General features: G+C 22.9%; 1 long non-coding RNA gene across 2 annotated transcripts; it reads left to right on the top strand.

Annotated features, from left to right (window-relative positions):
• Nucleotides 1-57885: 57885 nt before the first annotated feature.
• Nucleotides 57886-140667, top strand: LOC129609149 (uncharacterized). 2 transcript variants are annotated; one of them, XR_008696932.1, is made up of 5 exons: nt 57886-58025; nt 80991-81070; nt 91067-91139; nt 122533-122601; nt 139981-140667. It is a non-coding gene; the product is annotated as an uncharacterized LOC129609149 (long non-coding RNA). The 2 variants fall into 2 exon arrangements; XR_008696933.1 differs by lacking the exons at nt 122533-122601; nt 139981-140667 and adding an exon at nt 91300-92508.
• The last annotated feature ends 3512 nt before the right edge of the window (nt 140668-144179 follow it).

The raw sequence follows: 144179 nt of genomic DNA, 5'->3' as shown, positions 1-144179 counted from the left end.
TAAAAATTTATAATGTGAAAACCTTACTGAGTTTATTTGTAATGATAAATGAGATCTATTGTGAATTCGATAGTAGGAGTGGATCAGTAACATATAGAGACGGAAATATTTCACACCCGCAATACTACCTTAGTGGGTAGTATTATCACTTTAATTGGTTTCTGTTCGAATACGTACGTGTTACTCTTTATTTAAAAGTTTCGACTCCACCATCTTAAATTATTTGTTTTGTCTACAACATATCCTAATCAAAACAACATCGAATTTCCTTTTGTTTATTAAATATTTTCTCTTATAGTTTTAACAAAAGCAAAACTCATATAACGCAAATAACTTGTTTAGCAAATTTCTAAAAAAAAACATATGTTTTGAATTAATTATATAATAAAATATAATTAATAAATATAAAAAAAAATTTATTGACCGGAAAGGTGATTAATTAATTTATAGTTTAAAATTTATAAAATATACAAAATAGAATTTATAATTAAAATATTATTGTTATATTTTTCAATAATTTCTCGATATAGAACAGTTACTTGTGGTATAGTAACACAGTGTATCTTTTGTTCTGAACTTGTCTCTATCTTTTGTGTTCTATACATTCGATCTAAAAAAAATTTTATGTAGCTCGAATATATAACTTTTTTTTTTGATTATTCATATTTGTTTTTTTATTTTAATTTATGACAAAGATTTAATTAAGTGGATAGTATATAGTAGATCAGAAGATTTATTACAAATTGGAAAAAAACCAAAAAACAAACTGATATACGCATAGTTAGCAGCTATGTAAAAAAAAAATAATATTTTCTCTTTTTTATGTTTTAATTAATAAAATCGTTTTTGAAATTCATAAATCATTTTTGAATTTTAAATTAAAATAAAACAAAAATGAAAATGTTATATTTTTTTTGGGGTATATAAAGATGCATGCTTTATTGTATAATGAAGTTCCACTCTTCTAATAAGCTCAATTAAATGGTAATCCTATTTGCCTTTGTGAGTATTATATAATATAACAATCAATTTCTTTTGAATAATATACTTTTACCAATATTACTAATATATATAATTGAAGAAAAAAATTTAAATACGGTATAAAATAACGTTTCCAGTACTCTATTTTTCTCAATAACTCATAAACCGGAGCAGATAGGAAGATTTTTCGAAATTTAAGGTCATGTGAATCCGAAATCTGAACAGATTATAACCAATGTTAGCATTTATAAAAAATCCTTTATTCTGAGGTTTCCAAATCATATTTAATAATGCACCTATCTTACACAGACACGGAGTTAAACTTAAAATTCCGAAAAATAAACATTATTAGTCGAAATTGATTTTAAGCCGCTGTAACTACAAACCTGTTGAGCTGTGAACATCAACATCATACAAAAGTTTCATCTACTCATGATATACACTTTGACACGTCACACCTTGTATAAGACACTATACTAACTCAAACCAAAGTATTGGAATCAATATTGTGTAATATTTTCGAAGCTATTGTTTTTGCTTTTTTATAATAAGTTCCAACAAACACCTATAAATTTGTTGAAATTATTCATATATACACATATACCATTATACACCTTATACTACCCGCCCCATTCACAAAACTCTTACATCATTTAAAAAAGCACGTGATCCGTTTTTAATTATTCAAGGTCAGAAAAAAACCAAAATATCAGAAATAATCAAAAATTCTCTATCTCAAACACACAAAAAAAAAAACAATAATAAAAATCCTTATTTTACAAATTGTACAATTAACATTTCTCCATAATACAAACAATAATTTCATCATCAAAATTACAATATATTAAAAGTGAATGACCTCAACCTAGATATTTATTTAGAGCAAAATACCGGTAACCCAAAAAAAAAATAAAGCACATAAAAATTCCCAAAAACCTAAAAAATAAGGGATCACACCCCAAACACAGAAAATAACCAAAACACACAATAATAATAATAAAAACTTTCTAATATTATAAAATTTTACAGACACCCCATTAAAAATCAAAAAAGGATTAAAAATAACAAAAAAAACAAGAACAAAGGAAGAAAAGCAGTATATAACAACAATAATAAATTTAATTAATTCTGTATTCTCTCGCTCTTTCTCTCCCTCTCTGCATATATTCCTGACATAATATTATAAAATAATAATGATATTGATTATAATTGTGATGTTGATAATGATTATAATGATGATGCTGATTATAACGTAGAGAAATTTATGAGTAATATATTCATTTATATACATAATATATATGTATATATATATAAATGTATGAATGTAATAGTAAAAAAAATTTTCCTGTATCATATGTTTTTGTTTTCATTTTCTTCTCATTTTATTATTGTTATTGTTATTATTATTATCTTTACATCTCATTCATTCATTCATAAAACAAAAATTTCATTTTCACTCTACATACATTTGTACAAATATATAATTATAATTTATATACATATATTTATATATATATATATATACATATAATTATATAAATTCCTTTATTATGTACAATTTACAAAAGTTAATTTTTTATGTACATATATACATACACATAAAATAAAACCTGACCTTTGACAACTTTTCATTAACAAAAGTTACGAGAAAAATGCAAAAACAAAAAAAAAAGAAATTATATTCATTCCTTACTCTCGCTTTTCTAAATTAAATTCATCAAACTATTAACAAAAAAAGCAAAAAATAACAAAATAATAAAATAAAACAGAAAAAGGAAATATGAACCCAAAAAGGAAGGAGTCTGGGATTCCATGAATTTTCCTTTTGGTTTTTCCTTGTTTTTTTTTTTTAAATACTTTAACAACCGAACCAAAAACAAAAAGAAAACAATAGCAACAAAATTATACAGAAAATTTTGAAATTCAAGATTCCATGCTATGTAGCCCCCTTTTCTTCACTTCCCCAACTCAGAAATCTCTTGAAATTTTTCCTTTATCCTTACACTTCTCCCTTATTAAAAGCATCTTTCTCTTCAAGAATGAAACTTGCGACGACTTTTTACTTTTTTTTTTAATGTACAAAAAGGATATTTTATATTTTATTTATATACATATAAATATATGCATAGAATGATAAAATATAGAAATATAATTAAATATAGTATATCAAGGATAAGAGTGTTGCTTCTGTTCTTGTTGTTATTATTGTTGAGGGAAAATTGATTAAAACTTTGAGCAGAAATAAAATAAAAACGCAAAGAAAAAGAAAAATAATAATTTTAAAATGAAAAAGCTATATAAAAGAAATTTTCATTTAGTTTTATCCGCCTGTTATTCTCGCCTCTCCCCCACCGTACCCCCCCCCCCTTTCGAATTCTCCATCTCTTTTCCTCTTTCTACCTAACTATCATCGTTTTCCTTTTAGAATAATTTTATGACGCTCAAGAAAATGAAAGTGAAAAATCATAAACACTGAAGAAGAGAAACAAAACCAAAATAAAAAAATTAAATAAACATTTAGACAACATTTATTTAATTTGAAAACAAATAGAAATTTTTATATTATATACTTTTATAACTGTTATATATACGTATATCTATATAATATTATAATAATGTTTATTCTAAAAGGAAAAGTTTTTCTTTAATATTTTTATTCGGAACAAGTCCACTACTAATAAAAGTTATCCTTGAGATTTTGTTTTTTTCTTGCCTTCGTATACACAATTTGGTAATAAATGGAAAGAATATAAAAGAAAGTTAGAAACAGGAAAATTGGAATATTGTGTACATTATGATTTAATATGTATATATATGTAAATATTTATATATTATTTATAAATATGAAAAAAAGAAATATAAAAGTGCGTGGGACAAAAATTTGACATTATGAAAAAGTTTTACTTTCAACTTAGAATGAACCATTGAATTTTGCATATCATTTGGCCAATCCAAAGCGTATATTTTCTGAAAAATTTTCCCTGGAAACTATTAAAAAATTTTTTGAAAAATTTAATCATGTTCTAAGAACTCAAAACAATTTTTATTTGAAAAATCTAATTTATTCTAAATAAAAATTATAATTTTTATCACCTATGGTAATTCAACATGAAGACTGCAACATTTTTCTAGACATTTTCTTTGAAAATTTTCTACAAAATTGAATTTTAAAACCATATCAATTTGATCATTTTGTAACTCACAGAGATCACAAAATTTTCACTTTTTAACATTGATTGTCTTTTTAAGCTCATTGTCCATTCACAGCTCATATATGTATTTTTTCCAAAAACCGAAATCACTCGAGTCTAAATCCTGCCAATGGTCTTCCAGCTCTACACATGAGAAAATTCTGCAATCCTGCTTGCACATACAATATTATTTTCTGATTATATTAAAAATTTAGATTCTGTTCATATCTGTGCGTATGTAAAATTTTGTATTTAATTTAATATTTTTTTTTATTTATTTTCAGATTTCAATCACTTTTTTGAATATAACAGTACAAACGGCCAATTAAGGTAAGATTTAATAAAAAAAAATTTTCTATATAAAATAATATTATAATATTTAAAATTGTAAATTAATATTGAAACCACAAATTTTAAACCGTTTTAAGGAGGAACAAAATAACAAAGTCAATATTTAAATAAAATCGAATCCGTATTTTCCTCATCTGTGAGAACGAACACATTTATTTATAAATTCAATAAAAATTATCCAGATAGAAGTATCTGGAATTTCACTTATTGTTCTTTGCATATTTTTAGGCTATTATAGTACAAAAAATCCGGTAATCGGTATATTGTGAATAATCTCAATAAGGGAAAAACGAGGGGATTTTGCTCTAGTCACGTTGCACTGTTATTCCGGTTTTACAAATCTACAATCTGCAATATTGTCAGTAATATAAAGTTACTTAAAATTTCATATGATAAATTAATTTTTAAATTCATTAAACTTAAATTTTTAAAAATAGTTTTCACAATAACTTTCAATTTTAATACTTTTATTATAGAAAATGGAAAATTTTTAATAAAATTTTGCAACCATATTGCTATATTTCATTTTAGGGTACCTTATTAAATTTCAAGATCTAGTACACATTATTTCGCTCCATAAGAATTGAGGAAATAAATTTGATCCACGCCAAAAATTAAATTGCCTTGACTATACTGCAATAAATGAAAGTAAGTCAAACTTCTATATCTTACAACAAGATCTTTTAAGAATGTACTCAGAACAATAATAAACAGAACAAATTTTTTACAATAATATTTTTTCACTTTTTTCTGTTTTTGTAATATTGTTTATATAGGTATACAATAATATTTAAAAGAAAAATGTTATATACTTTGTCGAACTTAATATCGAGTATGGGATTTAAATTTTATTTTGATATGGAATAAGAAAGCCACCCCCAAAATTTTCTTATATTATTCTATATTGCCTTCCCAAAAATATAAAATCTTATTTTGTTATTCAATATAATTTTCAATTATATATCGCATTGTCATAACAATTCTCCCTCAATCTTCGCCTTATTATTCAAAACCACAATAAACGAAAAATATATATAGATATACATACATTCATACTAAGTTATATAATTTGTGTCTGTGTTTATGAAACTGTATTACTTAATATTTTTATGTTTTCTATGTAAATTTTTACGCTTGAATATTATTCATAAAAGAAAAATAAAACGTAGCAAAAGCCCAGAAAAAATTTAGATTGGAAAAAACTTTTTCCCATTTCTTCAAATAAAAATTGATCATATAATTTCGATTTCATTGTTTTTCGTAGAACAAGAAACAAATAAAAAACTTAAATTTTATATTGTTCTTTTTTTCTATTTTCTTATCACAAATATGAAAATAACTGATAAATATGCCGTATAAATAGATCCTTGAATAAAAATTCTTTTGAATAAACAAAATTTTAACTTAAGAAAATATTTTTAAAGAGAGAAAATTAAGGTGACACAAAATCGGGTGTAGAATTTTGGTAAAGAAAATGAGCAAGAGAGGACTGAACAGATAATAGAAAAAAAAAGGGATGACTAAATAGATGTTGGTAAGAAGGACAAAAATTGGATGATTGTAATATCCTGTTAAAGAAAGAAAACGGTTAAATATTTTATAGCAACAAATTATAACGGGAAAATAATTATCGAATTGTGACTTTGTCTCCGAACACATATATAAGCATATATTCAATGCGTATAAAGAAAATATGAAACTAATTGCCCCTTAAAATTATTTTAAAAAACATAGCTCAAACAAAATCGGCAATGTTGTTGCTAATTAGTAGAGGTACTAATAGTTAATTAAAGAACTTCTGATCTCGAAATTGTAAAAATTTTCTTTATGCATCACAGGGTCATTACATTTTCACCTACATTATTTTTAAAATACGGCGAATTCAATATATAAATGAATATTTAATTTTATATTTAACTTTAATACAATCTACTCGCCAATTATTACTATCCAATTCTATAGTATTTACTTTAAAATATGCATTACATGAGCACCATATAATATCATGTAAGAACTGTAAGAACGCATAAGTTAACCACATAATATATTGATACACCATGGAATCAGTAAAATGAAAATGATCGTCTCTGAAAATGAAAATTTAACTGACTGTAAAAATAGGATTCTTTTTTTCTTTTATTCTTACTTAAAAATTACACACAAACACACACAATATTATTCATATACCCATTAATATGCCTGTAATGTGTTTCTCTAAGACATAATATACATACGTACATATATTTTTGTTGCATAGCTTGTAAATAGGGGGTGATCCTTTTTTTGTATTTTCGCTTATGATTTCCATTATTAAAAATTCCATTCTTATATTTTATACTTGTGCACATACTATTGTTTATAGTATACATATAACACAAAAACGCAAACATTTCATGTGCCTATAAGTATATATACCAACATGTTATTATTTTAATATTTTTCCTCATATATGAAGACCACATAGTTGAATTCTCTTTAATTTAATAAAATTTTATACCTACACACATGGTTTTTTAATTCTATCATTTCATTCTTTACATTTTAATATCGAAATACTAGCCAAATTATTTAATTATAAAATATGTACATATACATACAATGTTATATGAAAAACAAACTAACAACAGTAATATCATAGTACTAAGTGGAATGTATGACATAAGTGGCATCATATATCGATAATAATATATGTACATACATATTGGTATGTAACTTAAAAACAAGCAAATAAAGAATAAATTTATAATATTTTTCATAAAAATAACCGCCTTTTTATTAACAGTATTAAGCGACCGCTCTCATAAGGAAAAATAAAAACGAAAAGAAGAAAAACAAACTTAATAAAAATAGGGGTGAAACAAATTATACAGAGAAAAAAAAATAATATACTTACATATATAAAAAGCAGAAAAACACTGATAATAAAACAAAATAAAAAAGACAAAAATAAAATAAAAATTAATGTGCGGTAGAAAATGGTGTTCTACTTAAGTTATACTCCATTCAATTATACAATTTTCTACATACATTTTCTTATTCATATATACCATATAAATATGCGCATATTGACGTACAAACATACATATGTCAACATTTAAAATACATACAGGCATACACCTTTATTTCAACAATGTACTTTTATAGTTCATAATCATCTTCTTCATTTACTTCAAAATTATATCCACCGCATAGATATAACTATATACGTACAATATAAACCACCTTGTATAAAATAATAAAATGCATACATATGTAGATACAAATAATATAATATAATATTAAGTATATGTACTGGCATATATGTTTATACATTAATGCATATATAAGTACACATATTGAATTACAACCCCTCCTACAACGAATTAACTATAAAATAGATTTTGTTTTTTTTTTCGGTTTTTCTTTAAGTTTTCTTTTTTGCCTTTATTACTCAATAAAACAACAGAATTGTGTGGTTGTATTGTTTGTTCTACATGAGTGCATACATTTACCACATTTATTGTGTGTATATTTGCATATTCATATGGCATATAAACTAACTTGTATAATATGCATAAATTATGGAATAACACGGTATATTCGTGATTGTATATATGTATACTAAAACAAAAAGGAAAATAAATAATTGTATTAAATTTTAAGGAAAAATAATATCAATTTTTTGCAGAAATTTATAAAATGCATTAAAGGAAAATATCTGTATAGAGTCAAAGAATGAGAAAATCAATTTGCGGCGAATTCAAATTTTACGGCGAATTCAATTTTTTTTCATATTTTGTTATATTTTTTAAAAAATTTCACAAAAAAGTACTTGTGTACATATACTTAAATCAGCATTGATATATTATAATATTATAAATTCTTGTTAGTTTTTAAATAAATAATTTGTATTTATTAATGTATATACATTACAGCAAATAAACGTTATATACTTACATATGTATTTAATTTGGCAAAAAATTATTTCTTATTATATATATGAAATATTTCTTTAAAAATAATAAAGAATTTATTTTATATGTATAACAGTTATGAAGAAATCCATTATATTCAATTCGTTTTTATTTATATATTTTATATAATATAATATTATATAGATTATGCAACATTTTTGAATTTATTAATGGATGTATGTACTTATTTAGGTATTATTATGAAAAGTATATAGGATTTTCGTCAAAATTTTACATTTTTATTATCAAAATCAAAATTAACTGCAATTATTAATTTTGATATAATTTATTAAATTATATCAAAATTATTATTGCAAAATTTAAAATAAAATAAAGAAGTGTCAGAAATGAGCAAATATAACAAATTATTCTGCATTTTATATATATAGGTATATAGTACGTTTTAATGTAATTGATATTTTCGCCATTAAATTCAATTCATTTCATATATACGTATACATACGAGTACTTGCATACATTTTGTATTAATATGTATATAATACAAATATATTATGAACATATATATTATGAACATATATATAGTCAAAAATATTTGAATATTCATATTTTTATATATACATATTATATATTTAACATTCTTTATAAAATTCAGAATATTATAAATGTTACAAAAATAATTATTTTTATATTATATTTTTATTATATAGTATATATAAGTCAGTTTTCAAAAATAAATTATAAAAACATTTATATGTATGAAAATAAAATTGAAAAAAAAAATTGAAAAGATATAAGCATAAAATAATAAAAAAATATAAGTATAAGTAAAGTATAGAAAAAGAAAATTTGAAAAGCATCGTTAAAAATAGATTGCATATTCTCACGCGATTTTATTATTTTTATATATTCATAAGTACGTATATAAAAGTACGATGAACAGTATATTATAATTATAAAATACATATATATGTATAAATAGGTATACATAATAGTAATAAAAGTGTTCATTTTCTATTGTAATTTTTCTTTTCTTTTTTATAACAAATTTTATTATACATTCGCGTATCTTAATAATTCAGATACACATTTTAATTTTGGAAATATATGATATAGAATATTATTAATCTACGCCTATGTTTGTTTATATATATATACACGTGTGTACATCAAACATGCACACATAATCCACACATATACGTACATTTGTATAAATATATTTATTTATTTTTATTTATTATTATTTTTTTTTAATTTAAGCCTTAAACACACTGTTTTCTTTTATTTTCTATTCAAACACTTTGTATGAATACTATTTTTGTAAATGAAAGCTTAAAAAAAATATTTTTTTTTGTTTAATTGAAATTCATTTGTGCTTTATTTTATTTTATTTTTTTTATATTTTTTCTTATTTTTTATATTTTTTCAATTTTAATTTTAATTTTTCTTTGTTTTTAATTTTTTCATTATATTTTATTATTACAATTGTTTTGATTTTTTGTTTTATTTTTGAAATGGTTGAACACAATTGCTATTGTTATATGAATATAAAATAAAAATAATAATGAAAAATAAATATTAAGAATTTTTTTTTATACATATTTAATGTATAAATGTACGTGAATACTATATGGAACTCTTATATACCCTATATACAAATAAATATAATGCAAAAACAGAAAAAAAAAGAAAATAAATAAAATATAAAAGAATTTATTTTGTCCCAATATAATGAATTTTTTTTTTATTTTTGTTATTTACCCATATGTATATATGAATACGAGTACAATTAATAAAAATAAAAGAAATCAAAATATGTACAGTAATCATAAAAAATATATTTATTAAAAAATCTATAATTTTTATTTAAGTATGCAAAAGTCGTATGAAATTTATATAACGGTTCACGGGTACAAATAGGCAGGTACTATAAAAATAAATAAAATTAAATATTTTTACTATTTTTAACTGAAAAAATATTTATTGATTTTTATTAATTTTTATTGATTTTAATATTGATTTTAATGCTAAAAGAGTTAATTTATAAAAAAGCATGTTATTTATTAAGAGCCTCTCATTCTGTTCCATAATTTTCAGGTCTACTTATTTTTTAAATTTTTTAAATTATAATTATGTATTCGCTGAATTCGAATATGCGTACCTGTACAATATAATATTTATTACTAATCCAGTTTACTCCCATAGAGTGAACATAAAAGTAATACACCGAATTATTCTTAAAATTATACATATATGTACGTATAATAGAGTCTTTTAAAATTTATAATATAAATAAGATATACTATTTTTATAATCAGTGTTAAAATTTAAAAATCATTAATATTTTGATAAATTGCATATGCACTTCACAAATTAAGTATTAGTATGAGGCAAATATTACAAGAAATTTGTGACATAGAATAATTGTCATTTTACTTTAATTTCCTCGAATTAATTATGAGTACCTTTTAGAATTTTATATTCAAAAATTTATTCAAAAAATTATTATATGCGGTATATGTGGTGCATACACTTAATACACTTGTTCTTATGAAAAATATACTTATAAATTTTTCTTTATAAACAAAAATTATGAAGATAAAATATTTCATTTTTAATAGCTAAAACATTTCATTATTAATTTTTAAAAATTAAATATAAAATTATTCGCATCAATTCTAACATTTCTTGTCATTTTAATAGTCCTTCTTGCATTATGTATGTAACATACATAAAATAGCTATAAAAATTAAATTTAACACTTTGTTTTAATTTTTTTTCAATAACCATTCCTTATATCCTTTAATCCGTTATAATAATCCTTTACTATTATAAAATGTTTATTATTCCAAATTTTCCGACGGTAAAATATTTAACATTCAAACATTATAAGTACATAACTGCATTATTTGCTTACAACTTATATATACATGTGTACATACATATTACATTCATGTATACACCTTATATTTAAAATTCAAGTAGTTATGGCTAATAACAAATTTCTAATTGTACACCCATACCTACCAAATGTGTTATAATTAAAATATCAAAATACTTTCCCTTTTTCTTTAAATTTATGAACATATATTTTCATATTATAAATATATACTTATGTACATACTAATGTATATATAAAAAAATATATACAAAATATATACAAATATTAACGGCGAATTTATAAATTTCTGCTGAAATTTATTTCTATATCCCCAAAAGGAGCAATATTTAAGACACGTTTATCATGAGTATTTTTTAATATTATTACAAATATCATAATACGAGTACATAACTGTAATCAATATTTAATACTGTTATACTTAAGAATATGAAAACCTTTATACTGGTTTATAAATAAGCCTCTATAATATTGATAAATATTCTTATTTCTTATCCTTTGAGACACATAAAAGTTAAAAGCAAAAAAATCTTAAAATTATAATGTTCATATACGGTCACCTACAAGTAAAAGATCTACATGGATGCATTCAAACACACATATATATTTTATTAATATGCATTATAAAATTTAAGTTTATTGTAGCTTTCCTGTCTTATGACAGCGACTTTACTCCACTAGTTATTCTTATGCCAAATCCTTTTTATTAATTTTCCATCCATTTGAATTTTTACATTTACTAAAAATTAAAAAAAAATAATGTTGAGGAAAAACTTAATGTTGCAGAAACCAAAAATTTTCCAAAATCGCTTTATACTCGTAAAAATATCAACGGCATTTTGCTACAATAAGCAAGCGAAATGAAAAATTTCAAACAAGTGGAAAAGTTTTCTATTCTATATAAAAGTATGTAGTTACAGACATTTTCTACACACTTAAGTATTTTTCTAATATAGCATTTTTATTTATTAGGAAGCATACAACCTTTAAAATTTCAAAAATAAATAAAAAAAATTTGCATTATTAAAAACGCGTTTGTTTTTTCTGTTTGAAAAATATATTTTTTTTTATGCCTAACTGAAAATACACAAAAAAGATAGGGGGAATATAAACGATAATAAAATTAAAGCTACAATAAAATAATAAAAGAATTATTAAAAACTACATAGCTACTTATAAAATAACATTAACCATTACCACACAATATATTATTCTTCTATATTACTACATTGTAGTACTTTAATTTCTACTTTCACAATATTTTATATTTATGAGCTTTTAGCTTGTAGTTTCAGTGTAGATTAAGCAGTAACTACAATTACACTTTGCCTACCTTTTAATTCTGCATACATACATACACTTATATTCGAATAAACATAAAATAGAATTGAAAAAATGAAAGCAATACTACAAATGTCGCTTTCATATTCTACATTTTACGGTTAATATTCTATTATATTATTTTATATGTAGTATTGTATGTAGAATAAGATAGAAAAGAAAAAGGTTGAGTTGAGAATAACAAACAGAAAAAAAAAAACAAATAAAAAAATATATACAAGTATATGCACTGTGCAGTGAGTAAAATGTGGTTACACTTACATTATTATGTGGTGTTCAATTCTAATACCACCACCACCACCATCAGCACTATACAACAACAGCGCAACGATAAAAAAAATAAAGAAAAATAAGAAAAGAAAATCCATACTTTTCTTTTTTCTTTTCATATGTTTTTTTTTATTTTTTGTCATAGATAGAATGGTATATTTTATGTGTGTATGAATGTAATATATGCAATATAAATTTAAATAAGCATGTGTAATAATATATGTACATATATGTATTGATATGTGTACATATGTATATGTAGATATATAAATTGTGCACATGTACATTTTATGCTTCTATAACATTTTTTTTTTGGTTTTTTCATAAAAAACCACGTTTTTTCTCGGCTAAATTTCTAAAGCTACACAAATAATACACATATACATTAATATATGCAAACTATTATGTATATTTATACCATTTGTATATACATATTCATACTTGCACATATATACGTACATACATATATATAACATATAGAAATTATTATGAAAATTGGAATTGAAACAGCATAGTAAATTTTTCATTTATGTTTGTTATTTTTCTTTTCGTATAGAAAGGAGTATAGTAGCATAGCAGTAGATAGATGGCGGCGACTACATAGCAATATAGCAGCAGAAGTAGTAGTGTAAAAACATTTTTTTTTTTTTTTTGCTTGTTCTTTTTTCCTTTTCTGTAATTCTTATTTATTTATTTTTTTTTTTGTTATTCTATTCATTTTTATTACCATTTTTATATTGCTATCGCCTTCTGGCTTCGTTGTATTTCTGCTATCGTGTACAAATTTAATTGCACATACATACATATTTATATTCATATCAATATATGTGTGCGTGTGTACATATATTTAAATTTTTTTTTTTGCTTTTGTTTTGTGTTGGGTCGCTTTTTTTCAGTTTGTTGGCACTTCAATGTCCATCATGTTTCCTTCAAAGCTTCAATGTACCGTATAGTTTCGCGGAAGACGGTTGTGCATAGTTCCTTGAAAAAAAAATAAAAAAAAAAATAAAGAAATAAAATATAAAATATTTTATATAATGTATGTTTGTACTGTTGTTCATACATACATACATAATTCATATTACATGTTGTTGTTGTTTTTTTTTTTTTTTTTGTAATACCGTTTGAAAAACAATTTTTTTTTTTCTGTAATATTGCATTGCAAAATAAGAATAGATAGATGGATTAATTGTGCAATGTTATAAGATGTTGTGTACTTTTTGCTGCTGCTGCTGATATTCAATTTTTTTTTTTTATTATCATTATTGTTGCTGCTGTTGCTGGTGCTATAATGCTACTGCTGTTGGCTGTTGCTAAAAGAAAAAAAAAACGAGAAAAAATGTGTTGTTTGAAAAACCTTAAGAATGAAAAAAAGTTCAAAAGTCGGCATTCGGTTTTTGAATTTCAATAGAATCGGGTTGGTTTGTTAATTTTTTTTTTATTTTCTATTTTATATTTTGTCTGTCTCCAAATGATAAAATATATTAAACTATTTTTAGCTAGTTTAAAACTAAAGAGATTTATTTTTAATAAAATAAAAAAAATTGAAATAAATAAATTGTTAAAAACAGTCATGGAAAAATTTTAATTTAATTTAATTTTTTTATTTATTAACAATTTTGAATTTAGTGAATGAAATAAAGTAAAATAAATGTTTGAGAATAAAATCGCACGACCGAAATTTTTTTGACAATTTTTTTTTTCTTTTCAATTAATCAAAAATTTGAAATGAAAGAAGAAAAAACAAATATTTCATAAATTTTAGAGGAAAAAATAATTTTTTTTTTAAGTTAATTTTGGATATTGAATAAATTTTACTGTGCATTTAAATTTAAAATTAAACACAACAAATTTTTAATTAAAAGTGTTTTTTGGCGACTAGTGTTTAATTAAAAAAGATCAGTGAAACTCGAAATATATTCAAAATATTTTTAAGCAGCAAAATACATTTAATATTAAAAGATTTTTAAAATTTAAAGATTCTTCAAAAATAAAAATTAAAAAAATATTTAAAATTATTAAAAAAAATATTTTTTATGTTCAAATATTTGAAATTTTTATATTACACTTTATGTGAATTTAGACAAAAGTACAATATTTTTTTTGAAAAATTTTTAATAAATTCTTAACTAAAAAAAAAAATCAAAAAATTATTTTTGAATTTGGGAATTTTAAACTTTTTTTTTTTTTTTTGAAAAAAAAAAAATCGCATTTTTAATTAAGAAAAAATTAATGAACAAGCAAAAGAATTAAAGAAAAAATAATTTACAACCTGCCTAAATTTTTTAACAACAAAAAAAAAAAAATTTGTTTCAAAACTTACGAAAAGGTAAGCAAAAAAATTAAAATAAAAAATTTTGCATAATTTTAGGCAATAATTAGATTTTATTCAATATTTATTATGTTCCTACAATATTTTTGTTCTTGTCTCGTTCCGAATTTTAAATTTTGATCATAAATTGCAATTAAAATAATTTGCCTCCAATTTTTTTTACTCTGTCTTAAAAAATAGAAGATATGAGTGTCTATATATCAAATTTCTCCTTTAAGAAGCTAAGTTTAGAGCAAATTTTTAGAAAAATATTTAAAATATATTTCGATATTAAAAATAAATCATATCTAAATTTAAATATTTCTAAATTTGAATCTTTAATAAGATAGGTCTACGAAATTTTGTATAACTAAATGATGTTCTGTTATAATATACCCTCAATACTGTAAGCATAATAATTTTCAAGCTAAGAGAAAAATTATAACAACTTGTATAATTAAATTTAAAAAATTCTTAAGAGTTTACTGCCGATGCAGTATTTTTTTAATGTCAGAATTTAAAATTAAAACTATTATATTTTATTCATTTATTTTTCGTTTTAAAATTTTCAAACTACATAATTCTTATTTTCTAATTGTTCTGTTGCTGGCCCACTTTTTTTAAGTCTCAATATAAAAAAGCAAAAAAATGTGAAAAAAAAACATTTTTAACTAAAAAATTTTAAAATTTAGTTGAAAACGTAAATAAGTTTAAAATTTGGTTTAACTTAACTATTTTCGAAATTATTTATAAATTAATAATAATTTTTGTCCTTTCCCAGTTTTTCGTTACAACCACAGAGATATTGAATAATTTTATTTAAATATTTTTCTGCGAAACTATTTAAGAACTTATGAAATTTTGTAACCAACAACTTTAAGATACCAAAGATATTTTAGTCTTAAAACACTTCTTTTTTGCTAATATAAGGTAATTTATACGTGAATTTTAAAAAATTATTACTTTTGATATATTTTCTTCTAATATCCAAGCACCTTTGTACAATTCTAAATTGTTCTTGCAAAAATGTTAATAATTTACTATTTTAAAATCTCTAAAATCCATAAATATTTTTTCAAAAATTTTTATTAATTAAATATTTTTTTATGCTTCCAAAATTGAAAAAAATCTACCACATTTAAGTATAATTAAAAAATTTAATATTAGCTTGTAGAAAATTTTCAACAGACGTGTACATACTTAAGATAGACAGAAAAAATCATTATGTGGAAATTTCTTCATATTTACAAGCGCTCCTTACACTTAAGTTTTCGATAATTTCATGGGCTCTATTTCGAATATAACATTTTTAATTGAATAAACTATTTCTTATACAACTTAAGTTTAAAAAATGAATACGTATGCAAATCTCATGTAAGAAGAAAATTTAAAAAAAAATAATTTCTAATATTCTTAAATTAACAATTCACTTGTTATTTTTGCCTGCAATTTTAATTCAATTCAATATACTTATAAATTTTAAAATTAATTTTGCATTAGCGTAATTATTTTATTAAGCTATTAGAATTACCATCTAGAGAATTTGAACATATTATATATTAGACTGTAGATTGTAGATTGTAAACTCGGGGTAACAGTGAACCGCGACCAAGTAAAGGATCTATCGTACCATGATGTATCATCGCATATTAGAATATTATCACATATTAGCATATTGAAAATTAATCTCAAAATCTTAAAATCTTTTACTCAATATAAATACCACCCAACTAAAAGTAAATTCTATTTCTCTATAATTAATACTAAGTATACAGATTGTTACATTTTCCTTCTTTGCGTAAATAAGAGATTACAACATTTAATACAATAAATAATTAAAAAATTACTTTGATCTTTATTTTTAATATAGTTAACTATTTTTTATCCATTTTATACTTTATTTGTTAACTTAAACTTTGTCTAGACAGGAATTGAAATATATTGAGCGGCTTATAACAAAATATAAATATGAAAATTGTATAAATATAAATAAGTAAATATCTTGCAAAAAGAGAAAAAAAAAAATAGAAAAATTACTTTAAAAAAAGAATTGATTATAATCACCTTTTATGTATTCCAACTTCTAAGAAACCTTGAGAAAAAGCAACTCCAAACGAATACTATTACTTAATATTAAAACCAACAAAAGGCACATAACTCTGAAAACATTAATATAATATAAAAGTGTAGCTTGTTATTCTATAATTATTCTATTGTTGAAATTTAAAACTTAATAACAAATAACAATAATATAATCCCAAATAAGAACTTACTTATAAATCCTTACTATTACTTGTGTTTTTATTTTTTTTTTTCTGTGTAACAATTCTGTTACAACAACGGATTTTCCTAAATTTTCCTATGTTTTATCACATATTGTGTAAAAGTGCTCATATTACATTCTTACTTCTGGACAATACGTAATACACAATCCAAAAAATATTTTTAAATGATGACGATAGTAACTGCTGTATATACTAGCTAGTATTATAACTATTCGTTTAATTTACTTAAATAAAATAAGTAAGAAATAAGAATTTCAAAGGCAAAAAGAAAATATTTTTAACAAAATTCCAAAACACAACTAAGTTGTCATTTATTATTGAATAAAGAAAAAAAATTTGCATTTAAATCAACTATTTTTGTTTAAATAAAGATTACAGAAGAAATAATAACTGTTAACATTTTTAAAATGTCACAGTATGAAATTTTTAATTCTTTTACAGCTTAACATTTTTTTTTTTAGTTGTGAATTTGAATTTGTTTTATAGGAAGACGCTGGCTTTATGTATATAAAGGTCTTCTATATTTTTAGACAATAATCCACATGCTTTGTAAATTTATTTGACAGAATACAAATTTAGTGGAAAAGAAAATTATCAAAAATTTTGCTTTATACTTATACTTACATATATAACTATATATTTTCCCTATATGCACTGCCTACATTATATTGTACTATAGTCATAACATAATAAGGTTGTATAACAATAATTACTAACTATATCTATAAATTTACATAAGTATTTACATAATATGTATATAGATTTAAGTAAAAATTGTCTGATTATTGTTACAAAAAAAAAAAAAACATTAATCCTTTTAATTTATATTGACTTACGAAATAAAATTGATTGTGTCAGCAAAAATTTTATGCACCATTGAAACTAAATATTTGAAAAATTTATTTGATAGACACAAAATATAGTTCGAAAATTTGTTAATCATTAAAATATAAATTTACATTTACATATATACACATTTTAAATATTTATTCCCATATAATCATAAACCGTGGTTTTTTAGGACATTACGTATCCCTGCCATCTAGGTAATGCAAAAAATCCCAAGAATAATTTACTAATTCCTAAAAAAATATTTTTATTTTCTAAGCATTTCAGGAAATTTAAAATAGAAAATTTGAGGCTTGAATTGCAAATAATTATTTTCCTTTTTTATGTTTTTCAATATTTTTTTTGGTTATAATTCATTTAATAATAGCCCCAAATAAGTATTTTGCTATAATCTATAATTTGATTTAAGAATTTATTTAAAAATCAAAGAAATTCATTTACAAAAAGATTTTACTTAAGTGTTATTTTATATAAAAATTATGCTGTAATTCGGTCCGTCTGAATTTATTTAACAATGAATCCTCTATAAGTTTCATTTCATTTTCAGCCACTAGGTTATAAGTCTAATTAAATTTTTAAATGCGATTCTCTTATTTGGCACATTCATACCAAATACATAATCAAAATTTCTCTTAACATTTTTGAATGCAATTAATTTTGTTCTAAAAACTTAGAAGCTTATTGGAAATAGAAATACATGTAAGCCGAGCAAATATCTTTATTCCATAATTTTTCTTGAATCTGAGATTCAATTACATAACATATAATATGTTTGATAATAAATATATTAAGGGTCTATATTTAAGTTTTTAATTTAAAATTTGAAAATTTACTCCTAGTACAAATAATTAATTTTAAATATTTTTATAACAACTAAAATATAATTTCCAATTTATTTAAAAGCCCCTTCTACCACATTTTTTTAATAAAATCTTCTTAAATTGAATTCAATTTTTCCGAAATTTTTTATGATAAGAGCTAGAAGATTATTTAATTATAAATAATTCAATGCTTGTAATTTATTTAAATTTATTTTTTATGTCAAAGTATAACAAATAAAAAATTTTAACTGTAAATTATTTAACAACAAAATTTCCGAATTTTATAAAAAACATACCAAAAATTTTAAATAACTATTAAGTGGTTTGATAGAAATTATTCCACAAAAAATCTACTGATTCTATATACAAGATTAAATTATAGTTCAATTTCTAATTGTTCGAAAATAATTTATAATTTAATATAATAGTTCGAATATATATATTTATAATTTTAAATCAAAATTCAATTTGTTATAAATTTCTAATTTTCCAAATATAATAGTAATTGTACCCCTACTGTAAGGTCACCCAGCATATATATACAAAATCCAACAATATATTTGAATAATAATTAAGTATGTAAAACATGTATGAAAGGCTTCTCATACTGTTTAGGTAGAACAATAAGTATATATAAGGTCCAATAGATGTAACAATATTAGGGCTTCTTATAAAAAAAATTTAATTACTTTGATTCTTTGAAATTTTTTTTGTTTTGTTTCTATAAACTTAAAAATGATCTTCAATTTCAATTGATCAATTTTTGGTTGATCAAGCCGCGAACATGTTTTCGATACCAATTTATTTTTTTTCAAATTTTTTTTATATATATATATTATGTAGTTCTATATTACATATTATACTTAGTTAATGCATGTTGTACTACCAAACCGAAAAAAAAACACTAAAAAAAAAACACAAAAATTAAAAAATTCTTTTGAAACCAGTTAACTTGTAACTAACTATATAATAAAAGTATGTAATATAAAAGTAAAATAAAGAAACCTTAGTAATTCAACACAGGTTTTAATTCTGTTTTGTTCTCTCAATTACAAAAAAAAAAATTTTCTTTTTTATATCTAAGGTGTTCACTATACCGGGAACATTTCAAAAATTTGAAGAAAAAAATAAAATTTTTAAAAAGAGCACTGGAAAAAAAAATATTATAATAAAAGGAAATCCGCTTAATTAAGTTTATTTCAAGTTAATGGCTAACATACATACATATAAGTATACCATGTTATTTATTTTATAATTTTATTTCTGATATATGCATGTGTTATGGTTTATAATTTACACTTAGGCGTATTGTATTAATTTTTAAAAATGCATGACAACTTCTTTAGACCATAGCTATCAAAATTTTATTATAGTTAAAAAATCGCCATAAAAACGTCAACATTTCAATAATTAAAATCAGAAATAACTAATTTTAAATCTGATCAATTTAATCTTATAATTCAGTTCCATATCTTACTAGTAATTTCCAAAAATATGGTTAATTTAAAAACATATGTATAAGTACCACATGTACGTATCGTTCTTATATGAAATAATTAATGCTAGAAATATTAAAATAGCCGAAGGGGATATTAAATATACACTAAAGAATGTTTAAGAACGCTAAAATAATCCGTTTTCAGAAAAATATTAGACTAGCATCTATTATATAAATATTTCTTGCTGAATAAATGAAATAATTAAAAATTTTGTATAATTTTAAATATAATAATAAAATTTTGTTTTAAATTTCTCAATTATGTTTTTGAAAATATTTAATGAAAATTTTCTAAATTTTCATAAGTAAGTACCTAAATATTTATTTTATAGTAAATTACAATTAAGAAAAAATATATTTCATATTGTCAAATATACCATTTATCGGAACATTTTTAAAAACCATTTTAATATTTTAATTATGTATATGTATACTTATATTGATTAAAAATTCTATGACGCAATGAAACTGGTTTATACTAACTACTATAGGATGCACTAGCCCTATGCTCCTCCTAGGAGCGGACAAAGGAAAAAAAAAATAATTATATTCACTCTAATATGTGCCGAATTGACACTATCAAATAATTTTTGTAAATAAGGTATATGTATGTATAATTTTAACTGTAAATATAATACCATCGTAATTGGTCAACAGAATGTTAAATAAAATTTTCTATAAATAAGAAACATCAAGCTAACTTCATTTCATATTGTAAAACAAAAAATGCAAAAAATTTTGAAAAATTGACAAGATGTCTTGTAAATATTATTTTGCATACCTACTGAAAAATATCATGACATTTTTATAAAATATCATTATAAATGAATTAATTAAAATTCGTAAATTTATATTTACCTTACATATGTATTCGTGTGTACCACACATTTCCATAGACATATGTATATGAATGACACACATAACTGCATTAAGATCTCCCTAATTAATATCCTTAATAATTTATAAAATGCCTTCAAAATTTTAAAAGAATGTCAAACCTTCAGGTTAAAAAAAGAAATTCAACTATCTATTATTTTTAATGAAGCAAATGTTATATAATTATGACAGTTTAAAATAATTTATATAAAAATAAAAAGAAAAAAAATCGTATATAGTGTTGTCATAATTTATAGATTTTATAATATTTATAATTTAAAAATTTTTTACCACAAAAGACAACATTATAGAGAGACTTAGAGACTTAAAATGATGACTTGGCCATTGACTACAAAAACAGCGACTCCATTGTACTGTGATAATAATTACCAACACTATAAGAAGATTTTTTTTTCTTTTAATTTTATTTCATCTCATCTTTCATTTCTTAAGTTTTGAGAAAATTAAATTCTTATAGTTAACAAAACCATTTTCGATTAAATTGTTCACCTGTTCAAAATAAAAAAAAAAAAAAACAAAAAAAAGAGAAATTTTGGTGTCCTTTTGTTAGTTTTATATTCAATTCAAATATTAATAAAAATGAAATTAAAGAAGAGATAGAAGAATTTTTTTATTTATTAAATTTTATATAACTCATATATATATACAAGTATATATCAATAAATATACAAAATATAAAGATATATATATATATATACATATATATATTTCTTAAAGCAGACTATAAACCAATTTGTGTCACTTAATTGCCTTAATTTGAGCAATAGCATTAATATAAAAATTTTAAAATTTACAGTAGAATATTTTTATTTTAAACTTAGTACTTTGTTGGTCCTTCTGTGTTTAAGGCAAAATATTATTTGCTTTAAATATACTCAAAAATTTCTAAATGATTTTTAATAGGAGCGTTAGCGTTTTCGAAATAATTTCTTTTAAATTTGAATTCAATTAAAATCCAAACAGTTCAATTGAAAGTTTTATTATAAATATTATGCTAAAATTAAATTTATACAATTAAATAACGCCACTAATTAGAAAAATATTGATATTTCAAGTACATATTTTATTTATATTTTAACCCTTTTGTACCTCTAGCATTCTAATTGGTAAATTGTACACAATTTTAGAATCCAAATCATAATTTTTGAATTCAAAGCGTCTTGTATACATTCTCTTAAATATTTACATTGAATTTATAAAATTTTTAATTAAGTGTGTACTGTAAATTTTAGAAGAACAAAAATTATTAAAACAAAAATAAATTTTTATTTAATTCAGAAGGCATAATCAAAAAATTATATTGCTCCTCATTTTTCATTTAAAAGTAGATACCTTTTTACCGACCGTATTGTGTAAACAATAGGTAGGTTATGTGATGGCAACAAATTTTGCATATCGAGTTTTCGGTGGGAACGTACTTCTCCATAGTAGGGAAGTGTAAATAAACTATTTTTAGCAACCTGTCGGTCTGTCGGTCTGTCGGTCTGTCGGTCTGTCGGTCTGTCGGTCTGTCCGTCTGTCGGTCTGTGTGTGCACGCGTGTATCTCAAGTTCGGCTGAACCGATTTTGATGAAATTTTATATGTAAGTTTATTTCCACCATGGCACGGATCGATCAACTTTTGGTATATATCAGGCCTCGGGAACTGCACTTTTTAGCGGGCCTGTTTTACATTTTTGAGCATATTGAAGAACATATTCAACCGATTTACTTGAAATTTCATATATAAGTTTTGCTCTACCGGCGATGAAACCTCCTAACTTTTGGAAGAAATCAGGCGTCAGCAACTGGACGTTTACTACGGGCCAAATATACATTTTTGCGTATATTTTTTTTTTTTTTCCTTCTTCACTCCTAGGAGAAGTATAGGGCTAGTGCATGATATCTATCATGCCCTAGTTTCTATAGTCATAGAGAGTTAGCTAGGTAGGTGACTAGCCTGCCGTAGTTTTATTTATATTAATTATTTGAGGTTATTAATATTTACTGTTTATTTTTCTTAGTTTTTTTTAGTATCGAATATTATGAATATTTGAAAATTACTTGTTTAATATTTATTAGTATTGCATATTAAGTTATATAATATTGAATATAATTTTTATAGTGACCTGACCGGGGTTTGAACCCGAGACCCTTCGGTTAAAGGGCCGGTGCCATAACCACTGCACCAATGATCAGATATTTTTGTGTATATAAAAAGAAATAATTAACCGATTTCATTGAAATTTAATATGTGAATTCCTCGTATGAAAACTATGAACATATAAATTTTTTGGAAAGATCAGGGCTCGAAAACTGATTTGCGGGCCGATTTTACATTTTTCACCATATCTACGGAACGAATTGATGGAATTTCTTGAAATTTGATATTTGAGTTCTGGTTATTACCGAAACTAACTGACGAGCATTTCAGGGAGTTCGGGTAGCACAAAGCGAAATTCTACTAAGAGCCAAATTTACATTTTTCTAGGTATGTTAACTATAGGCTTACTAATGTCCTAAAAATTGGAAAGAAGTATTTAACAGACATTTTTATAATATTCTGTAACACTTTCACTTAATTAGACAATACACATTGCGGTCGGTTATGTGCTGACCACATCAGATTTTTTATTTGATCATTTCGTTTCAAAAAAGGAGGAAAGAAAAGAGGAAAAAAAAAATAGCCGCATGCATTCATTCAAGAATTTTAAAATTTTTATTATAAAAATTTGAAGGTGTAATCAATTTTTTTATTAATTCATTTTTAACTTTTTTGATCTTTTATTATTACACTTAATACTATACATTTACAGTTAAGCATACACCTATGCACATTAATTTTATTTATTTATAAGATTGTAAAATAAAATTTTTCTTATATTTCATCTTCAATTTAATTAATATTTTTTAAAATAAGAAAAATATCTATAAATGATAAAATCTTGAAAATCCAAATAAAAAAAATTGGAATTGTTGCACATTTTATTTTAAAAATAAATTCTTGACCCTTTTCACTGTTGTTTGCATTGCTACTAGTTATTGGAATAAATAAAAAAAAAAGAAACTATTTTATTTCAATTAATAATTTTTAAAATTATTTTTATTGCAATATTAAATTTTTATGAGTTTTAAATTAGTAAGTAGGTTTAAACATTAATCATTGAGAATTTGAAAAATTTTAATTTTACTCTTTGACTTAATGAAATATTTAATTTCTGAGTTAAAAGACGTATCAAAAATTCTTTAATTCGAAAATATTACTAAAATTTTTTGAGTCTGATCAAAAAATTAATTCTTTAACACTTTGACGTTCTATTTGATAGCCCAAAATTGTACTTTTTAAGACAATGAGTGATTTTTGAATTGAATACTTTATGCTATACGATTAAGAGTTAAATTGTCTCTTTATACTAAATCGCTGTTGCCCTGCAACACTTGAATTCGTCGTTATATACTGGTTATTTGCATACAATTTAGACTGTTTTTTCATTACGAGTATTTCTAATAACGAAATAATAGCCCGCGAAACGACATAATTTTTTGTGTAAAATTGATGGTCAGCCTTAATATAAAGCTAGCTACCTTAGCTACTTTAGTAAATTTTATTTAGTGTTTTTAATTCTAATTATAATTTTAATTGAATTGATTAAATAATTTTAAATTCAAAAATTTTTACTACCTATAATATAATTATATTTTATAATTTTATTCTAAAAATCTACCTATAAATTAATAAAGTAATTTATTAAATTGAATTTTTCGAACATTATAATTTTAAATATTAATATGAATAATTTATATAAATTAAAATTTTCTATATTAGGTATATACTTACAATATCAATTCGTTTTAATTCACTTTAATATTAATTTTAAGAATTCAAATTTAATTTCAATAAAAAAATTACCAATATTAAATGTTTACATTACATCCATACATATTTCTTGAAATTACCAACCATCTCATTTACTAACAAGTATAACTATTAATATCTGTTCGTATACATACTTACATACTTGTACTTATTTCTTAAATATTACAAGTTTTTTACTTTCATTTAGTTACCCACTTTTCTATTAAATGTCATGCGATAATAATAACAACCTATAACTATTTATATCCCCTACATTTTCTCAATAAACTCAAAATCTATAATATAATATATGTATGTATACGAAAACGCATGACATAAAATTATTCAAATAATAAATATTCATAAGAACAAAAGAAAGAAGAAACAAAAAAAAAAAAACCAATAAATTCGTTGCTAACGCAAGTTTTACTTTTTTTCCATTTTTTTTTACCAATAAATTTACTAACTTACAAAAGCAATTTTAACTCAATAAGAATATTACAATAATAACAACAACAAAAAATATTCTATTTGAAAAATAAGAAAAAAAGAAAGAAAAAAAAATTTAAGGATTAAGCCACCACCTTGATTCCTATTACAAAAAAAAAAAAATTAAGTACACACTAACTTTACCTTTGATAAAATTGTACATTTGTACATATGTACAAACATTATTATATTATAAATTGTATATTATATGAAAATGTCCTTGTATACAATACACGTGCAATATAAGTACAAAAATATGTGGTTAACTATATAGACAGAGAATTATATTTAAAGGTATACTTATTGTTAACATACATGAAGTTTGTGTATGAAATATTTTTGATCATATTTCGTCTTATTCTCAGGAGTAAAAATTATGTATGTATAGTTGTATAATATGTATAGGTATATATTATAAAATTTGTGTTTACAACACAAAATGTATACTAATGAGGTTTTATAAGAAAATGAAATATTTAGAGTAAATGCCGTAATTGAAAATTGTATGGCGTATTTTTATGATTTCTATGATAGCTATTCTAAATAACAAATAGAATAGATTCTTATATAGCTATTTTAAATAGCAAGTACTTATAATTGTAGAGAAAACAAACTTGAATTTTCTTTTACAATTACTTATTCGCTTTTCAAAAATCTAGATGCATAATGTTAAATTTTAAAATTACTGTTAGGAGAGTATATGTATGTATTTTCATTATCTTGAAATTTCCTATATTTTGTCTATATTTTAAAATAATTGTAGGGAATATAATAAAAAAACTCATTGGCCCTTAATATTGCCATATATTAAGCGAATATTTTTTCGTCAGTTTAAAATTCTTACCTTCATAAATTAATGCCTAAGAATAGATGATAAGAAAAAACCACAAGATTATATCCCCAATTTATACGTCCTTTTTGTAAAAATAACAAAAAAATTGCTGTAAAATTATTCGGTTGTGATTTTTTATACTCTAACAAAATTACAATAGATATTGTTATTTTCTGCATTTGTAAAACAATTTTTAAGCACTTATTGGTATTATTTAAAAATTCAATATTTAATAGCTTTGTAGTATAAAAGAATTCGCGAAAAAAACCATACAAATAAATTAATTTTCATGTAATTAATAATATTATCCACCATGAGTCTTTAAAATCTTTTCACTTGCATTGCAAACTATAATAAAATCTACTTTACTTATTGCAATTTATTTCAATTGCCCGTACGTAATTGTTACATATGTATATATATATACAGGTACAGGTAGATACTTAATATGTATATAAATATTTTAATGGTTTCGTTCAACTTAACTAATTTATAAAAATAATACTGCGATTTACATTTTTAATCTTCACTTTAAAATTCTTTAGAATTTTCCTTAGTTTTTTTTTTTTTTTTGGTTTTACGCACTTGTACGGCAGCCGTTTGAAATATTGCAATTAAAAAATAAATCTTGAAAAGAAAATATCAAAAGAAGCGTATATATACTTTTTACTCAATTTAATCATCCACATTTAATTTATATTCAATTTTCTTATATATAACAATATTATTTATTTTAAAATTATTCTTAAATTACAAAAACAAATTAAATTATACGAAATAAAATCAATATAAATGCAAATATAATATTCACAACTTACAAGATTAATAATACTTGCGTATATTATAATATTATATTTTCCTGATATAGCAATATACATATATGATAAACATACACGCAAACCACATACATAATAACATAATATGTACGCATATGCAAACATGTGTTACAATAATGTCCGATATATTATGTCCTTTCTAAAGATACAATTCAATTTATAATGTATAAAATGTCCTTTCAGGAAAAAATAAGAAAAAAAGCAAATTCAATATCTATTTGTATAGGAATATAATGAAATAAATTCAACTTAAATATGGTGGTTGTTTGTAAGTATGTACATGCTTTAAATTTGTTATAACATTAGTGACATCGACATTAAATATTCCATATATTTTTATAAACATATGCATATACTATTATACACCGCATATACCACCCTACATACACTCATTCATATGAGAATGAATGTATAGAGTGCGTAATTTTTAATTGAATAAAGAGGGTAGCATTGTTAAATAAATACTTGCATATAATACGATATAAGAACGTATAATATAATTTTACAAGTGCGTTATACTACCATATTGTTTCAATTATTCAACATAGGTATAAGTGCTTTATATGGGTATTAAATAGTATATTATGCGTCGATTCAAATATAACCAGGTATTATTAATTTTTTTTTCCTTTTAAGAACTGGCGTATAGTTTCCATTAAGGTTTTACATAAATGCATATTGAACTCTAGAAAATAAGTACTTTGTAGTTTAATAAGAAATATTATTTTTCATTGCTATAATTTCTTGAATTTGAATTAAAATAAAAAAAAAATCAATAAGCATTGTGTGTAACTAATTTAATTTAAGTATTATACACACTAAAACTTAAATATAAAAAAAAAATTGCTATTTTGAATAAAATATATTTATTTCTTTTTAAGGTAAAGGGTTAAAATTATAAATATCATGGTGATGTAAGAGTTTTCTTTAAAAGTTCAAAGACTTTTCTAACAACAAAATTAACTCAGACCAAATGCATTTTCACAATAATTATTATTTATAAGAATTCCATATTTATATTATATGTTTGAGTTCTTATATGACTTGGAATATTTGATATTAATTTTGAAGGTATAACATTTTGTCTTATTTCACTCCATTTTAAATAATAATTACTAAGTATATTCTTCATTTCATAAAATGAAGGATTAACTTAGTTATAATGCAAAATAATCTATAATAAACGAAATTTATTAACCGGCGCTTATTCCTCCATTGTACATCAGCTACGCGTAGAAGCCCTTTTATAATAATTGTAAGCCACAAAAATTTTTTTTAATTTAATTATTGTACGACTCAAGTTCTATTAAAAGCGTAGTATTATACATAAGTTTACCTGTTCGTTAAAGCAAATAAATCTAAGAAAGTACTATATACTATTTATTCATACTATCTAAATTTAATTGTTTTAAATAGCCTTATATTTTAATCAAAAATTATGCTAAAATTATAAATAAAAGAAAATAAAATTTCCACAAATTAAATAATTCTAATTCCTACACTAAATTTCACTCACATAATTGTTCAAATATTTAAGTGAATTATATAAATTCTAATTAGAATATTTTAACAGTTTCGTCGTAATTGACAAAGGCCTGCAAATTCTAAAGTTGATTTGCTAAAAATACCTAATTTAATGAAATCTTATTCGAAAAATAGTTAGGAAAAAAAAACTTGGAGTGTTTTCTGGAATATGCTAAAAAAAATCTTGGTGATTCACTGAGATCTAATAGTGACTGTTACAACAAATAGTACAGTTTAAAAAATGAGAAATTGAAATTATAAAATTGTAATATACTACCAGAATACACTTAAATCTATAAAAGAAAATTCAAAAAAAAATTATGGATTCCATAAAAATCATCCCTGTATTATAACAAAACAATACGTTACTCCAGCAACTTTACGAGCAATTAGGTCGTATAACACTTATAAATGTATATAGTAACGTTTCTTAATTCACCAACAGGAATGAAAGTGTATAACTTGAAAGAGTATTTATTAGACTGCAAATCTTGTTGTTTATACATATAAAAAGTAAATATCAAATACTTGATATTTTAAATAATGTAAGGCATTCGTATAAGTTAAATCTGTATAACAGATTTTGAATATAATTCTCAAGTTACTCCCAACCAATTTGAATTATTTGTAAATATAACAATAATTTAAATTTCAAATGTGTAAAATGTGCAGCGTAAAATCAATATGCAATACAAGTTGAATACAATTTATAACAATAAATCTATTATAATTGTTATGATATTATATAAGAATTTTATAAAATTCTATCAGCATTTTTAATAAAGTTGGGTCAAACCAATGGTTTGTATTGTAGCACTTTTCCCTAAAAAACAAGTGAAAATACTGCTTTTAAAAACAGTCTATGTATATCCACCACACTATTAAAATTATTTTCATTTATAAACGAAACTATTTCTAGGATTGCATATATTTAGGATGAACCATTTATGCAGTCTTTGAAATAAAGCAAAATTTAATATAAACAGGGGTTAACATAATGCTCGATTTTAAGGGTTAATTGTGTGAGTTAAGAAAAATAATTATATTTTTTAATTTCATGGAATTTACTGTTAACTTTTTGCGTTTATAGCAATTTGAAAAAACTTGCGGTTTCAGAAATATAAGGTGTCAAAAATGCATATTTCACAAATTTCAAGAGGCCATAACTTGAGAGGGAGTGGAGATGGAAAAAAATTTTCTTCTAACGAAATGAACTACTTGTTAATGTCTAAAAGCTCTTAAAATTTCAAGCTTCTACAGGCTGGGGTCTAGAAGAAAAACGACATGAAAAATTTGGAAAAAAAGGACTTTAGATAACGGTAAATTGGAACGGCCATTTTGTTTTTCTAAAGTTTAACTATAGTATACCGCGGTAGGGGAAGCAAGTCACTGCCCTTCTGTGTTTGCAAAATTTCAAAAATGCTTATGGTTTCATTGCAACAAATAGTTAAAATAGGCCATTTTTAGTGCTTTGGGGGGGTATAACTTCTAGAGGGGGGGAGATAGGTAAAAATTTTGTTCTACGAAAATAAGTTTCTAGTAAAGATCTATGTACATATTAAATTTCAGCTTTCTATCTTTAAGAATGTAGAAGTTTTGTAAACAGACACACGGACAGACGGACGGACGGACGGACGGACGGACGGACGGACGGACAGAGTGAAACTAATAAGCACTTTTTTTCAAAAAATTTTTGGAAAAGTGCTAAAAAGCAAAAGCTTGATCTAAAATTCATTATTCAGAAAAGCAATTCATTATTTTTATAAAATAAAGAACATGTATACATGCATATATAAATTTAACAATATGTATGTATAAGCACATATAATTATATCATGAAATTATTTTTAGGTGACATCATAGATTATTAATCTCCATAAATTAATTGTAAAGAAAAACAAAAATTGAATATTTTCAAGTGAAATTTAAAATAATTTAAAAATAAAAATATTTTATTTTTTTTTTATTGCATTAAAACGTGCTCAAGTTGTTATAAAACTATTTAAGCTATTCACTATGCTTATTATAAGATTTTATTTTATATGGCAAAAATTTGTTATAAGGCAGACTTTGTTTCAATGAAATTCGAAAAACAAATGAGTAGGCAAATTTTTTTAAATGTTTTTGTTAAGCAAATCCAAATTTCAGATGCTTTTAGTAAGCTGTTCTAAATAGTTAAACTTATACGTGTAGAACATTACGCTCCACTTTACATCACTTTCCTGTTATAACTTACAAAACAAGAGAGAAAGAGAATGACTCAATAAAAAAAAAGTCTTTGAAATTAATTTTAAATCTTTAAAAATTTTGAAAAATTCGAAATAGTCGGGTAAATGGCACTTATCAGTATCGAATATTTTTTTTTTGTCAAATTTTTAACTCGATTCTTACTCGTTTGCATTATTTTTGTCAAATTTTTAACTTGATTCTTGCTCAATACACAAAAAATAAAGATTTTTTCACAATACTCATATTTTTTCGGACTGATGAATTAAAAAATGTACTATAATACTAAATGTACTTAATACTAACATATCGGCTCGGCAGACAGTAAAGAATTAGAAAAAAATATTTTAAATTTAAAAATTTTACGAATATTTCAAATACATGCACAGGGTTAGTCAGTCAAGGAAATTAAATACATATTATAAAATTTCACTAAAGAATCTCTCTGTCACTCTGATAATTGGTTGCTTGTTAAATAACTTCTTACAACATTACACAAAATTAATTTCATTTTTTTTATAATTTTTATTTGTACGCAATGTGCATAGATAACTTGATAAGATATGTGAAAGTTTCATTAAATATTGTGACTCACTTGTGGTTTATTAAATTTATTAATTTCCCAAAACCTTAAAGAAAAAAATATATGTGTTATAGTATAAAACAAATAGCAATCGAAATTTTGCATCACAAGCCAATAAGCTCTAATATTTTTCCTGCAGCTATTGCCCTCGTATATTCATATAACAATTTTAAGTTCAAATAAAGTAATCTAATCTTCAACAATATTTTCTAATTCAAACAAAAAACAAAATGCCTCCCTGCACATTCGTAAAGAAAAATGAGTGAAATCTAAAAAATAAGTAAAATTATAAATTGAAAATAAAAAAAAAATATATTAAAATTATGCACTTATCGTTCTGACCTCAACTTAATAAAAAAATTTTTTTTTTTTATCATTTTTAATTTTAATTTTGTTACTATTGCTGCTGCTGATGCTGCTTCTTCTGTTACTTTTTAATTTACCGCCCCGTTCTATTTTAGTTTTATTGCAATTCCTCTCTTCCCAGATAATCAAGAAATTTTTTTTCTTAATTTTTTCTTAAATTAATTACATATTATGATTATTTTATATCACTTCACTCATATAGCTACATACATGTGTACATACATATATAAAATATAATATTATATTTTATTAAATAAATTTTGATATAAGCAATACTTGTACAATTGTGTATGTATGGATGTAATTAAAGTAATAGCAATAATACTGATTATTAACATTAACATGAACATATTTATTATTATATATTTCATGTTATATTTATTTATTATGTACATTCTATTAAGATTTTTAATAGTAAGTTAATATTGTATGACAGTTGATATTAATTATAATTATTATTTGAAGAAACAAGATAAGTGAATATGAATAGCTTATTTTGATTAATATTCTCTCTATAGATGATATACACATACATAGCTACATATATGTAATATAAAACTGGAATGTTTCGTAATGAATTCTGAGTACATGTTGTTCTTTTTTTTTTGCTTCGAGATTTAAAAAATAATTAATAAATTTGATGATATCTTATTAAAATTGGTATTTTAATCTTAAGTATTTAAGTAGAATTTATTCATTTACTAGGTATTTGAATTTTTTTTTTTTTAAAACAATTTAGTATATTCTAAAAAAATTTTCTTGTAAATGCCCGAAAATTCATTAATATTTTTAGTTTTCATTGATTTTATGAACATAAAACTAATTGATATATTTTTATTTAAGATAAAAATGAAAAAATATTAATTTTATAATTAATTTTTTTAATTTACATACATACATATATGAATAGGTTTGTGTTAAAATTTGGAAATGAATTCAACAGTCAAATAAGTTGCGAATTTTTGCGAAATTTCTGTATAGAATTAAATTGAAAATTTTTATTAATAAATTGACATTTTGAAAAATGTTGAATTATTACACTCGACCCGTTAAAATTACAACTTTTACAAAGCTTACAAAATAGCAATATTTTAGAATTTATATAATTTTGGACTGTATAGAGAAATTGTTTTAATTTTTTGCAGTTTCTGAATTCCTAAAGATAGAATAATTAATTTAATTGGGTATATTTTTAAATTATACAAATATTTTATTGTTATATTGCATAGAATGAAATTTTAAATTTTAAAATGAAAATTAAATTTCCTTCACTTATAATTAATGTTACAATTCTTCTTCTCATTACAAAATGAAAATTAAATTTCCTTCACTTATAATTAATGTTACAATTCTTCTTCTCATTACAGATTCTTGCTAAAGTTGGTCATTCAATGAAATTTTGTTAAAGTTTGCTAAACTTTGATTTTATTCGCATAACATCTATGGTAAGTTCTTATATTCATTTAATTTTAAAATTTATTAAAGAGTTATATTGTAATTCCAAAAGCTCTCATGTAATTTTTAGTTATTATAGAGAAATGTGCAAATTTTAAGAGTAATTCTAATTTAATATTCTCTAAAACCTGATTCAGTTCGGAATTTTGTTTGAGCTCTGCTATTAAATTAAATTTTGAAACTGATCTAATTTCAGCTGCAATTTCAAAAATGTTTTATGTCTAACGCAGTGTTAGCATTAATAGTTAAAATTGAGGCTTATGCTTTTGGATGGAAACATAAATAAAACAAATAATCAATTAACAGAATTTTTGGTTACCTGAAAGCTAATAGAAGCAATATTTCATTATTATTTGAAATGGACTTGGGTCACTTTTAAAATAGACCATACATATAGCTATTTAAATATTTGTACTTAGTCAGTTAAGCCCAATATTTGCCATTTGTCGCGGTGAAATATGGCGCAATTTTTTATTTTACAACAAAAATGAGCGTAAAAAAATTTTTCTTACGGTTAAAGTATAAAATTAAAATGAAATTCCCAGCAATAAAATATTTCTAAATAAAATAGAAAATTGAGTATAAAAAATAAATTTATTAAAAAATAAAAAAACTATTTTTAAATAAACACATACAACTGCATTACAATTGGTTAAGCGAAATCTAATAATAAAAGCAAAACCAGTATATTGACAACAAGCTCAAAAAATGCGCGCGAAATCTAAATTTTTCACAAAAAGTCAGGCCATCATAATTTTCTAAAAAAACGCAGTGGTTCTTAAAGTATTCTTTGTTCTAATTAAAAAATTTTATGAAGAACAAAAAGTGGGGCTTAAGTAGAACTTTATTCACAATATCAAATGGTTCCAATTTTTCCAAAAACTTAAAAGAAATGGGTAACGATTTTATTAGCGATTGTAGATTTATATATATTCGCAGGTGGGAAAATTGTTTCACTTCTGGGAATTTCATCCAAGAAAATTTATAGAAATTTTTGACTTCAGAGGTATAGACCTCTATAGAAAATTCACATTGATCACATTGTTTGGTAAATTCCTTGACAATCTCTGATTTCAAAAATAATTCCATTATGCGAAATAATACATTAATGTATACATTAATACACTTAAACATACAAAAACATTATGTCATTGCATATCAAGATAATTATTGCGTCCATGATATGGTTGTTGTCCAGATAAAAATCAAAGGAATAAAAATTGAGATGAAAAGGAAAAAAAAAAATTTTTTAAATTAATTTTTTTTTTGTCTGTTATTTTTTTTTCCTCTCATTTTTAATTCAAAATAAAACATAAAAAAGTGGAAAATTAATATTTAATTTTAGAGTAGATGAAATAAATTTCATTTGAGTGCTCATTTTTGTTTTTTGTGTTAAGTAGATTGTATTTGAATTTTAAATTACAACATAGCATTTTTTTATTCGACATACGCTTATCCTACATAAAACAGAAAAACACAAATATTATGCAAAAATTCAGGGTGTTCAGCATATTTTTTTTTTTTTTTGAAAATTTAAATATCACCTCAGTATATACCTTTAACATTTTGTCTTACATTTTAAATGTTTGATATTTGGCAACAGTTCGAACAAACTTCAACAAGCATTGATTTAAAACTTAAAATAGCGACGCTAATGGTAAAACTTCTGAATTTTTAAATTTTAATATTAAAAATCTCTTTATACTTCTTGTTGAACTCAATGACACCCTGTACTAGCACTTCAATTAAATTTTATTTTTATTTTTTTTTTGTTCACATATGCAGTGAGAAATTTATGTTGTTTTTTGAAATTTTTGGCACATTTTCTATGTAGAAACAACATAACATAAGCATAGATACATTGTATATAGAGAAAAATGTTATTTTTTTGTGTTATTGTGCGTTTATTACAATTTAACCAAAAAAAAAACAAAAAAAAAGTACGTAATAATAAATTTTAAATCACTTTTTGTTTTATTTTTATTTTTTCTCCCTACTATATAGAATTCAGTGCTATACTATAATAATTGTGTACAGAATAATTTAATACATAAAATAGTACACAATATTAATTTGTCTGTGCTGTTGTGACTTATTGTGAATTTGTTATGAGCGCGCGAATTATGCTACCATAAAATTTAATGTAATAAAATTATTCGGACTCTTTTCTTTATGTATTCGAACTGACCTTAATTGCAATCTATTAAAAATAAAAAACAAAAATAAATAAAATATAAAAAAAAAAACAATGATTATAATTTTGATAAATGTATCATCAGTGAAAGAACAAAATTAATAAAAATAAAAAATGCTTCACAATCTAAATTTAGCATGTTGTAAATTGCAATAAAACAAAAAATCTTACACATTTTTGTTTTTTTAAGAGATGAATATGTTGATAATTTTTTAAAATAAAACTAAAATGTTCCCTAGAACAGTAAATTTCAGATAAGTTTGTTCCGTTTAGCAGTGCAATTTAATTAAAAACTTAGCAATTTGACATCACAAACTGTTCTTATTTCTAAGTGGATTTTTGCAACAGTCCACAACAAATAAATGTTAGCATTTATGAAAAGAGTTGCTGGTAATAGTTGAAATAAAAAATTGTTAATAATGAGTATACCATAATTCTGGTATGTATTCATATCAGACTTGCTGTACAACAGTTTCTCTGTATCTCACATTTTTAATCATAATATTGAAACGCGACACTTGTTTGCAAATCATACTTGCATATCATATACATATGTATACGATTATATTTTTGTAAAATTTATTTATAAATTTTCTCACGCAACTAATTTCTCATTCTCTAAGCTCTATATATATACATTGTAACCATTTTTTTCATTAAGTCATACACAATTTACAATATTATACACTTTAAATATTAAAATGATTATAAAATGAAATAAAATTTTTATTTATCTTAATAGTTTCAATAAATTTTATTAATAACATTTTGTATTATATTATATATGAATTATGATATATGATACGTATTTGTGCGTGTACAAGTTGCATTAATAATATATTGGATATTTTATTTATTTATTTGCAACATTCATATATATGAAAATTAAAAATATGACAATTTAATAATCGATTTTTATTGTATCCGTTTTTTTTTTTAGAAGAGACAATCATTTTAATTAATCTTAAATGAATATTGAGTGTGAATATTAAATGTTATATAATATAATATGGTCGTTATTTCTGCTCTAGTAAATTTTTATATAAATTTTGAGATCTTTGTGTGGAGTAAGGAGTCACAAATAATTAAAACTTTAGAATACAGATAAATTTATATTAGATTATACTTAGTCTTTAATTTATATTAGATTATACTATTTATCCATAACAATAATTAGGGTAAGAATTAAGAAATTGTAATGCAAGTTATTAAAATTTCAAGGATTATGAGGTTTTATTAAATGCCAGTCATTTATTGATTTTATTATTTATCATATTATTTTATAAAATTATTTATTCAATAATTAAAATATCGATAGTGAATATCGCAAGATGGTGAAGAAGTAAGCAAATTTAAAATTTTGCAAGGGAACTTTTTGAGAGTACATATATACAAAATTTCCAAAAAAAAAACCAGTTAAATAGAATAACGCTGTATGGTTAAATTTGTATTCTTTGTGTTTTTCTTATTAAAATACTGAAATTAGTTTTTCATTTCAAATAAGATTTTTTAATAAAATTTGAAGTTTTGCATAAACGATCCATACCCTTAACACAAAATGGCTAATTTTTTTAAAATTGTTAATACAAACTGATGTACTTAGAATATTTGTGTTTCATCACCAAACCAGTTTTTGTACTATAAGCATTTTAAGAAAGATTTAAAAGTTTTTAAATTTTCGATTAAGCTACTTCGATTTTGCACTTAAACTATTTGGAAACTACTATGTACGTTACTGAATTCTATATCACAGGATGACGGCCATTCAAAATTAGTATTTGTGTAAAAAATTGCATTTTGAAATTTTAAAAAATTTCCAATTCTACAACTAAACATTGATATAAATAATAAATTTTTTAATATTTTTTTCGTATAAATTTCCAATTTGTTGAAAAGCTATGTTTAGTAAATGTAAAGAAATTTTTTTTATAAAATTAAGCCTATATGCAATCTAAATTACAATTTACGTGGCTGTAAAACAAAAAAAAAAACAAAACAAGCTTTACAGTACATTCAATACCCTTAATTTATGTGCAGACACAATATATATGTATACATATTAATAATATATATGTATACACTTAGTAAGTATCTAATCTTATAATTAATTAAATTCATAAAAATTCATAAAGTGTGTTACTAACTGTTAACTACATATATACGAGTATTTAGCTTTAAGGTACAAAAAATTTTATATTATAAATTCAAAAAAATTTTAATAAATAAAAAATTCAATAGAAAAAAAAAACATACCAGACAAAATATTAAAAAAAGAAAGGAGGAGAAAAAAAAATAGGAAACGCCTAAATTTATGCATTTTTAAATTTTCTATTTAAAATCTAACACATTAAAATGTAAATTACCTAGCCATTTCAAAAAATTAATTATTATTCTGTCAACAAAATATTCAAATATAGCTATTGTATATATATGTAGAAAGAGAGAGAAAATTTTCATAAAATTAACACGTCATTTTATTTATACATAAACATGCATATGCGTACGTATATATACACATACATTCACGCATATAATTAAATATGCAACTGTCAAAAACTAATCAATAATCTATATGATTATTAACTCCTTATATACAACATTTTTTTTACTCATATTTTTTTTTTTCCTTTTTAATTAAATATTTAATTCCAAGATGAAGGAAAAAAAATAAGAAATATATGTACATAATTTACATATTAAAAATAATAATTTATTATCACTTCAGGTGACAATCTGTTAATTATTAAAAACATATACACATATGTATGTTTGTATGTGTATATAGCAAGTTTTCGTTTCTTAAATAGGTTTTTTTTTTTATTTATACAATATTGAGTTTTAATATTTTTTTTTGTCGTTCTCTCAATCAACTCGCATGAATTTTAATCACTTGAAAAAATAAAAAAAAAAAAAGTATAAGGAAGAGAAAAAAAACAATCTTTTAAACCCTTGTAGGCTTATGAAATTAAAAAAAAAAATTTATTTATTCACTTCAATTTCAAAAGAAAAAAAATGAAGCTAAATAGTGCTACAGAATTTATTATATCAGATGTCTATGGGATAAGAAAGGAAAACAAATATGATGGTTTTAACTGTATTAAAAATAGGCAATTAAATTTATATTAGTCTTATAATACAAAACAGGAACGGCTTTCGGACACCTGGAGAGTAGTGTTCTGGCAAAAAAAAAAAATTACAATTTTCCATTTTGCAATGCAATTTTCCAAACAAAATTCAATAATAGTTACAAAATTTCGGGAATCTCTTATAATATAAATATTTGAGACAATAAATGTACCTTTTATAATTATCTACGCCTCGTGCTTTTCATTTTTGTATAAATTATAACTCAACTTGCTCACATTAGTCACAATAGTCGTAAACTTAGAAATTTAATTAGTTGTGACAATTTTGTGTTGAAATTCTGCAATTCAAGTGTTATCCACAAGTGATTGCAGTGAAAAGACTTATGATGTTTTTCCTAATATTCGAAAATATGCAGATATCAAATATACTTATTTATGAAAATTTCTTTGCATTTGAGTCTTCATAATTGTGATCTTAAATCTTTACAATACAAACGAAAAATTAATAAAAATAAAGAATAAAATAAATTTTTGAAATGTTCTGATCCTGGTCCTACAAAATATCATTTATAATTCACGATATAGAAAATATGATTAATTGATAGTAGCCAGATAATTTTTTAACATATATTTATGAATTATTTATTTAACAGTATTCATTAAATAAAGTTCTTTCATGGCAGTTTGGCAATAGTCACGTGGCTGTTTAACTCACTAGCAGTACAATATTAAGTACACGGTATATTGAATCAAAGAATGGAACGCCAACCAAATCGTAAATGGGAAAAATAATATCGTAATTTTTTAATTTATTATAAACGAAATTTGTTTATTATACAGGAAAGTTTATTATAAACGAAATTTGAACATTTTGAACATATTTCAGGCATTTGAATTTGTCTATACATACATACATATATCATGTCTTACATATGTATATATAAAGTGTCAAAGAAAAGCAACACTATTTTTATCTTAAATTTTTTATTTTTTCTAATTTATTCATTTTTTTTTTAATTTTTATTTTTTATTTTGGTCTGTTTTTGGTACGATTCTTCACAATAATAACACTATCTACCAGCATGACAATAGATTTTACCATAATACATACATAAGTATGTACATATATAGCAAACATACACATCTACGTATATACATTCGCTATAAATCTTTTGAGACAACAATAGTGAAATTTTTTTTTTTTCCTATATAGCTATTATGAATTTGAAAAGTAAAAAAAAAGAACGTTTTAATGTATATTTAAAAATTAAGCTAAATATATGCGTTCATATACTATTATTTATGTATACATATATACAAGTAGCATTAAAATATTTAAATAATAATAGAAAAAAAAAAGAATTGAAATGAGAAAAAGAAAAAAAAAACAGTTACAAACTGTAAAATTTATCTGTAAACATCATAGAGATTGTAATAGCTTTAAGCTATAAAGATAGCAATCACATATAAGTTATGTATAAGTATGCTATACTATCAACAAACTATAGGAGTTATAATTACAGTAAAATCTCTCTTTCAAGTGCTTTTGCTCAGGATCTTCTATATTTGACAATACATTGTAAGGCAAAAAAGAAATTTCAAATACAGTTTGTAAAATTGTAAGTCCGTATACTGTTATAATAGTCTATTAGGAACATAAAATAAATTTTGAATGGTCTGAAATGGATTTTACATGTTATATGGTGTGAAATGGCTTGAATAGCAATTAAAATTTTCATGTAAAATTACTACAATAATTGCAAGAATTAAGATTAACTTCAATAATAGTAGAAGAAAAAACATTGTATTGCTCTAGTTTGTTGTATGAACAAGTACTTTGAAATAAACTTGAAATTCATTGGACTTACAAAATTATAATGTTCAAATCGTAATTTCAGTAATCACAGTCAAAAATTTTGTAAACGGAAAATATTCCAGGAGCAAACTTTACTTACATTACGATTCCTAGCTTAAAATCAGCGTAACTAAAAAAATTGGAATTACATTTTTTTTAAATTCAAAATTTACAATTTAAAATTCAAAAATATATAGTATTAATATCTTCCATCACTTCTTAATTGTTTGTTAAAAATGATATTCCAACAATATAAGGCTCTTTCCTTCGAAATTCATCATTTTTAATTCAAATGATATTGATTTTATGGATATTCGATTTTATGGAGTACAATTTTGCAGATTTCACTGTTAATTTTTCTCTTAAGATAAAAATCTTTTTTAACTACTTGTCTTTTTCATTTATAATAATTTTTTCTTAAATGCATTTAACCCAGAATATCGACAATCATATGTTAATGATCATGATGACTATGCAAATTTTATTACAAACGTAATGTTTGATTTTTTATTATTGTAATATTTTATTATTATTATTAAGCCTTAAGCTATTTACTTTAAATTCAAATTAGAGAAAAAATAAAATTCAATATTTAATAGTTTCTTCCCTATATACACAAATATTTTCTAACATTTTTTTTTTCCCTTCAAATATTTATTTTAAAATTTTTGCTAAAATTTTTCAATTTAAAATAAATATATAAATTTAAAGTTTTTTGTGTACATTTATATCTTAATTTGTACTTAAGTACTATATATACTGTATAACATATTACACTGTTATAAGTATATTTTAACTGTATATATTTAACATATATAAACATGTAAAATTGAAAAGTAAACAATTATGTATAGACGATCTTATTAACACCTTTTAACAATAAGAGTCACTATTCAGTCTTATATGTGTGTGTATGTATAAATATTTAAATTAACATGCATAACTATAGATATGAGCCCCATATGTATACATTTAACTACTTAAATATTTAACAAAAAAAAAAAAAAAATTAAATTACAATGCGTGCATGTCAATTACCTTTCAATACACTTTATTCATGGTTAATTTTCTTTGATACGCCATAAATGTGATGAGCCTTTTTGAACATTTTTTATTCTTTGCCTTTTCTTGAATTTTTACCTTAAAAAAAAATTTATGTTTTTTTTTTTCATTTTTCTCCATGTTGCCCATAATGAATTTTAAGTATTTTTAACCTATAATATTATTGAACATTTGAATTATCAAACCATAGAAAAATTAAATAAAAAGTAGAAGAAATAAAAAAAAAAATAAAGGTGCAATATTTAAAAGTGTTAAAAAATTAAAATAAGAAAAACAAGAACAAGAAAAAATTTAGAAAAAAAAACCTTTAACCAATTTTTATAACAATAACAGTATATAACAGTATTACAAAAGTATTATATAAATAAGTAAAGTTGACATATAAGTTAACAATAATTAAATTGAATTGAAAAGCATAAAATTCTCATGGTCTCACATATTTAATTTTAAGTAGGTTTTGAGGGCCCTATTTCACACATTTTTAATTTTACATATACGTAGATTATATGAAATGTGGTGCTAAAGTTTTATACAACTTTCTTTTCTAATTACAAGAAAAATAAAATTAATTTTGAAATTTTTTTTTTTTTCATTATCTTATAAGTTTAAGCATAACAATACTTTCTTTCTCTATATTTAAAGTATAATTTAATTTTTATAAGAGTTTAATATTGTGTGTAGATTGGTACTTTTAGAAATGTGTTGAATTACTTATCTAATTAATTGATTATACCATATATTACATGTATGTATATGTATAATGTGTAAAATTTCACATATATATAAAATTTATATATGTACATAAATTTTATAATTTCTCATTTATTGTACTCGTATACAATATTATAAAAATACTTGAAATGCGTATAAAATATCGTAACTTAATTAGTAAATAATATACTTGATAAATCTTTTGAAAATTTGTTAGAGTATTTGAGAATTAAATTGTAAATTTTAGAAAGTATATGATTGTAATATTAAAATTTAGAAAGCAAATATGTAGGTATGTTATGGTAGTTTATTTTTTTTTTTAATTTTAAGGTTTTATTTGAGTAATTATAAGAAACATAAAGAAATTTTCTTTTATATCTCATAGAAACAAATTCACACCTCTCTATGTTTATTATTCTAGTATATATTGTCTTGTCGATGTCCCGATGCCTTATTATTGCAACTGATGTATTATTTTTAAGAATCTCCCTCTTGATTAACATGGATTAACATGACTATTGCCTATTTCGTAAAACGATAATAAAATATCGGAAATTTGTACTCATTTATGCGGATTTTCAATATTTATTTATGAATAAATTCATTATTAATATAATTATAAATTACGATGTAAGAAATATCATTTATTGCACCTTTTCAAAATTTTCGAAATTGTGAGTTATACGGTATTGCACGTTCAACGGTAATAAATATTTTACTTTGAGATATACGTCAACTTTCATGTTTCGGACGAGGCGTTCTCTATCAATCATATGTCGTATATGTAGTCCAAGAGTTTGGCAATAAAAGTTTTATTTTATTAAGTGCTAATATATATATTTTTGAATATATACTATATATATTCAAATATATATATATATATATATACATACATATATACAAGAACTTATAAGTATTATAAAAATAACAACAAAATGTCTAATATAAATGACTTAAAACACAAAATAATAATTTATTATACTTAATGTCATAAATTTTTGTATGAAAAATCTATTGTTAAAAAAATTTTTTTTTTTAAATTTTAGATTTATATTTTGAGGGAGCCTATCATATTTTTTAATTTTTTTAAACATAAATTCGCATGTGTTTGTAATTTTAATAAAATCAAATGTTTTTTAATTTTATTGTAGCTGACGTATAAACTAGTATAATTTGAGATTAATGAATTTGTTTAAAATTGTTAATTTCGTTTATAACAGTTTTTTAGGTTGTATTTTATGTAAAACTTACGATTTACTTAATAAGTGTGAGGTTTAAGCAAAAATTAAACTTTTAAATATATCCGATTTTTTTGTTTTAATAAAATTAAAATTTTTACGATTATTAAAAAATTGCATATTTTTAGGAATAAATTTTTATTATACCAAAAGATTCGTTTTGAATGTAAGTAATGTGGAACTAATTGTAAGCAGTGCCAATTAAAATTATTAAATAAAAAACATTTCTACTGCTTTAGCAACAACTTCTTTGATTTTAAGTGCTCCAAGATGAAAAATGTGTGTTTAAACAATATTACTACCAGGGGCGTGCGTGTCTTAAAAAAAATAATTATTATCAATTTCTGGAACACTGAATTAATTCAGTCAAGCCCTTAGTAAAACTTGTTTTATTCATTGAATATTAACAAATTCTTCACTTCAATGCAATATTCATTCAGGTGTCCTGAATATAAAATACCTGAATACAGGTATTTCTGAGTGGAGATCTCTTATTATAAAATTCAAACTTTTTTAAATTAGTATAATTTGGAATTTATTAAATAAAATATTATAAATTTAATGAAAATAGAACATAATTTTTTTTTCTAAAAAAAAAAATTATAAATAAAAATAGACAATAACAATGACAATAACAAGTTTAATGTATGATTCCATCAAAATTTCAGGAATCATACAATAAACTATACAAGTTAATATAATATTAAACAAACAAAAATATTAAACAAAAAAAAGGGGTGCGACGTTCACAAAATTTCAACTATAATTTTGATTTATGACAAAATTATTAAAAAATATAAAATAAAACAAAGCATATGTATAGTAGATCTACACGCACATACATTTTATTTTCCACTTCAAAAATTTATAATTTATATGAAGGCGGTATATTTTGTTAAATTAATTTTATTTTAAATAGTTTAAAAAAAAGAAAACAATAAAACAAAATAAAACTTATTAAAAAACAAATTTTAAAAAATTATAAAAAAATTTTTTTAAAAAAAAAAATCTAATCTTTAGCTTTTCTCAAAAATATTTTTGAAATTTGTTATTAGTTTTATTCTGTCTGTCCATCTGTCCGTAAATACTTTACATAACCTCTACACCCTTTGAGAAAGCTAAAAAATTGTATACAAATAGATCTTCAGTAGAAATTTTCAAAAAAAAACTTTTTAGTGGTTTCCCCCCTTCTAAAAATTATAATCCATCAAAGTCATAAAAATGCCATTGTTTGACTATTTACTGTAACGAAACTATAAATATTTTTTAAATTTGGCAAAAGCAGAAATGTAGTGGCGAGCTTTTTCTGCCGCTTTTTGTCTACCGCCACTTTTCCTTTAAACGATGAGGTGCAGGAGCCTGAAATCATATCAGCGTTTAGATATAAATAAATAGTTGTTTTTATTTTGGAAGAAAATTTTTTTCTAACTCAATCCCCACTCAAGTTGTAGTCTCTCGAAATTTGTGAAATCTTTATTTACGGCACCTTATATTTCTGAAACTACAAGCTTTTCCAAATTTATTTAAATGCTGAACGGTAGCGGCAAACATCGCACCATCAAAAAATATAATTATTTTTTTCTTAACTCACTTGCTTAATAGTCCAATTCAACCATTATGTTAATATTTCTTTCAACTGTTTTAATTTTGATCATCCCAAATGTATGCAATATATATTTTGGTATGATCAATGCAACTAATTTAAATAATTATGTAATGTTATACATAGATTATTTTTAAAAGCAGTATTTTCTCTTCTTGAAGTGAAAAGTGCTTCTTTACAAATCATTAGTTTGGCCAAACTTTATTAGTATAGTAAAATAAAAAAAAAAATGATGCGTTTAACTTTTCCGGGAAAATATTTTTTTAAAACAAAAAATATTCTTTTGATTTTAAATTAACCATGGCAAATTTAATTTTAGTCAAGCATTTTCTCAAAAAGATTTTATGAAAATTTTTCTATTTGGTTGGTCTTTTATTTAAAGTTATACGGGATTATAATAGGGTATATTAATTAATTTTTTTTTTATTTCATTATCATAAAGTGGAGGTTCTACATAATGTGTGAAATTAGTTTGGAAATAAATTTTCGCGTATTTAAATGAAAATCTATAACAAAATTAAATTTTAATTGCTCAAGTATATTAGCAGTGTGAAAAATTTAAATTATGTATTTGAAATTCTTATAATCTTTCTTTAAAATTTAGGTGGATCTATTATAAAATTAATAAAAATTTATGGTTTTTTAGTAGAAAAGGTGTTCTGATGCCATAAATTCATATTCGATTATATTGTGTATTCGATAAAAGCCTAATTTATTATATCAACTAAAACACTCTTAAGAATCATTTTAAAATGCCTTTTTATCTAATCATTGTAACATTTTCATTGTTCATTCATTGTATTTTATTTCTTATATATTATGAATAGTTCTTTGTTCTATAAAAATTAAATTTTTTTTATATTAAATAGGTACTAATTACACAAGCATGCAAGAATATACCTTTAATATTCCCTTTCTATTATTAAAATCTGTTATTAAAATGTTATACTGCGTGTCAATTAATTTTCTCTCTCTTCAGTTTTATTGAAAGAAAAAACAATTCTTTTATTTTCTAAATTCTACTTACAAATTTACATTTTGAAACTGTACATGGAGTGTTATCGTACTTATTAAATGAATATTATATGATTACACTATACTTATATATATATATATATATAGGTATACTCATAGCAACTAATGCATACATTATACAATTGACTAATAAATACCTGTGTAATATCAAAATTATTATAATTTCTTTGGAATTTATTTCGAAAACGATGGCTATATACATACATACAAACATATATGCGTGTAAGCAATTAAAACAAAACCTGTTAATTGTCATTATTCTTTTACTTTAATATATATATACAAGTGGGAAATTTTGTATATGCACTTAAAATTATTACTTATGTGGTGTGTTAATATAAAAGAATAAAAAGAAAGATAATTATTGGATTATTATTTCCGGTTCAAAGTATTTCCATTTATTTGTATTTAAGTTATTCTTTGTTTATTTCAAATTTGTATGTATTACAGGTGATGGTAATACTCTTCCATGTTAGTATTCTGTTGTAACTAGGCTATTTATAAAATAATATGTCTTAAATTTTTGTGAAGAAATGTTCTTACATATGTATAAGTGAATTGAAATATCAAGCCTTCGGACCTTGCTTCCCATACAAAAAGATTTGTAAATTATAGATTTTAAAATAGCAAAGTTTTATACGATATACATACGATATAGTCTATTAATCAAAAATGAATCAACTCAAACATGAATTCCATATAAAGCAATTTTGATTTTAGTAATAATGATTGTTTGATTTTGTGAGATATGGCAAACTAAGTCTTAATATTCAACCATTACTAAGGGAAATTTTTGATATAGTATGAAACTACATGTTATTAACATCTTTTGAAAAATGTTCACTAAAATTAGTTGCAATTCATTTATAAATATTTAAAATAAAAATATTCAATACAAATTTTCTAGACATTTTTATTCTTAAATAATTATACACAATATTATTAGACATTTTCCAATATTAATCTACAAGAAGAAAAAAATAAATTGTAAAAACAAATAATTATTTTTTTTAATATATTCCCATTGCACCTTAATTATTCAAAAACATATAATAATTTTTCATATCCATACTTGTAATAGTATAACTGTACATTTTGATAAATTGCATACGTACGTACATATTCAAAGTGTGTTGGATATTTTAAAATAATTGTGGGAAAATTATTCAGTTTTTTTTTCTATTTCAAGAAAAATTAAATTTATAAATTTAGTAAGGATATACAAAACACATGTTAACATTATTTTTACTATATATTCTATATGTTAAATTTTTCTCATTTTTCCCTATTTACATATTATTACATATATACATGAAAAAATGAAAAAAATCAACTTAATTTTAATAATACATTCTATAACAGTTTCTAATAGTGTAAATTTTATAGAACGTTAGCATTGTAATCATAAGATGTAATCATTGAAAGAATCATAATTACACTATTAAAAAACATTTTATAAAAAAAAAAAAACATTTTTTATGTTCTCTTATACAATATAATATTTCAGTTTTACACAGAAAAAAAAAATATGTATATATGTTCGTAAATTATTAAAAAAAAAGAATTTATACAATATATTGTGTTAGAAAATTGCAGTTCATCATTTTATAAAGAGTTTGTATGTATTATACACAAAGTATATAAAAATAATTTGTTTACAATTTATTCGTCATATATATTGTGTGTCATAGTTTTTATAGTATGTATAGATTTATATTATAAATTACTTCACATTATGTACAATCTTTATTTTAAGAGTTGCCATTTAATATTACCGAATTCTAGTTAATATTACAATACTGGAGTATTCTTAATGAATGAATAATAATCGCTCCTCTCCACATTTCGAATTTGTAATATAATTTAATGTTAATATTCTTCTTATGATTATGTAATAATTCTATTTGTACTCACGATTCTACCATTTTAAGAGAAACGTTGGATTGCACAGATATTATTAACATTTATTTCGACAGATTTAATTTATAATTTAAATTTTACTTTCAATATAACATTATTTTCATGTAATAGTGTTAAGTTTAAAAATCAATTTCAATTTAATGAAAATACAAATATTATTGCAAATTTAATTACATAAAATTATTAGTGTTGTCAAAATTGCTATAAAATATGTAACAAAATGTTTGAGGTAACAAACTCTGTATAGAATTAAAAAAATAGCGCATACATTTTTTAATATTCGAAGCCAACTGAAATATTGAAATTTTCAAAAATTTGTATAATTATGGCAACACTTTTTATATAACAAATTAACAATATTTTTCATTTTAAAAGAAAATTACTTTGAAAATTCTAAAATTCTATACGAAAAAACCATATTTTACAGTTTTATTTTACATTTTCTCCCCTTTTAAAATGCACCTAATGCCAATTTTCATTCATGACTGTTAAATTTCTTTTTTTCTCTTTCAAATACTCTCTTAACAATAGAACAAATTCATAGAGTATATCAGTTAATGTATTTATATTATTATGTATAATATTTTCATTCATTCATCAACTCATTTATGGGAAAAATATTAATAATAAAAATAATAAAAAATAACAATAATAATAAGTAAATTTAAATGTTAAAATGGTAGTAAAATTAAGGATAATTGCATAGTTTATTAAACCGTAATGTTAAATTATATAATTGACTTAAATTACAAAAAAATTGGTTCTAATTAGTCAATATATTATATACACTACATATACACATACAGACTGAAAAAATAAGAGAGCGAAATAGCATGGCAATAATACAAAAAAAACAAACAAGAAATCAAAGTAAAAATTAATAATTGTATAGTGAAATAATATGTGAAATTATAAAAAAAAAACAGAAAATGAAACAATAATGGTAGTAAAATAATAAAAAAATAATAATAAAAAAAAAATCAAACTAGTTAACATTGTTTTAATTTAGAATTAAAATACTGTTCTATTTCTTCATTTTACGATAATGCTAAATTAATATTAAACATGGAAATTATGTAATTATATTTTATTGTATTTCCGCATTCTGTAATTATCAACAAGTGGTATTGCTCGGTAGTTATATTATTAATTTGAAATACTGAAGCCGGGTGCATTACTGTGCATCTTATAGAAGAAAATGAATCAATCAAATGATCGTAAAATTTCATGTTGTTTTAGAGTTTTCCGATATTCTACTCTATTGAAAATGGAGTTAGCATAATTTGTAACATGGGATATTTATAAAAATATTTTAATACAGTGAGCTCAGTTAACATTATTCGGCTAATAACCCATTGTTTACTGAGAAAATTAAATTTTCAGAATTCATTATATTGGTACTAGAATTTAAATTAACCCCAATATTTATGTGCAATCGAACAGAAATGCAACTGAGAGTGAACTAAATGCAAGTATTCTAGGATCACAGCATTTTTTTATATGCATAAGCCTATTTATAAAAAATTTCACCTGTTATAAAATATATTCTATTTACTATTAATAAATATTTCGTTTATGACAATTCTTTTCTAAATATTCCGAACAGATGTAATAACACTTTTCTGCCCTTTTCTTAATAAATTATGTAACTAAGAATTAAGAACTAGGAACATGATGTTTTCTAGCACTTTCTCAAATTCTATATTAAATTATCTCTTCTTCTTTTTCATCTTTTCTAAACATACAAATTTATTTTTTTTTAACCCTAAATTATCCTTAAAAACTAAAGCACGTGTACATTTTATGTTACAAAATCGACTTTCTAACTCAACAAATTTCTAAAGCCGTATAATGCCACATCGATTTTTTTTTTGAAATTCCAATGAAAAAGGAGAAAAAAAGAGTTCTTAAAAAATATTAAATTAAAGGTTTTTTATTCCTTAAAAAAAGAAGACAAGATAATAAAAAAAATATATCTTCGCGGCACATACCCAAAATTTCATCTGTACGCTTATCCTTTATTTTTTTTCTGTAACTGTTCTTTCGTTTTTACAGTATCTCCGTTTTTTTTTTATTGGATTACTTACATATTAAATTAATAATATCAAGATGTTCATCAAGGTGTCTAAACCAATTCAATTCTTTAAAGAAATAATTATCAAAGAAAATGGTAAGAAAAATTTTATAAAACTACATGACATTTTGAAATCTTTAAAATATACCGGCCGGCGTTATTTAATAGTTATATAAGAATTAAAATTTTACAATTCTATACTAACACTATACAAAAAAACGCTTAGAGCTCTTATAAGAGAATGTAAGAAAAAAATAAAATATTTTGTCAAATTTTTTTTTTTTTTGTTAATAACTTTTAAGGTAACAATATTTTCTTTTTTTGCTTCTGATATTCTAACCTTAGGGATTTTTTGTGTTAAAGGGTGCTGCGCTTGTAAACAAACTTAAACAGGTGCATATTTTCTAATAGAAATTCATTTAACACATTTTTGTTATAAAAATCGGAAAGAAAACGACAAAAAAAAAAAGAACAACGTGGCTCTTTTGACTCTTCTTCGTATTAAAGAGCAAAGAAAAAAGGTTCTCAAATGTGCGTACATTTTTGATTAGTAATAAAAATCAATTTAGAATAAGACAGAAGAACAAGAAATGATTGAAATGAAATTGAAATGAAAGAAAGAAGGATCATTAATTTGTTTAAACTTACATGTGTAGGAAACATAAACACAAACGCGTAATAAAACAATTCCTACTTATGTATGAAAGAATCACACTCATTTTAATGTCTCACCTTTATTCAATAAAATGACAAATGAAAAAATAAAAAAAAAGAGCAACAAAATTAAAAAATTATTCATTTTTTCTTGGATTGCATTTGTTTTTTGTTTCAATATTTTAGACAATTTAAAAATAAAGTAATGACCTTTCTCAAAATACAAAGACCTTTTAAAATTGTGAACATTTATTACATCCTGCTTTCATCCGTAATATTATGGAAGAACATACGAAAATTTTAATTTCGTTAATAATGCTAGTTAACAAAACTTTAAAATAATCATTGTAGGACCAGGAAATAACTCAAAATAATAGTAATGGAAACGTTTTTAGAAAACATTTTGGAAAAACCTGTTAAAAATTTTAATGAGTATATTTACTTGTCAACTGAAGAGACTTATTAAAGAAATAGAGCGGTAAGGCAAAGGAGAATTCGATGATTTTGCCGAAGGAATATAAGGTTTTGATTCTGTGAAGAAAGTAGTGTTCGATGGAAAAGATAATATGGTCGTGGTGTTTGAGACAACCTTAAAGTCTTTTAAAAGTCCGCTGTGATACCATCCCAATTTTTAATTTAAACCCCCTTGAATCATACAATAAACTCCAACTAAAAATGAAGATCTATTTGATAAATTTAATGGAAAAAGTTTATCGCTTCGCGTTCGTTTTTAACAAGTTCATGAAAGTCAATTTCATAATGGTAAAAGTAAATGAAGAACTTATAACAAAAAGTTCTGATGTTAAATTTGTCAAGGTCAATAACATGATAACATTTTAATGTTTAGATTATGTCGTGTTTTTTTTTTTGATTTTATAAAATATAAAGTAAATTTGAAATTTCCTTGCCTTACGCATACTACAGACGTTACATGAATTGTCAAAGGAAATTTTATTTTCAAATTAGGGCGAAAAAGAGAACATTCATCTAATAAAATTTTATCATACCTTTGTCATAGCATTCGCATTTATTTAATTTTAATTTTTTTTTTACTGTATTTTTGAGTTTTAAATTTGATTTCTTATATAAGATGTACCCGAAGTACCTGTTCTTGTTCCCTATTCTTACATTCCAAATGAATTTCATGTTATTCCCGTTTTTATTTTTTGTTTTATTTTGTGAAAAGGGTGCCATTTGCGGTCAAAGTCAAGATTGACTTAAAATCTAATTAGATAATGATGTCTAATTTTGTGAACGAAAATAACTCAACACGATAAGGATAAGAATAAAAGGTAGCAAAAAAGAGAGAGAGAGAGAAAGAAAAAAAGAGAAATTAAAAATGTCTTTGTATTTGAAAAGACTTTTTGTTTATGTCTGTTAATTTTGAAATTCTTTTTTTTTTTTATTAAATTTCGTTATTCATCCTCACATTTTGTGTTTTTTTTTTTGGCCATGAAGAAGTATAGACACATCAGAATCGATTCAAAAATTCTTGGATTTTTTTTCTACTCTTAAATTGTTAGTTTTGTACGTTGACACAAGCCATTCTCTCTTCTTGTGAATTTGTATTAACATATATATATATTATATGTATGTATGTATGTTTTTTTAGTTTGAAAAATCGAAATTTTATTGTGCGAGAATTTAAATCGCTTGTTTAAAACCAAAAAAAAAAAAATTTAATAAATGCGAGTTTTTTTTGTTTCCAAGCACTCATTTTAAAGTCTGCTGAGTAAATTTACTTCTCTTTTTTGCTTTGAATCGTTTACCTGTTGTTTTTAACTTGTCAAATAAAAAAGTAAGGTTATATCATAACCTTAAAATACAATCTGTCAAAAAATATCATTTTTAAATGATCATGGAATGAAAGGTTAGGGAAATTATTATTTCTTTTTTTTTTGTTTTGGTTTCTTTTGAAGAAAGAATGGTAATCATTAATAATAATAATTTATTTTGATCTCAAGTTGATAGCGCACCTAAAAAAAAAAAGGTTTCGTGTATGAAGGCACAAAAAAAAATTTTTTTTTAAGAAAAGAAAAATTAACAGTAATAAAAAAAAACATTTGAGAAAACGTAAGGTGCATATTAAAAACATTTAAAATATATTTTTTGATAAAATTTTTGACATATTTTTTAAATTCATATTTTTGTAATATTTTCTTGTCTTCTCTTAAAAGTGTTTAGTTTTTATGAAGTGGAAGTTCGAGAATCGAATTAAAAATATTGTGTTTAATACGATCGTTTATGAGGAAGTGTGGGCATTATCAATAAAATTTTTTTTAAAATAAATATTTAAATATAAAATGAATTTATTAAAATTGCTTTTAAATTATATTGACTATATAAAATTAATATTAATAAAAATTTATTTTAAAACATTTTAAAAATATACATACAAAATTGCAGTTTTGTGAATGTTTTCCATTTATTCATAGATTTCACATTCTTAACTTGTGATATTCATTGAAAATTTAGTCATGCGTTGGTAATTTTTTAAATTCTGTCATATACTTTTCATAATTTTCTATCTGCTAATAAAAAATTTTTAAAAAATCTAATGACAATTTTAATATATTTGATGATTTATGAAGTGAGATTTGCCAAGAAAATTTATAAGTATTTTTCATTATTGTCACAACTCTATTTAAAATTTGAATTATTTATTTATTAACTTTTAAAAACAATGTTGCCGGGGTGCATATTTAATTCGGGATTTTGTGAATTTTTGCTATTAATCTTGAAATCAAATAATTTAAGTTAATTTTAGAGTACACTCAGAATAGAGAAACAAAACACAATCGAAATCCAAATTATTTTTTAAAATAATAGCAATACTTGAATATTTTAAATAAACAAGCTAATTAATTCTTTGCAACAATATGATCAATAAAATTATTTAAAATCAAGAGAAATTTTTATTTTTAAAATAACAGTATAATTTTCGCTGAGTGTATAAATCTTAATTATATATAGTTTATATTATAATCAAATCCGATTATTTATTTTATTTTCAATATAATTTTGAATTAATTTTTTAATTTTCTGTGTGTCGTATCCAATTGGATACTACACACAGCATACTAAATTAAAAATTATACGATAAAATATAATTTTTTGATAAAATTTCTAAATACAAGGTGACTCAGTAATCAGTGACATAACATATTTTATCATTTAGGACACCATGAGTAAAATTTTTGTTTTACCATGATTGTAATGAATTTTAATAACACCATGATTGTAATGAATTTTCACGAAATTTTAACTTGGCCAAGTTTTTTTTTTGCTTACAATTTTCCTTTTGAAGAGCATAGAAACTTAAAAAACAGTTTTTGAAAGAGCGAGTAAGGTAGGGCTTGAGAACATTACTTGATTTTGAATAACAAGTATTCGAACTTAAAAAAAATCAAAATTTTCCGTTTTTTTATTTTTTCAGTTTTCTCCAACCCCATTACTTTGTACGAAATTTTTTAAATCTTTGAATTGTTTTTTTAAAATAATAATTTTGAGCAACACTTGCGCTTATTAATATTAATGGAATTAATCCTCTTAAATCATAAATAAAAACGTTTTAATTTTATTTTTTTCTATATTTTGATTATAAAAAATTTTTTAAATTTATATATTTTATTATAATTGAATATCCAAAAAAAATTTCAATAGTTTTTATATTGAAACTATTAAAAAATCTTCACATTACTTAAAAAAATTTTCAAAATAGCCAAACCATTCAAATCAAACACAATAATTTCATTCATTCCAATTGAATAAGTTCTTTATTTTTTTTTTTTAAATGTTAATAATCATTTAACTTTTAAGGAAAGATTTTTATGATTTATCTATCTATAACATTTCAATAGAATTTCTAATAAAAAATTTGAAAATGATATTAAAAATTTAAGAAAAAAAAAAAAAAACAAAATGAATTTTAATAACCAAAAAATCAAATATGTATTTTTTAAAACACAAGGAAAAAAAAGCATTTAGAAGATGAAAACAAGAAAAAATGGTGTTGTTAAGTCCAAAAACCACAAAGATTAATTTTTATTATTTAATAAAAAATTCATAATTTCTTTACCAATTGTTAATTTTTTTATTTCCAAATATATTATTATATGTATTTCTATTATACATAACATACATATATTTTAAAATTTTAATTTAAAACAGAGTCGCATCTAGGCACTCTTTAAAGTACGTAGAGGAAATGAAGAAAACCATATGCTTCGGTTTTAGACTATATTTTATTTAAATATGAGATAAACTAAAAGTAACACCCGAGACCCTAAATTTTTAGAACTCGACGTATTAGAAACTATAGATTTAAACACTTATTTTGAAAATATTTTATGAAGGATAATGTCGTTTTCTTAAATTAAATTTCAGTAGCTTGAGTTTATAAATAAGAGCCCCTTTCCAAAATCAATTCAATATGGATTAGATTGCCACTATTGACCTCGGTATTAATTTAAATGTAGCATTTAATAACAAACAAAACCTTTAATAACCTTTCATAAAAAAATTAAAACGAAGATTCGTTTTTAGCAAAATATTTTTCGTGTTTAATAGCTGAAACTGACTTACAAAATTAAAAGTATTGAATTGACCTAAACAATAATTATTTATTTTTTGCAAACAATTTTAGTGTAAACACTATTAATTCACTTAATTGTTGTCAACACTAACACTTTTGTAATTGCCATATATGACAATATTATTTTGCAAAGTAAGTAAAATTTTTTCAATATTTGCATTAATTTCAAATACTTATCGGTTTATATAGACTATGAGTCATCAGTAAGTTAATTAGTCAATTATTGTAAACATCACTGGTTAAATTATTGTAATACTTACTGTTCAAATACTATTTTGATTCAAGACGATTATAGCTCTTAATGAAAAGTGTGAATAATTACTGAATTTAAATTTAGAAACATGAAAACTGATTATAATTTTTACAACATTAGTTAAAATCAAAAATGTATAAGTCCGGCTATGATGCACAATTCAGTTCGAATAATATTCAGAATGGTACGTCAAAACGGCATTAAGAATATTTTTTATCTGACCATTACTGGAGCCTTAATTATTAATATTGTGTTTATTAGTAATAATAATTTAAATTGGGAATAAGCAAAATTGTGTTGCTTTAAGATACTACTCTGTATTTAAATTTCAATAAGACTTTCCGATAATCTTAATATTAATAATTTTTTTTTTGACAGCTTATTTTCATAATGAATTTAAGATTTTTATAGAAGCTGAAAATTAAAAATATTTCATGTTCTCTTTTTTTTTTTTATTATTTCCTATATAAAATTTTTTTTTTCTCTATGTGTTCTTAAATTTTACGACTTTATTTTATATTTATAATATTTAAATATTTTTATTACCATTTTATAATAGAGTAACTTAAATGAATGGTTTTTTTGGTTTCAAATTTTTTTGATTTTGTTCAAAAATTCCAAATTTTGAAGAATACCTACAAAAATAATAAAAAAAAAAATTATTGCTACTAAAAAATAGCTAATTTTTTTTTTCAAAATTTAATATCCAAATTTTACAAGTTCCTTATAACAAAATATATTGTATAGAATTTATAAAAGGCACTTTATTAAATTTTTTACTCAGTTATAAGTATTAGAGTAGATTCGAATTTATTACAAATATATGAATATCAAAATAAAAATAAAAAATTAATAAAGTCATATAAAATTAAAAAGAAACTATTTCTGTTGTTGTTTAAATCAAAATTTTTATTACTTTGCTATGAATTGCATTAAATAAACTCTGACAACTTAAATTAATTTGAATAAAATCTTTATTACTAACTAAACTATTAAAATATTTTGCATTACAATAATATGAGCAGTAAATTTAAATATATTTAATGTAAAGTATAAATTAAATAGTAAAGTGACAATGAATTAAGTTAATTTTCATTCATACTGACAGAGATTATTGTGAGCTAAGCAGATTATACGAAATTTAATTTTCCTATACATTCGTTCAGTTGAAATATTTTACATCAAAAATTCAAACAAGCTACTATTAGCTCAACAACAACTATAGTACGAAGAGTTCTAATAATACAGCTCCGACTCAAAGGAAAGTTAAAAATTTTAATTCTATATTGAACCGAGAACAAGAGTAAATTGAGGCTTTTAATTGATTATACCCAACGGAAAAAATACCCAAATTTAAATCCCCGCTTCTTAATTAATTTAGCATTTTACATACACTTTTAATAGATACTGGGAAAAGTTAAGTGTTTTCATTGTATATGTGAGCATGTATTTGATATTGTATACATAGGTACGACAATAATTTGGAAATATGACGATTGATGGTGAGAACTTCATAAAGAACACTTATAATTACAGTTACGAAATTTTGAGTTAAGAATTTTTTATTGATTTATGTCTAAATTTTAACTTGCTCATTAGATTTAGTAAAATTTATTAAAATTCAACTTTATAATTGAATTATACTTTAAGTAATTACGAGTATTACTTATAATAAGAAGGAATTGAATAACTTTTACAATGTTATCAATAATTATCATTTTAAGTACAGAGTGAAGTATTCGATTTATTTTCATAAATCTATTATCAATAAATTTTATAATTTAAATTTATTTTCCAAATATATACAAATATAATGCAATATATACTTATAATTTTTGTATTTTTTTTCTTTTCAGATTAATACAAAAAAAATTGCAATAAAAAAACAAGACCGATTTATTAAAAACCAATAATTTTTTCAACATTTCATTGCGGGGCTTAAATCAGCTTAAAAATAACAAAGTAATCAACTTATAAATTAATTAATATTAAAAGGTAAGCTTAATATACTTACTTGTTGTACTTATTTTACTTGTTCACCTTTCACTTCAATTAAATACTAATTTTATTAGCAAATTTTGGATTATTTGAAAAGTTAAAAAAGAATTGGGCATATTATAAATTTTTTTTCTCTGATTTTTTTTTTGCTATCTACATTAAAAAAAATACCATAAAATCTAATCAAAAAATAAATATATTTTGGAAAGAAAACAAAAGCAAAATTTACATTATTGCGTAACTTTCTCGATAGAATCTATTTTATTCATTTATTGTATTAAAAATCAAACATGACACTGAAATTGCAGCAGAACTGTTGTTGTTATACAGAATTCAATTTATAGTATACTTACGATTGGTTTATTAGATTTTAATAAATTGAACATTGTTAGAATATGAAAAAATATTTAAGAATAAAAACTTGCAATTTTTAATCTAAAACTTTGCATTGTATGCCGCTAAATATATTAACTATAGAATATAGATAATTACAATTCTCATGTACAACCATCGCGTTAAAATTTTGTTTAAAGTTTTGGTATTTTAACATTTTTTTAATCTAATTTGTGCTTTGATATTTAATAATATTAAATTAAGACAAAAATTAACCATTAATATTTTTCGGTTAAATTTATCATATAAAACCTTGCTTACTAATGTAATGTACTCACTACTAATGAGTTTTTTCACAACAAGATCAGATTTATTGAATTAATATGTACATTCATGTAGTTTTAAATTAACTATTTTAAAAAATTTTTGCTTTTGTAGCTATCCAAAATTATTCAACAAAAATATTAATTTTAATTTGAACTAATAAATTTGAACACAAAATCAAAATTCTTTTGGCAACCTGAGCCCATCTTTATTTATATTTTTCTCCTATATCTTATCGGGAGAGTAATAAAAAATTTTATCAGTATTATAATTAAGATAATAATTTAATTAATTACAAGTTATACCCATATAATTTTTTATATAACACAAAATTGATCTAAAAATAGCAGAAGTTTTACTAAAAATAAATTTGTTTTTTTTTTTTATTATAAATTTTAGTTTAATTTAATTGCTTTGTTGAGAAAATATTTTGGTATATTAAAATTCAAATAGCTATACATAACATAAAATAAATTTTAATCTCACAAAATAACATTTTATAGTTAATTTTAAATTTTTAAAATAGAATTTTAATATTTTAGTAATAAAATAGAGATTCTGCGATTTATAAATGGTAGATTTAAAAACAGTATAACTTTTATGAAATTATCATAAAAAAGGCAAAATGGTCACTGTGCACAAAAAAAAATAAACAATAAAATTTAAATTCTATTAATAAAATGATAATTTTTAATTATTTAATGATCTTGAAGTCCTATATGAAAGTTAGATAATCTTCTTATAAAACTGTTATATTAAGATTATTAGTGGATAAACTAAATTGAGTTAATGAACGAAATATTTTACGATTCTCATTAAACAAGTTAAAATACCGCTTCAAATTGTTGGTCAAATCGAAAATGGCTAAAATTGTTGTTTAGAAGTAGGTATCGAATCAAGAATTATAGAACTAGGTTTGAAAGAAAATTTTAAGTCAATGAAAATTTTAAGAAGGAAAGCTGAAGGCAAAATGAATTCTGGAAAGTAAAATATTGGGATAAAACTAAATTTTCGAAAATTTCCTTGTTTATTTGGTTTGATTTGAGTAAAAGCATAGTACAAGCATACTTAATTTTCTACTTAATTTTGAGAACTATCCTGCATAATATATTTTTGTGAGTCTCAGTATTCACAAATACGAGTATGTTCCATAAGAGTTATAATTCCGGAATTTCTTATAATTTCAGGTTTAATTCAATTCATTTCTTTACTCTTTCAATCGTATAAAAGTTTACTATCCTTAACTTAGTTTATTCTTAAAGTGATCTGTCCGAATTAAGATACAAGATATAATTTGTATACAATATACCTAGATTCTGAATACTAGAAATAGTTTTATTTGAATTGATTATTTTTTATAATTAAATATATTATTAATTTAATTTTAAACTTAAAAAAAATAGTATTCTTGTTAAGTTTTAAATAATAAGTGCGTTTTGTATTCTTGATTCAATTAAAATCGCTTATTGTTGTTTTCCAAAATGATAAAAATCAGTTTGAACTAAATTTTTTTTTTATTCGAATATTTTAATAAAAATGAATTGCAACATATTTGATTTATTATGCATGTATTTATTATGTTTGTACAATATGCATATGCCCCTGGACTTAAATTAACCCTACTATTATTATATTATTAAATTTTTATTGTATATGATTCTTCCTATTTACAATCATATTTCATATTTATATAGTATGTTTGTATTGTACACGCGCAGCTATTATGATGCAATTAATAAAAACAATATATAAAAATAATTTTGTTGTAACCCTTTCTCTGAAATTTCTATATGTGTGTGTTCATACACTTACAATATCATAATTTGGAAAGCATATTTTTAATATGTATAACAAAATAATTTCATTTCTCAATATTATTTCAAAATAAATTGCATACACGAGTATTTAAGAATATATGAATTCATTATACTTAAAATGAACTGAGAGTACTTATACTCAATTGATATGGTTGGGTTGATCATTATGATAATGCATGATTGCAATGATAATAAACTGTTATAATAATTTTATTTTTATATTATTGTATAAAATGTTTTTACTTAAATTTTATGTACTCGTACATGATTATTTTAAATTTGATTAAATTATTGGACTTGATATACAATGCACATAGAAGAGGTTTTTTTTATATTTATGGTGATTTGAATGCTGCGGCTTAAAATTGCTTTTCTGTATTGCAATTTTACCCAATCAAAAATTAATAGCTATACAATTCAAGTTTTAATGGGAAATCGATTACAGAAAAAATTTAAACAATTGAATTTAATTTTTTTTTTGTATTGCAATTAATGAAAAAATATTTGCACGGAATACGCCGTTTAATATACAAACTAATAAAATTAGATGTATAAAACAATTTATACGATATACGCAGTTTAGTTTGAGTGCGAAAGCTGCATAAGATTTTTAAGCAAATATAAAAGTTAAGAAAAATACTCTAAAAGTTTGTTTTAAAACATCACACATTTTCGAAAGTATAACAGGAATCTGAAGAACTTTAAATTTTTCATAATAAAAGCATCTATTTAAACTACTCTCAATTAAAATAATTGCCGATCTCATAATTGTTATACGATCGAGTAGTTTGCATAACTACATTTTATTATTATATCAATATCACGGTGATGTTAAAATAACCATAATTGTGTTAATACAATTACAGTTGTACTATTCAAATGACAATATTTCTTACAACCAAGCCTTAAGGTTCTTCGAAATGCTACTCTTTAATTATAAAAAAATATTCACTTTAACGTACCAGCTGCAACTCGTATTATAGTATTACAAGGAATAGAAGATAAATTATGTTATTTTACTGATATGATCATGTTCAATTAGATCCAACATTATTTCCTAAACATTAAATTGGAAAAACAATAACCACATAAGATGTGGTCCTCATCACACATTAACGTAATGATGTTAATACCGGCAATTGAAAGCTAATGGCTTTATATAACATAGCGATTCTTAAAATAACAGTAATAATAATTATAATAATATTAACAATGACAACAGCAATAATAATAATAATTATTAATAATTTAATTACTGTTGGGCTGCAATGAAGTTATTAAATTATTGCTAAAATTGTGCACATTGCACTGCAAAAATTTATAAAAGGAAAATTATGAAACCAAAATACAACTGCATTTTATTATAATTATTACTCTTAGATTATGAGTAAGTAATAATGATTATATTAAAGTAATAATGATAATAATGAACGTTCTCTAGATAGAGAGTAATGATGATGACATTGATGTTAATTTATATAACAAAAATTATACTTTAAAAACTTAAAATAAAAAATTGAAATATACTTGTAATTTCTTTTTTATAATTTTGTTTTTTATGCACAAAATAAAAATATTAAAATAAAACTGGGTTGGACACATGTTACACTTTATTATGTCAATTGCTTTAAGTATATGAAGCAAATTTATACATATATGAATGTATGTACATACTGTATAACATTTATATATAATAAAATATGAATAACGGTCAGGAATATTTTATAATTTTACATTTCAAATTCATCGCTCATAAATGTGTTGAATTTTTTTTTTTTTTTGTATTTTGCATACTAAAATTTCATTTAAATATCATCTTGTCAAGTATAATTTCCATGCATATACAGTTAAAGCAATTTGTTATAAAATACATACTTATATGTACTTATGTATATTTCACTTATAAAATTTATGTTGCGTCTCCATAACTGGACACTGGAAAAAAATATTCTCGAATTTAAAATAAAATTCAAAAAATTAAAATTTAAATTAAAATTGTATAGCAAATAAAAACAATTGAAAACAGCATGTTCAAAAATTTTCTAATTCTCTGCACAAAAAATCCAAAAATAATAAGATTATTGTTTCAGGGACTATTGATTATTGAAGATTATCGTTATTGTAATTTTCTAAAAAACAACAGAAATTTTTTTTTTCAGTGTATAAACATAAGTCTACATTAATATCAGCACAAATTTATTTTCTTTTTTAATTTTATTCTTATGATTTTTCGTAATTTTCAAGTGCAATTGTCGAAATGATAATAAAAAATATAACAAAATAAAGTAAATGAAAGGGTTAAATTGTAAAAAAATTTTTACATTTATGACAGTGAGCCTACATTTTAAGCGATTTTTCAAATTTTGTATGTAATTTTATGAAAATTTTTTTTTATTCCTACTTCGCTCCTTGGAGGAGCATAGGACTGGTGTACGATGTTATAGAGAACCATGAAAACCAGTTTCTTACGTCATAGAGTTTACTAGGTAGGTGACGAGCCTACCGTAGTTTTTTTTATATTAAATATTTAAGGTTAATGATAATTTACTATTTTATTTTGCTGGCATTTTTAATATTGGATATTATTGAAATGTGGCAATTAGTATGTATAATATGTATATATAGTGTAATATGTAAAAAGCTATATAATATTAAATATAAATTTTATAGTGACCTAACTGGGCTTTGAACCCGAGACCCTTGTGTTAAAAAACTAATGCAGTAACTGGTCAAGTCCGTTGGTCACCATTGTTTTTATGAAATTATTATTTAATATTTAATTTTGAATTCGATTTATTAGGTTGTAGCGCTACAGAAATAAATAAAATTAAAATCATAAAAAATTTATTTTATAATGCAAATTATACAAATTTCACAGAAATTCAAAGGTTCCATTGCAAATTCATCTTCTATTGAATATCCTTCACATTATATGTAACGACAATGAACTGAATCAAAATCAATAATTAAAGTCTCAAAATGACATGCAATTTCTAGTTTTGCAATTACTGCTTGATGTTGTACAGTAGTTGAAGTTGGTCGCAAGCAACTGAACTATTGCGTCAATTTAAATCGAGTGCGTTACAAACTGCAAAAAATTACAAACTGTTGCTTGCTTTCATGCGCTCATACAGTTGCGTGTATGTGCGCTTAATTATAAACCAAATAAGCAATCAAATTAGCAATCAAACAATTGCAAAACTAAAAATTAGATATCTGTTTGAGTCCAAAATTAAGTAAATCATAATATTAAGTTAATTTTTAATTAAAAATTACAATTTTCGTTGAGTCTCTCAAAGGATTCTCACTGTATAATATATATTTTATAAATTTTATATAATATTTCATACAATTATGATATGAATACGACCATTTTATTATACAACAAAAAAAAATTTTATGAAAATAAAATATAAATTTATTTTTGTATAAGTAGACATATGTTGAATGATTTAATAACTAGAAAAAAAAAACAAAATTACGATATGAGCATTGCATAAAATTTAAAGGGAAATTTTCATGCACACTCATATATTTTTTGTATAATAATTCTATCAAAAATAATAATAAATTGTGTTGATTTTAAATTTAAATTTTAATAAAATTTTAAATTGAACCACATAATTTGTGCATATACATATGTATGCAACTAAACATATTTTTATTTCAAATATTTATAAGTATGTATGTAAATAACAATATTTCATGAATTATTTAGTAATGCTTCATTAGCATGTGACATGGGTCATGGATATACTTTCTTTTCTCATACAATATGTACATAATAATTATTACGAGATGCATAATTGGGACGGATTGTATAATGTGCAACATATTTTTTTCTTTTTTTTTCAAAATTCAAGGTTAGTAATGGTCCAATACAAATTGCTTTATGTCATACCAAAATTTAGGTTTAAAATAATTAAATTTATCAGTATACTTTAATAATGTTTTGAAAATTTTAAAATCAGTTTAATAAATGCTATGTAATCTATTAAAATTCTGTGCTCTATAGGTTCATATTTTTGCTGGCTGTAGTTTAAATTATTTTTCAAATATTTTGAAAAATGTAATTATAGTATAAAGGAAATCGATTTGTATTCTGCTGTTTAAATAATTTGTTTGTGTAATAATTGCTATTTATTTTTGTTTATCTAATAAAATAAAAGTATGACTATTGATTAAATTAAATTTGGAGCTATCAATATATAATGTTATTCATATCCTATAAAAATGAATGTGTATGACCTATGGCTAACTTGCTTAAAGTAGAATTCTCGATTTAAAACTCTAATTACTAAAATTTGTTCAAATTTTAAGAAATTTACCCAAATTTTTTTAAAAAAAAAAAGACTTTAATTTTCTTATCTGTTTTTTTCTTATATAATCTTGTCCCGTAATATTAAAATTTTACTACATACAAACAAAAATTTATTTACTTTCCATTTAAAATTTAAAAACATTTTACAATTTTAATGAATAACCAGAATTTTTCTTAACTATATTCATTTACCAAGTATGGTTACAAATTTTGTTCTCGAATTGTTTTCTAAGAAATTAACTTATAATAATCTGTTCTAAAGAACATTTGTTGTTCCATAGAAAAATGTCAGCTGTATATAGTGAATCACGTTAATTTCATCTTGTTTATGAAAATTTACGTGAAAATCGTTTAAATTTCAAATAAGTCAACTCTTGATCTATGTTTAAGATATATTTAGTACAAATATCGTGTATTTATACATATAAATGATTCTAAGAAATTTTAAAAATTAAATTGTTACACCACAATTTTTTACAATTTTCTTTGAATTTCTAATTAAAAGAAATATATTGGATTGGCCTATATGTCTGTATTATATATTGTGTTTTCAAGAATTGCTTTTGTATTAACTATAGATCAATTTAAATATGACAATCTTAGAGTACAAAATTTTGTAAAAATTTTTGTAAAAATACACTAGAAATACTTAAGAAAACCCTAATTATAAAAAATTAATATGAAAATTCTAATTTAATTTTTAAAAATTTTAAAATAATTCTCATAAAGCCTCCTGTCTTGGACCGTACCGAAACAGCATAGCTACAACAAAATTTTCAATAACTTTATTTAAGACATATAAATTGTTCTACTCTACTTCATATTCTCCTTGCAACCATTTCCAAAAGAGGTTGATTGAATTATTATAATGAAAACATACCAGGTATTGTCATATTAATATACACTGCCTGTATAAAGAAAAATTCTATCATGTATTGAATGAATACCATGTTGCTCTTCAACAATTTATAAGTTATATAATATCTTAATGCTATCGCCATGAAACCAGGACATTTATATAATAAAATGTCATTATTTAATTACTTTTGAGTTAATGAACTTATCATTATCTCAGATCTGCACTAATATAATATTAATTAATTGTCATCAGTTTAACATTATATCAACACAAACGTGTATTATAAATATGTGTTTAAGAGAATAATATACTATCAAAACTAATTAAGCGTGAATTCCATCTAATTAACGGAAGTAATTAACGCAATTGAGTAAATTTAAAAGCTATTAATATAGATGCAATTTCATGTATACTCAAAAATATGTATGTAAGTGCAAGCAAGTTGCAATCTGATGCTAAGATGTTGTTAATTAATAAATTTTTATCAGATTATACAGAAAGCAGTGTTTTTTGTTTATATTCTTTATATATGTATGCATGCCGATATGACCAAAATATTCACACGATTGCTAGTATATAAAAAAGAAGCGTGAAATAGTTTGGACTGTATGCAAGTTTTAACAAAAAAAACGTAAACTTTTCAATGCAATCGTTTTTTTAACAAAATTTCTTCATACATTTTTGAATTTAATGCTGAAACATGCGATACTATTAAAAATAATCTAAATTGTTCTTAATACTACAATCTATTTTATATGAGTACCTTAACCTTTTGGAAGAATTCTTTTATTATATAGCAATTTACTATTATTATTGAGATGAAAGAGCAAAACTAGATTTAATTCTTCTCTCTTTTTTTTGCTCTTATATTGTAATTTCATGTTATAAAACATACATTTTTATGTTTTAATATGTAACTATATAGAGAAAACTAGATAAACAAAAAAAAAAATTTTGTGAAGTCTCTTTTATTCATAAAAATGTTGCCATAAAATTTAATTGAGTTTTTTTTTCCAGGTTACCCGCCTCTACACATGTCAAACTATTAATAATTGGTTTTTGAACTTTTTTTTTTATGAAATCGTTCACTAAATTTTTTTATATTTTTATTGTTATTATTTTCATGTATAAAATTCTACTGGTGTATATTGTCTATAATTATAGACATACATAAAATGTTTGTACATGCGTCAGCATCTAGACTAGATTTTCTTTTTTTTCCTTTTACAAAAATAATATTTATTTAAATAGTTATAAATTTGTCGTAAAAGGAGAACTTTCGGTATTTTTTAAACAAAATTTTCTACACTTTTATTATAATTTATGTCGTATTGAAATTTAATTATAATCCAATTTTATTACAAAATACATTATTCTTCTTTGCTTTTCCAAACTATCTTACATATATATATACGACATTTATAATATATTGATCAAGTTAAAGTATAACACACCGGAATTTTAAATTTTGAATTAAAAAATTTTGATTTCAAATTAAAGACCAAATTTGTTATATTAAACAACTCAAAAATATTGTTAATACATGTCGTACGTTATTACGACATTCAGACCAAACGGTCTATATCTCTTAATTAGTTAAGTTTTAAGTTAAGTGGAACTGTTAAAACAAAAATTAATAAAATAAAGGTGGTAAGAACTTCTTTATTTGCTAATAATGCAGTTCTAATTTTCGAACTAATAAAACTAACAGAATCTTTCTAAAACTCGTTATTTGCTACAAAATTGAATTTGCTACAAAATATTTCTGATTATTCGGAATGAAATTGATGACATTTGCGTTAATAATTAAATTTTAAACTTTTTGTTTTTTTGCAACATGGCATTCCCAGTTATTGCTACATCGAATAACTACAGAAATTAAAATAAACTGAAATCCTTGTATACTTTTGTAAAACGAAAATATTTTTTTTCTCTTAAAATATTATAAATAAATTATATAAGGCATTTAAATCTTGTTTAAACATTAAACATTACATTTGCATACAGAGTGTTTCACGTAAGGTGGCAAATAATTTCAGGGATGATCTTTTAATCAATTTTCAGCAAAAATTTAATGGATTATTGGGAAAAGGGTTGTAGATATTCTCGTTTTCGTACGAGATTTTTCCTGCATATAAATAAAAGCTTAAAACTTCAGAATCATGCCCGAAACACTCTGTGAGTTTTATTTTTATATATATAAGTAAAACAAGCCCTTTTTCATTTGTATTTTATTTTATCCTTTAATGATTTAATGTATGTATACGATATATACCAACCTACCTATATTTACGATTGCTTATATAACTTTAATTGACATTCAAAATTGATCTTATTCATATACATATATATTATATAAAATTATATTCGTCTTTATGCATACATATATCTATAGATAAAAGAAACATAAAATACTCCTATATAAGCATACACTGCACATAGGTCTACAATAATAATTATTAAATATTATCATTGCATATTGTATATGTTATTAACATCAAATAGTGGCTAGAAACAGCACTATAATAATCTCATAGTCATCATCATCATTTTTGCAATTTTTATGATTATCATAGTCATCATTATCAGTCAAGAGTATATATGTATACATATATTGGCATCATCAACATCATTTAAATGTCAGCATAATTTTAACATTTTTATGTTATTTTAAATTTTTTTTCATTTTTGTTTTTTTTTTGCTCAATTAATAGGATCAAGAGAACAAATTAAACTCATATTGCTATACGGTTATAAAAAAAAAAATCTGATGTGGTCAGCACATAACCGACCGCATTGTGTATTGTCTAGTTAAATGAAAGTGTTACAGAATATTATAAAAATGTCTGTTAAATACTTCTTTCCAATTTTTAGGACATTAGTAAGCTTATAGTTAACATATTTAGAAAAATGTAAATTTGGCTCTTAGTAGAGTTTCGCTTTGTGCTACCCGAATTCCCTGAAATGCTCGCCAGTTAGTTTCGGTAACAACCAGAACTCAAATATCAAATTTCAAGAAATTCCATCAATTTGTTCTGTGGATATGATGAAAAATGTAAAATCGGCCCGCAAATCAGTTCTCGAGCCCTGATCTTTTCAAAAAATTTACATGTTCATTGTTTTAATACGGGGAATTCATATATTAAATTTCAATAAAATCGGTTGATTATTTCTCTTTATATACACAAAAATGTATATTTGGCCCGTAGTAAACGCCCAGTTGCTGATGCCTGATTTCTTCCAAAAGTTAGGAATTTTTGCGTATGATCGAGCAAAGCTTATATATGAAATTTCAAGTAATTCGGTTGAATACTTTCTTCAAAATAGTGAAAAATGTAAAATCGGCCCGCAAATCCGTTTTCGAGCCCTGATCTTTCCAAAAAATTTATATGTTCATTGTTTTAATACGAGGAGTTCATATATTAAATTTCAATGAAATCGGTTGATTATTTCTCTTTATATACACAAAAATGTATATTTGGCCCGTAGTAAACGTCTAGTTGCCGATGCCTGATTTCTTCCAAAACATACGAATTTTTGCGGACGGTCGAGATGAGCTTATATATAAAATTTCAAGTAAATCGGTTGAATATTTTTTTCAAAATGTTCAAAAATGTAAAACAGGCCCGCTAAAAAGTGCAGTTCCCGAGGCCTGATATATACCAAAAGTTGATCGATCCGTGCCATGGTGGAAACAAACTTACATATAAAATTTCATCAAAATCGGTTCAGCCGAACTTGAGATACACGCGTGCACACACAGACCGACAGACGGACAGACCGACAGACCGACAGACCGACAGACCGACAGACCGACAGACCGACAGGTTGCTAAAAATAGTTTATTTACACTTCCCTACTATGGAGAAGTACGTTCCCACCGAAAACTCGATATGCAAAATTTGTTGCCATCACATAACCTACCTATTGTTTACACAATACGGTCGGTAATAATAATATGCAACGCGTTTATAATATGCAAAAATGCAAATTATGTCTCAATGTCAATAAATTGAAGAAATGTAAAGTTGACTAAAAGCGACTAAATGCGTGTTATGTTGACAATTTTTTGTTCTGTTTGGTTGGTTTTTTTTTGCTTTTATACTTGTTCTTGTTAGTTGTTTATTTGATTTTTTTTGATTTTTTATTTTTATTGCATATACCCAACAGACTGACTATTTTATAACATAAATTGATTCACTTTAATAACTTTAAATCCGCATGAATAAGCGGAAAGATGTACAAAACATAGAAGAAAACTGCAAAAAAAAAAATATTTTTAATAAAAATATGAAAATTATGTTGAGCATAATTTTTTTTTTATTTTAATAATATATGGCGGATTTTATACTTGTTTAAGACTTGTTTTCCCGATTATGTCTATATACATGTAAATGTAAATGTGTATATGTGATAATAGTTGATCTTGAATTATAAAACTGATCCCATCAAATTTACATTTTACCTTTTATATATTGCATATTTTTGATTGCGATACTTAGATACTTATATTAGAGAATATTATTAAGTATATTCTAGAATGCATACTGCGCAAAATTTTCTATTTTAATTCATGTTTAAAAATTTCATAATTTTTATTGCAATATTTTTTTTTTGTTTTCCAACAAGGATAATAAGATACTTTTATTTATTATGTTAGTAATTTAAGATTTTAATGTAAAATTATAAAAAAATCTTGATTGGAAGGATCTTATAAGTATAAGATATGCACAGCGTACTTTACATACTTGTAGCAATTTTAATCAAATTAAAATTAGAAGAAAAAAAAAACAATATTTCAATTTACATATGTTTTGAATAGCTAGGCTAGTAGTAGTAGTCTATACAATTTGGTTTAATATTTTATATTTTGAAAAACTGGTCAAATTGGATATTAGATTACAGCCGTGGGCTTTAATAAATTTTTTTTTTTTTGCAAAAATAGAAAAATAAAAAAATATTATTAAATTATTTAAATAAATAAGAAGTAAGTATGTATATAGGTACGAAAGTGATTATAGTAAATTAAATCAAATTTAAATTGCAATGTTTATAATAAGATGGTATTAGCTATGTTTCAATGCCAGTACATGTAAAGTATAATATGAGTATTACTTTTGATATTTAATACAAGAATTTATATTGCAATATAAAATATTTAATGTAATTGAATAGTTTTAAATAGTTTATCTAACAAGCTTTTATTTCTCAATTCTGTACATATAAGTAGAATATTTATTTTAATAAAAATAGCTAAAATATAAATTGATAATCGAAAAAAGAATCCACTTAATCTAGTATCTTAATCTTCATAAACATTTATGTTGTTACCCTAAAGTTTGTTCATAAATATTGGTAAATTTTCGTAATATAGAGGAATTAGTGTATGAGTAGCGTATTTCAAATGATATATGACTATGTTTTGATTTTATAGAATAATTAAAAATATATTGCATATTCATCATACGTTATGCTGTTGTAGTATTGCATTCGTCATAGTAATTAATTTGCAATACATATTTCATTTATGAAATTCTCTATTATATAGAATAAATTATATGTATTTTAAAAAGTCGTTCTGATTTAGAAGTATTTACAATTTAACTAAACATTGTATTCAATATAACTTTCTTTTATCTGAACGAAAATTTATAAACTAAAAATATTCAGCCCTATCATTCATGAATCTCATTTGTAGCCTTGAAATTCAGAAAATTACGAATGTCATATTGTCAATTCGGAATTACTAAAATTCAGCTTCGAATATTCTTAGAATTAATCACAAATTACGTTTGTAGTAAACATACTTGCCACAAGTCTAAGAAAAAACACGTAACAAGCAATTTAAAGAGAATATTTGTTTTAAATTAAATTAAATTGAAATTTTAAAGTTAAAAATTCTCTGTTTTCTTCTACCTCTAATGCAGCTACCATAAATTAGAAAATGAATTCTCATTGGTCTATTAAAATAAAGTATTAATTTTGAGATTCCAAAAAATGGTGCTGCCATTGCTGATTCATAATATCTACAAAAGGAATTTGGAATCGTTCAAATATCTACGTGATAGCTAAGTTTGCAAAGGATCGTACGAGTGGAATTCATGATAGGATTGATAATAATTTTAATTATAGATAAGGTTTATTAATTATTGCACCAAAATTTTTTGAATTATCTATTATATTTTATGTATCAGTATTAAGTATAGCTAAAGTATTGCCATTCTAACAGAATATTGAAACTATTTTTATAAATTCATTCAACAGCAAAATTATTCTATTCAGATTTAATTCAATTTTATATTCGTACTCCTGGACAAACACTTGTACATTCAATACCTACAATTTACATATTATTTAAAATATATACAAACATGCATTATTCCTATAATAGAGTCAATTAAAATGCAATACCCTATGTGGCACTGCGCTTCCCTATTCTGTTATTAAACTTTTTTTTTTGATTCTCTCCATTAAAATTTTTGATGAGATTTTCTTTCATTTTTCTTTTATCCTTTAATTTTGTTATTGTTGTTGCTTTTTTTTTCTGATTTTTTTTTTATTTCTCTTTGTTTTTCTTTTTTTTTTGTTTTGTTCAATGCAAATTTGCACAACATTTTGCACAACAAATTTTTTATCTAGTAAAACATGTTTTTGTTTTTTTTTTTTTATTTTTCTTATTATTTTTTTTTTTTGTTATTATTACTGTTGTGTTATTTTAATACCTGATATTTATTTTTTTTCCTATGATTAATATTCTTTTTTTATACTCATGTGTGTGTATGTATGCAATTCTTGACTTGATTTTTCCTTTAATTTTGTTTTTTTGTTTTTTAATAAAATTAGCATAAAAGATAAAAAAAATGAATTGATTTGTTTTTTTTTTTTGTATTAATTGAATGAAAAACCTGATTGAATGCATCAAACAAAAAGGTGGACGACATTGATAAATTCAACAGTTTAAGTTTTTTTTTTTCTTGCTCAATAATTTTAGAATGAATATTATAGTATACATGTACATACATACTTGTATATTAATAAATGTAGACAATACCTACGTACTATAAATGTCAAAAGTATGACATAAAACAATAAAGTGGTTAAATTTAAAATAATATGACAGAAGAATACATGGCAACTATTTAGTAAATAAAAGAATTTCTCTAAGAAAGTTTTAAACACAATATACATGAGTTGGAATTCATGTACAGTAATCCCTCGATAATGCGCTAAATTAAATACAGTACAATTTTTTTAAAAAAACATTTAAAAAAGATTTTTTGTATAAATGCGTTTTCCCGTTTATTAAATGAGACGACGTATTAATTAAGACTGTATGATTTTATTAACTTGTATAACAAAAAATTAAAATATAATTGAATACATCATTTAAATACATCATTTCTTCCCTCTTGCAGTTAAATTGTTATATTATTATTAATCCGTTAAATTAATAATTTTATTTAAGTAATTATTTATTTATTAATAATTAAGTTAATTTTTTCCTGAAAAAGGCTTCAAAAAATTACTAAAAATGACTTAAAACATTTTTATATTAGGTTGAGTAGAATTTTTCAATTCTATAATTAAATTTTCGAGGCTAATTTGAATTTGGTAAACTTTTCTCCTGTTTGATTCTCAGACAAAATCTATTGCATATATAATACATATAAAATTTCTCATTTACCATTAAGATGGAATAAAATTATTACTTAAAACTGATAAAGGAATCAATAGATAAGTATTCTCCCTAATAATTTTGTTATACATTAAACGACTTAATATCTCTCTTCCTTTATATATTGGATCAAATATGCAAATACTTATGTACATACTCGTATATACCGGAATTTCAATGTGTTTTAAAATTAATTTATATATTGTATGTAAGTAAGATTGTTATTTATACAATACCATTATAATATTTATTCGAAATTTCATTTTAAAAAAAATTTATAATTCTAGTCGGTTCAATTATTTAAAAACGTGTATAAGAATAAAGTAAAAACAAAATCAAAATTTAAGTTCAATAGAATTATAATTATAAGCGTTAATTAAGATTGCATTTTTATGAGTGATAAATGTGCTTATACGTATACGTCTAAAGATTTATGCATGTACGTATATGTATATGAGGCTATTAAAGGTAAAATATTTGAATTAATACGAATATCATGTTCTTTTTATATTCTATAGTCATTCCTTTAATACATGTACATATTACTTATAAGATAATAGACTTGGATTTTGCATATTAAAGATTTTTTCAAAATAAATTACCAATAATAAATTGAAGTGCAAAGACGACCGTCCAGTTTTACTTTAAGAAATTCTTTTTTCTTTAAAATATAATTATTATTATCTTTACATTTTCTATAATAATTTTTATTAAAATGAAAGTTTATATATTTAAAAGAAAACTGGTATAATAAGAATATAGAAAACTTGTTTTCTATATTCTACAATTACAATAAACAGAAGAATGCATTAATTTTACCTTTTTTATGAACGTAGATTAATTTATTAAAAATAGTTTTTTTGCATATTTTAGAAATTGAATTTAAAATCAAAAAATAAATTAATTAAGTTAATTGAATAATTTTTGACAGATATTAATTTAAATAATATTTAAATTATATTTTCGGAATTTGTTGCTTAATTCAGCGAATTTTCTATTCGATACGATAAATTGTAATACAAAATTATTTGTATTTATTATAGAATTGAAGAAATAAGGGGACAAAAGGGTTAACTAACATTTTGGCGAAAATCGAGCTTTTCGGTTAGAACATTATTAAATTTCATTTATTTTCAATTGTGAAGATTGACAGTGGTCATAGAAGTTAAGTAACAAAAAAATTAATTTGTCCACTTACCGCTTCAATTGTTATTGAGTTGTAAAACCATTGCAATATTCATAGAATTAGTCACCATTAATAAATTTTGTTAGACTTATGTTTGAATTATTAAAATTTTATTTTTTGAAAATCTTTATTTTAGTATTTTTCCATTTCAATTGTGGTGAATTTGTTACCGAAATTTAAAATTTAATTGTGTTAAAGTAATTGTATAAAATAGTAATATGCCAAATACCTTTTTTGAATATAATGATTTAGCCCATTAACGAATGTTTGTTCTAACACTAAGAAATAATATGGTCTTAGATGTAGACATACTCTTAAGTTTATGTTTTTCATCAGCGTCGAATTCTGATAAAACTAGATAAAATTTCTTGACTTCTAGTAGTAGTTACCATAAAACTTCGAAAGTCGTATATTGTGGAAACTATTGAAATTACAGTGCTAAATTTTTAAATAAAAAACCCAGAGTACTTATAGAACAGTGTGACAATTAGCACGCAGTACTTAAAATCGTTCATTCGTAAGGGTATCACAGAGTCGGCACAGTTAAAAATTTTCCTAAATATGACCTGTTTAGGTTTTTGCTTCATCCCGTTGATTAAAATGAAACAAAGGTGCTTACATATACGTACACATTATGTAAAGATTTACAAGACTACAATCCACTTGCAAAGCTTGTATAGTGTGTACATATATATATATATTCTACAAGCTTTTATGAGAGATATAGAATTCATTAGAAATATTAGAGAAATTTAAATTTGTGCTTTTTTAATATTTTTCAATATTTTCTTTGATTTCGGACTGCCAATTGCCTATCATTTTAATTTTATCACATTATTTTGGTTCTTCAAAAATACTCAAATGAAATAATTATAAAATTTCTCTCATCTATAATTATAACTTAATTGTATAATATACTTTAAGACCATAAAACACAAGATTATTTTTTAAATTTACATCTAATTTTTCTTCAAAAGATTAAAGATAATCACAAATTTATGATAGTTTTTTATTTTAATCTCTCATATTGTAATACAAAAAAAAATTTTAAAGAAAATAAAATTATTATTAAGATTCAAAAAAAAAAAAAAACAAAAATTAAATAAATTAAGCTACAGTAACAGTTGGTAAACACCTAAAATTTTAAATTATTCAAAATAGCACCTACATACATTTTTGTTTTTTTTTTTTTCAAAAAAAATATATTATTAATTTTAAATGTAAGTTACGCTGTGACAGCCACTAGTCATTATTGTTGCCACCATAATAACACAATACGTCAGTATACCTACACATGAACTTAATTTTTCTATATATAGTATATATACATATGTATGTATAAGTTACGTTATTTCCATAAATATTTTTTAGACATTATTATATGTACACATACCTAAAGCGACCTAACCCAATAAGTTTTCTAATATGTATAATATATTTTTGAAATAATTTTTGTTGCCACCACGAAAATTATAACTTACTAACTAATTTTGAAATATTTAACAAAAATAAAAAAAATAAGAAAAAAATAATCATAATTTTAAATTTATAGACACGGTAAGCAGCTCAAAAGCAAGTTTCCTTTTTTTGAAAAGAAACCGATAATTCTTCTAAATATGAATATGAAATAATGCCCCAATAAATTTTATTGTGAGAAAAGAAAAAAGAAAATAAAAATTATTATGGTCCCATGTCTTAATAAAAAAAAAAAACTGAAGTTTTATTGAATAAAAGGTATAATTATAATATAACTAATAAGTAAAATATACAGTTACTTTGAGGAAATATCGGACAAATGATAATGTATAAGGATTTCAATCAGTTTAATAACAAAATGTTTGAAAAATTTATTAAATTCTGTGAAATGTTAATTAATTGATATTTCATAAATAACCTTAAATATTTAATATAAAGGAAAAACCATGGTAGGTTCGTCATCCACCTGCCAAAAAACCGAATGACACATGAAACTGGAGCCTCATTATCTATGATATCATGTACCAGTCCAATTCTTCTTCCAGGTGTGAAGTAGGATCAAAAATTGTATTTCAAATTAAACAAAATCCATAATTTTAAAGGGACTGGCATCAAAAACGTGCAATTTTCTGTATTTCAACTAGAAACGTGCAATCATTTATTATTTCAACTAGAATCCCATTTCTACATAAATTTAAAATTCTTGCATTTACACAATAGGGAATTGACTCATTTGAAATGACACTATACTTGGAAGCCACTATATTATATAAAAAAATTGATTCACAGAAGAGATACCATTTGGCAAGTAAATGATTTTCTTTATTAAATAACAAATTTAAGATTTACTTCAAAAACTACAACCAATGGGCTATTTAAAAAAAATGCAGCCAATATGTCTTCTAAATATTTTAATGTAAATTTTACCCATTACTCCGAAGAAAAATGGAGACATACTCTTCAAAAAAATTTAATACAATCTCCAATTCATTCAAGTTCTTCAGTTCAGTTGAATAGTGCCTATATAGTTCGTGTCTAATTAAATATTAAATCCACTGTTCGTATACGAAATTAATTTTTTTCTTAACATTATTAAAATTTATTATTCAACATTAAAATTATTATTTTTTTTCCTTTTTATATTTTTAATATTCTAATTTGACATTATTATAATAATTTATGATAGACATAATCGATAATTTTCTTATTTTTTTTCACTTTGGTACTTAAAAAAAACTTTATTTCGAAAAAAATAAATGTTTTCAATGACAATTTAGACTTTTCATTTTCTACTTTTCACTTGTCATCTGTCAAATATCATTTGTTATAATAATAAAATAATTTAATTCAATATTTATTTTTTAAAATAAAATGTAAATTTAGAATGTAAGACATACGACTTTATTTTTTGTTGCTTGTTTTTTTTTTTCTTTAAAATTTAAATAGACTTTTTAATTATAAAAAGAATTTTTGTAAATTATTATATAAAATGAATAGAAAAAATTTCAAAGGTACAAAATACATACTACTTTAATTTTCAATAAACATTGAATTTGACATTTTAATTCGAGATGGCGCCAAAACCATTAATGTCATATTAATGCAAATTTACAGCGCTTTTGTGTTGTTTTAATTTTATGTGGCTTATAAGCAAATTGTCACTTTTTAAACAATTTGTCTTGTCAAAAAAATAATGTATGTATTTGATATTTTTGTCCTATATTTTTGCTCAAAAGAATATTTTTATTAAAATTAAAATTAAAATTTCTTTTAATTTTTAATTTGAAAATTAATTTCTAAACAAATTACAATAAGAACACATACATGTGTATTATAAATCATGCAATACTATTAAATTAATGTCTATATTATTTATTATAAAAAATTTTAATTAATAATCTATGGTAATTATTAAATTAGAAAGGAAAATAATTAAAGAGTACATAGAAAATAAAATAGAGACAGCAAAACTTGTCAACAATCAACTCTTTTACAACATTATTTTAATTTTAGAACTTGTTTTTATTTTATTAAATTAATTAATTATTTATTTAATTAATTCAGAATATGGAATTTTTTCTTTACGTAAGTTTTTATAATTAAATGCATTTAAATACAAGTGTATATTTTATATTGAGTGCTACTGAAGTAATATTTTTGTAGACGTGGTGTATGTGAGGGTATAACTTAAAATCTTAATTAAGTAAATTGGAAAAAAATCAACATGACATTTAAACCTTCAAGAAATGTAGGACATTACATTTTAATTACATAAGTGATCACATATTTTATTCAAGCAATCACATATAGAATTTATGGAAAAGGATGTGGCTTTGTACCAGAATGAGGTAACAGGCATGGCAGTTTGGAAAATGAAATGGCCTTACACCAGAACGAGGTAATAGGCTTATAGAAGTTTGGGCATTTGACTTTTCGAATAGGATTCATTAAGTAAAATTATTTAATTACAATTAGGATTAAATATGTAGAATTAATTAGAAATAAGATAATATGTATTTCTAAATTCTTCGAGGAAATTTGTATTTTGACGAGAAATTCAGCAGTATAATAAAACTATGCACGAATATGTAGCTTTAATTGGTAGTAAAAATCTTGGAGAATATTTTTGGTATATAAAATTAAATTTATTTGATTCATAAATGTTATCGGAATTATAATCCTTTCGTTATATTACCACACCCTTGTATATAGAAAAATAAGTGAGAAACCCTTAGTATTTCGCCTACTCTCCCATACTCGTATGTACAAAAGAATATAAAATAAAGCATTTAAAAGTAATAACAAAACTACAGCAATATTGCTGAATTCTAAATGTTTTTCAGTATTCGAACTATGTAATTTTTCAATTTATAAAAAAGTATTTTATTTTATTTATGTATTGGCATACCCAGTTTAAAATTTTCTCTTTTTTATCTTTGAAAAAGTGCAAGTAACCATTTCAAATTATTAAAGAAAAAGTAAAAATTCATAATAAAAAATTAAGGCCCTCATAAATAACCCTCAAATAATTCCTAATGTATGAAGAACCTGAAAAAAAAAAATATTAATACTTTCTTATTAATAAAATTAACCTTGAATTTGAATATTCTGTATGTATATAGATAATATTGTACATAATTATATACAATTATAAAATTGTGTAACTCGTAAAAATCAACAAGGAATAAAAATAATAATAAATTTTTTTTCTTTACCTCAATTCTTTTAATACTGAATCTCACCTTTTCTCATGTAATTTCGTATTAGAAATGTTCATGTTTTGTTTCTTAATTATTATTTTTACATAGGCACAATGTTGTTATTTATACATATATATGTGTTCTATGTGCATAATGTTGTGTATAACGCCAAGAAATTCTAAAATACTAAGGGTTATTAATAAACAAAAACAAAAAATAAAAATAATAAATTAAGGAATCTTTAAAATATGAGAAAAGGGTTCAAATTTTTTAGTTTTAACAAAAGTTATCAAAGAAGAAATGAAAAAATTTTTACATGACAGAGTTGTATTCAGAATGACCGAGGAATGAAATATTTCAAAAACAAAAATAGAGAATTTTGTTACATTTTCAATTCAACACGACAAAAGTCATCTACTGAATAGAATTTTTGTAGATTTCAGCTTAATTCGGACAAATCAAACTTAGTAGTTTTAATTTTAATTAAATTTGAAAATGACTACACTGAATTGTGCGGATTCCATGCTGCAAAAATAGAAATATCGCTTTACATCTTGTATATGAGGAATTTTAAAATAATTTGAAAATTGGAAAATTTTTCTTTCACTATAATAGATTAATAGAAAAATACTTTACTTTCCAAAATATTGCAATTAAAATTCTTAAAAATATGAGTTTGGTAAGCTTCCTTCCATTAATAGCAAAATATTTTGAATATTTTTTTTTGTTGAATTGAAAATTTTCTCAATAATCCTTCTACATTTGCTTGCAGCACATTGACTAGAAAATATTCCATAATTCTTCCAGACTTTTAAATACGGAAAAATAATACTATAAGTGAAGCTAACCCTGCGTTGATATTGGAACTATTTAATCAAATTTCCATGAATGAATGAAAAATTTATAATATAATTACCGTGGCATATATACTTTTCTGACAGTAACACTCTATTTTTATTGCATAAAGATAAAAAATTACAGAAATCCAAAACACTATTCGTACACTATTGAGCAAACAAAGAGGCTGGACATTAAATTATCATTAAAATTATTTAAAATCTGCAATACATCCCTGTTGATTCCCCTATAATTATAATATAACCATAAAGAGGAATCAAAAAAATAAAACCATGAAAAAAATTCTTTGAGTTCATCAGACTTTATTAAAACAACGCGATATCTAAATCTAAAATAAAATAAAAACAAAAACGGAATTTTAATCTAAACCGAATATTCACGTCACTTCAACAATATCCTTTTCTTTAAAATATTAATTTATTTCCTTTGCCTTTACCTTATATCCCGATTCTAATGTGGTATAGACATACATAGCGAAAGTCATGTATGTATGCAATTATTAGAATTGACTATACACGGCTATCTTGATAAAACTATTTGAAAACTAAGACAAGGAACTAAACAATGAACCGAAAAATTAAAATGTAAAAATATAAAGCAAAAAAACGCGCAGATGCACATAGTTCAAATCTTCATATCTTTTAAAGATATATTTTTTAAAGATTAGTTATAGAAAAAATATTTTCGAATCAGATATAAGTTTTTAGTTTCACATTGAATGATGTACAAACACACATAAACATTATATAAAATTTTAGAATTTTTTGAATACCTTATATTTGAGTCTTCCCCCATGCACTCATTTAAAAATTTTAATTTATAAAAATTTATTCACAAAAAATTTTTGTTTTATGAAATTTGAATATTTCAAAATTAATTTTTGTTTTTTTTTGTTTTCTTTCTCTTCTTCCAGGACTCCAGAACAAAACACGTTCCTTGATAATATTCCGTATAAATGGCTGTAAGTTGTCTTGTAGACAATTTGATTATAAGGTAGGTACAAAATTAAACAATAAGTCTTTGGTTTAAGTTTTGTTTTTTTTCTCAGTCTACCCAACATCTACCTTAACTACACACGTAATAACTAATTTAAATATAAATTATGGGCACTCCATATCTTTTTATTTTGTTAAATTTCTTTTTGTTTTTATTTTTAAGGTTAGTTTTCTCAAAATTCATATTTTTTTTAAAAATGTCCTTAAGACCTTTTATATCATTATTATTTTTTGTTATAATAAAAATGCATCTGCATTATTCGCTGGAAGTAATTCAATTCAACAGTTCTCTTTATATGCTTATATAATATAATTTTTGATCTTAAATAAGGTGTCCTTTTAAGGTTAATTATAAGTGTAATAAATAAGTAGCTTAAAACGTGCATTTAAAACTGATTAAATATTTTAGTAAATAACCCAAGTTAAATTAAAATTTCCTACATATTCATTTTAGACAGCTAAGACGCTTTAATAAAATTGTAGTTCGTATTTGAAAGTCTGTATGAAACCAATAAAATTTTACGAGAAAATTATTTTCCAAAATTAATTTTTAAAATTTTTTTAAATTTTTAATGTCCATACAATTATTTTAGCAAACGTTCTAATTTCTAAATTGCTAATATTTTTCAGAACAAAATTGCGAATATCTTAGAAAGCGAATTTGGAAATTTGTACAGACTAACAACAAATAGGAAGTTCACTAAAAATATTAATAAAACCCTTTTATAGTGTAACAATGCTATCAATTCAATTCATAGGACAATGTTGCACAAAATGGAGTATTTTCGGTTTCCTTTTTGTCTTTCAGCTGGTAGAGTATTGGGCGAAAACCCTTCAAAACCCCTGTCTTCAGACTGCTTTCGGACTACATCACTGTCATTTAAAATATATTTCCGTCTTCCAATTTTTTTCTCTCAATTTCTCTTACTCTCCAATTTGGACATTTGAAATGGGATATCTTGTAAATAAAATTTCTTCCTTTATATTCATCACATGTAATATTTGAATATCTCTGTATGTAATCTACCTTTACCAAAATATGTTAATTTTGCTAAAAAAAAAATTTTTGATATCAGTGTAATCAAAATTCGAATTTTTTTTTTCAACATTCCTAATAATTTGGGTTTTATTTCGCCCCATCTTCACTTATAAAATGAAACTAATTTAAATCGACTTAATTCGATTTTTATCGAATTATAAGAAAACATGCAATTTTTATGTTTTTATGTAGTAACGATCATAAACTTTGTGTATGCAAAAAAAAAAACTAAAAAAAAATTGTTTTTTTTGTTTGCAATTTAAGTCGCTTTGGTTCTTTGAGCAAGAGTGGCACCAGCAGTTTCTCTGGAACTAATAACAATAATTTTTTTCTTTACCATAGGTTTTTTTTTTAATATTAGCGATTTAAATGGAAATTTTTTGAATAGCTTCTTGTTTGGTAATTTTAACACCTTTCTTGAATGTGTTAATTATGGTTGTAAAAAAAAACATAAAATAAAAACACAATGATGACAAGGAAATGTTTTTTGTTTATATCTTGGCTAAAATTTTAGGAGAATTTTTTAAAAATTTGTTTTAAATAAGAAATTCGATGAATTCTTAAATCTTTAATAAAAAAGTTATTTAATGAATTCAATTGGAGTGTTAATTGATGTTAAGAATTTTGTGCTTACAAAAAATAACCCATTATTCATTAGGATTCTAGAAAATTTGAAATTTTGAAAACGAATTTGGGAAAAATTTAATTTCGCAGATTATTGTGGGAAATTCAAAAATATGAACAACACTGAATGAAATCCATGATTTATTTTAAGAATTCACAATTTATACAAAATCGCAATTAAATTTCAAAATTGAATAATTTTTTTCAGCAAATTTTGAAATTTAGAAAATTAATATCAAATTATTTTTGTATTACTGATAAACAATGACCAGAAATGAAAATTATGTAAATTGTGTTAGTTGACATATTACTAGGGTTTCTTTCTAAAAATGTAGCAAATTTCAATTCTTTTAATATACCACTCTTACATGGCGATTTTAATTTAACTCTCTAAAGCACAAGTTCATTTACTATTAACAATAAAAAAATCAGCTATCATTTTTTAACAGTACAATAAGAATGACAGTCTGTTGCGAAAAGAATAATTTCAGAAAAATTCTTAAATATTCTTAAACCTCTCATTTACTCCATTCGAATTAATAGTATTAGTTGTAACTGCAAATTGAACATCTTAATTAAATTTTTATACATATACACATGTATAAATTTTTAAGCACACTGCAAAAAATTATTGTGTAAAATTACTACAATAGTATAATTTAAGTAATTTAAATTCATTGTGTAAAATTACTACAATAGTATAATTTAAGTAATTTAAATTCATTCAATAATAGTGTAAGTTAGGCAAATCTATTAGATTAAAGAGTTATGAATTGTTTATAAAATTATAGAACAAATTTGCTTCCAAAAATTATGTTTGTCAATAAAATTGAGGAACATTGTCTGTCAGTTAAATAATTAAATAACCACCGCTCGCAAAGAATATTATACTCTTCGTAATGTTTTGGTAATTGTGACCTTATTTCTGTATCAGTAAAATCTATAATTGCCTTAATTTTTGTTGGTTTACCGTGAACTTGTAATATTATATGTAACCGGATAAACTATGCAAAATTCTCACAAAATGAAGCAAAAATATTAATCTGCAATAACAAAATTTCTTCAATAATAGCAAATTACTTTATTTATTATAATAATTTCGCGCACATTTTATTTTTTGTATTGTACAACAAAATACAAACTTTGAAATTATAACAAACAAATTTTATTTTTAATGTTATATACGGGTAACTGCCAGCCAAATTGTGGAAATATAATTATTTAATAATTTTTATAAATAAAAAACCAAATAATATTTTTTTTTTATAACTAAAATTTTATCAACAAAAAATAATAGTGAAAATAATTTTGATTTCAAAAATAATTTTATTGTACAAATAATATAATTTCTGTAGGCTATATAGAAAAATTCAACAAGTTTTTATACACAATATAAACACGTAGGTATTGTATTTTGAAAATTATATAAAATTCACTCAATTTAGAATTTTTTTTTTGCATTGTTATCAAGCAAACCTCTAGTTTAGTATAAAATACACATGGTAAACATAACAATTTTTTTTTATATTTTCATATAATTACAAAAAAAAAATTAAATAAATTATTATATTGATGAAATCATTGAAAATTCACTTAAATTACCTATGGCCAAAAATATTTTACAAAAGTATATTTTACAAAAAAACAATCCCCCCTAAAGGGATTCCAATTTCAAAAACAAGATGAATTGATTATAACGTTCATTTTTTACTTCCACATTTTTGTATTTTATAAAATTTATGTGATCTGCGTAAATTTTTCATTTTCATATTTATTTATTTTTTTTATTGTTTATTGTGGCTTTTTAGTTTAATAATTTAATAGATATTTTTCATATTATTTTATCAGGAAATAATCAAACAAAAAATAAACAAGAATCATGAAAATTATAAGCACAAATTTTTATTATAAAAATTACGTTGTGAAAATGACCACTTTTAAATGACCATTGGTCGAATTAAAATTATTTAAAAATTACTCTTAAAAATTTTTTGTGTAATTCTTGTAAAATTTACTTACAAAAATAATGCTATAGATAGATTAAAATCGAGAAATTTAATTTGACCTTATTGTTACAAGTTTTTTAAAAATGCACCCATCTTAAATTTAAATTTTAATTTCTGTTATAACAACAAGATTAAAATTTATTTTTCAGTACTTTAAATTTTCTTATAATGCTTAAAATCCTCTAATTATACTTTAACAACTTTATTATGTTGCTCTTTAAAAATAATGGCCGAAATGATAAAATTAAAATTAGGGTCCAACCAGACATAAAAATTTTTGTTTTGCAACTGTTTGATTGCTTATTTTTATTCCATAGGTGCACACATTCAACTGTATGATCGCATGCAATTGATCAATCAAATAGTTTGTGATTTTTTATGATTTTTTACAATTTGCAATTTTTAGTTAACATAATCGATTTGAATTAATGTAAGAGTCAAGATGCTTAGATGTGCGCAGACGGTTTTATAATTAAGCTGTGATTGCAAAACTAAAAATTGCATATCTGCCTGAGCACTTAAAGTAATTTTTTTATTTTTTTATTCTTAATGAATCAAGTTGTAATTATTATATGAGTTTTTAATTTTAATTAGAATTTTTTGTAATTGTAAAAATATGCACGTATTTAACAAGCTTTAAATTATATAATGGATATTAATTACCAAAATTGAAATTAATTACCTTAACGACATTATTATTGGGTGCAAGAACGGTAGCAAAATAGCTTTAAATCATATTTATTATATTTTGTAAACGTTTCAGAACTTATTTGTTACCAAAAAGCTTACTCTTAAAAAAAATTACCTAGACCGACATCTCTTCAAAAGTAGTTATTTACGCTTCCCTACTATAGAAAAATGTGTTTCCACCAAAAATTGGACATCCGTAATTTTTGTGTTTGGTGTCGTCACATAACCTCTGTTATTGTATGCAATGCGGTCGGTAAAAATACTGCAACCTCTATATTATTTCGACTACTTCATACAAAGAACTAACATATCTCTTTTTAGCGAATAATATGTTAAGCACTGGGATGTTAAAATCATACTCTCCAAGTCTCTATTATTAACAAAATTCTGTGTTACGAACTAAGCTTATTTTAGCTATGAATAGAGATTACACTGCAATACTTTTAAATTATTAAATATAAACTAAAATACGTAGCAGAGTGTATTGTAATTCATTGTTTAATTTTCCGTCACTTTATATATTATGCATGACGACTTCTCAAATTGATTGTTAATATCTAATATGGGAAATTTCACTATTTATTATTATAAATAAATTAATGCTTGTAAAATATGTAATTTTACCGTGAATAAACTGGGTGGTCAGAAAAACCTACTCTGATATTAAGAAGCATGTTTTATAATTAACAAATTCTAATAATAAATAATTAATTATTAAGTTAATAGCTCATAAAACAGTGAATGCATCTTGTATACAATTATCAATGTGGTGCTCTTCTTCTGTATAATATGTGTACCCTATATAATGCTGTTTAAAAGGCATATAAAATTTATTAATTAAGAATAAACAAATTTTCTTATATTGAAACTAAAATTGCCTACAGACAGTCATTATTAATGTTTTCATGTAGGTTGTTAAAAATAGTAGGTTTTAAATCTAATTTACGCTCATAAATTAATAAACTTAATTGATTGACAACCGTAGACATATATGAATAAATCCTACATTCTGTATATTTTAATTATTAAACATTTTTTTTTTAAAACTTAAATTCAAATTCAAATGGTAACTTTTAAAAAAAATAAGAAAATATTTACCACCCCATATATCCATCGTCATCCTTCTATTGTTTGTATTAACATCAATTCTTTCTTTCTCTCTAAGACCTATTTATTTTTTTCTTTTTTACTCATATAGTTTAAATATATGTACATTATTATATAGATATTTATATAATAATATAATTGTTATAATTTTTGCAATATAGTAAAAGCTCCGCCTTTTTATTAACTTTTCTTTAACCCTAATAATAATCCTCAGGAGCGATAATAGGAATGAAAGAGTCATACTTATTGAAACGCATATAGGTGAAATAGAGATAGAAGATAAAATGTTTATATATTTATTTTCATTTTTTCTTGTTATTGTAATATTACACGTGTTTATTCTACTATTCTTTTATTATAATAGTTATAATAATAATTACATTTTAATATAATTAACTTTTATATCAATGTAATTATGATGTTTTTATTTTCTTTTTATTAAATGTTAATTAAAAATGCTATAAAAATGAGAATAAAAGTGAAATTTTATTTATTTTCTAAATTATTTTTATGTTTCATTATTAATTTAATTTTAATAATAAAAATTTTAGCTATAAATAATGGATTTAATTCAAATTTAATAAAAAATTATTTAATATTTAAGAGATTTAATTAGCTGTTACTTTATTACTAATAAGCTTATAATTAACATGTTAGTAACTAATCACACACACTGGTAATTCTAACCGAAAGTTATTTAAGTAGAACTTAGGTTTTGATCAGCAAGTATGATTACTTTGTAAAGCTATTTTATTAATTTTAATAAAATAGCTTTGCACAAGAATTTTGTCACAAGGATCTACATACAAATATATAAGAGAATACAGCTTACCAGAATTATTGCCATGCATTGGATATTATCCGCTTACATAATTAGTATGATCATCGCTTAATATTATTCATAGTTCATTTTAATTAAAATCAGAAAATTTTGACCGTAATACAGAGATATTCGAAAGAGATGTGATACATTCTCATATCTGGGTCATACCGAGTATAGTTTTCAAACTGATTCTATTCAAACTGATATGAAAGTAACTGATTAAATATCATCGATTACATGTTTTTCTTTCGGCAATAGTACTGCAATCAGATTAATCAATTTAATTTGATTTCGTGCAAAAATTTAAACTAATTACAAAGCTTTTATTTTAAATGAAAACCTATTGTATAATGTTTAACTACAAAAAATAAAAAACTTCAAATTATACAAATTATTTTTTTTTTAACTCTCTCAAGCACCTTAGTATGTACCTTATAAACTACTTATATATAGCAATCTTTTCGCTTCTACGTGATAAATGTACATCTCGTACATGTAAGGTGCACGTGTAAGACACAATAGCTTTTGTATTTAAATCTGTGTATATACGTAGATATTTCGTTTTGAAATTTAGATTTATTTAAATTTTCGAAATCACTCTGAATAATAAAAGTTAATGACAGCATTCTCAGCATTCGATAAAATGCTACTTTATAATTTCATATTTTTGCCTACTCGTACATTTTAATTATTTAGACATTTCCGATTCCAAAATTAATTCAATTTTTGAAAACCATTGTGAACTGAAATTTTTTTTAAATCTATATTTTTTTTTTTGAGATATTAGCTGTAATATTAAATCAAACTCACATATTTTGTAAATTACCTTTAAAGAACAAAAAAAACAAGAACAATAAAAATAAAAAAACCCGTGAGAATTTTTCAAATTCAATTCAAAATGGAAATTAGTGAGAGGAGAAAAAAGGTCAAAAAAAAATTTTTAAGATTTTTTACACAAACGTACACATTTACATTCAAATTCAATGGTTATTCAACTATAATGCCTCTTTAGAAAATTTGTTTGAAAAAAAAAATAGGGGCTTATGATGAAAAGCATTTAGTTTGCCTTTTTAATTTTTTTTTTGTTTTTTATTATTATTTGAACAAATTCTTAAAAACGAAATTCTTTTTTCTTATACAATATTTTTTTTTGATTTTTATTTTTTTTTATTTCTTAATCTTTATTTTGTATAGAACAAGGCAAATGTGTATGCGTTCTTCTTCTTAAATTCTGAATAAAAACTGTTAGGAAATAATTGCCAGATTTAGTAGAATTTTTGAGAAAATTTTTGTTTTTAGAGCAGTTGCAATTTAGCCATAAATTTAGAACAAGAAGCCTAAATCCAATAATACATTTTTTAGATAAATTAAAAAGATAATTTTTTGTTTTGATAACAAAAGTTCTGAAACGTTAGCGATAAACGCCGAAAAATTAACAAAGTTTTTGATTTTTTGCAAAAGCACTTGCACTTGAAAATGCAAGAAACCCCCATTAAGAAAGAGGTCAGTTTTCCAATAGGAATTTGATAGTTTATAAAGCAAAAACTCCTGTAAGTCAATCTGAAATCATTTTTCGGAAAATTCCTAAATTTTGGGAAAAAAGCTGTAATAAAAATATAGTTGGTTGAATCAAGGTATTATTTTTATTGAACTATTCTACTTTCCACATTGCTTTCCTGTCATGCTAGCAGCTTTTATTTAAAATTTTGTTAACTGATTATCCATTTGAATCTGTACCAATAGTCTGTATTTTCTACGAATCAAAAAATTGTTAAAATATGTAACTAATGCTATGTCACATTTTGGTTTTACGAACTGAAAATGAACTGAATTAAACCAAAGACTGGGCTATAGACTTGAGCACAAAAATTTATGTATATTAATGATCTACATGCATAATATCGATTTTCTTCTTAGTCTCATTCAATTCAGCTTTACTAAGTTAATTTAGCCTTATTTTACACAGATCTAAAAAACATTAAGTTGCTCTTCCGACCTTTATACATATATAATATTACAAGATCGTAATTTTAAGAATTTTTTTTATGATCTGGTAATATTATATGCTATTAAAGCATATAAGCCTTTTTATTAATTTTTTACATCTTTCTACATTTTCATAAAAAAAGCCAAAGACCAATCTTTCTTCCCCTTTCTTCGAAGAAAACAGCATTATGCAAATAATATTTTGTGATCCTTTTATTATTAAATAACTTGAGAATATATGCATGAAAATTATTAATTTTTTTTTTAAATATTTCAAATGTACACTAAGAATATACTCACTAACTACCGTATATAGTGATACGCAAATAACTTTCTCACTTTTTTATTAAATTTTTTTTCTTTTAATAGTTTTTAACCTCTTATTCACTTGAAATCTCTAAATCAGTTAAAAATAATATAATAAAAGTGATATTATGTAAGAAAATAAATGTGTATAAATAGAAATTTTCAACCTATATGTTATACCATATCATTATCTGGTCATATATGTACATATATATATGTATGCTTAAAAAATATGAAAAAATCAAATATTTACGTACCCATTAGAGCTACTGGAATTAAAATATCCAAATATTAAATAAAAGTTACGAAAAAAAAATAATAATAATAATGATAAGTTGATTTTGTGATTCTCCTTGTATTGTATATGAGTTATATTTCTGTTATATAAAAATCTAGATATGTAAAAACGATCTACATGCGTATATCTTTTAAAATTTTATAGTATTTTTGTATACGTATGCATTTTGTATATGTATATTTAAATAAATAAGATATAGAAATTTGCGTATATCTTCCTATAATGAGATATTCAAGATAATTATATACTATAAACATGGAATAATATAAGAATATATGTATATAGGTTCGTATAGATATAACAGGAACGATTTTACATATTATATCATTGTAGTATAGTATACATATATATCATATAAATTTGTGATTATATTTTTAAAATTGTACACAATATTATGCACTCATATTCATACTTACGTAAATATTAAAATGTGTAGATATAGAATAAATATTTTTATTTAAAGAAGAAATTCAAATATTTACTCGAAATTTAATAATAATAAATAAAAATATATGTATGTATATGTACTCATACCTAACTTTAAAATGTTATTATTCATATGGATCTACAATAAATTTGAAACTTTTCACTTAAAAAAAACCACTCTTTGCACTTTTAGTTTGAGTATTTAAGTGAATTTTTATTGAAGAAAAAAATAATTGACGAATATTTGCTGTATTTTTGTGATAAATGAAAATTGAATGGAATTATGAAAAAAATTTTTAAAAAATTAAATTAAACATTCTTAAAATAATTTTACTTTATTAGTCAACGAATTTCATAAAAAAATAATTATAAAATTATTTCGGAAAAAGACCTCGGGTATTACCCTACGTATTAAGAGCGGGAATCTACCCGATTACTTTAAATTTAGAAACTGATTTACAAATTGTAGTAGCAATACCATTTTTTCTATCCGAGTCATTCTAAAATTCTAGTAAAAATTTGTAGGCGTTTTGCGGAATATTTCCGTATATTTATAAATCGGGTCTTAAAATTTGTACTGTTTTATTTGATTTTCATTATTGTGATTTCATTGTGATTTTAATTTTAAAATTAATGAAAATTATATAAATTCAACTTCTAACTTGTACTTTCTCATATTTATATTTCAGACTGCTGCATAACAAATGTGATTAACAAAATTAATAGCACACGATCGAATATACACGTTTTTGCTTTTGAAAGGTAAGAATTTTTCAATATTATTTTTAATTTTTAATTTAAGTTTAAATTTACTACTTATTAAAATTAATTATTGCACCAATGGAAAGAAAAATTTTTAATATTTTTAAATTTTCAATTTTATGTTAAACCACTTTTGAAAATTCTATATTGGCTCATATAGAAGAGAATCTGCTGTAATCTAGCTAAGAAATTTGTAATGATCGTCAACTATAAAATTCTCCAATATTTGAAATTTTTTTACAAATTTTAAAGTATTAAGAGAATATTTGTGGAGAAAATAATCGAAAATTTTAAAAAATTGCAAGATTTTCGAATCAAAATCTATGCATATTAAATTTTTGCATTTGCGTTAGCGCAATCGTCCTCAGAAAGGAATGGGCAACATTAATTAGTCAAATTATAAAATTATCAAATACTTTAGCTTATCTGATCCGAATTATCAAATTATACAATTAATTCCTAATTTTCTAGTCATAATAAAGTGTCAGTCACTTAGTAATAGTCATTCACTTTTCTTCTCTAAATAAAAAATCAGTTTTTGCGGTGACAATCAAAATAAATTCTTCTTATACTTAAAATAAAATTTAATTGTATTAAAAATTCAAAAACTTTAAAATAAAATAAAATTATTGAAGCATAACATTGAGAAAAAAAATAAATAAAAATTTTAACATTTTTAAATTTTTCATTTAATAAATGCGTGCATCTCTTCTTATACCTTTCATTTGCAATTCTTTAATGTCAACAATTTTTAATGTTATAATTTGTGACATTATTCAAAAAACAATAAAGTTGGGTCAAACCAATGGTTTGTATTGTAGCACTTTTCCCTTCTACAAGTGAAAATTCTGCTTTTAAATACAGTCTATGTATACCTATCCCACATTCTAAAAATTATTTTCATTCATATACAAAACTCTTTCTAGGATTGCATATATTTAGGATGAACGATTTATGCAGTCTTTGAAATAAAGCAAAAATTAATATAAAAAGGGGTTAACATAATGCTCGATTTTAAGGGTTAATTATGTGAGTTAAGAAAAATAATTATATTTTTTAATGTCATGGAATTTACCGTTAGCTTTTTGTGTTTATAAAAATTTGAAAAATATAAGGTGTCGGAAATATAAGGTGTCAAAAATTCAAATTTTAGAAATTTTAAGAGGCGATAACTTGAGAGGGGGTAGAGATGAAAAAAATTTTCTTCTAACAAAATGTACTATTTATTAATGTCTAAAAGTTCATAAAATTTCAAGCTTCTACAGGTTGGGGTCTAGAAAATAAACGACATCAAAAATTTGGAAAAAACGAACTTTAGATAACGGTAAATTTGAGCGGCCATTTTGTTTTTCTAAAGTTAACCTTTAGTATACCCCGCTAGGGAAGCAAGCCTTTCTGCGTTTGCAAAATTTGAAAAATCCTTATGGTTTCATTTGCACTAAATAGTTAAATAATGGAATTTTTAGGGTTTTGGGGGGGTATAACTTCTAAAGGGGGGGAGATAGATAAGAATTTTGTTCTACGAAAATAAGTTTCCAGTAAAAATCTATGTACGAACAAAATTTCAGCTTTCTATCTTCAAGGGCGTAGAAGTTTTGTAAACAGACACACGGACAGACGGACGGACGGACGGACGGACGGACGGACAGAGTGAAACTAATAAGCAAAAATTTTTTGGAAAAGCGCTAAAAATACGAAATTTTTTTAGATATACCCCCGCGCGTATTCATGTTCTTCTTATGCAGTTCTTTAACTAAATTTTTAAAATAATTTTATGTGAGTATTAAAATTAAAAAAAGAAAAAATTTAAAAAAAATAACAAGCAAACATAACATTTTAAGGTATGTATTTAATTTTTAAAAAGTGAATCGTTTTGAATTTTATGAGCCGCACCTAATGTCCTAAATCAATCATGGGTGTCGAGTTTTCGTATTTTTGCTTTTTAAAACACAAAATAAAAAGGCGTTATTCTGTGTCTTTTTTGTTTTTCTTTTGATCTTTTTGCATTTTATATTTTTCAATAATGTTTGTTTTTATTGTATAGTTCTTCTTTTATATACCTTTATTTCTGTGAGTCAACCTCGAACTCAAATTTAAAAAAAAAATATTAATTTTATGATTTTCTAATGTTCGATTTCATATAGGCATTATAAAGTAAATTTGAAAAAAAATGTGAAGAAAGGGAATTTAATTTCAATAAAGAAGTTGATCTGATTTACAAAGATTCAGAAAGAAATGCACAATACAAATCATAATTAACACAGAACTTATTCTGTAACGATAGTACAGAACTACAATATTTAAATTACCCGTATTCAATAACTTCATTTAAATTCAAAAAATGTTACATAGAAACTTTTCTTAATTTTTATTTAGCAAACAATGCTATGATTTCAAAAGTCTAAGTAAATTTGAAATTTTACAAGAATGTTGAACGCAAATTTCAGAAAGTATGTCATTTTCCATTGCGAGTAGTCATAAAAATATTGTTCTTACTTCTGCTAACTCGTGTTGCATTTGAGTGCTATACAACCAACGAAAATGTTCTAATTATGACACAAAAATTATGCAACCCCAAACCGAATTATATTACTAATTTTAAGCAATCTCAATCAGTGCCCCATTGAAATATTGTATGAAAATTACATACAAAATTGAAGCATACTTAGCGATATTTGTTGTTAACAGTGACAAAAAAATAAACTGGTCCAGCGCAACTTTCATTAATGTCAAGTCTATTCGTAGAAATTTCTCAATACTGTGATATTTTCACCATAGCTTAATAATTTTACAATATTTATGCTTTACAAATACTTTAATAATTTAAAATATCAAAACAAAATTCCCTGTAAATCGGAAGACATTAGACAGAAATTGAGGAAGTTCAATAGTATTTTTTCCAGGGTTACACAAAATTACGTTTTTCAACGCTACGAAAAACTCATTCTTCAAACGTATCAGCTGTTACAACATTATTCAAATAAAATTTTCCCAGATGATTTCGTATAAAAATCTTTAAATTTATACAAATTTCGATATTTGATACATGAAAGTGAATAATTTATAATTAAAAATCTTTGATGTAATTATAAAGTAATTCAGAAAAATAAAAATAAAAAGAAAAAAGTTATTTTTAATTTTAACATTAAAAATTTTCTTCATAGAAACATGAAAGATGAAAGTATTTGCAAAATAAAATTTCAAATTCTAATTTTAACAAGTTTTATGAGATGCCCAAAGAATTTTTGTTCTATATTTAAAAAAAAAAAAAAAAACCTCTATAATTATAAAGATTATGCGGTCAATTGTTCTTTGAAATGTCAAATATATTAGAATATAAAATAAGCATACACAATAATTTTTTTTATATCAAGAATATTAACTTGAGTACTTCTTAAAAATAAAATTTTAATAGTAGCAATTTTTTTCATTTTTATATTTATTTTTAAAAAACAAAGAACTTTAAAATTTCTTCTATATATTATAGGCGTACGAACAAATGTTCGAATGGTAAATCAAATTTTCCTTACCGTTTATAACGCAGCAGCAAATTCTGAATCGATTTAACCATATCTGTCCGTTTGTGCACCCATCCGTTCCAATGATAACTAATTGATCTAAGCTCACCAAATTTTCACAAAGTTCAAAAATTTCATGAGCGCTTATGATAATTGCCATACAACTTCAAATGTTATTTGGGCAGATTTCAAAAATTATAGAACTTACAGTATTGAAATTTCGCACAAGCAAAATATTTCATTAAGGCTCTTATATTTGATAAAAATAAAAATTTGTTGAGCTGTGGTGTTAGTTATAAAACTTTGAAAATCTATATTATGAAAACTATTGAAATTACAGTGTTAAAATTTTGCTTAACGAAATAAAAAACCAGGCGTTTATATGGAAGAGGGTGACAATTATCGCACTGCACTTAAAATCATTCATTCGTACTGGTAGCACAGAGTTGACACGGTCAACTCTACCTATTCTCGTTTTAAATTGAACTTTTCTATATAAATTTTCTTATATTACTGGTATATACCATTATGTGCATACATAAGTAATTATTGCGCAAATAAAATAATGAAATTTGTATGAAAATTTGAAGTGCAGAAAAATTTTTTTTTCTTCTATTTTTATTAAATTTTATTACAAAAATAACTTAAAATTTTTATATTTAACAGTGACATTTTAGTTAACTATTGACGTAAATAATTCATTTTAATTGTATGTATGTACATGTATTTTGTACATATACTTGTACATTAAATAATTAAATATTATAATTAATATATTATGCATGTACTATATAAACACGTGATCATAAATTTTTAATGATGAATAATTACAATATTTTTAAAAATAATATTTATTTTTAACGATGATTTTGATATTGATGACGATAATGATGAGTTTGTATATATTTGCATATGCATACATACTTACATACTTTAAATTTAAATGCACAAATATTTTATGCACATTAATATTACGTTTGTCTATAATTATTGTTATGTATGATTGTATTAATAAAAATACAGTAAAAACTAGAAAAAATTTTTGTTACTAGGAATTTAAAAAAATTAAATAAAAATTATGAAAAATAGTAGAAAAATTAATTAAAGAAAAAATTATTTGAATAATTTTGAACTATTGAATGAAAAATTATTAAGTTTTGTACACAATGAAAGGGCTCATCACTAAGGACACAATATATACGCACAGATTTTTCATTAATTTATAAAAACAAATTGGCGAATATTCTATAGGTATACAACTTATCCTGATAAGAACTCAGAAATCAGGTCTAAATTGAATTGATATATATGGAAATATTCGGAATTTATATTGAACTATATTCTTATTCAGATTACTATCACTTTCTATTCTGATTCTAGTAAAAATTATAGAAAATCTTAGTTCAGATTTCCAAAAGTAAAATTTTGTTCTGAAATTCTCTTATAATATTTGCTCTCTTAGTGTATTCGTTCCGTTCATATTGTCAATTTCAATTGTCTTTGAAATTTAGTAGCGAAATTTGATAATAATTAATAAATTCTAAATTTTAATTAATTTTAGAAAATGTTATTAGAATTTTTTCCATTGTCTTGCATATAACAATAAAATCGTATGACTTCAATCCCATATTTCTTAACTTAAAATATAAATAGCTAGTTCTCTTTAAACAAAGTTTATGGTTCTTAAAACGTATGTACTTGATTGCATTATCAAGGCTATTTTATTACTAAAAATATTTTTATATAAAAAAACAAGATTTTTTTTAAATTCAAAATTTTTGGCAAAATATTAACTGAATTCTTAAAATATTCATTTATTTTTATTTTTAATTAAATTTAATTTTTTTCTTTTGGTTAATTATTTAAAATTTCTATGTAATTTAAATATTATACTCGAGATATAAATTTACCTTAAATATATTATTTGCATTAAGAAATTTAAAGAGAAATCATTCAGAAAATTAAATATTTATTTTTGAAAATATTTAATTAAATTCAAAAATATTTTTGATACTATGCGTAAGATTCAATAAACCTACGCTATAAGAATAACCATTAAATGATGATTTTTCCACTTTATAGTGTTTGCGCATTTTAATAATAATCGATTACTTAAATATTTTAAGCTGAAATTTGATTTTCTGATGGTATTAAATAATAATATTTGTAGAGTGTTAGATAAGAACTATAGAGTTTGAATGGTTTATAAGTAAATTTCAGTTTAAAGTGCTTATACATAAATCAGTGTTTGAAGACCATAACGAATTTAAAGTTAATTGACTAATTTTAAAATAAATGTAGTTTCTGTTTAGAATTCCGAGTTTTTGGAATAACACAAAAATTACTAAAAACTGACAACATTTCTTTATAAAAATTTTATACAATTAATATTTGCCTTTGTTTATCCATAATTTTTGGGAAAAACACTAAAATTCAAATCAAGAGAAAATTGATTTCTAATGAAATTCAATAAAATGTATTGTTTTATAATATTTAAAACGCTTTGAGTTTTTTATGGTTTCACTAACGTTAGCAACTAACGTGCGAATTGCATCGAATTTAATAATCGCATTATTGCCATAATATAAATTTAAAATTTGTTAATGATTGCTTAGGGCTTAAAATTTTATTAAGACAATTATAATTTTAATTTAATGTAATAATATTGTTAATGTTCTATAACTAATATTTACACTATGCCCACATAGGAAGACACATAATCGTATTCGTATGTTTGTGCTGCGAGGATGTGTACAATTTAAAAGATAATATTTAACTGTTGTTATTTTTTTTTTTTCAATATGACCTTTTATATTTTTTTTGTCGTTTTTGTTTTTAAAAACCATTAATAAATGTCATTTTAATATATATCGTCACAAATCGTGATAAAAAGATAACATAAATTAATAAATTATGGAATAAATTATTTTTATATACTCATTTTTATTTAAATGCGAAAAAATTATACAAAATAAAACAAAAGATAGAAAAGTAGTAACACAAATTAATGATTTTAAAATTCATAAAAACAACACAATAACAACAAAAAAATTTCGTATAATAATAGTAACAATTTATAAATATGTTAAGTTAAAATTCACCTAATTTTTTCACCATAACAATTCTTTTACGCTAACATTTGTCATATAAACAATAGACAATAAATTTCAATATTTATGGTTTACTCGTGTACACACAATATGATTTTATAAATGCAATAAAGTTGCCAATCTATGAAAAAAAAAAGAACATTTTTAAAACAAACCTGAATTTCGAAATTAGTTACAGAAATCAAATCTTGGTAAAAATCTGTAATTGTAAATTTTGGGGCCAACTTAAGTTTTAAAATTTATTATTTCTAGGTATACGCTTAAAACGGGCCCTTTTTAATATCGTAAATTTAATTTATTATCTATTTTATTTTATTTAATTTATTATCTATTTTATTTTATTTTATTTATTATCAAGAGTTTATTTCAATTTCAATTCAAGGTTTGATTGAATATAACAGTTAAATATAACTGTTATATAAAAGTTTTTTTTCATAACAGGTATAAAAATTAAAAAAATTTTTAAAAATTTGACGAGAAAAATAAAATACTTCTGCCTTTAACATAAATACTGTTATGATATTAATACGACATTTCTATTTAGATAGAAAAATTTGAAATTAATTTCAAATTCATGATAATAACATTGTCAATAATAATAACACTAATTTAAAAATACATTTATCAAAGAGTAAACAAATCTCTTTATCCCGCTTTTAAATTATTGTGTTAACTTCTCTCTTCTTAACACTTCTTGAAACAATTTGTCTGTTCGAATTTTACATACAAAACGTTTACATTTTTCAAAAACGCAAAATATGCAATATAAAAATAATTCCATACACTTAAAAATTACATTGTACGTATAGGTCAAACTCAGTAAAGCTTTTTGACATCCGATAAATACAAAGTGAGATTTATTGAAATTTTTCGTAAAATAAGATGGCAACACTGTATTTAGTTGATTACTATATTTAAAATGAATATTTTTTATCTATTTAATTTGATTATATAAATGTAAAATTTCGTTAGTTATTTTATAAATAGCCATTTTTTTTTAAATCTCTCGTGTATTTTATAATAAAAAAAAATTACTTTTGGGTAACAGAAGTTGATTGTTTATTTTTTCGTTGTTTTTGGTTTTCTTTTTTTTTTTTTTAGCATAATTAATACTTTTCGGCTGGGCTGACTGGCTTTAAGGTATGATGACAGTAAAACTTAACTACTGAAAATTTTGAAAAATGTAATTGAAATTTGATACACAAAATCTTAATTTTATTTTTTAATTTTTTTAATTTTAAATCTTAATTTGAATTCATTTTATTCATTATTAATCATTAGATTTGAACAGTAACTTTTCAATTTTATGTGTAAAACAGATTTTCGTTACGACATACATAGGTGATTTAATTTGTACGTGAAAAGAGTCTTAGATTTGGAAATTTCAATCTTGTGTTCTTAATTTACTTTACGAAAAGTATGAACCAAATTTTAAAAACATAAATTTAATGAGGATTATTAAAAATAGAATAAGGTGGACAAGCTAATATAGAGCAAATCAGTTGGGGGACAGAACATTTTAGAGGGAACATTTTAGAGGGAAATTATTAAACCCACCAAATTTTGTTCCAAAGAAATTTAAAATATAAATGGACAAAATAACCATGACAATTCAATCAAACAAATCCATAATACAAAAAAGTTGGTTGAATCGAACATTTTCTCAACATACAACATATTTGTATGCTGAGGCTTGTTACCTTCCACCTTACTATGATTTAATAAATTGTTTTTAGGAAAACTTGATTATTTTAATAAATTTATAGATTCGTTTTATGTTGTTTTATTTTGGTTTTTGCTAAGAAATAACATTGTAAGCTTTTATAGTAAGATAAGATAATTTTTTTTATGTTATTCACGAAAACAAAACAAAAAAAAGCAACAATGTATACAGTAATAATGTAGGTATATGTATGTTTATATATAAATTTTTGTTTTTTTTTTTTACGTTGAATATTATATTTTAATTTGCATATGGCTACAAAGTAGTCATTAATTTTCAATATAATATAATATTGATGATCATGACTAAGTTGATGATGATGATGGTATGGAAATAAGGTGGTGGTGATGTTGGTGATGAAGCTATATAGTCTGGGCAAGAATGACTGGTTGAATACATAATAATATTTTAAGTAGGTAAATATATTCTATTATCTGATCATAATGCTGATGATGCTGATGATCATAATCATCATTTTCACAATCATCATCATTCAGTTGTTTCATTATTTTCTTTCTTTTATATTTTGATTTTATTATAAGTTTTTTTTTTTTTTTTTGGAATCATTTGACCATCTGCACAATGTTTTACAATAAAAAACCAAAAAAAAAAAAAAACAACAGAAAGCTCCCTCTCTCACTCACTTCCTCCACAACAATAATTTTACATTTTACATTGTTATTGCCGTTACACTAGCCTTGCTAGAATAATGATGTTGCTGCTTGCTGTTGTCTATGAATATTTCCTTTTCGCGTGGGATTTATTGTCGACTTTGGCCGCCTTTAATATATTATTGTACTTTTTCTTTGTCATAATCATAGTATATATTGTGTATGATAGTATATATGTATTGTGTGTGATAGTATTTTTTTTTTGTTTTTTATAATCTCAAGAGAAATTTATTAATAATATGTTGTAAGAAAAAAAAATAACAAAAATGAAAATGTAAAAGCAAAAATATTGGATATTTAAATACTAAAATAAACTCTTTTTTTCCCCATATTATTTACAAAAAAAAAAAGAAAGGAAGACAATAAAAAGTGCGTAACTCTTATGGTGTCCATTTTTTTTGTTTTTGGGTTTTGTTGTCTTGAGAATAACAAAAGTAAAATATATTAGCTTCTGATTTTAAAGAGGAATTTTTTATGCTTTTCCATTTTCTCATTTTTATTTTAATCAAATGAACTATTATATAAGTTCAGGTTTTTTAATGCTTTTCTACAATTTCCATATTACGTACTAAAAATTAGCGATTACGTTTAAAATATTGAATTTTTTTGTGTAGGTGTGTGAAAATTTTTGTTATACATGTCTGTTATATCTAATGGAGCTTGTGCAACTTTGATGCAAAGAGTTTCAATATTCAAATTGAAAAATTGTCATAAAATATTTATAAATCTTATCGTATAACAGAAAATTATATTTATTGTTATACCTTAAACAAAGTCATTTAAAATAAATGTTATAGTGAATGAGTTAATAAAGTAACTAGTGATAGCTATATAATTAGATTAAATAGCTACATATATAGATTTAAATTATTAAAAAATCTTTAAGTCTTCATGTAACAGACGTTTGAATTAAAATCTAAAATTTTTTAAAATAACAAAACAACAAACAAATTAATTGTTCTCACGTAACAGTGCAAATTAGTGTGACGTCGGAGCATTGGTGCAAATTTATAACAGGTATTACTGTTGGTTCATCTACACCAAACATGCATACCAATATTTCTTTCTAGACTAAAATATACTCGCCCTAAACCCCGTAAGCAGTGCATTATTTCAATATTACAATCATCTGTAATTTTTTACTTTGCAATTTAAATTTTGCACTAGATCCGATAAAACAAGTTAGAATTAATAAAACTGGGATGTCAAGTTAACCAATGGATTAATATTCTATACCTTATAGTTGTCATATGATATAATAATTTATTTGTCATAAAATCACACAACATAATTTGTGTATTTCAAAAACTTTTTTTAATTATTATTAAATTTATAATAAATAAATATTAAGTTGAATCAAAATATTTAATTTATTTGATACTCGCGTTTTCTTTTATTTATTTTTTTTTTATAACTATTATAAAATTTATTGTAAAAATCTATAAAATATTAAATGGCGTCATTTTCTTGTTGTTTTTCTTTTGAAAATATCACAAAAAATCTATTGTTATAATTTATTTAAAATATAAGGCTATAAGTTAAGTGAAAATCATAAATAAATTGAAATGGTGCCTTTCACAAAAATTGGTTTTTAAAATGGCAATTTAAAAAAAAAATTATGTATATTATAATAAATTAAAAAAAAAAAACTAAGAATAACAACAAAATATAATAGTTTAAACTGATCAAAAATTAACTGTTATAAATGTGACAGGAAATTAACTGTTAGCAACATAGTAAATAAACAATAGAAATTTTATTTGTTACCTACTTTTTTACATAAAAAAACAAAAATACTATTATGATAGTAAATTTTAGACAAAATATGATTATTGTTTAAAATTCAATAAATAATAAGTTATGGATGGTTAGTTAGTCTTTTCCGTATATATGTATACTTAATTAAATATAACATTAAAGAGAGTATAAGAATAAATATTTTATATATGTACGTAAGTATTTATTGAAATTTCAAAAAAGCTTAATTAATTTTAATTAATACTTGATCGTAAAATATGACATAATCGTATAACATTTTATGTTTGTTTATATTTATAATAGTAGTTTGTAATGTCGCCATTAAAATTAAAGAAAATGATTATGTTTTGAGACTGCTGAAATATTGCAAATCATGGTTTTTAACTTAATTAAAAAACTATGTGTTATAACTTTCACCAATTCACTCATGGAATAACAGCGAGTGAGTGGTTAACATTAGCAATTAAAATTAATGTTAAAACTATGCAAGAGAACCTTTAACTTATGTACATATCTAGCTCTATGTCAAGATATAATAACTTTCAATTATTCTTGAACTTCAACTTATTAAATGTTCGTTTTATTTTTATGAATCTTCATTGCAGTTTTCATGTGGTCTTAATTTTATTTCAAATAAAATTATGAGTATTACCGTTTTGCCAATATTTAAAATTAGCTAGACTATTTTTTTAAAAATTACAATTATTCTAAATTTAATTGCAAGCTAAAATTATTTTTAAACCATGTAATTTCAAATTATAGACCGACAAAAAAATGTTAATCTGTAACCTATAATTTATCATCTATAATAGCCAAATAAAGTGTTATATGTGATGGTATACAAAATAATTTTGAAATTAAAAATTAATGCGTTTGTTATGTGCGTATAGTACTACTCTGTTCGTGTATAGCAATTTTTGAAGCCCTCTCTATTTTCAAATTATTTTCCTTTTTTTGAAAGATAGGTAATTCATCATAATTTTGACTCCCTTTTATACTTATATTTATAACCGTAATTTACTTTACATACTTTAATTTTTACCTTTTTAACTTAATAACAAACACAGACAACATGATATTATTTTGTGTGAGGTACAGTGAAACCAAGTTATAATTGAACAAATTTGATATGATGCTAATTTCACGTTTCTTATATTTTTGAAAATATAACGGCCACAAAAAAACTGATCAAAGAATAAAAAATTCAAGAAAATAGGAGATTTAGTTTTTGAGTGATAATGGAAGCTTTCAATATGAAACCGTCAATGGCTTTTTCCTTTCAATTTTTGAGCAAAATTTGATTGACATTCAATTTTCTGATTGCATTAGAGGATTTTCATATGATATTGTAATGTTTTGCTGTAACAGACACTAAAAAAATATTTTTCCTTCCTTATATTAGGAATTAGAAATTTTCATTCAAAATTATCATTTTCACTTACATGATCAATATCATAGAAAAAATTTATGAAATAGCCCTCATATATTCAAAATATTAAAAAAACACATATTATTATGTTTGATCATTTTTGCGCCAACTTAATACACGCGGACACAATATTATTACTACGTCTATTAATTAAAAAGGTGGTGGATTTTAAAATATACATACGGTCTTTTTATTTTAATTAATATACTTTTCTTTTATACATGCGTATACATAAAGCATGTGGTAACAAAAGTGACTATATAAACGCCCCTTAGGTATCCTTTTTTATTTTACACTATTTTTATATTAAATATGAAAAAAAAATTAATAAAATATACAAAGAGGAGTAAGAAAGGATATTCACGTCATGACCCTTTTTATCATTTCAGAAGAATTTTTTTAAACTTTACTTTTATTTTTACTATTATAATTATTTCGACTTTTTTCAACTTTAAATACCATACTTGTAGTTTTTTTAAAAAATGTATAATATATAAAAACGAATTATTAATAATAGATGCGATGTCTATGTAAACTTTAAAATAAACGTATATGTACGCACATTACAACCCAGACATTCCTGATGAAATGTAATTATAATAGGAGTAAAGTAACAAAAGCATGGAGTGAAAAGAGACACAAGAGCGAATAAATTAAAATGTTTAAAAGTTAAAAATTTTATGAAACTGAATTAAATAAAAAAAAAATTATTCCAGGAAAAGGATAAAACAAAGGAGTATTATAAGAGGAGCTAAAACTAAAACAATAATAATTAGGTTATGAATGAGTAAGAGCGTATTGTAATGATAGTCTAATTAAATTGAGAACAATTAAAAAAGAACTATGATGAAATATAATTAAAACAACGCACGGTAGACCTTCTGTACAAAAAATAAATTGTATGTAATTGACGTCGTCATTTTATAGTCGTATTTTTCTTTTTACTTCAAAAATTAACATTTGTATGCTTTGTTATTTCAAAATATGTGATGTGCCTTTGAAGTGCTAAAATTTTTACAGTCAAAGTAGTTCAAAGCAATGTTGAAAAATCACTCAAAAATTTTTTTAAATATTGTCTGCCCTTAAAATTAAAAACTTATAGAGAGTGGCGCAAATAATTGCATCTTATATACTCAAAAAAATTTTTAATATGAATAAAAGGTAATTTATGAAATTTCAAAAGTAAACTATTCTATTGTACAAAATTTGAATTGCTTAGACTCGGAAATGAATTTCTAAATTTATAAAATTTAGCTTTCATCGTGTTAAGAACACAGCTTTGTTTGTTAATTAGAGCAAACAATTGCTAAAATTTTGAATATGTATAAGATTACTAACCAATTATTTATTCACAGCCCACTCAAATTCTTTTCAGATAACAAATTAAATAAAGTTTACTATGGGCATAGGGATAATTACTTAAAAAGCTCTTGTAAAAGTTCCTTTGTATGTATGGAAGTACATCTCATAATAGTCACAGCAAAACCTTTTTAATAAATTTAAAAAAAAAATTAAAAATACACACTACTACTCTTGAGACCATTGAAAACTTTTTATAATAAATTTTTAAAATCTATGGACATATTCTTTAAAGTTTAGTGTGAGTCTTCATAAAATTTAAAACCATCTCTTACAATCTGAAAATCTGTACTTTTTTCAATTTAAAAATTTTGTGTAAACATTAGGTGTGACTCAAAACTTCTATTGTGAATTTAAATGATAAATTTATTTTGAATGGGGATTAACTTATAAATTACATAATAAACAAAATTTTGATTACATTTCACACCAACGATAAGACTATAATCTAGGATTTTTTTTAGTAATCAGTAAAAGAAATTTGTTTTAGGATTAAAATTTTATACTTTTTGGTTATAACTGCATAGTTATTTGTTGTAACAATCTTACTCTTTGTCGTTAATATAGTGCTTGTATAATTTTGAAACTTGCTTCAACAACTTGCTGATGATGATAATTTCTTTAAGAAAACCAAATATTTTTTTTATATTTACATTTAATTACTGTTAATGTTTTCTTAACAGGCACAAATAAAAAAAAAATTTTTATAAGAAAAATTTTTGAAAAATAAGAATATTGTATACTCGTATATTACGAAAAGATTATATAAAAATAAATAAGAAAATAAATAAACAAACACACAAGAGAAAAAAAAAAAATATATAAAAACTATGCAACACTTGGAACGATATGAGTAAAGTATACAAGAAAGGCAACAAACACAATACCAAAAATAGAAAAGAAGAACTCAACCAACGTTATAATTAACAACGAAACTTCAAAATAAATATGAAAGAACGAAAAAAAAGACAAAAAATAAAATAAACAAATATTTGAATTTTAAAAAATAAACAAAACTTTTACATTTACATATAGACACATCAGCAACATTAAATATTAGTGCAGAGTCAAACTTGCCTTGCAAGTGTGTTAATACAAGCATGTCAACGTATTGAATATATGCTGCAGAACTTTGATGCATTACAATCAACCCTGCGCGATTAACACCAGTTGACATTCTGGGCTATTCAAATTATTTGCTTCATACTTAAATTTCAAAAATAAAACACGTCACGATAAGGCACTTTGATTTTTGAGCTACATGCTAAATTTACAGTTTTAAAGAGCTTGATTCAACGAAACATTGCTCATGTCAAATTCGTTTACACTGTCATTATGTCAAAAGCTTTATCAATACTTGAATTCAATTACATGAAAATTCTGTTATTCTTTCTAATAACGAAGCTAAAAATTTGAATGCCAATTATCTAACATTTATTTTTCATCTTAAAATATAAAGCCATCTATCGGAAAAAATTTGTTTATCGGTGCCTGTCAAATAAATTTCTATATAGGGTGCTGTAGTAAGGAATGGCATATGACTGTGTACTTATGAATTTTATATCCTCTTAAAAGAATGTCAGTCAATGTCAAATAAAATGCTTCATTTCATGACTTAGATGGTGAAATTATTTTACCAGTCAGAATCCGGTCCTTGAAATTAAAATAAAATGTAAAAAATATCAAACAGTGATATTTTTGGTTTTTTTGTAGTCATTTTTGTTGTTAATTTTTTATATGTCATTTTTACCTGTGCACACCTTAATAATACCTATGTGATAAACAATTTTATGTTCTGTTCTTTGTTTATTTTCTCTTTTTTTTTTGTAAAATTCTAAGATCATCTTTCATCGATTCACTTTTATGTATATACATATACATAATATAAGTATATTTAAACTATTATATTTGATACGATAAACAAGTATTCATGTAAAGAGGGTTAACAGAAAAATCTTCTTTTTTCATTTAAATTGTGTATGTGTGTGCATTATATTCATCTTTTCTTGTTATTTATTTAAACTTTTTTTATGAAAATTAGCAGCACACACCAAGCGAAAAGTAGAAAAACAAAAATAGGTAAATTAAAGGTATGTAGGTAGGTAGACAGATAGATTGATAAATTGGTAAGATATTTGGTATAAAATAGATCGGTAAGTAGGTAGAGGTTGTTGGTTGGTTGATAGGCATATAGATAGAGGTTATGTTTAATGATAATTTATTTATTTTTTAAGATTTTGTATTGTGATTTTACTTTTGTTACAACACACATGTGTTATGTTGTAACTTGATATCAAAACGTTAATCATTTAAATTTGTACGGAGATGCTTGTTGTTGCAAATTTGATTAAATTACAAATAAACTACGCAAATAGTAACCAGATCTAAGCATATTTTAGCATTTACCTTTATTTAAATTTACAAAGAGTCATTATTTTTAGCTAAGGCAATATTTTCTTTTTCAAACCTTCCGATAAGTTTCAAATAATTTATAATATACGTACACAACGTGTTGTCAACAACAAATCTATATATGAAGAGAGAGAGTTTAATTTCACTCAAACTTTCTGTTTTAAAGCAAATCAAACTTAAATTGTAGTATGACAAACTATTTCATACTGGTTTGAATCAAAAAGTAAATCTGACTTCATTCAAATTACGGTTTAACTAAGTATTTGTGAGAAAAAAAATATGACGTGTTAAAATTTATTTTTAAATATATTGCACTCAACCTTCAAAACACAGTAGATTTTTTATATACCATTAATTTGAAAGAAAGAATTGGAACGCAAAATAAAAAAATCTGATGTGGTCAGCACATAACCGACCGCATTGTGTATTGTCTAGTTAAATGAAAGTGTTACAGAATATTATAAAAATGTCTGTTAAGTACTTCTTTCCAATTTTTAGGACATTAGTAAGCTTATAGTTAACATACTTAGAAAAATGTAAATTTGGCTCTTAGTAGAGTTTCGCTTTGTGCTACTCGAATTCCCTGAAATGCTCGCCAGTTAGTTTGGGTAACAACCAGAACTCAAATATCAAATTTCAAGAAATTCCATCAATTTGTTCTGTGGATATGGTGAAAAATGTAAAATCGGCCCGCAAATCAGTTCTCGAGCCCTGATCTTTCCAAAAAAGTTATATGTTCATTGCTTTAATATGAGCAATTCATATATTAAATTTCAATGAAATCGGTTGATTATTTCTCTTTATATACACAAAAGTGTATGTTTGGCCCGTAGTAAACGTCTAGTTGCCGATGCCTGATCTTTCCAAAAAATTTACATGTTCATTGTTTTAATACGGGGAATTTATATATTAAATTTCAATGAAATCGGTTGATTATTTCTCTTTATATACACAAAAATGTATATTTGGCCCGTAGTAAACGCTCAGTTGCTGATGCCTGATTTCTTCCAAAAGTTAGGAATTTTTGCAAATGATCGAGCAAAGCTTATATATGAAATTTCAAGTAAATCGGTTGAATACTTTCTTCAAAATGGTTAAAAATGTAAAATCGGCCCGCAAATCCGTTTTCGAGCCCTGATCTTTCCAAAAAATTTATATGTTCATTGTTTTAATACGAGGAGTTCATATATTAAATTTTAATGAAATCGGTTGATTATTTCTCTTTATATACACAAAAATTTATATTTGGCCCGTAGTAAACGTCTAGTTGCCGATGCCTGATTTCTTCCAAAACATACGAATTTTTGCGGACGGTCGAGCTGAGCTTATATATAAAATTTCAAGTAAATCGGTTGAATACTTTCTTCAAAATGTTCAAAAATGTAAAACAGGCCCGCTAAAAAGTGCAGTTCCCGAGGCCTGATATATACCAAAAGTTGATCGATCCGTGCCATGGTGGAAACAAACTTACATATAAAATTTCATCAAAATCGGTTCAGCCGAACTTGAGATACACGCGTGCACACACAGACCGACAGACGGACAGACCGACAGACCGACAGACCGACAGACCGACAGACCGACAGACCGACAGGTTGCTAAAAATAGTTTATTTACACTTCCCTACTATGGAGAAGTACGTTCCCACCGAAAACTCGATATGCAAAATTTGTTGCCATCACATAACCTACCTATTGTTTACACAATACGGTCGGTAAAAATAGGAACGCAAACCTAAAGAATTATAATTGCTATTATTTTCAAATCTTCTGTAATTATTGTTGAAAAACTTTAATGAAAATTGTTAATCAGTTTGCATTTCGTTAAGATTTTGAATCATGATTAGAATTATTTGTACCATTTATCTTACACAGTAAGGTATATCTTCACGAAATAACGCAACTGTAATAAATTACCTCTATAATTCAAATAAATCAAAACTCAATATACAAGCCACATGTTCTTGCATGTGTAATCATACACACATACATACATAGATGTGAATTTATTTATAGTATAATCAAATTTTTTCCGTCAATTTTATTTTAATTTTTATATAGGTGAATTTAAGTGCAATTAATAATGTTTCTTTTTCATACTCGTAATACTTGAATTGCATTGTAATAATCATAATTTTTTTTTCTTTCCTATATTTTTGCTCTTTTATTCATGTTATTTCATTTCAATTAATAATTTTTCATATCTATGTACTTACATATGTATGAATTTATGCATTATTTATGCAATTCTATTTTTACAGTATGTTAGTCATTTTTAGAAAGTTTATGTACTCTTATAAGATCAGTCAATCTTATTTCTTTCATACTCATATTAAGTATACCTAATATACGAGTATGTATGTTTGTATATAAAATTATATGATATGTGAAATGAAAAACAAAAATGAACCAACAATCAACATGAAATTTAACGAAGCGAGTTAATAAAAATCTCGTAAATTTTAAAATTAATGATCCTCTAAAATTAAAGAAAAGCAACACAAACGTATAGGCACACACACAAACAATTAAAATATATAAAAGAAATTATAAATTTCTTTTTTTTTTACTTTATTTTATTTTCTTCCTCATTTCATTTCATTAAAAATATTTCATTAAAAAATTGCAAAAATGAAAAAAAATTGCATTATGTAGAAGCAACAGGCAATGCAAACAAAAGAATCCCTTTCTTTTCTACGAAAAAAAATTACACTATAAAAAAAAAATTGATTGTAATTACTGAAATTTCTGAAATTCTTTTTATTTTTCTTAATATCATAGAAACTAGCCCGCACGGAAAGTGCCTATAGAATGTGGCCCATGTGTACCTAAAAGAAAAACCTTAGAATATTTTTTTTTAAAGTATATTAAGAATTTCCAACTCCTACCATCAAAATTTGAAGAATAAAAACTTTGAACACAATATTGTGTTCATTCTTTTCGAAAAATTTCATTCTTCGTTCTTTAAAAATTGAAAAACATGGTTCATTCTCTCCAAATTTCAAGAAGACATCAATTAAAGCGTTTTACCTTGATAAGTAAAAGGGTTAAGGACAGGAAAGAGAAAATGTCGAAAAATAAGAATTGGGTAAGATATTTTTCGACATTCGAAATATGTATCCTTTCTCAACCAAAAAATTAAAATGTTGTTTCACCTCTTAATTTAACTCTTTCAGTCATATTATGTATCAAACTGTACAATATATTATGTACTTAATTTTATTCCTAATTTTGTACTAAAACATCGAAAACCGAAAATTTAAAATCTACTAAACTGAATGCTTCATGCACATTACCTTGTTCTATGATCAGTTGAGTCTTGATTTATTACAAACTTGTGTTTATTATTGAACAATAATTATAATATTTGAGTCGAATTGGTAATTATTGCAGCCATTGTTGATCTTTTCCATATATTGCGTATTCATTTAATTTAGAGAAGCATAAATTATTTTAAAGAATATCATTATTTTCTATAAAAAAAACACAAACAAATTTTTTAAATTAATTAATATTAAAACATATTTGAAAAAAATTAATTATAATTTTTAATAAATTTTTATTTACACTTAACATTAATTTACTGTTATTCAATGTAATTTAATTTCAATTCCAATTTTAGAAACAGTTTTAAAATTTTAATGTAAAGAAAATTTTCTTTAAAAATTATTATTTAAATTATTTTAATTTTATTATGTATGTAAATAGAATACTATTATATTGCTGTAAAAATAACGATTCATCATAATTATTACTGTCCTGATATTAACATTTAATACTTACATTTACTTATAATGTATACACTAAATAAATAAAATAATATTTACTCATATATAAATGACTTAAGCAATAATAATTATTATGTAAGTAAACAATAATAAAGAAAAAGTAATGGAAATTTAATAATAATAAAAGAAAAAAATGAAAATAATAATTATTGTAAAAAATATGCAAATCATACATAATTTATTGTTTACTATCATTTATTTACTATAATTTACTACAATAAGTATACAACATACACACTATTGCCATGCCATTGTTAGTTGCTCTCTTTCTTATATTCACTAAAATTATGCCAAATGAAAACATAGTACCTATGTAATTTTAATAATTTAACTTTGAAAATAAAAAAAAAATGATAATTTTCTATTTAAACTTATAATTTGAAAAAAAAAATGAAAGATCATAACATTTGTGAAATTGGGATAGATACATATATAATGTTTGTTTGTTTGTTTGTATATGTATATGAATGTATACACAAATAATTTACATATGTAATGAAATAATCAAGAATAACATCCTATATGTCATGTTTGCAAATATTATATGAGAAAATTTACATTTTTAATTGTTAATTACAGTATTGCATATACATATGTATATAAGTATGAGTTGAATAATGGCGTACCCACATATTTACATTATTCAATATGTAAATATATCATAAATTTTGTAATTATTAAATAAAACTGTAAAAATTCCCATCATTTACTTAATAGCGACTTATTTAGCTTTTGCTTAGAAATAGAAATACATACATACAAGAAAACTAACCTGACTTTAAGTCATTATTAAACCAACTCTTTGAAAAATGCAAAATCTACAATTGTTATGATATAATAGTTATAACTCATTTTTATAGCAATCACACTATGATGATCCATATGAATCATATTAACAATTCTCAATTAATTATGTAAATAAATATATACATATGTAAGTACATTTAATCTAAGTGTACATTTAACACTACACTCAACAAAAGAAATGTAAGGTACTGCTTACATACGACAAAATCTAAAATTTAATCTGAATTCCATGAAAGTCGTATATGCAAATACTGTTCGATATCAGATATTGCCTAACGGCAAATAATAGAAATTACTCTATTATTTTTCATCAGATTTACTGTCACATTTTTTTGGTTCTCATCAGATATACTGTCATATTCCATGGCCAGTTGAAGTTTATTTTGGTTGTAATTTCCAAAGAAAATTGTTGAAGTTTTACGGAAAGTCTTAAATGATTTGAGTCTGATATCTAAACAGTCATCAGATATTATTTGTAAAATTTAATCTAAGATTTTGTCGTATTGGTAACAAGTAACTAAGAGAATTTTAATAAAAAAAAATTTTCATTAAAACATTGTGAATATTGTAATTAAGAGCAGCATAATGCAGTAATACGATCTGTTAATAAAACCTATGCTTATTTTGAGCTACAAAAATTTATGAGAAAGCAGAAATTCCATAAATTCACGTTATCCAATTAATCAATACCAATTAGCAGCTCAATTACAGAACAAAAGAAAAATTAAACAAAATCTATAATTATTTGATTTTTTACGATAACTTTCATTTTGTTATTTTTTTTACGATTTTAAATAAAATGATTACAAAAGTAATCAAAATAAGTCTAATTTAATTACTCATAACTTATTTTTTTTTCCAATTCTTTATTTTAATACTAAAAATGATTTATAATTTTATTGCTCTTTTGCTTCTTTTCTATTTTCTAGTTTATATCCCACTTTGTTCCTATTTTTTGTTGAAAAAATTAACTACCGTAATTATTAACTGCTTATTCATTTAGCAAAATTTTTTGTATATTAAAGTAACAAAAACAAAAAAACAAAAGTAGTTATAACAATCCCTTTCTTATTAATTGTTATTGTTTTTGTTGTTTTTTTTAAATACCATGACTCATTATCGTAATTATTTTGTGCTTTCATATTTTATTTTTAAGTAAATTATTTAATATCGTTATTACTCTATTTAAAATTACATTAAAAAAATTTTTTGTTATTTTTCCTTTCATTTAATTGTTAAATTCTTATACATACTTATACACATACATATACGCACACACATATACAAAGACATGTTATGTACTTTATTTAATAACAAAACTAATTGTTGTTGCTACTATTAATGTTGTCTTTTTGAACAAAAAATAAACTGTAAATTTATTATAACATTTTTTTTATTGTAATTTTCAATTAAGTAATCAAATTTATGACCCTTTGTTCTGTACTCAATATTATTGCCATTCTTCGTTGGCACTTATATGCACTTATAAGTACACGTACATATACAAAGAATGGTGAAAATATGGGCATACATACATATTAACAGCAAGATTTGAATTACTAAAGAAATTTGATAAAAATTATTCGTTCTTGACTCCGTTATTCTAACAATAATAATTGTTAAATCAAAAGATTTATTCATTTAAAATAAAAAATTTTGGCATTTAAAAATTTGAAAGATTTGGAAAAAAATATTCTTTCGGATTCTCCCAAACATACATACATATGTAAGTTTTTTATATTGATTTCGAAATTATTCACTAATATGGCAGCTCATGCTGATGCAATTTAGTATTCGAAAACTTATTCATTATTTAACAATAACTACTGTTTTGAACATTTGAAAACTAAAAATTTTTAAAATTAGAAATTCCTGTGCTATTGTAAAGATTTTTTATTTTGAAATTGTTTCACAGGCATGTGTAACTACTCCGATTGTATAATTATTTAAATTAAAATTCTTGAAGAAGCTTAATGAATCATTTCCATTATTTATGAATTGAATTGAAATTCTTTCAAATAAAAATCAAAATATTTAGGGCGCGATTTTTTCCTGGTTTTGCATATAATTTGTTGTTTTTTTTCTCCATTGTTATCACGTTTAACTCCTAATGTATATAAAATATATGTAAGTATAAGAGCTATTGTAAAATTTTACAATATATGTATAGCATAAGAATTATTATTTGTATGAATAGGAAGGGCAAATTCTATTCCATGTACATAGTAAAAATATTAATTGAATTTTTTTTTTTTATAAAATATTTAATTAAATATTCAAATTATATATATAAAATATAACTATAAATGTGCGCATATATACCTACATATATTAAAAAATTTCTTGCATACGTTTATGTGTGTGTAATTATAATTGCAATAGTTGCAAACACGTGACTTATAATAACAATGAAAACCACAAAGAAAAAATTTGCAATACTTTGAATATTAATAACACCAACAATTGTTTTATATACATATACAAACATGCATATTATAACAAAATATAAAATGTATAAGACAATATTGTTGAAAATAATATAGAGAAATAAATAATTAAGGAACAAACAAACGAACAACAGAAAAGCTACTCAGATTATGCAAGTATTTAAAAACACAAAAAAAAATAAAAGTGGGATTTTTTATGACTCCTACAATAAATGACACGATTATAAAAAAAAAAAAATAAAATAATAAGAGGAAAAGTAGTTAAGCCGGTCCTTAAATACTTTAATTAAATACTTCTATTTTTCTTGTTTTTTTTTTTTCAAGTTCTTAATTATTTATACTCTTTAAAAATTATAATTTTTTTTTTCAATTTATTTAATTTTAACTTTGAAATATTTCAAGTTTTTAAATCAACTATATTTCATACAATAACCTTTAATATTTCGGCGAGTTCTAGTAGCATTTGTGACAAATTGATTAAATAAATTAATTTATAAAGGGGTTTGCAAATTTTTTTAGCTCGAATGTGACACTAACATCACTGATTAAAAAATTGTTCATGGCCTTTAAGAATTGGATAGCGTTTCATTTCTCGTGTCAAACAAAATCAGCTGACATTTTCATACATTAAATCAACCAAAACTTATATGAACAATGTTTGATGTGTAAATTCGGACTTTGAAATGCTTGAGTTCTATAAACTAATATGTAGAGAGAAGTGCATACTTATTTACTTTCAAATAATTTGATTTCGTATTTATAATTCACATTTAGTAATTTGATATTTTGTTTTATAAGGGAATCAATTTTTGAAGTATTTCTATAAATAGACATTTGAAATTGCACTAATTTTGTCAATTGTAAAAGTTAGCTGAATTGATTAACTAAGGACTATACAGAACTAACAATTTTTCAAAAATTAAATTAGTGTAGTTCATAATAAGTGGAAATATGCACCTACCAATACACAAAGGTTCACACAAATTATTTTTCATACATGAAATTTAGTTGTTCTTGCAAATTTTCAAAGAAATTTGCCCTTCTCCTATTATTCTTCTAATTCACCTTATTCCTAATTTTATTTTATTGCATTTGTTTTAATAATAAAGAAAATTTACATTTCTCTTAATTTCTCTTAACTTTTAAAATTTAAATAAGCTTTAGAATGTCCAATCAATCAATTTGATGTATGAATTTAATTTAAAGAAAGAACAGAAAATAAAAATGGGGGTATGGAAAATTTTTTTTTTCTAAATAGTCAGGTTGATTAAAGTCAACCGTATTTTATAGCTGACAATAAAGTTAATAAGAAAAAAGAATTAGTATTATTTTTTTTTTGTGTCTCAACTCTTTTGTAAGGAAAATTGTAAAATAATATTGTATATATTTTTACTGCATAAAAAATTAATATTAGTTTTAGTGCTAGAGTATAAAGTCATAGATAAGAAAAAATATTAAGTGGCATGCAATAAAAAAATTTTACTGTCATGTAATAAAATGATGTTATGCACCCGATTTGTTCCTTTTATTTTTATTTTTTGTTCTTTTTCTTGTTTTTTATTCTTTTGCATATCAAATTTTCGTGTTTTTAAATTACCTTTTGTTTTATATTATTCATATATGCATGTGTGTAAGAGTATATGATATAGAAATTCATTATTCTCTATTTTATTTTCTCTTTATTAAACTAATAGAGTTCTTTAAAATTAAAAAGCAAAATGTTAAAAATTAAAAGTTTTAATGGTTTATAACATTTTTATAAATTAATGCTGTAAAAGATTTTATAACATGCCCCATTCTCATATCCTGAAATCAATCATTCAGCTATAATTATTCATGAGTCAATTCAAAACAAGTAAAAATTTATCTGATTTGAAAAGCAGGTTCTGTCAAATTTTTTAAATTTTAAGAGCTTTTGTACAATTAACTATTCCAAATTCATGGAAAACTGGGCGACCTATAGTATTTTTTTAAAAAATTTATTTAGTACATGGAAACATGAAAAAATACAAGATTACAAGAATAAAATCTTATCACCTGTTTGTTATGAGCTCAAATATTATTCGTGTCATCTTTATGACGTATAATCAATAGTAAACCGCTTTCAATAGTAAAAATTAAGTATAGTAAACTAAATTGGTTTACAAATAATTGAGAGTTTTACTGTGCTGCATGTACACTCTCTTAATATGAATTAAATTTTGAGAGTAAAATGAAATTTTCTCATATCCATAAATGGATTAGAAATATGTATATTATATGTATACTATATGCAGTTTATTAGTACTCGTATATTAACATTGTGTGTCATGTAAATTTGAAAAAAAAAAATAACTTGTCAAACTATATAGTTACTTTTTTATGCCATTAATGTCGTTATCGTGTCGTACATTAAATTAATATGTATACATAGTTACTCACTATTTTAAAATTCTTTTTATTAGAATATTGGAAAATTTTAATTATGGTAAAATGTCATTAAATAATTTATTGATCATGTATTTTTTTAAAATGGTGATTATAGGAATGACAAATATTTAATTAATATTTTGATATTAAAAAGTACTCATATATAAGGTTTTTATTTTTATTCTGTTCCTTTTTTATTCTAGTTATTTTCTTTCTCTTTGTAACTTGTTTCAATTTATTTGCTTTCATTGGAATGGAATAAGAAAATTGTGTGTGTTGTTTGAAATTTAATTAAGTAAAACTTGTCAACATTTTCTAGATTAAATTAATTTTTGTCTTTTTCTTTAATTTTCCTTTACATAAATAATGATTACATTTTTTATATTAATAACTAGTTCCTAATGCATTTTGTATTCGTTAAATCATTACAACTCGATTAGTGTTAAATTTTAAACCATTTTTTTTTATTTTGATCACGTTAAGAAAAAAATGTAAAAATAATTTTTAATGTGATTAAAAATAAAATTTATGGTAAGTAATAAACATTATGTAATCATTTTATAAATTGATATATGTACAATAAAATGTAATCAATAAATAATGTAATCATAATCAAATAATTATCAAAGTAATTAATGTAATTATAATTTTTTTTTGTGTTTATAAATTCAATTTCCTTATACGCTACGTAATGCTGTTTGTTGCGTTTGACAAATTAGATTACATTTTTGTTTTATTGACGTATAACAGTTCGTTAATGTTCCAACAAAATTTCAGGATTTAGATTAAAATTTGAATAGGAATCAATGGATGTGGGGCAGAGACCGTGTTAATCTTTTAATAAAATTTTAAATGTAGTCAATGAATTTAATGTGAACGGTATTAATTTTTCTTCAAATTTAAAAATTACAGCAGAATCTGCTTCTTAAGGTTCTTATAAACTTATTGAGTACCGAATCCAGAAATAAATATTTAATTATTTATTAGCGTTGGGTTAGTGGTGAGTTACCCTATAACACTCACCATCTCAAATCAATCTATGAATATGTCAATTATGTCTCTAATCAATTATGTCTAAATGTACATAACCTAAACTATATTTAAAATATTGCAACATTGCATTAAAATTCTCGATTGTGTTAATAAATAATTCAACTCATTATTTATTTAGACAATATTAATTCATTTCATGCCCTCTATTTGTACTTCTCTTCATATTGTATAAAAACTCACTCATCTTATTACTCATCATCTTTTTTCTTCTGCTATAAAATTTTATATTTAAAAATTCATAAAAACAAAAAAAAACATAAGGTGCGGTAATTGATTCTAAATGTGTCTCATCAAATGATTATTTATATATATATATACACATAAATGTTTCCAAAATAAATACAAATTTGCCCGTCTATATATACAAGCGCACACGTTTTTTATGCTGTTTCACTCCAAAATTAGATATTCCAAAAAAAAAAATTTTTAATTTTTTCTTGCTTCTCTCTATCTCTTATTTCTCTAATGATATTTTAAAACATTAAAGTAGCTAATAATTTGATTTATGTCACATAAATTTTTTATGGACCAACACCTTAACTCACATTTTTTTTTTAATATTTTTTGTGTTTTTATTTTTTTCCCTATAAATTCAATTTTATTGGAGGGGAAGAAAAGGAAAATCATTTTTTTTTTCAACGAAATTTTTTCGATATTTTCAATAATTTTTTTGTAATTTTTTTTTTTTTTGCTTTTAGTTCTAATAAACTCAATGAATCTAATACCCCCATCCAAACTCGATTTCTATATAAATTACATAGAAAAAAAAAAAGAGAAAAACCAGGGGAATCAATTTTTTTTTTCTTCAATTTGGTGGGGCCTGGTCAAAATAAAACCAACATGAAAAAAAATAAATGAATAAGGGCAGATAATAATAACTAGACTAAAATAATGGCCAGACCAATTTTAAGATACGAATGGAAAGATGAGTGAGTTTGTTATGTTTTCTACTGCAATGTTTTCTATACTGCAATGAGCGTTAAATAATTTATAAATAATCAAATATGATTTCAATAAGAGTGGATTTTTTACCATTATTATGGATTGACCTTAGTCTTGATCCACATAACTATTAATAAAAGTTTTTTTAAGCAAAAGTATTGATACTTATATAAAAATACTCAAATTCGCTTAATTCTTCAAATTTTACTAAATGTATGTCATAAAATTTATAATGTCATAAAAGTTGCATGAAAGTCAATATTGTTAATATTATCCATTTAATACTCAACATTTTAACAATCATCCTTCAGTATTTCAAATCATAATCTAAAATAGACTCCAAAATATTAGTGCAATATAAATTTTGGGAATATGAACCTTAGAAAAATCTTAAATTTCTTACCAATATTTATTTTTTTGCAATAGCAAGTCTGCTATGAAATCCCTAACAAACTGGTCACAGAGAGCCCAATTTTTATTAAAATAAATTAAAAGATATTTCAATTTAATAGCTATAAATCCTGGAAAATGCACTGCCCTATTGAACATTACCGTGTTAAATTTTGAGATTTCAGCCTATAAGTATGTAAATGTTATTAATGAAACGTTCAAAATTCTCTTAAGCTTCAAGTTTGAATGTACAACTCTCTTAAATTGTAGTATAAACAGATCATGTTTAAAATAAATTTAAATTGATTACCAATTTTTTTTTTTCGGTTTTTTATAATAATAGAAGAATAAGAGAATTTCTATTTAAACATTTTTATCAATAAATTATAAATAAATAAATAAATAAAAAATAGAAAAAAATCACTTTTAATATTATGTCGAGTTGAACACAACACAACACAAGCTCTCATGCCATCATATATCTAAGGGACAATGTATTACAGTAGATGATGAAAGTAGAGAAGGTTGTGGCGGTGTGTCATTGGAGGGTCTTTTTATTTTATAATAATGTCCAAATATTGTTTGTACAATACTTTAAAAAAAAAAAACAAAAAAACCATGAAGATGGTTAATGCGTTTTATTGCTAATGTACCATGACATAAAAAATATTTCAAAGTTTAATGTATTAGATATGCTATTAAATGTGAAAAAAAATTAAATATATATATTGATGATATTGATAGTGTGATGATTGTGTTGGCAGTTATATGTTGCGGAACCAAAAAAAAAAAATCAAAAAAAAAGCAGAAAATATTAAAAAAATAAACAAAAATTCCAACGCATTTTATACACACATAACACAATAATAATAATAATAATATTGATTAAAAAAGATATGGTGAGAAGAGAAGAGAGCTGTTAATATTTGGGTTTAGTTATTGTCAAAATGTCATAACAAAATATATACACATGCATGTAAATATCTGCACTATGAAAAATATTATAATAGAAAATTTTCAAAATTATCTAATATAAAGTATTTTGCATTTATAATTTAAAATATAGACAAATAATGTATTGCGCTTTTCAAAAACAAATAAATTCCCTGACATCAATATTAAAACTAGATTTTGTAATATTACAAATATATCACAATGTTACAAAGTCTAGAGTTCAATATTTCATAATATGCAGAAAAATCTGCAAAATACAAAGTTTAATGTAGTCTTTATGAGCATAAAATGTGCAGATAATGAGTATTTCGAGAATAGAAAAAGTTTATACATTGACAGCCGATGCGACAGTAACAGTAACTATATTGTTAATTAATTACTCTTAATAGTATTTAGTGTAATTATAGATGTAACAGTAATGTAAAAATACAAAACTAAGAAAAAATCGGTACAAAACTGAATTTTTATTGGATAATTGAATTTGTTATTGTATCGAATTTGACGAAATTTATATGCAATGTTAATAAATGCAATGCACATCTTATAAGGCAATATCTAGATTGTAATCAGACGAAATAATGTTGCAGTTGAAATGCATATGTACATATATTTGCACAATTGAAGTCAGGAATTGTTAATTAAAGTTTCTAAATTTAAATATTTAAATATACAATATGCATTGCGACTTTTTAACAAGTTGTATAGAAGTAAGAATTCTTTTAAAAATGAAGTAAGTAAGAATTCTTTTAAAAATATTAATAAAATAAAATATACTAAATTCATTCTCACATTATTTTACTATTACGATAGTATTTTATCGTATAATGATACCGAAACTGAACAGCAAAATTACTCTTTATAATCTTATGCTCATTTCACCCCTATACATTGCATTTGCTCTCCATTTTAAAATAATGAATATTAAACAGTGAATCTTATTAAAATAAGCAGACCAGATTTGCACTTAAAAAATGTTAATCTCTTTTTTTTTAACAATCTGCTCTCACTTCTTAATGTTAAATGAATGCTATAATTTAAATGACAAACTGCACTGCCGACTCTTTCAGAAATATTTTTTGAATCTTTAAGTTTTATTTATTTGAATTTTATAAATTTTTTTTTATATTTTAAAATTTAACCAAATGGTAGACTTTTGTTTTTTTTTAATTTATTGTTATCAATTGACCATTTTTCGTTTCTAAAAGAAAACAGAAAAACAAAATTCCTTCACAATTCTCTCTTAGTTTTTTTTTTAATATTTTTCTATTGAAAATTTATGATATTGTTGTATATGACGCCCTGTTAAAATGGCTATATGTGTTTTTCTTTGATTTTTAAACTCTTAAAAAAAAAATGCAATAAATTTTGAGATGAATACCAAATCTCAAAACTATTGTATATGCAATAAAATATGAAATCTTTTATACAACAATAAATTTATAGAAAATTTTTCTTTTATTCTTCTAACGAAATGAAATTCTAGTCAAAATGTTTTTTTTTCCTATTCGTGTATAATATATACAATAATAATATATTAGGTAGGTAGGTAGGTGTTGGAATTAGGTGACAAAAATCTAATTTATTTTTAATTTTCTTGTTAAATTTTTCTTATTTCTCTAAAATATTTTTTTTTTAATATTTTAAAAGAATTTCCAAAAATGTTATATTAATTTTTTTGGGATTTTTTTTTTGTGTGTTTTTCTATGATTATAAAATGTTATAAAAGTATGTACAATAAAAATTATTTGGAAAAAAAAAAAAAACAAATTTAACATGATAAAAACATGTTTTTCTTTTGCTCCATAATAAAATATTGAATGTTGTTGACCTTAGACACAAAATGGTTTTATTTCTACATTAAAATATATGAGTTTAATATTTCTTTATAGTGAAGTTTTCCTCTTTGAATATATTCCAAAAAAATAAACAAAATTTTGTAAACTGAGCTAGTTGGAGATGGTAGGTGGCACCCCCAACGCTACCTAGCAATAAGCCAGTAGTAGGCCCGTCAGAATCCGTCCATCACACACTCCTCCCGCTAAGTCAATTCAATTTCCTTGCAGAATGAACTTCTTGCAGATATTAAGCAGATCACCTATTCCTTGATGATGTTAAACAGATATCCCCCCAAAAGGTAAATTTTCTTCCGGATTAGAGAGACACACTCGCACTGCCTTCCACGACAAACATCCGATAAGTAAATGCTCAACTTCCTTGTCATCTTTCTCGCAATAAATAGCGTCTCATCAAAACGCTAACCACATTTTTCAGATTTAATTCTTTAGAAACTTTATATAATAACGCTCTTAAATTAAAATATTGAATATTATTTTAATTAGTTATTCGAAAATTAATTTTTTAATTTCTTAACTAAGATCCAAGCAAAGTAATAATTTGATGCAATTTGCAATAGTTATGTAAAACATAAAAATTCAAATTTCTCAATTTCCAAATTAATTTCTCAAATCCTCTTAATTGTTTTAACGTATAATTGATTTTTGAATACAAAATTAAAATTAATCTAGTGCAATAATTAATGATATAATTTGAAAAAAAAACTTTATATAATTAAAATTTAAAAAATCAACTTAAATAATTTTGAATATTTTTTATTTAATTTTCAGAAAATTATCAGATATTCAACAAAAAAAAGGGTTAAAAAATCAATTCCAGTTCCAGTTAACTTATACAAGGTAAATTAATTTTCGCACTCTAAATCTTTTTATTTACATTTTAATTAACAATAAAATGACGGAGTAAAAAATACTTTCAATTACTAATAGAGTACATCTAATAATAAATTCATAATAAATTCTTATCAAACAAATTCACAATAGAACAAGTTATCAATTATCCTACATAACAAATAGCAATAGTGAATAATAGTACGCAGCGGAATAGCTATGGTCAGCATATTCATTTCAATCTGCAAAGAATAGCAGTAATACCAAAATATTTTTTTCATTCAGAAACAAAGAATTTTAAATTCTTATACAATAGTATTACACATTATCTGTATATAACAGAAGACAACTTTCGTAATTACACAAACGAACTTTTTTGTTTTTTTTGAGTGGCGCTAGTGAGTAATAAGTTTTAAAACAAAATTTTTTAGAATAGCATTACGAAAATTGCCTTCTGCAATAATTATACATACTAACAATGTTTTATAGTATACGAAAGTGTATAATATTAAAGGGAACGTTCAAATTTCAATTTGGATTCCAATTACAATTGAGATTGTAAATTATATACTAATGTATGTACATGCATTGTCACAATTAAAATTCAAAATTATTCCTCCGCTATGACACAATTTTGATGCGTTCTCATATTTTCATTGTATATGCAGGTCTACTTTTTTTTCCCCAAAAAAATTAATATTCAATCAAACAATATTAAATAGATGAGGTCTTATAGATGATATTAATTGTGCTATTCTTGAAAATAATTTAAAATTTCATTTTAAACTGCATGCCAGCTACCCTATAAATGACCTTTTCGTGTTTATTAAAAGATCGAAATTTTTTTTTTCACTTTTAAATTAACCTATGTTTAAAATAGTTAAAAAAATGATAAGTTATGTAATTTATTCTGTCGTTTTTATTTTAACAATATTTAATTTTATATTTTTATCAAATTATTAAATTTAATATCTTCCTTTGTTGATACCATCTGCTTTTAATTTTACTGTCAAAAAAGAGAAAAAAAAAAAAACAATTTATTTTTAACAAAAGAATCAAAATTGAATTCCAATTCAATAATAGTAAAAAAAATTTTTTTTTTTTATGTGCGTTTGGTCTGGCAATTTAACTAATAATTTCCTCTTCACTTACTTTAAATACAATGGAAAAAAAATTCGGTTATTTCTATACTGCCATTTTAATTATAATAAAATGAAATTATAAAAAAAAAATTATACAATTTATTGTATTTTAAAAGACCTTATTAAAACTATTTATATCTTATTAAAAATCAAGTGAGAGAGAGAGAGAGAGAGAGAGAGATAATAAGAAAAGGTCAATATTATTACGTTTTAAATTGAACTTACTTAATGTGTGTCAGGTGTCTCTGTTAAAATACTATGGAATTAATAAAACTATAATAGCTTAGAAATTGTAAATTGAAATTGGAATGAAATATAGGAGCATAATTTTATTATTACAGCAATTCTTAAATCTTTAAATAATATCGTTGGATTAATCGACTCTGTTATTCTAATCTAGCTAAATTTGAAAAAAATGTGAAACTTTTTAAAGAGAAAAATTATTTACCCGACTTCATTTCACCATAAGAATAAATTCCGTTAATTTATTTATTCACCATAGAATATAACGTACAATAGAACCAAAGAAATAAATTCACAATAGAAATTAATTCACCTTAGAAACTATTTCACCATATAGAAATTTTGTTGCAAAATTACCAAAAAACGCAAATTATCAAAAGCCTCGATGGTATTATAAATGAAAATAATGGCAAAAAATGTAAAACTTATCTTCTCCAGTAGATTCATTCAATGTTTTCTACTTTGTTTAGATAAAGGAACTTTCATACATATATTGTGGTGTAAACGTTAACAAAAACAAAATCATATGGCTAAGAAATAGTCCTTTAAAGCACATTTAAAAATATATTAATTTTATGTTCAATTTTTGGAAAACAAAAATCCTGAGTATAGTACATGCATAATGAAAAATTCATTATGCATATAGAATAGCAAAATATTTGGAAGAATTTTTAAAAATTTTCGGTATATAGTTGCTCATAGATTTGTAGGAAAATTTGGCCTTTCATTTGAACTTCTGGAACAATTTTTTTTTAATTAAATCAGAATCGAATTAACTCTCTCAAGTTACAGTAAACAACACCTCTTAGTAATAAAATTTTTAGATAATAATCTTATATTCGGAGTTTAATGTGGTATCTCTTATTTAATTTCCGCCTTTTAAGTTTTAGAAACTATGACTCCTTTTTCTTATTAATCAAAATGAAGTTAAACAGTATTAGAAGTGCCGAACGAATGAGACACTCTATATATTTTGCCCATCGGGAAAAAAATGCTTTGCACGAAAACTTACCTATGTATTTATGTGTGTATACATATGTACACTTGTATATTTTATACAAAAGGTATGTCTAAAATAATTATGTATTATTTTTAACTATAATTATTTTTTTTTTTAACTTATTTATTGTATAAAAAAACCCAATGTATGTTGGCATGAAAGGAACTTCAAAATATAAAAAAAAATGACGACATGACCAAAAAAAAAACTAATAATAAGAAGTCCAAAGAGTAAATGAACATGAAAAATATTTTTCGTGATAAAATTTTTAAATTGTTCATTAAACGCTCCTCTTATACAAAAAAAAATACAAAAAATACACACTCACCCATACCAACTTGTTGGTTCATAACTGCTATTATAACATTTTTTTTTCTTCTGCTACTATTTTTATTATTTTTTATTTCATAATATTGTGATGTGACAAGTTGGTTATTTTCTTTTTTCATTTTTTTCTTATTATTTTTTTTTTTCTTTTTTTTTCGAGACCCAAAATTACTATTTTGTGTCCCTTCCTTCCTTTCAATTTTTATTTTCCATTTTTCTTGTTTTTATTGTTTTTTTTAGAAATTATATGTAATTTTCAATCATCACCAATAGCATTTAAACATTATTTCAATTTCGTTAAGATTACAATAAAGCAAGAATCAATACGTTTTTGAAGGTTCATAAATTAAATGGTATTTAGTGCGACAAAATATTAAAAAATTGGAAGAAAATTACAACTACTCTATATCGTAATTTCATAAATTTCCCAGTTAATTTGCTTTTTAATCGATTTCTGATTTGGATAATCACGTAATTTATATCAACAGCAACTGTATTTGAGTATAAATTTTGGTTTTAATAAAAGTTGAGCATTTTGCTTAAGTAAATTGCATAACACAAATAACTTGCTGACTGTTAAATTAATTGTCTTTTGTAAATGAAAATGCTGTTGCGTTGAAAAATAACTATTAATAAATTTTGCATATAATTAGGGGCTTTTTTTTAAGTAAACTCTTTATGTTGCTAGCTATAGCTTTATATTACAAATATTTAAAAGTTTTACATTCTTATAGCAATAAATGAAAAATAGTTGTTTATTTTTCCATATTTTGTCAGAAACTTGCTCCTATAAATATTTCTTAATGTTACTGTTAACTATAATGAAAACATTTATCATTGCCGTGCAACAAAAATTTGGTACCAAATTTAAAATTAATTTAAAACAGAATTCAATAGTACCGAATTATGTGGCATTATATTTACTGCTTCTCAAATTCGATTTTGAGAAGCATAGGGCTGATGCATAATATTGTAGCTAAGTATGAACCAGTTTCTTGCGTCATTAAACTTACTAGGTAGGTGACCGGCCTAATCTCACATTGGATAGCAGTTTTTAACAATATTTGATTCGGTTCTTTTTGATTATATTTACAAAATTTTATAGCTCATTTTTTTAAAGCAAACGTAATTAATAGAGTGCATTTTCTCAAAATTAATTTGATTACTCTGGTTTCTATTTAGTGATCACTATAGGTTTCTTTATGAAAGTAGAAAAATTCTGTCTCAAAAACTCAAATTTTTCGATTTGACATTAAAACATAGAATTCTTCAACTTTAACTCCGAATTTTGAATTTTTAATTTAAACTTACTCTTTCTTATTTTCAACAATATTTATGCCCTGTACTTATAAAAATTTTAAAGTTTTGTAATAAAAACATAAAAATAATTTCATCTGCTTGGCAATTACAATTAATTAAGATATTAATAAATTTAGAATCATTAAGGACTAAGTTCTCTTCTCTTCTAAATGATTTTGAAAATATTAATGAAATATTAACATTTATTAAAAAATTTGTTGATAATAGTTCTTGCTTGGTTAAAATTCAAAATTTTACTCTGATCCGTAAAATCCTTTAGAAAACACCAACGAAGATTTCATATGTTTTTGCTTTTTCTGCTTTTTGTCACACCACTGACCATTTTATTTTTTTTTGTTCTTTAGTAATTCTTATACTTGTACGTGTTTTAGTCGTTTTTTGTCGTGACATCAAATAAATTTTTTTTAATTGAAAAATTTTCCTTAATTATTTTATAAAACCACATACAAATCACATACATACAGACTAGGCGTGTTTTTTATACAGGCATGCATACAAAAGGTACAGCATGTCATATTTTTTGTACAAAACAAAAAAAAGGAAAAAAATTAATAAAATGTACAAGTATAAAGATGTCAAAAATTTTTTTATATGAATACCTTTCAGTTTTTGACATATTGTATGACATAAGAAAGAATTTTTTGTGTTTCAGTTTTTTTGCTTCTTATTTTTTTCACAAGTTTTTGTGCCGTTTTTTTTTCACTCTTTCTTTTTTCTACTTGATTTTTTTTTTTTGTTTTTGTTTTTCTTAATAAATAATTTCTATAAAAGATAGCGCTGCTGTTGTTATTTTTTTTCTCTTGATTTTTTTTACTGTTTTATTATCAAAAAGTGCACTATAACTACAAGAATAGCTTCAAAAGAAAAAGGATTAAAAAAATAATAATAAGAAGAAAGAAAAAAAACAAACTGAAACACGAAAATTGTATTGAAATTTTTCGTGACAATTTTCATTGTTTTTCTTTTTTTTTTATTGTTATTGTTGTTTTATTTTTTATTTTTTCGTTGAAAGTTTAATTTTTGTCTTAAACATGTCAATAAAAATGTGATATGTCGATTTTAATAAGTACAATTCAACAACAACATCGACAACAACGATAATAATAATAAAAACAGTGACAACAATAAATATGACAATAATGACAAAATGTCCTACCTTGCTATACATTCTCTTTTTAAACTACTGTCATGCAACTTATTATTTTTATGTGTGTTCGACAAAAATTTTGAAAAAATTAAATAATAATCACTTCCCTTTTAAAATTTCGAGTTTATAATTTTAGAATAATTCAAGAGAAAATTGATATAATCAAATTATTCTCTTTAAATTAATACTCTCTCCACTGTTATACAATTTGTTATCAAATGTATTATCAAACAATTATTGCTATTGTAAATTTTATTATTGCTATTATAAGAGCCTTTTATAATTCTTAATATTCGTATAGGTCTCGTATAGGTATGTTTTCTTTGAAAAATAACTACAATAATAATAAGAAATTAGCAGACAAACTTTTTTTATATATACGTATGAGCATATATGCTCTTCATATGGTATTGCATTCCTTTAAGTATATGAGTACGTGACAATATCCTTCTATAGCCTTAATTCTATACATTAAAATTTTTGATTCTTTGTTTTTTCAAATAAAATATAAACGTTACCTTCTTAGAATCTTAAGTGAATTATTGACAAAAAAGAAAAGTTAAAAAATATAAGTATACCATATGTATATGTGTATGTATACATGAATATTTTATTGGAGACAGATTTATGCTATATAATATAATGAAAAATGTATCAAATATCATAGTGGTAGCACGTAATTTTAGATTTAAAAACTTTTTATATTCTACATAACAATCTCACATATATATGAATATATATAAATATAAACATATAAATGTACATTATATTTTTACATACAATTCATATTTATATTATTTACTCATAGTTAATAAAAAAAAATATTATTGGTATAAAATTACTCAAATTTAATAAAAAAATAAAAAAAAAATAATTTAAACCTTGAAACAATCTGTTGAATCTAGATTCTAGAATTTCAAAAGAATTTTAACATTTTAGAAAAAAAAAAGAATAAATAAAAAAATTATTAAAATTTATACACCATAGTTTCCAACTAATATTCGATCATGCCGATTTTTATACAAAATTACTGACTATAATACAATAATAAAATTTTTAATTCATATGTATGTAATGTTAAATTTTGTATATGAGATTAAAGTAGAATTTTCAAAGATCACTAATCAATATTTAGAAGGTGAATAAAATTAATTATTAACAAACTATATATAAAACCACTTTGATATGCTTTGTATTTTAATTATATTTCAACTTTCAATTTTACTCGTTTCATTTAGGATAGGCGTTTTAAACATGTGGCGCTCTATATTATACATAAAAATTACGAACAAACAAATTTAATTGCAAATTAATATTATTAAATTCAAATAATTATTACTATTTGTTAATTATAATATTTCAGATTATTTTAATGTTATATAGTTATCTTTACACTTGTATGTATGTATATGCGACGGAAAAAGAGAGACCATATGGGATACATAGTATATTGGGCAAAGCTGAACTTTAATAAAAATAATAAAATTGCTAATTGTAAATAATATGACTTCAAGTTTTTGAATCAAAGAAAATTCAAGTTGCTACATAGTGCACGGCTTGCTTAGTCATTGTGAATTGTTCTTTAAATTGTAACTGGATATATTAAATTTAAAAAAAAGGCTTTAACTTTAGTTAGAATAGGTGATGTGAACAGAAATGATCAAGGATATACTACACTTAATTTTACATTATTATTGAATTATAAGCAAAGAAAATTATGCTTCTCATTTTTTTTTTTTTAATTTTTAAGACCATCAGTTCCGTAATTATGTAAATGTTGAAAATCTTTTGATTTAGACAAATGAATTCCGTCAATTTTAGCTAAAATTTAAATGTTTTAGAAAGTTAATATGTTGCTTAAGTGGTATAATTATTATGGCTATATTGTTAAGAAAAGTTTTAACCCTGAAGCACCACTTTATATAATTAATCTGAAACAATGGCATATTATTTTGTAAAAAGCTGGTCCTTTTGAACAAATTCTCTTCTCTGAGAATTTTTCCAACAATATTTATTGAATTCATATATCGAAATTTTGTAATATTTGAATTTTCGGTATCTTGTATATATTTTTGAAACTACAAGCTTTTCTAAATTTCTATAAAAGCAAAAAACCAACGGTAAATGTCTTGCCAACAAAAAATATAATTATTCATTTTACTCACCTTACTTAATTAAACATCAAATTCCACCATTATGTAACGCTTTTTTCTCAATTCTTGTTCTTTCTCCTAAAATTATGCAATATTGCATTAAATAATATTTTTGTAAAAAATGAGCACAATAAAAATTGAAGATTATTTTGTTTAAAAAATCGTATTCCCGGTTGTTCAATAGAAAAACTATGCATGGGTTTGGTCCAAATTTATTCAATTTTAAAATCCAAACTCTGAAAATATTTGGCCTCAATATCTGTTCGTTTTGTATTTCATATTTCACTCGTGGCATATGGCTTTCGAACAAATTTTATGAGCAAACACACAACAAATTAATCTCTAAATTTTACAAAGTTCATTGACTTGTACGAAGGATTTTCGTTTTTTTTTTGTTTTTAATTTATAAAATATAAAAATGATTTATTTTCATAATTTTGTTTGTTCGCTGTTTATTTTTTTAAAAATAGAAAATTTTATTTTATCATTTTATCTCTTTCTTATCTTTAAATAGAATATCTGTTTATTATAGTGTTCGGCGCTACATTGCACATGCACATATGCACATATATGCATTTTATAAATACAATTTGACAATTTAGAATGTTTACTAAGCGTTCAATTCAATTTTTTTGGAATAGAGGACATTTAATTTTTTTTTTTTCTGTTTCTTCTTATTCGTTCCAATTTTTCTCGTGTTCATAAACTAAAAATAAACCAGAAAAAATTTTTTTTAACTTCACTGATATTTTTTTCACTTTTTTGTGGTTAATATGAACATTTTTTTTAATAAAAAATATCATGGAGTAAAGATAAAAAAAAAAAAAATTACCAACCAAAAATTTTTTTTTTTTGTAAGATTTTTGAAATTTCAACTTGTTGATAGCTGAACGAACAACACAAACAGCACAAAAAAGCAAAGCAAAAAATGCACAAACAACACATTCAGCATAGAAACGTTCTGAATTTTTTTTTGTTTTGTATGTCTGCTTTGCCCCCATCGTCGTGGTTTTCACTTGATATTTTCTTTTATATTTTTTTCTTGTGGTTTTCTCACAGAAGTTCACACAATAATTTTTCATTTATTTTCAATTTTTCTCTTTTTTTTTCTTTTTCATTGTTATTAAATTTTTATCATAGTTTTTTTTTCGGTTTTTGGTATTTAGTTTGGGTTTTGTTTTTTTTTTTGAATTCGAATATTTTTCATATTTTTTTTTTTATTATTTTATTTGGTGTTGAAAAGAATATTTCAATTTATTGACATATGGGCTTTTGTTATAATTTTTTTTTGTTTGTCATTTTTAACTCATTTTGAGGTTTTTTAGAAGTTTTTCAGTATAAAAATTAGTTGGTGTTTTTTTTTTATTTTAGAAGGCATTTATTTTATAATAAATAATAAGTGAAAAAAAAGTAGACAACAAAAACCTCAAACCAAAAAAAAAACGAGCAAAACAGTTATGATTAAAAGAATGTGAATTGAGTTTGTACTTTATTCTTGGATATAAAAAAAAAACTTCATTGGCAACATAAACGGTAACACTTAATAATTTACTCTAAAAATAAATAAATTTATTTTATATTCCAAAATGTAGAATGTAAAATGTAAGCACGAGTACATAAAAGGTTTTATTACAGAAATGTTGTTTTGGACGCACAAGAAATTGAAATTTGAGAAACAGTAATAATTCTAAGATCATAAAAGATTGAATTAGTGCTTATATGCAACCAGCTTGTTACAAGTAGAAAGACCATTTAAACAACACATAAATTTTGAAATTGTAAAGAAAACAAGCATTTTCCTATTATGCTTCCTATTATGTTAAGTAAAATTAGAACACTACCGCTCCAAAAAATTTAATCTGGAATCTTCTTCTCAATCTAATCAGTAATCACTCTTTGATATTAACATTCAGTTCAAAACAGAAAATAATTAATAAAAATAGCTTTCAATTTTCTACTAAATATTGTAGAGAATGTTAATTTAACAAAAATAAGTTCGGTTTTAAGAGAAATTTAATTCAGTCTAATGACAAAATTTGAGATTTATTCAAAATTTCGGAGCATCATCAAAAATTTATTATAATACATAAGTGTTAATACATAAGTATGCATAATTATTTTTATTTCAATTGCAATTAATATATTTTCTCAAAAATAAATTTACAATTTCATACTCTAAATTTTGAAAATTGCACTGAGTTCTACATTGATACCTACTTTATGCCCTTAAATATTCAATATAAGAATCTGTAATTTCTTCAATTTATTTTATATTTTTATGTTATAATTTAGAATAGTTTCTATTTTTCAATTTTTATTATATAAATTTTACTATTTTGCATGCTATTTTTCATTCAATACCTATGATTACACAGCAATTCTAGCAACGTACAAACGCTTCATTCCCTCCTTCCCAGTAAAACTTGTTGGCAATTTGAATGAAACGTGTATGAATCATTGATGTACAAGTCGTCGTTTTAGCATAGATATTATAACAGTAATGTTTATTAAAAAATTGTTTTCCCCAAAATATTCAAACTCAATAAGAAAATATTTTTTTCTCAATAGAAAAAACATATAATAGAGAAAAAAACAACAAAAAATGAAATTATTCATTTGGAATAATAAAATACTAATTAAATTTACATTCAATACTCGTAACAATTGCTATTGTTATAAACATACTGTTATATATACATAATTGATTATAATTAATTATTAAAGTAATTAATAATATTAAACAATTAATTAATTAACTATAATTAGTTATACACGATAATATTCTATTTTCAATTAATATATTTCACACTCTTTTGCATAAACATTTATGCATATACATACATACTCGCATATATACATGATTTTCTTGGATGTACAAAAATATGTAGTATACTCAGAAATTATTGTATACTCCAAAATTATAATTTGTAATATTATGATTTCTAATATAAATCTAGGTAAATTTCCTTCTTGTTCCTCTTGTCCTTGTTGTTGTTTCCCAATGAGTAAATTGTATATATATACATATGTATATAATATATAGAATACATGAAATTTGTCATTTTAGTTATAATGAAATTAATATAACATGCACATACATATGCATACATATGTACATGTATATAAGCACGTTCAATATCTTGTACGCATTTTCTATAACATTTTGTTAATAAGTTGTAGTGTTTTGATTTTAGATTTTATCGATTATTATTATTAACATAACAATAATTATTATGATTATTATTATGTATATGTAAGTATATGTACATTGTATGTATGTAAATAAGAATTGTGTATACGCAATGAAAGCATTTCTTAACTCCCTCTTAATAAAATTTCATGTTTACAAGATATTTAATAATAATTTTGTATTCTATTACAATTTACAATCAGCCCGATTCCCTTTATGCCAGTTATAACTACATTGGCACGCACATATGGAAATAGTCTGTGTGTACATAAAAAATTTATGTTTTACTTTTACTCATTTTGATTTTTAGTAATTTTTTTTTATTAAAAACAAAAATTAAAAACAAAAATTCAAATAACAAACTTTTCGGAATGTCAACTTTAATATATATAACAGTTTTTTTTCTCTTTGTTTTGGAATTATATGGTCCGTGGCTGGAAAAGGGTTCAAGGAGAAGTTTTGAGTAAATTTTATAAACGAATAAACATTGTATTACACGCAACCATTAGATCTAAAAAAAAAAATATATTATGTATGTTAATAGTATATTTAGGCACACGTAAGGTAAAAATTATGGGATGAGGAAAAAATTAATAAATTTTATAACAATATAAATACATACATATATATGCATAATTGAAAATTTTTCATACGAACAAATACATAAATAATCCTAAAATATACTAAATTTCATATTCCTTCCAAATATCTAGATACATACTTGCCTACATATTATTCATTTATTTACTTATTTTGTTTTTAACTATCATGATTATAAATTAACATGAAACTCTCAGAAGGTTATCTACATAAATTTCATAAAAAAGTAAACTTTACCTTAATATATACATAATTACAAATGACATTCCCTCAATTCTCTATGACATATTTTATTCCTCTACTGCATACTATATTATGTATACTATATTTAAACATTTCTATACATAATTTTGTTATATCGTTTTTTATATACAACCATAATGTTTACAACATGCATATAAGTAAAAACAAAATTAGAATATTATTTGTTATTTTCAACATTTTATCCAATTTTCATAAATAACGGTTACTATCACGATACTATCAAGTATATAATAATTGCTACATTTATATAAGTATAAATAAATACTATAGATTAAAGTATGTGCACGCAATATACACTATATTTATACGAGTAACATACAATATTTTGTATATTATTTTCTCTCACCAACTCAACTTCTTAGTCCTTTCCAATCATTCATGAAGCAAAAACCTTTAAACACATTTTAAGTATAGGTAAAAAAATTCTAGAGTAAAAAATCTACGCACCAACCTTATTTTATTAGGGCTTTATTTTAAATATATAGGCAGCTAACATATATATTGTATTAAAAGTTGTTAGCTTTTCATGAACATACATGAATACATGTACTATGTAATTATTTCAATATAATACTTGTATGTATATAATAATTATTTCCATATACGTAACAGTTTTCTACAATTTAAATTAAAGAAAATCGTGACAGTAATATTGTTAAGACAGTAAAAATTAAGCAATTACAATGTCACATAATATATTGATGTATGTATATACACAATATTTATTTGAACTATGACTTTGTTTTACACAATATATGTACATATTATGTATATACATATATGTATACTAAATACAAATAATGTACAAATAATGTTATATAAATTGTATATAAAAGAATTCGAGGGCAATGAAATTTTTCGAATATAAATACATTCGTATGTACACATGTATGTTAATGATTGTATAAGCAGTTTAAAAGTAAATAGCTTATTTATTATTGAAATGCATATGGGGGTTAATTTTAATATAGGTATATAAGAAATTATTTTAAAGGTCTGCACAATAATAAAATATATTTACATGCATTTCATGTAATAACTAATAATATTATTGTAGTTATATTAAGTTTATTAATGTAGTATGTATGGATATACGAAAGGATATACAGATTTGTAGAATAGTAGTATACAGATATATTATAGAATAGTTGTTAGTAACATGAATAAATTTCTTGTAAATTTCAATAAGAAGAAAGTTGAACCAATATACATACATAGGTATGCACTTACAATCTACATTACTAACAATTGATATATCGAATTTTATGTAATTTTTACTTTTTTCTAGACTTGGTGAATTGATTATTAAAACTTTGTACGCGTATCTTAAGCAAAAATACAAAAATTTCCTCATTTGAAGTTTCTTAAAATATTTTTGAAATTGGGTTGTCTTCCCTCTATTGTCTTGTTCACTTCCATTCTCTTAAATAACAGGCGACACCTGAATCCAAACTAATGGCGTATTACCTTACTTGTTGCGTTTGAAATCGATTAAAATAGATTTAAATGAATCAAAGGCTTTTAATAGGATATAGAAGTTATTGGGACTTTTAAATTTCAATGAATTAAAAGCTATCAAAATATCTTGTGTTCAAACAACATTCACAATAGACATGAAGTTCACACAACAAAATCCTTTTCCTTAATAAATTTAAAATTACTTTAATTAAATATTTCTTAAATATATGCCTTTTAAAGAGCCCTCTGGCACAATATGTGATGTTATTAAAATATAAGGTGACATTATTCACATACCAATATTTAAATTGTAAAATTCATCTACAGACTGGACGACATTTTTCTTGAATCGCTTCACCCTCATAATTACAAAATGTGTGTACAAAATTTTAATAACATTAAATTTAGAATAAATGTGTGTGTGTGTAAAAAATTATAAAATAATTATTATTTTACAATAATGTATTAACATATTAATATATATACACAACATTACTTATATTGCATGTTATTTCCGGTGCGTAAATATCCTTTTTAATTTTCTATACAACAATATGACAATAATATTGTACACTCATATTATAGTTTACGGGCAAGGATGGTTAATATATTTTAGTGTAAAATAGATAATTGTTTTGTTTTGTATTCTAGTTTTCTTCCCATATTCTTTGCTTCTTTTAATCAAATATGAGTATATGAACGTGTGTAGTAGTTTAAAGGAATATAAATAGGACATTTTAAGGTTTCACATTGCATACATATTTCGTACATGTTGTGTGGGTATCACGTTTATAAAATCAAGATAGTATTGAATATTTTTTGTATGAGTACAATAAGGTGCGGTAGTTTCTTTTTTTGGGTTTTCATTTTTGATAATAAATCATTCAAAAGATATAATTAAGGATATATGCTCAAGGAATACAGACATTTATATATGTATGTTAAAATATTATTAGAAAATTTGTGTGTATTTTATAAATTTGTTGTTACAAGTAGTAATTTTTTCTTATAGATTTTTTAGTACATCGTCTTGTAAATAAATATTTGTATATGTATGTGATATATGTATATGTGGATTATATTGAAAATGGAAAAAAAATTTCAGGAAAATATTTTAATGGCGTTATAATTGAAGAGGCGGGATTTATTTATTGATTGATTTTTCTCCCTCTATATTATACATATGCACAAGATATTTACATTGATATATGTCTAATTTTAACATTGATTTTTTTTAAGGATAATTATAATATGGTTGTATTTATTTTTAAATTAAATTTCTAATTCTTTGCGTAAAATATATTTGAAATATAAAAATTTCTTAAAAATATTAAAAATTCATATTTAATTCAATTTTGTAATTCTAAAATCAAATTTATTTTAAAATCCTTTGGCAATTGGATATAGCAATCACTAAAATATTAAATTTTTGCATTGTGATTAATGAAATTTTTAATAAAGGATATTTAATCCTTTCTAACGACATATTTTTTTAACAAATGAAATTATATTGATGATTTCAAGCCTCATAAAATTTTAAATTTATTCGCAAATTTTCTACATTGATTGTTGGAAATGTTAAAGATCTCGCAATTTATAAAACAAAAAGGACCCATAATCAATCAAAAAAGGACACAATGCAAATGTGAGGCTTTAAAGTTCTAGACAGGATTATTTTAAAAAATACAAACAAAACAGCACTTCAGCAATTCAAAATAAACACAATAATTTTTTATTAATTATAGTCTAGTAATTTATATTAAATTTTACCCGGGAAAGAGATTGGCTATAACTCAAAATAATACTATCGTTAAACCACTCTTACTTCCTCAAAATTTTTTTGATAGCCTAAGCTACCAATCAATTTCAATTGTTATCATGAACAACTGTACTAGCACCACATTACCACTGTTAAGTGGCTAATAATTAACTATCGCAGAGACCTGAAATTGAAATTTAAAATTAAATGACATTAAAATTATTTAACAACGCTTGACTTAAATGAAATATAATATAAACATTTAGAGTGTACAGTACTTTGTTTAAACATTGTAAAGCAGGGAATTATACATTGAATGCAAAGTTCTAAAAAGAGAAGCAAAATGCTATTCTATTGAGCATTGAATCACATTATAAATTTTTGTATTCAATTCCGTTCCTTTACGCTATAAACACTATTATGGAAGCCAAACTCGTAATTATACTTACTTAGAAAAAATTTTCCTTTAAAAAAAGTAAAATATTTTCTTTGTTGCATGTTTAGCCAAATTTTATGCTTCAAAATTTTCTACGATTGATTTGACTTTTTATTATTTTTTTTTGTATATTTCTTATACAAAAATACATACAAATACAAAATCATGTGACATGTGATGGATTTACCTAAAATTCAGAAAAAAAAAACAAATAAACACAAAGGAGAACTTATAGAAACTTTTAACTACAAATAAAACACAAGAAGAGGGAAAAATAAGAAAAACACACAAATTTCATGATTTACTAGAGTCATTCGGTTCTCTTTCGTAAAATGTGGACAAATTTTTATTAGTCCTATAAGAATAAACGTTGCTTTATTTATTATTACAATTGAAAATACAAAAACTGTCATCGTACTTAGAAAGAAACCTAAAATAAATTTCACTATTAATTCACAAAATAGTCTGGGCAGGAGTCTATATTCTGTAAAACGGTGACTCTGAACTAATTTGGATATCTGAAATTATTAAATTCGGAACAAAGAAAGTTTAAATATTTGAAATTGAGTAACAATTTTTTAACATGTTTCAATACAATCGCTCTATATACTTAAATGTCGATTTTAAAATTTCCATGAATTTTATTCTGAAATTCCTTATAAGGTTTTGAAATATTACTAGCTGCGAGACTAATACCTGCAATTCTATAATATTTTATATATATGAGGTTGTGTTTTTTAAAAAAAAATTACTTACATTCACTTGATTTATCATACAAAATTTTCATTTACATAATAAGTGCTTTAATTTTTTAAATTACCTCACATGATTTTCATGTTCGCGCTAAAATAAATTTCTATACTCACTTATTTTCTGGCACTTTCTTTTGGTCATTGGGTTAAATGAAATTCTTATTTTAGTTTCTGGTTTTTTTTCTTATTTTCTCTTAGTTAATTTTCTTTCTAAAAATTTATTTGAATTTATAGAAAAGCTTTAATTTTTTACTTTTTAACATTTTCCTCAAACGGATAACCTGAGTTTTGGTACTAAATTTTATTTAACATTTTTTTATAATAATGTTTTTTTTTGTATTAATTTTCATATAAGTTTTTTTTTTAATTTTTCAAAATGCGTGTAACACGAAAACTTTTCAAAGTTCCCGAATTGTAAATACCGAATGAAAAATATCAAGAAAATAAAAGGAGTAATATTTTTTCCAAACACGAAAAAGGGGGGCAAAACTCTAATATAAACCTATTTTTTTTTCGTGTTTAATAAGTTATGTATAATTTATTTGAAAATTAAAGCTGAAAATTAATAAGGAATGTTTTTTAAGAAAAGTAGGTGAAAAACTTTAAAGAAATTTACTTTTAAATTATTAGAATTGTATTTAAATTATTATTTGATTAAAGACACCCAAAACAATATAACAAGATTAAAATAAATGCAATATAACAGTTTTATACATATAAAAGCTATGGTATACAAGATCCATTAAGCACTATCATTGAGGTAACAGGAAAACCAACACATGTGTGGTTCCACATATTCTTATATGGTTTACAATATGGTTATTTTTTGATATCAAATTTAGAGATTATCAAATACACTTCAATTATTACAATATAATATTAAATTATCTACTAAAATATTAAAATCTTCTAATAAAAGGTACAATATAAAATTATTACAATTTATTGCCACAATAATTAACTCTCGATGAGAAAGACAACGAGATAAGAGTAAAAATTTAATAAAATTGAGTAGGCAATTAAAAAACTTTGAGTAAATTTTTGGGTACAGTAATTATAGTTAATTGTTAATAATAAATAAATAAATTGTAAAAGTAAATAAATAATTGTACTAAAAATTGTACTAAATAATTGTACTAAAATTGTACTAAATAATTATTTAAAATTTCAATAAATTAAATTTTAGTGTAAAATTTACAATAAAAACAGTGTTTTTTAACGAAAAATTTCTGCACAAAGACGCAATAATAAATTACATTTTTTATTTTGAATCAGTAAAATTACCTGGACTGTGTCAAATTTCATTTACATGTAGAACAATTTTACATTTAATTTATATATTAACATTATTATTTTCCTAAATAAAATCACTTTTAACAGTGGTGAACTACAAAATTTAGAAAAATTTGTTTTTGTTACACACTCTAGCACAAATTCTAAAATAAAATGTTATGCAATTTACAATAATAATTTACAATTATTCAATGCAACTTTTACAACTTCTTATATTAAGAATTTTTATTAATTTTATAAAATTTGATATTGAAAGTAAAACTATAATACTAAATATTTTTATTTTCGTATTTTTTATTTTCAGATTTAAATATGGATTTAATATACGCTAATAATTTGGGATTTCAATTTGAAGAATGATCGTTTAATGAATTGCATCTATTTAAATGACGTAAGTATACCAACATGCCATACGTTAAAAAGTATTATACAAAAATTCACATTCACTAGAATCAGTTTTAAAATATTGCCTGTTACATTGATTTGCCTGTTACATTTCTCGAGCTGATCAGTGGAAATGTAAAAATTGAAAGGTTTTTTTGAGGTTTCAAAGAAGGAGGGCCCAAGTGTCAATAAATATTTTTTATATTTCTTCTTCCCTCTAATTCGGGAGGGTACGCATTATTGAATTACTATACACGAATCAATATTGTATTGATTTTCTTTTAAGAAAAATTTTATTTTTAATTCAAATTTCAAATTTTTTTTTCCATCATGGAAATCTTAACAATTAAATTATAAATAATAAGTGAATTAAAATATTGAAACAATTTCAAAAATTTTCTTAAAATTTTGACCCAAACCTGAAATGGTTGGGCCCTCCACGCACTCAAAAACTGTACTCACGATCAAGACTCTTATATTGTAAAAAATTTGCATTTTAAGGCAATTTTTTAATAGAATTTATAAGAAATAATCAACTTAAACTTAAGAAAATTTCTTAATAGTAAAAATTTACATATAAAATTAATTTTAAAAATTAAAAATTTTCTATAATTAATTTAAAATAATTTAAAACAATAAATTAATTTCAAATTTATTTTTATATATATCGTGATTAAAAACTATTCTTTAAATTTTTTTAAGATTTCTTTCAGATTCATTATTCCTCAAAAATACTAAGAATATTTAAAAGTAATTTTTTTAAATTACTTAATTCTAAAATGAATTTAATAAAATGAAAAAGCGTTATACTTACGTTATCTTTAATAAATTAAATTTTTTAACTTCGTATTATGCTCGCATGCATTTTTATTTATTAACAATAAAATAATAAATAATTTAATCATAAATTTTCCCTCATAATATTTATAAAGCCATTATTATTGCTCGTAATATGAAAAACTCAGAAAATGGAAAAAATTCATTCATTTGTATCCTATACTTAAGTCATAGAACAAAAGTATAACAATAAAGAAATAAAAAAAGAAAAATTATGGGTAGATTTTCCCAGCTTTTTCTAATCTTTTTTTTTCTTTTTATAAATAATTGCTACAAATTAAGAAATTTTCATGATAATATCATTAAAGTAAAAAAAAAAAAAATTATAAATAGGAGTTACTACTTTTCTAGTTTTTTTGATAAAAATCTTTTCATATTGGTATACTAATTTTCAATCCACTTAAATTTTTATAACATTTTAAATACAAATTTAAAATTATATTTATTAAATTTTTAATTTTAATTTTTAATTTAAAGAAAATAATAATTTCCGTATAACAGCAATTTAATAAATAAAACAAAATATTTATTTGTATACATTTTCTGTGTATGTGTGTGGGTAATATGCTTATAATAGATGTACAAGGTAAAATGTACCACAAATATGATTTTCAACTTTGACCCAAAAGTCGGCTGGTACTCGTAGCTGGTGTATTCAGGAAATAAATTTTACCACAAAAAAGATTAATAATTTTATTATAAGATGAACACAAAAGAAAAATGGAGTGTTGTGATGGATAGAGAGTGAAATCATAAAATTTTATTGAGAGACAAGACAAATAATTATTTTTAAATATTAGTATGACGTATAGATAAAGTGACCATATTATATAAGTAGGTGCACTGAAAATTATAAATTAATACTTTGAATTTAATATTTCAATTCATTAGTACAAACTAATTTTAAATAACCATTTGAACAATAGACGGATACGGATATTCGAGATTTTAAAACAATCGTATGTTAAAACTCAACTCCAAGTGATATTTTGTGTGATCAGAAATGTTTCATATAGAGATAAATTAAATACCATATTAATTATACGAAATGTGAATGAGTAAAAGAAATTATTAGAGTGCACACTTATTTTTTAGTGTCACTTTTGTTTTTTATCCTTAAATTTGCAAAAAAAAAGCTCAAATTTTTTATTTCTTAATATTTCTGTGTAATAAAAACGCTTACATAGTTTCTTATATTCTCAAATTTTTTGCATTCGCTCTTGAAAGTTAAAAGTAAAATAATTAGCAAATCTACAAACGCTATATTACTGGATAACAGTGGAACATGTATGCACTCAAAAGGTTAAGGTGTAAATATAAAAATTTTAATAAGAAAACAATTTCAAAATAAAAAATTGTAAATATTTTCCCGAAACTTTTTGAAAATCATTATAGTCTCTTTCTCTATGCAAATTTACAAATATACATTTTATTGGGTATAAACTTAAATTTCGTGCACTATATACGTTTACAACTTATTACGAATTTAGAATTTTTGAATGAAACGAGATGGAATAATTGATGCAGTTGACACTTCAAATAATACAAATGCTGATTACTAATGTGTCACCTAATTCTGAACTCAATATTTTTTTCTAAGTTAAATAAAAGTATTTCATTTCAAGTTACAAGTTTTATTTTCTCGCAATGGTCACCTTAATATTTTTCCGCACACGTAATTTACGACATAAATGAACTTTTATATGCACATTATGTATATATTATCAAAATAATATATGAAGGCAAACGTATATATTTAAATGTAGATCTATAGAGATTTAAAAATAAAAAATAGCGTAATAATAATGATAACTTGTTAATAAAATAGTTAAATTATATACACAACATGCATTCTATTAATAAAATTACAAAGTGAATTCTAAGAGTAAAGCATTCCGTACTTATAAATATTCAGGTAAATGTCAGGTACATATATATATACATATATCAACAATGCATTTAGTATGGAATAAAACACAAAAAAAAAATTCTTTTTGAAAGATTGAGTGCGGCACGTCCTCCCGGAAATTTCAAATCTATACAGAAAATAATAAATTAATTTTTTATAAATTTATTATATTAATTTATCATTTAAATTCAAATATGTAGTATACTAATGTATATACGTAGATAGTATTAATCATGAATTCCATGATTTTTACGCTTAAATACCTTAAAACAGAATATTTGTGTTAACAATAATATTATACAATATAAGAGACAAAATGTATAAAACATGCATATTAAATTATTAACTTGAATTTTAAATCACACATGATTTAGATTTTTTTGTATAATAAAAGAAATGAAAAATAAAAATATTTAAAATTAAAATGATATTTTAGTTGAGTTATTAGTTAAAAAATTATATGGTTGTGGTATAACAATAAAAAAAAAATTTTTAAGGAAAAATAAAATGGGAGTATAGGTATACTACTTTTTCTGCAATAAAATTATATTTGTATTTTTTAGGTATATTCAATATCTGCACCAGACCGAAACCCATAAAATGATAGTGTATACTATAACAACATTTTCAAATTGTTGGGGACAGATTCTGAGATTTTTTTAAAAATTCCTACATGGCTACGTATTAAGAACCTTGAATACAATCAAATACCCAGAAAATATAACAGAAATATTAATATAACAGTATGTAAAAATATTTTAATAAAATTACATATTACAAGTTTTATGGCAATTGAGAACAGAAAAGAAAAATATTAATCACCTACATTTTTGTATAATTGTTCATATACATACATATGTATGTATTACATGTTTTGTATATAAGTTACAATTGCTTATACTTATGTGAATTGGTGCATGTATAGTAATTTTTTGCTTTTGTTTCTGTTTTTGATTTCAGTTTTAGTTTACAACAGATTTGTTGCATTTTTTTTTTCATTTTATTGTTCCGGTTTTTTCTTATTTAATATAGTTAATTATATACCCTTGAATATTTTCTATTATAATATTAGTATGTATGTACATACTAGATAATCACGACAAAGTATCAATTTTAATATTATTTTATTAACGTGTTTTTCTGTTGTTAATCATACAAATTGTTATATCTAGGTACTAAAGTACCTTTTACATATTAAATACTTGTTTTTATTCAATTATTTTTATTATTTGTTAATATTATGCATTTATAATTTTTATATGAGGTATACAATTTGTTATTATATTTTGAACTATAAATATAAGGTAATCATACATAAGTAGTCATTTATAGAGTAAATTTGTTATATGTATAACAAAATTAGAAAGATATAG

This window comes from Condylostylus longicornis, unplaced genomic scaffold (assembly GCF_029603195.1).
Source record: "Condylostylus longicornis isolate FDR11 unplaced genomic scaffold, ASM2960319v2 ptg000038l, whole genome shotgun sequence".
NCBI classification, from domain to species: Eukaryota; Metazoa; Arthropoda; class Insecta; order Diptera; family Dolichopodidae; genus Condylostylus; species Condylostylus longicornis.
Note: the sequence above shows the minus strand (reverse complement) of the source record. Positions and strands in the feature narration are given on the sequence as shown.